Source organism: Corylus avellana, chromosome 2, assembly GCF_965113065.1.
Source record: "Corylus avellana chromosome 2, dhCorAvel1.hap1.2, whole genome shotgun sequence".
Lineage (NCBI taxonomy): Eukaryota > Viridiplantae > Streptophyta > Magnoliopsida > Fagales > Betulaceae > Corylus > Corylus avellana.
The window spans coordinates 40839250-40969511 of record NC_142491.1 but is presented as its reverse complement, the minus strand read 5'-3'; the positions used below and the strand labels follow the sequence as shown (position 1 = coordinate 40969511).

Below are 130262 nucleotides of genomic sequence, written 5' to 3'. Positions count from 1 at the left end.
TTCTTAGATGGATTATTAATTCTCATAGGTATTTTAGACACATGTCAGTTTAATAATAGACTGAGTTTGAAGAAATTTTTCCAATCCAACTTTGTTCATTTCTTAATATAACGTTACCAAATAATGGAATTTATCATAAACAATATGCTGATGAACAAATTAATATATTAACAAAAAAAAAAAAGGATAATAAAATTCATGCAATATGACTCTTTTTAAGCGTGAACAATAATAATCAAAGAAACAATTTATTCTGACAGACAAAAGTAAAACATCTCGCGTGAAGGACAATAATTCAAGTATCCGAACTGTGGTCTGAAGGTCTATAAAAGGGTCTACCCGAATCTCAAAGGACAAAAGAAATCAAAATTCCATGTTCTTATTTTCAAAGTTTGCATTTGCTAATTTCAAGCACATTCCAAGCTTTTTTTTATTTATTAGAGAATTTCAATTACTGGGTTTCAATTTAATTTAATGTATATCATAGCCTTCCCTAATAAAAGTGTAAGTTCATTATTCATCAGCATAATTCTTTAGTACTCACTACTCACTAAAACTTGGCTGATAAAAGAAGCCAATCGCCAAAGTGATTGGGCTGGTCACTGAGATCACTAGTTGAAAAATGCCAAATTCACACATCTAAAGAGTACAAAGACGATGCCAAAAAGAATTATAAATCCTCAAATAGAGCCCTAAAAGGAGTAGGATAAAGGAGTCATACGATGTTCGCGATAAACATTAACCCTAACCCACTTATTGTAGGACAAGAAGTACCAGTCTCCCCCCTCCCCCCCCAACGCTGAGTCGCAACTCTTCCTGTAGAAACTTCTTTCAACTGATTTAAGTGATTCAGTTAGTAGGAAAGAAAGTAAGAAAGTCAGATGCTTCAAGTGATTCAGTCAGTAGGAAAGAAAGTAAAAAAGTCAGATGCCTCTCCTGCTGGCCGAAACATTTCCTTTGAATAGATGCGGTTCTCCCCATAATAATAAGAGTGAGCACTCACTCTTATTATGATGCCCACCCAATTTTGTTGCAAAATCTCACTTAACACACGCACAAAGCGATCATAATACCTTTAGAAAATCTCAAATAAAGGGAGAAGATCAGACGACGAACTACCGCGGACGGCACCATAGAAGCTAGAGATGGGGGTCACCGAACTCAAGAGGACCAGTAACCAGACCATATGAAGGACGGTGCAATTAGTCAAGTCAGCGGAGATCGTGCCCAATCAACTTCGAAGCTGCTAAAACTCAACATCAGGTATCATGTCAACAGACCAAAGAGAGACAATTTTATAAAACACGAAGATCAAACAGCAACAGATTGGTTTAGAAATAGGTTAGGGATCTTGAATTACTAATCAAGTTCAAAAACGGGAATTTCAGCACAAATAACACGCAGTTTGCTGCTGTCTGCATTAAAATACCGATAAATCTGCCAAATGAAACACAAAGCAAAGCAAGGAAAATGGCAAATGATAATAATGTGGTTAATTGATCAACCCCGTTAGCAGAAATCTCCCTATTTGTCGCCATCATGAGCAGCATTATCGTTCTCAATCTTGCCCGAATCCTCTTTATACTTTCCATTAGGTTCTGCTTGGGGCGAATGATTTTATACATCATCTGAGTTATGGCACCGATGTTTGTGGTGGTGGTGGCCACAAATCTTGTGCCTTTGCTTGTCTACCCGCTTGTTCATGGTTGTCATCTGACAACTTTCCGATAGATTCACTCCTTCTGTGGCCACTTGAATCAGATTTCTTCGAGTCCACACTATGTGATCGTCTATGACGTTTATGGTGCTTTGCATGGTTTCTTCTCCCGAAGTCACCATTTTCCTCGTCACTTGAAGAATCTGAAGCACCACACTCAGGCAGGCGATGACGTTTGTGGTGCTTTGCATGATGACTTCTCCTTCTACTAATGCCATCATCCTTCTCACCAGAAGAATCTGAAACGTTAGATTCCAATCTCCTATGGTGCTTGTGTCGCTTTGCATGGCCTCTCCTCTTGATTGCCTCCCGATCATCATCACTTAAACCATCAGCACTAGAATCTGATCTCAAATCAGGATGCCTGTGCCTTCTGTGGTTTCGCTTCTTTCTCTTCCTATCTTCATCAGAGCCACTCTCATATTCATTGTCGCTATCGTCATTTGAAGTATTAGTTTCCGAATGCCTGTGGTGTTTATGGCGCTTTGTATGGCTTCTCCTTTTGATTGCCTCACCATCATCGTCACTTGAAGAACCATCATCATCAGAATCAGATCTTGATTCATGATGCCTGTGCCTACGGTGGTTTCGTTTCTTTCTCTTCCAATCTTCATCAGAGCCACACCCATATTCGTCAAGGCTATCATCATTTGAGCTAGAGGATTGTCTCTTCGGCTTTCGCTTGGATTTCTTCTCCTTCTTCTTTTCATTGTCACCACCTGAGTCAGAGTGGGCATGCTTCCTGTGCCTCTTGTGGGTTTTTTTATTTGACTTTCTTCCCCCATCACTGCTGTCACTATCAGAATCGGACATAGATCTTCTTTTATGCTTTGCAGCCTTCAGCTTCCTCTCTTTAGCTTCGGCATCAGCCTTTGCCTTGGCAGCGGCTTCCAGCTTCTGCTCCCATTTCAAAGGGGCTTCTTTCTTCTCCAAAGCTCTCTTCTTTTTCTCTTCGACCAATTGGATGAACCTCTTGGCGTCCATTCAGAAATAAAAACCAGCTCAAAACCTGCATGTTGGTATGATGATGACCAGAAGTACATCTCAAAGAAGAGAAAAAACAATGTTAGTTCCTCCATCATCAAATCATAGGCTTTATAAAATAACACATGCATGTAACAAATAAAAACACTTTAATATTCTTCTTAATCAATTATACAAATAATATATTCAACTAATATGTAATGTAATACATCAATGGTCAAGTTAAAAGTTATTATGTTCATATCCCTCTATGTTTGGATAGCTGCTCACAATAGTCCTCTTTTTTCTAATTTCCCTAGAGTTTCTGGATTTGTGTTCTTCTTAGTTGGGTGTCTCAATTGTATACCTCCTGTGTACTTAAGTTACGCCCTCTATGCTTTCTAATAAGATTGAATTACTTATAAAAAATGAGTAATGCTATACATTGCCTCATTATCCAATTAATCTCCCAATGTAACTCAGTCTCATAAACTTTCAAAAAGGTAATGAATGCATTCCTAAAGATTTTAGAAACCAAGAATCCAAAAACAAGATTTTTGTGAATGAATGCTAGAATTCATTCAACATCATTTTCAATTTTTCCAAAATATAACATGCCCAGAAAAATTATTTCATGCCCACATTACAAAATCAACAAAAGCTAAATACCTCTAGCCTTCTTACATCCACCATCATTAGTATTTCCATCTCTTGCACTCACATACTGAGTATTTCATTTCTAAATTCTTGAAAAATACCAAGTCCTATACAAAGATTCAATCACATAGAACAGTCCAACAATTCTCGAGTGTAACTTCAAATTATTATATCCTTTTAAAATATAGATTAAAATGAATTGAAAAAAATATGCCACTCCGTGCCCCCCATGATTTACCATAAACTCAAAAGCATAATATACACCGGTTTCTGTCCAAAATGTACTGTGCATATATCCAACGAAAATATCAAACAAAAAAGAACAATCCTAATTAACAAAAAAGGACCAAAAGCAAACAAATATGGTTCGGCGTTCTTTACCTTATGTGCAGAAGAGCACTACCCAAAACGAAGATCAACTTGGAAGTCCAAAACTAGAAGCCTTATTCCAAACTAAACAACACAAATCTGTAAAAGGAAAAAAATAAAGACAGTATAGGTCAGGCAACACGACTACAATCATAATCTGAAGTACAACAAAAACTCTAATCATCAAAACCCCAACAAATACAGAAAAATCGATACCCTGTTTGGATGCCGAGAAAACAAATAGGAAAAAATAAAAAAGAACCCAACAAAGCTCAATCTGAGAAATATAGTAGTTTTTCCAGTCCAGATATTCTGTTTCTTTCAGCCCCCAATATAGAAAAGAATATATATATATTCGTTCTTTTCCTTTTTCCCTTTAAGGAACCAAGCATCAAGTGAAACGAGACCTAATACATCTTTATTTATATCTTTCTTTTTGACGTTGTGTTCCTCCAACAACACATCAGGAGCCCCCCACAACCAAACCGCCAATTTAACAAAGCAAAACCTAGACCTTCAGATCAACAAATTCCGGAGACACTATTAATTAAAAAAACACACAAATTACAGAGAAAGGCGTGCCTAGAACCGAAATCTCGTACCTGAATCGGAGAATAAGCGAAGACAGAGGAGATCGGAGAGAGGTAGCCGGCTTGCTTTCGGGCTTCAGCTAGGGCTCGATTTTCCCAAATCCTACTCTTCCCTCAAGAAATTTCTTCTATCTCGTGATTTGGTGTATATATAGCCGAACTTCGTACGCCAACTCTTGTCTTTTTTTTTTCGGTAAAAGGTCGGTGCACGCTGATTGGGCCTGGGAGCCGACTTGGCTGATAATGTTATATGACGTAATCCGCTTTTCATTGTAAAATAAATAATAACAAATAAAAAAATAAAAAAAACGAAAAAGAAAAAAAGAATAGGAGCATTTTAATTCTTTTGTGTGGGCTAAAAATAAATCAAACAAGCATTTCTTTTCTGGAAAAATAAATAAATGAGGAGTGATTAAAATAAGGTGGGGGAGAACTCACGAAGATGTCGCATATCTTTTTTTTAATGATAAAATTCACTTAACTTTCTAAAATTATCACCATATTTTGGGGTGAAATGACGGTTACAATTAGCGGTTAGTGGCTAAAACCGCTATCTGCAACCGCCTAAGTGGTTAACCGCTTGGTTAGCAGTTAACCACATCCGAATAACCGTTTTTTTACTAACCGGTTTTTTTTTTTTTTTGCCGGTTTTGGGGCTCACTTTAAACAATTTTTCTTTTCCTTTTCATGGCCATTTTAGCATTAAAAATTGCTATATACCAAAATCATTATTGATCACTTTCTACGAATCTATACAACATATAATACAAATAAAATTACAGCAATTTTTGTAGATCATTACTTCACTTGTAGTCTTATACACAACATACAAATAAATATATATAATAAAACTATATATATTATATGAAATATACAAATAAATATTTTATATATATATATATATATAAAGCGGTTAGCGGTTTTCAAAAACTCAATAACCGCTAACCGCTTAGGGGTTTTTAATAACTGCTTTCAAAAGCGGTTAGCAATTCTAAATTTTTACCCCTAACCACATTGATAATCATCCTCAAACTATCAATTGCGACAATTACCCCTCAAAGTATTCTCTATTCCTCTCCATTTCAAATGGAAATGGATATGAGTCATTTAGTGAAAAATGTGTAAAAATTGAGACAAAATTACTCTCATCTTTTAAGAGAAAGACAATTATATCCCGTCATTTTGCGTAAACTGTTCCTCTCCATTTCATTTGAGGATCCGTCCCCCTCCCCTTTCAAATTACCAAAAATTGACAATATGCACCCAATGCTAGCAAAATAACAAAATTACTCTTATAAAAATTTCAATAAGACAAAAATATTCTATAAATTTAAAAAATAATAATAATTTTTTTTAAGAAAAATTTTAATTTTAAAAAAATTGAAAAACTATATATATATATATATATATATATATATATATATATATATATATATATAATTTAAACAATTGAAAGAAAAAAAAAAAAAAAAAAAAAAAAAACAATGGGTGGCAAGGGGCAATAGAGCCACCCCCAAGTGCCAGGGGTGGCCAAGCCACCCCTGGAGGGTGGATCGGCCACCACTGACTCTAATAGGGGTGGTTGAGCCACCCCCCGTAAACAGCTTGTAGGTAGCTTGGCCACCCCAAAAACTGTTAGGGGGTGACTCGGCCACCCCAAAAAACATCTTGCCACCCCGAAAATGGCTAGGGGGTGGCCAAGCCACCCTTAGAAACATCTTGGGGGTGACTCAGCCGCCCCGGGAAACTGGCTCGGGGGTGGCCGATCCACCCCCTAGTGGGTGGTCGGACCATCCCCAGTTACCTAGGGGTGGTCCAGCACCCCTTATGTTTTTTTTTTAAAAAATAATAATTTGCTTTTTCTTTATTTATTTTTCATAAATTTAGTATTTTTTATCTTTATTTTAATAAGGGTAATTTTGTCATTTTGCTAACATTATGAGACATATTGTCAATTTTTGATAGTTTAGGAGAGACATTATTGTAATTGATAGTTTAAGGGGGAGATTGTCAATGTGGTGGTAGGTTGAGGAGATTAAGCAGACTTTACCATTTTTTAATCAAATTGGGAATGAGTTATAATGGATCAAAATACCCCCAAAAAAAAAAAAAAAATGTGAGCTTCTCAACCACATACCCTAAAACAAAAATAAACATGCACGAAGAACAAACCAAACTCGGTCTCCTTTTAAATCCATGATGCTTCGCCGACTTTTACATGAAATCATGCGTCCAAGATTGTTAAGAACTTAAAAATGTATGTTTTAGCTATGGATTTGATTAATGATATAGTTCACTTGGCATATTATAAAAATTATTTAAATATATGATTGGTTACGGATTCAATTAGTTTTGTAGTTTGCAAAGACAGTTATTTGTGACGATATTTTTTTTTATAAGATATTATTTTTTAGTAAGAGTAATATTATATTCTCCATCCTTATTCCGTTATTATCTTATCTTACTATGCTGATGTGATATTGTCAATCCATCATTAGATTTTTTTTTTTTATTATTTCTTTTAATGATAGCTTACCTAAGGGTGGACCATGTTAACATAGTAAGATAATAACGGATATTAATGTAGTATATATCATTTCAACAATATTTGTTTAAAGATGGTTTCTTCTTATAATGGTTAAACTTATTTCTTTTGTTGGTAACAAGAACCCTACTAATACAACAGGAAAAATTACGGCAGCGAAACAAATGATTACAATACAGCTTATAATCTATTAATTTTGATCAATTATTTCTTTTCAAGCTGCAAAGGAATTATAACATAGGTCGATAAGAACAAGCTGAAAATGGAAACACAAATTGTAATACACAATGTGCACATCACAACATAGACAGGAGATGTGCATGAAGAAACTTTTTCTATTGAGCTGGAGAAGCAAACTATCAAAACAAAAATCAATTACCCAGATAGTTTATAATCTAACCAAATAATAGATTCCATTCTTTTGTCCTTCCATACAAATTTCAGCAAGCAGATCAGGGGTATCCTACAACAATATAATTTCTGAACACATCCTCTATATTCCACAATATTAATTTTGGATGGAAAGAAAAAAAATGGAAAAACATGACTGTCTACTGAATAGTCCAAGTTACTTGAGAACTACTGCTGCGTTTCTCAGAGCCAGATACCTTTGCACATACTCATTAGGAAGTGACCTTACGAGCTTAAAAACCTCAGCATTTGCATAACGGAGATTGGTCCTGGGATCAAAGTAAGGTGCCTGCATAATACACGAGTAATTACTTACTGCACAGAACAAAGAAGGTGATATACCAAAGTGAAAAATGAAATTCAGGAACTGATGGATTTCAACATTGGCAATTGCTATTGAGTAATGTTAGGGACCATCTTTTTATTTTCCCAAAGTCGATGTGACTTTTAATCACCATTGAATTTAAGATGGATCACTATTGCATTTTGATCTAATGATGATTCTAAAAGCCACATCAATTTTTGGAGGATAAAAAGATGGTCCCTAGTATTACTCATTGCTATTAATATGTTCCTACTGTCAATGCATCCGAATAAAGTCTATAGGCAACACAGGTGCTATAATTGTTATTGCCTGTAGATTAACAAACAACATATAAAGGGCCGGAGGGGTAAGAGCTTAATTTCTAACTGATCCAAGTTAACTCAGCAACCTAAAATGTAGAGTACCAGCTTAGGGAAAATCAGAATGTGGAAGAACAATAATCCCTAGTCCTACGATTTCTAGCTTTAAAGAAAGACCTAAAACAAAATGGGTGAGGAGGGGCAAGAGGTTCTACTCTAATCATTGATTAAAATTAGCGAGAGCTAATAGAATGGAACTGAGTTCGGTAGAAAAAGAAAAAAAATTAACAGCCGGATCCAATCAACCATATAGATGAGTAAACCCTTAAACAGTGGGATCTAAATAAATAAGACACCTATAAATCAACACATCTTATCAAGAGAGCCACATACCTCATTTCCTGTTATATCGCAGATTTTCTTGCATGGATGCATAGAAGGTGGTGTCTCAATATTAACATCTGAAGAATAGGTGACAACAAGGGGTCAAAGCTCATAAGTGACAACTAGGAGGAAATCTTCATGCAATGTGTGAATCTACAAAGCTAAATTTTTTTTGTCCTACCTTCATTTTTGTTCAATCTGCTAAACAAATTAACGAATCCCATACTCTTTCCATCTCTTCTCTGGTAAGAAACTCATGCATCATTTAACCCATCACAGGCTTCCCATTTACTTTCAGTCAATCAGTTTAGCAGTTACAATCCACACTCGATACATTTTTTACTTCCACTTCACAATATTCTCAAAATTCTTTATGGTAGTTAATAATATGAGTTTGTATCTGTACATAGAAGAAAGTTGATAAAAGGGGTTCTAAGTACTTACAATTGGGTTCATCAGGAGGGTAATTCTGGTAATTCTCGGCCTGAAGGATCTGCTTGAGATGTTTCCAGTGCCTGCCTCTGGATTGGCCTTTCGGGTACTTCTCGTACATTTGAATTCGCTTGAAACTGAGGTGAGTTGGCAACACAAGCTCTGCGTTCACCACTTCCGGCTCCATCTTCCTCTTCTTCTGCATATAAACCAAACCGAACCACACAAATAAATTTCCATATGAAAATAGAATAAGCAAAGTTTATTATTTGAAAGAATAGCAAAATTATTCTGTAACATTTGTTTGTGCAAAGTAGACACACCTAAGAAACCCTAACCATTAGGGGAAAAAGGGAAGTGAGGAAGTGAGACAGGAAGACGGGAGATCCCCACTTGATACGAAGCATTTCACAGGAATTTTATGCAACAAAAATTATCGAGAAATGGGTGGCGAGGATCGAAATCTCGTACCTGAATTGGAGAAGGCGGGGATCGGAGAGAGGTGGTTGGCTTGCTTTTGGGCTTTGGCTAGGGCATGGCTTTCCCAAATCCTACGATAATTGGGCCTGGGCCTGGGAGCTAATTTGGTTTATAATGTTATGGGTAAAACAAAAGAGCACGCCGCATGCCACGCACGCAGCGTGCCCTGTGTCAGTGCTTTATATATATTAATTTTTTTATTTGTATTTGGAGTAATGGATTTGGAATATTTATGAATATGTATGTGAAATATATAATGTGATATGTGATGTTTTGGGTTAAGCTTTATTTAAAAATATTGGCTAGCCCAAAAAAAGCATGTGTGTATGTATTTTTTATATTTTTTTATTTTGGAACTTTTTGGCCTTAAACCCTTAAAATAAACCCAAAAAATAGGCAAATTTAAGGCCTAAAACACTTAAAAAAACTCATATAAAAAAAACAGTTATAAAACTGCCAATTATTGGATTAAATAACCGTTAACCGCCGGTTATAAAAAAACCGTTAACCAGTTAAGCGGTTGCAGTTATAAACAACACTTTTATCCTACAACTATTTCATTCTATTAATATAGACTATAGTAGTGCCAAATAACCTTTGGATCAGCTTTTGTTAAAATAAATTAATTGATATTATCATAGTGAAATAATTTATAGAATTACTTTATTTTTAATATATAATTTTTTTAAAAAAAATTAGACTTAATATTTTTTTTTACAACCTTTTACCACGTGTGAATTTGTGATTTGAAAGTAAAAAAAAAAGGGGGGGGGGGGGGGGGGTTAAAGGACACCACCCATCAAATCATTAAAAAAGAAAAAAAAAGTTTATATGAAAAAATATTTAATATTATTTATAGATGATTCTTTATAAACCCCTTATATTAATCATTAATCATTGGGGTGAATAATATCATAGCTCATTCTTCTCTTTTAAATTTTTTTTGTCAGAGCTTGTTTGATTAGTTTTTAGCCCACCCAAAAGAATTCAAATACTCCTACTTGCGACTCTGACTTCTTTATTTTACTTTTTAATCTTATATTCTTTATTTTAGAATGAAAATCGAATTACTATTCTTTATTTTACTACTTCGTAATAAATTTTTTTTTTTTTAAAATTTTTTTTTTTTTTTTTTTTTGCACGGTCGTGCCACGCACGCCGCGTGCCCTGTATCAGTGCCCATATATATATATATATGAAGGCGGTTAACAGTTATAACCACCTTATCCTACCCCCTAAAACTATTAACCGCAACCACTCTTGGCAGTTAGCAGTTAACGATTAGTGATTAGTGGTTATAAGCGATTAGCAAGGTGGTTATAACCGCATCGTTTGAGCAGCCCTAGTTTATAGCATTACTAAACCAAAAAGGTGAGGTTGAATAATATAATGCGGAAAATGCTATAATTTTTACATTTTTATCTCACTTTACTTATATGGTATTATCAACCACCTATTTTTAACAAAAATAAATAAATAAATAAAAAGAATAAAAATATGATGTATAGCTAGGTCAACAAATGAATAAAGCCACTTAGGAACATACTAGGATCTAGTTAGGATAAGCTCAGCTTAGGAATGGTTTGTTTATTAAATAAATCGAGTTTGAACAAAAATTCATGCTCATTAATTAAACGAATCAAGCTCTTATAATCTTGAATAGCTTTATTTTTATTATTTTATAATATTTATTTTATCTTTGTAACAAGAACACGTTAATAATTTTAAAAAATAAAAATTGAATTATCTTCATAATGTAATAGGTACAATTTGAATTATTATAATTGTATGTTTTGACATAAATATATGTATGTTTGCGTGTATTTGAAAGTTATGTACATGTGTGTTTATGTTTGTAATGAATGTATATACATATTATAAGATACATATAATTTATAAACACGATTAGATCGTTTAAGATTATATTTAATTTATCTGATTACTCAAATAATAATTCGTAACAATTATTAAATAACCAATAATAAGTATGAATTTACAAAAAAAAAAAAATCACGACATTTACTTTATATATAAAATGAATAAGTTAATTGTAGTTTGTGAACAAATCTGAACTCATTCGAAAATAAATAAATAGAACTTAAACAGATTATCTAACTCAATAATAAGCTAAAACTCAACTATTGTTTGAAAGAAATTAAATTAATAGAAATTGAACATTCAATACTCGGCTCAACTGGACTTGGCTAATACTATGATACTATTCTGTATATTGGGCCGGGCCATCCACACCCATTGACTTGTTTCGGCCCGGCCTGATTAATCAGTTTACTTCTCCAATAAGAAAAACGCGAGGAACTGAGAGCACACATGCCAGTCTCATATATTGACTAACCGATCACATTTCCATTCTTCAACCCAAAATTCCAATTCCAACCCATTTCGACCGCCATGGCCGGCTCGGCACCGTCGTCGTCGACCACCAACATAATGCTCGCGATCCTGGAGAAGAAGACCACCTCCGTCGACCTATTTCGCCCGCTCCGCAACTTTATCGCCTTCAACTACTCGGAGCGCGAGGCCCAGAACCTCGACGACGACCTCCAAACCCTCAAGCAGCTCCGCTCCGACATCGAGCGCCAATCCGACCCCACCCCCACCGCCCGACGCGACCTCCTCCAGAGCTACTTCAAGGCGCTCTGCCTCGTGGAGACCCGCTTCCCAATCTCCCCGGACAAGGACCACATCAACACCGTCACTTTCACCTGGCATGACGCCTTCAAGCACAAGCAGAAGGCCTCCCAGCAGAACATTCACCTCGAGAAGGCCGCCGTGCTCTTCAATCTGGGCGCCGTGTACAGCCAGATCGGGCTCTCGTACGACCGGGCCACGGTCGAAGGGCGGAGGCTGGCTTCGCACGCGTTTATTGGGGCGGCGGGGGCGTTTGCGTTCTTGAGAGATAACGCGGCGACCAAGGCGTCGATTGGGAGCTCGACGACCGTGGACATCTCCGTGGAGTGCGCCGGGATGCTCGAGCGGCTCATGCTGGCGCAGGCGCAGGAGTGCGTCTTCGAGAACACCATCGCCAAAGGGAGCACCCCGGGGGTCTGCGCCAAGATCTCCAGGCAGGTCTGTTTGTGTACAAGTTTCTCTGGTAACCAATGAATGACTTTTGTGCTTTGCTTTCATCACTGACAAGAGTGATCAAGTTTAATCAAATAGATGAAATTGTAGCTTAGAAAAAAAAAAAAAAAAAAAAAAAGGAGAAGATGAAATTGTGAATTTGCTGTTTTAAGAAGTGGGGAACTGGTAAATATTGCACAAGTGAATATGTGCTGCTAACTTTGTGAAAATAGTCAATTTTAGTTGGTTTTAACGAGATATTATTTGGGATTCTGGTATATTTTTGTAACCCACAATTGGTATGTGGGGTTTGCTCTGTGATTGATAGAGTGTTTGTTCTAAGTTGCTTTGAGATATGGATGTAATTACAGGTTGGGGTGTACTACGAAGAAGCTTTGGCGGCCCTGAATGTTGCACCTCTGAACCAGCATTTCGACAAGGCCTGGATATCCCATGTGCAACTAAAGGCGGCTCTGTTTTATGCTGAAGCTTCCTATAGGTACGGTTTAGAGCTGCATGAGAAAGAAGAGATTGCAGAGGAAATTGCACGGTTGAGGAGTGGGGTTAGTGCTTTAACCGAGGTAAAGAAATCCTCAAAGGGTGCTGCAGCGCAACTTCTAGATGCAATTAACAAGTTAGAGGCCAATCTTAACCGGAACCTAGAGAGGGCCATGAAGGAGAATGATAGAGTTTACCTCATGAGGGTTCCTTCCCCGAGTTCCTTACCACCTCTTCCAGCATTCTCAATGGTTAAGCCGATGGCAATGAATGAGGTATTGGATGCGAGCAAGGAGAAGATGTTTGCAAGCCTTGTTCCAGACAGCAGTGCCAAGGCTCTTTCCAGGTACACGGAGATGGTGGATGACATTATCAGAACGCAAGCTGAAAAATTGCAACAAGCCAGTGAGTTGACCCGAGTAAGGCTCAAGGAGATGGACCTACCGGAATCTATTCTTGCCTTAGAAGGGAATTTTACTCTCCCAACAGGTCTTAAAGAAGATGTGGAGGCGGTACAGATAAGTGGGGCCCCAGCTGGATTGGAAGCAGAGTTACAGCAACTTATGGATTTGAGGAGGGTGAACCAGGAGATGCTGATCCAGATAGAGGAGCTCTTGCAGAAAGAGGCAAGAGAAGACGCTCAATTTAGAAGCCAATTTGGAACACGGTGGACTAGACCTCAGTCCAGCACTCTAACAAAGAACTTACAGGATAGGTTGAATAGATTTGCAGCTAACTTGAAGCAAGCTGCAGACAGTGATGGCCGGATTGAGCGTTCAGTGAGGGAGCATTCAGCATTCATGTCAATCCTTGATCGCCGTCCGGTATGTTTGTTCAACTGTTTGCATTGTTTATGTTTATTAGTTATCTTCTGTCTTATATCATAAGTCTCAAGTGATGCATCCATCATGCAATATAGGAAATAGACTATACGGAAAATGCTGGTAACCAGAGGTTTAAAGGAATTTCTTGTTTCGACGTTTTTTCCTTTTCCATAGTTTTTTGGTACGAAATGTGTGGTGCTTAGCAGCTTTTTTCCCTTAAAACAATTTTTTCTTAAGTATTTGGTTTTTCAATTTTCAATTTGTGTAGGGCTTGCATAATTTTCTAGGAAGTTAGAAATGGAAAGAGCCAAAAAAATTGCTTTCTAAAATATCTCCAAAATTAATTTGTATCCTTACAAGTTTTCATCTTTTCAGGAAAAATAGGTGCTCTGGAATAAAATTCTGGATGCCATTTTCCTACTATACAGGACTTCATTTTTTTAAGTTTCTGAGAAGCTGGTATCAAAGAAATGGGTAGAAAACAGATTTCCTGGAATTTATTTCTTTTTTCTTTTGTTAATGTTTTGTGAAACTAACATGTGTAAAGTTTCTTTCACCTTTTCTCACACTAGTCATAAAAGCCTTATGTATTGCCCGCTTCTCATGTTTTTTCTGGGTGGTCTTGATAAGATTTCACAAAATACTCCCATTTTTTTAACTATCAAAAAAAAAAAAAAAAAAAAAAAAAAAAAAAATTCACAAAATACTCGCTAGTTATTTGATTTAGATATTTTACTTCAGTTTTCACCCTGTATTTGATTTGTTGTTTAGATATGGCAGATGGGTTCTGTTTTTTGCACCATGGATTGGCCAGTGTTGTTTTCCTTAGCATATTTTTATTAGTTATGTCCTCTCTATGGTTCAATTTGTTTGTAAATCCCATTCGGGCACTTTCCTTTATCAGATTGAATCCGTCCTCCCATCTTTAGCAAGGCCAATAATGTCTCTGGATGCCAATGAAGATGCTATTGTGGGTGTCCTGAAGCAGAGCTTGGTAAAACCCTTTTCTTCTTTTATTTCCGCGCCAATTTTTTATTTCCTAAATGTTTTCTCAATCTATAATGCTTGTGATTATGATTCTGTGTATCGCCGGTCCCCCCCTCCCTCTTTCTCTTCTCCCTTTTTACATTATTCATCTTTCCCATTCTCTCACTACATGCTTAACTTTGTAATGAACGAACATAAGATTCTAATGCCTACTAGACTGAATATAGAGGACTGCAAGTGATTTTCTGTGCATCTTGTAAGGAATGTATCTTTTCATGCTCTCATTTGCTTAGAGATTGGTTTGAAGCTTTAAAGAAGATTATAACAATCTAGTCATATCATACTGGTTGTTTCACATAACTTACATCATAGTTATCATGATATTTATATTGAATATATCTGATTTAAAAATATTTGAAATACTTATTATGAAGTTATATAATGCTAATATTGAATATATTTGTCATACTAAACAATTGGCTTCTTGTTTGGATGTTATGGATTAGGAAGGCTTATTACATTTATTTTGTGGTTCAACTGTACTTTTGGCACCATTATTCTAGGATTGGAATTTAAATTTCAATGCTTGGAATTGTGGAATGATAGCTTTGCCATGAACTCTTAAGTATTTGTAGAAAGATTAAAAAAAAGAAAGAAAGTGTCTACATGCATGTGGCACGAAAAATGGGTTTTTTTTTTAAAAAAATTTTGTTTTTATAAGTAATCCAATTTCATTAATAGTGCAAAGGGGTACAACCCTAGTACACAAGAATTATGCAAGAGAAACTCCTAATGTAGAGAAAGTGATGAACAAAATCTAAAAAATTAGAAACGAGCAAGCTATTAAACGCTACTATCCGTGTGTAGAGGGTTTGGAACAACATCTTTTTCAACTCTTAACATTGCAGTCTCACTACCTTCAATGCTCCTTGCATTATGCACTCTCCAAATACACCATGTTAAATACAAAGGAGCCAACCTCAACGTCTCTAAAGCATTACGGTTTCCCATTTGTCCTCTTCAACTCAAACATCTCTCTCACCCTTCGAGGCATAACCCAAACAACACCAAACAAATGGAAAAGTGAACTCCATAATTTTCTTGCAATCTCACAATGAAGAAGGAGGTGATCAATATATTCCTCAATTTTTCTTGCACATACAACATCAATCTACCACAATAACATTTCTCTTTCTTAAGTTATCAAAAGTCAAATATTTTCCCTAAAGTCGCCCTCCACTCAAAGAACACCACTCTTGAAGGAAGCCTTAACTTTTCAAATACTCTTTCGAGGAAAATGGAACTTATCGGAATGGACAACACATGATAGCGAGACTTCACTTCAAAAACTTTGTTAAGTTACCAAAAGTAAAAAATTTCCCTTTTGGAAGGGATCTAGCAAATTCTATCCTCACCTCCTTACCTTACTCTTTGAGAATACTACTTAGAGAAAGAAGAGACCACTTCTACCTCCCAATCATGCATTGGTCTTGTAAAGAAAATATTCCATTGAATATTTTCATTCCAGAACTGCATATGATCCGCCACCTACACATCCTTACAACTTACAATACTAAATAATTCAAGATAAGAAATCTTCAAGGTCTGTTCCCCACACCATAAATCATACTAAAACGGCACCTTAGATCCATCTCCCACCTCATACCTAACAAATTAGAAAAAACTTCCCACCCCCTCCTTTTTCATTTTCAAACTCCCAGGGTCCACAACCTCCTAAGAACACCAAGCTCCCCTCAAACTATCATTCTTAGTATCCACCTCCGATCTCCGCAAAGCTTCCCTATCCATAGTATGCTGCCACAACCACTTACCTAGGAGGGCTCAGTTAAATTAAATTATATTTTTTACCCCCAATTGTCAGTGTACAAATTTTCTACCACTTTGCTAAATGGAACTTCAACTCATCACCAATTCCACTCCATAGAAAATCCCTCAAAAAAATTTCAAGTCTATTAGCCACTCCTACTGGAGTAGGGAAGAGAGACAAATAATATGTCGGTAAATTAGAAAGAGTGTTTTTTTTTTACCAAAGTCAACCTACCTCCCTTAGATTGATTGATAAAGCCACTTTTAGATTGATTGATAAAGCCTCTTTTAGCTTGCCAAACGATGTTCCATCGTCTCAATAATGCCATTCCAAATAGTAGAAGCCTTATAAGAGGTTCCCAAAGGAAGACCCAAATACTTCATCGGCAAAGAAGCCACTCTACACCCAAGAATACTAGTCAAACCCTATACATCACCCACGTTGCCTACATGAACTATCTCTGATTTGGATAAATTTATCTTCAGCACCAACACCACTTCAAAACATAAACAGGTGAAAAATTTGTTCACAATTAGCGTCACAAAAGATCAAAGTATCATCTGCAAATAATAAATGCGACACTATCATCTCCTCATTATTCCCCGATCCCACCAGAAATCCTGATAGGAATCCGTTGTCCACAGTAACAGACTCTGTCCCAACTTAATGCATCTTTAACAACCACAAACACTAAAGGAGACGGTGGGTTTCCTGTCTTAATCCACTCTAGCTACTAAAGAAGCCAAATGGAGAACCATTAATGAGAATCGAAAACCGCACCGTAGATATGCAATGCTCTATCTAATCTCGCCATCTCTCCCCAAAGCTGCATCTTTTCAACAAATATAACAAAAATTCCCAATTAACATGATCATAGGCCTTCTCCAAATCCAATTTACACAACACTCCTGGTTAGTTTACAGAACTTGACTTATCTGCTTCCTCTATCAACTAATCCTTAAAACCTAGACCCCGGGGGTTTACGCTAAAAACTTACAAGGTATATTGAGAGGTGGTAACAAGCAAATTAATCAAACTGATATAAAACATTGAGAATTTGAAAATTTTGTATAACCTGTAGTACAAAGCATCTTTCTTGCATTTAAAGACTAAGGCAAAGTGTCCAAGAAAAAAGATCTGTCCATTCTTAAGGTATCTTGCTTTTGTATAAACCTTATCTCAAGGTGTTTTAAGGTTTGTATAGTTATGTACTACTTTTGTGTTTGGCTACTCGTTATAACTTTGCATGTTCAATAAACAGAGGCAATTGGAAACTCTTGGTGCACAGCGGGCTGGTCTTGAAGACATGCTTAAAGAGATGAAAAGGAAGGTGTGCATTATTATAAATCATATTCTTGTGCACCCCAGTGCATAGGAAGTGTGCAAAAGTTATGCCTTGTTTGGTTTGTTCATTGTGTGCACATGATCGTTTAGTGGGCATGTCGAATGCTTATTTATTTATTTTTTGAGGCCACATTGAATTCCCCCTCTTGAAATATTGTTTCTCCTGTATGCTTTCTGCTTCATGGAATACTGTGTATAGTTTTGATGGCAACCCAAACTAAAGTGCCAGTGAGCTCTAGCAAATGGTACTCCCTGTTCCTATTAAGCAGAGAGGAAGATGAGGTCATGGGTTCAAGATTTAATGAGTGCATGTTAAACTTACCAATTAAAAAAAAATGGCAATTAAACCTAGAACGATATGTGGATTCTTGGACTGATATGTTACCTTGTTTAACTTTTTTTTTTTATTCAACATATCATAAATGAGGATTCTTGGTTCTACATTTTTTTTTTGTAAATACTTGCTTATTTATTTATTTATTTATCTGTTTCTCATTTGACTGATGAGCTAAACATGAGCTTCGTCGTTTAATTTTCTCATTTCTTAACCATAAGACTTACTGCTGACATCGCTTTCAATTATCTCTAGTCATTATTATAGTGATTATTTTCAACAAGATGATAAAAGTGAGTTTTGAGCATTAGTTGTGGCATTGGTCTATTTACATTATTAATATTCATAAAAATAACCACGGAACTAAGGTTCGAAACTTCTACTCAGCTCATGAACTAAATTTACCAACTAATATGGTTATCCTGACTCCCACTTCTAGTTTGCCAGATATGATTATCCTGATTGTGCACTTATCTTCCCTTTTGGAATTTTCTGTTTGAGCTAGTAGTCTGGTGCATACGTACCAGAAAAAGCGTATCTGGTGCAAGCGTTATTATAGTTTTGGGGCTCTGCATGTAAAAATCAATCAGTTGGTTGTTTGCTTTCTACATATCGGGCTTGCCATTGTGGTGGTTAGAAAATTGTATCATGATCAATGTTTGTTCATTCTGTGCTTCCAGTAATTGTTAGTCTTGCTGTGATATATTATGATATACTTGGCTGTGCTTATGTTCTATGTATGGCTTCAGGATGATATACTACCAAAGCTGATGACATCAACTGGCTCCTATGAGGATCTTTTCAGGAAGGAGATATCAAAGTATGATCACATTAGTGAAGAAATTGCCCAAAATATGGAGGCACAAGAACAATTGTTGTTGCAAATCCAGGTCTAATTTTTTATTTAACTGCAGTCGTTCTTTTTATTTTCTCTGAAAATCAGGTTTTTTTTTTTTTTTTTTTTTCCAAATGTGATGTTTTACTGTGAGCAAGGCCTGTGATTTAACAGAATTTGCGTGGTCTGGAGAATGTGTCATGTATAAATCTGATTATTTATCCTTTTTACAGGCTCAAAATGATGAGTTTTCGGCCATCTTTAATCTTGAGGACTATAAAGGTTGGTTGGGGGTTATAATAATTTGTACTTTATTTACTTATCAAAAAAAAAAAAATTATACTTTATTTGTTTGTCATTTAAATTTCTTTAATGCATTCGATTTGCTATCATTGATGCATATTATCAAATGTGGGAAAAATATCCATACATGTTATTCTTTTAGAGACTTAACAGTTTTGAATGGCACATAGTTTTTCATCTACACAATGATGTGCCGGCATGTCAGCTTCTGTTTGCTACTGCAATTGACTTAAGAGTGTCATATCAAAGCATACATTTGAGAGTTGGGTATTGAAAATCTAATCTGATGATGGATTCGAAGTGATAACCTCATCAACACATGGGATCCTAGTTGATGTGACCGTGATTTAGTTCATATCCCCTGAAACTGTGAAACCTGTACCAGATCTATAAAATGGTGTATAGTTGTACCTGTTTCTCAACTCTGTTGGATGAACCCATGGGTGCGTGCCTAGGGTTATGAATAATTTTAGGAGTGAGGATCCATGTTTCTTCTGTCCACCTGTTTCTGATAATATACATAATCAGATTCTATTCTATTCATGTTTCTCTAAAAGTCACATTCTGGTAGTCAAATGACATCGCATAATCAGATTCTTTTCTCATACTTTTCCCCTATTATCCGTCTCTTTTTAAATGGTAATATTTTTGCTTTAATAAGTTCTTTACTTTCCTTTGAAACAAAGTAGTATAATTCCTTGCTTTGTTGATGCTAACATACTTTGGTGATATGCTTACAGGCTCTGCGTTTTTCAATTCAAATGGAGTATATTCTTTTCTTTTCAATATGTTTTGTTTTGATTTTCTCCCTCTATATATTTTCCAGCATCTCGCGAGAAATGTTATAAGCAGATTCAAGCTGCCATAGCTAAGTTTCGGGAGATCAAGGATAACATCAATGAGGGATTGAAGTTCTATGTTACTCTTCAGGTAAAAAATTGCGCAGATGTTGCTTTAGACTGTATGGTGTTAGAATTTATTTTAGTAGAAGTTATGTTCAAGTATACACATTCCTGCCCCTCTTTTGTAGCTGTCTATGCACTTTAATACCATTACTGCGCATAGATCTCTCGACATGTGTGTGCATGTGATTTTCACATCATTGTATCTGTGAACTTTGCTAAAAATGGCTAGTTATTTATTAGGTCTGCATCACAAATATTTTTGATACATGAGCCAGTCTTTTTTCACCAGGATGCAATCACAAATGTAAAGCAGCAGTGCAGTGATTTTGTCATGACTAGAAACATCCAGTGTCGGGAAATGATGGAAGATGTGCAAAGACAAATGGCGGGCCTCAATTTCCAGGATGGTAAAAACACAGGTGCATACAACAGCAACTACCCTCCAGGAGGACATCAGACTCAGAGATCCAATTCACAGCAGCAAGCAGATCCTCGTTCACAAACACCTTATTACCAGCCACGTGATCAGCCACCAATGGCAGGCTACGCTCATCCTCCTCCCTCGTATAGCTCCCCACAGTCGTTCCCGTCTCCTTACCATGTTCCAGCTACTTCAGCTGCTCCATATCCACCTCCTCAGGCCCAACAGCAGCAACCTGCGAGCCACGAGTATGGCCAACCTGCTTATCCGGGGTGGCGAGGCCCATACTACAATGCCCATGCACAACAACCTGGATCTCTTCCTCGCCCCCCTTATACCGTTCCAGGTCCATATCCTCCTCACCAAAGTGGTGGTTACTATAAGCAACAATAGTGTACTGTGTATCATCTTATCCTCTTTGGCTGTAAAATTTGATTGCTTGTGATATGTGTTACCCGTTGCTTTGTTCCATCGTGGGTTTACTGGATTGAATTTAGATAAATCTCGTTCATGATCGAATAGCTTATTCATCTTGATAATCCCTCTGTTGGTCTGCAGAATGTGCTTCGTATATACAAGGATTTTTCTATGTATAGCGACTAAAGAATGTTGAGATTTATTAAATGATACTAATAATTTGATATGCATGATACACAAATCTTCTATTTACTAGATAAATGCATAGCCATTTTTGCTGTTAAATATGTTTCTTTGCGGTGTTTGTTGTTTAGCATATTTTTGGATGGATGAGAGGTTCCAATCAGTGATTTTTGTTTCATGAAGAGAGCAATAAATGATAATCATATGTTCTAAGGACACATATTAGGAGGAAAACTTTGTTCAGTTTCTCCGTGGTCTCAATGCTGAATTGTTCATTCCTTTTGATCAAATGCCTTTCAATTCCTAGGGCGAGGTGTAATAAACGGGCAAATTGGAAGAATCCACTTTTTTGCTTCACGGACTAATCCCTGCAATATAAAGTGGCCTAATGTAAAAACCAAAGTCTATATGCCCGACCTCACTCAAACGCTATAATATGGTCCATGAACCAATATTACACTGACCATTGTGATTCTGCGGACCAGTATATGTGCGAGAATCGTGTTAGAAGTATTATAACTTTTACTATAAAGCTTTTACAAATCAGTGAAATGATTAAACAATAAATCTGATTTGTCAATTTAATTAGTTAGTAATTGACTTGTTATTCACTCTTAAATCTTTTAACCAACTATAGACTATCACGTCAGTTTATAATAAAAAGAACTAAAAAAAAAATAATAATAATTTTTCATATGTGCAAAGAAAAGAATCATTCATATTCAAAGTACCAGCCACATAGCCATTAGTTATTGTGCTCTAGCAAAAAGGAAGAAGTCCATGTCCTTGGCAGATTGAGTTGCATGGGTAGTGAATCCTCCCTTTGTCCCATCACCTCACTGCACGACACAGCTAGAGCATGCCCCATCCAAGGGTGACACCTGGTCATGCAATTACTCTAGGAGAACGCTTAGTATAACAAAATAGAAGCCATTGCAAGTATGATTCATTCTCATGAATCCTGATGCTCTGATATTCCTCCTCTTTCTTCTTTGCCATTTCTTCTCTCACTTAAGTTTGAATTTTCTTCGTCCTTTTGCCTTTATTTTTTAGTTCATTGTTTAGCATTTAAAATTTCTGGGTTCCATGGATATCTCAAATATCATTTTCTTCCAATATATGGTAGATTTTTCTGAAGATTGGGGACCGTTTAATTGTTTATAAATTTACATACTAAAATAAACAGTTATCAGTCTCCAATGAATAGCTCAATCGGCTGTAAACCACACCTCATGAAGTGAAGTCGCTAGTTCAAATTTATCTTCTCCCTTCCCCTGTGTGGACATGTCTTAAAAAAAATAAAAAATAAAAAATAATAAAAAATAAATAAAAAAACCAGTTATCATTAGCAAAGATAAATTGGGCTTCCATTCCGTTGCTTCTCCTATATAATTTCTTGGGATAGTTCCATAAATGGTATGGTAAAATTATATATTATTCCTTTTTTATTAATTAATTAGTTAGTTTTTTTAATGAAATAATTAATAACCTTTCATTGGTCAAGTGTGTTGCTGTTAGTGTCGCAAGACTGAGACAGACCTCATCAGTTGATGAGCACCACTCGAGAATTGAAACGACCGACCGACATATACCATGTATGCAATTTATCATTATTTTACACTAAATTGCGAAACAGAGGAACATGAATGTACTGCTTAGAAGAAACGACAGAATCACTTGTCCTCTCTCACGGGTATTGTTAGTTCTAGAACAAATAACAGAAAAATGGTATCTAGCTGCTCTCGACTATGGTGGTTCACATCCTACCCAGTAGTTTCACCTTTTAAGCTAATCCGATGATTGATTCTTGAATTGACAAAAACCTCTCAGCTGTCGATAATCATCTTCAGATAGTTAACTGAAAATTGGAATACTTCGACCGGAAACGTCAGAACCGGCATGAGTTTCAGCTCCTCAGGCGATCAAGAAGCTGCTAGTCATTAGAAGATAGCATAAGTACTTGTATCTAATATAACAAGTCTGCAGCATTAAATAAATATAAAAAGCAAAATAGTCTCTTCTGAATATGAAGAACGTTCAGGACACTTATGTGTATGTTCAATCATGTCAGGCAAAAATTATGGATGCTGGAAACAACTATATCAATTTCAAAGATGGTTTTTCCATAAGGAACTTTTTGTTTTCACAAGAAAGGCATCCGAGAATAAAGGAAATTCTGGGAGCTTATTTTCTTACTCAAGACCTTTGTGAGATTGTTGGGAATGAAAACTCTTTATTAGATAGTAATCGGTAGTCTAAGGATCTCTCAGAGAATTTCATGATTTGTTGTTTAGATCATCAGAAAACTGGGGAAAACTACTATTTAGCTGACATTTTCCAAATAATTTCAGACAAAATAAATCATTGGACCATTTTTATTTTGTAACCACTCTCCTAATATACATCCTTTTCCATGAAGGAATTTCCATAGAAGCAAACAAGATAAATGCAGTGCTAAAAAATAAACCATCCTACAAGTAAAACACCATTCCGTCCTAATATAAATTTTTGCATGCATGTATCCACACACATGAGGACTTTGGATATATGTGCTGTTCATGCTGTAAATAGTGAACAATATACATGCACACGTGTGTGTGTGTGTTTTGGGGGGGGTGCTGATAACCAATGAAAAAAAAAAAAGTAACACAGAGACAGAGTCTTGAAAACTGAAACAGTATAAACTAACCAGACTTACCAGGAAAGGATACTGTATAATCCAACCTAGAACTGGAATCTGATAGACAAACGCCTTGACAGATGGCCAAAAACCGCTGCATGTACATTAATGGAAGATATATTTAAGAGCTGCACAGGTAAAATAACTCAGTTTGGAACTTAGGGTAGAGAGAAGAAACTAACCCAAAGAGAACAACACAACCATATATTTCCAAGATTATACCAACTATTGGCCACCGAACAAACAGGAAAAATAGTCCTAAAAGAAAAGAAGCTGAACCCTGCAGAAGAAAAGAAAAAGGTCAGTAATAAGATCTACAATCAAGTTAGATCATATATTTGTACATAATACGATTCAAAAAACAGGCAGTACTTTCCCTTTTATGCTAAACATCGAGAAGTAAAAATCTCGAAGGTTGGTAAGGATGCTTTCAATAGATTTAGAACAAGATTTCCTTTCGTCATACCTTGTAGTTTGCTTTGTTAGTGAAGAGATTCCATGTAGAGTGCCAACCAAGTAAAAGGGCTACCCCGGTCAAACAAAATATCTGATTAGATAATAACAAAAAGGATTCAAAATCATGCCCTTAGGGAACAAACCAAGCCAAAAAAGTTTGAGTTATAAATAAGCCTTACATTCCCAAGAGCAAGTAAACCCCTGTCAAAAAATAGAATTACACCAAGAAATGAGAAAGCGAAGCCAAAACCAATGAGACCTAGTCCAATCTCTGCAAGTTTGAGCCAAATTTCCCAAGGTTACACGTGAAATATGAATTTACATCACAAAATGACATTAATAGCAACAGAAAACAAACTGGTAAGCGAGGTTGATTCAGCATGCAACTAGTCCTTCAGGTGTGTTTACCACAGAAGTACTAGGAAATTAGTTTCAAAAACCAAAGCCATTCTCACACTTGAAACTCAGCACATGTTGTAAAGCAGTCAAATATAACAGTGACACTAAGAATACACGCTCCTTGAATTCAAAGATATCACTCATGAAATAATCAGTTCATTCATAGCTATGCCTACAGATGATGTGATTGTCCCAATTGATGCACAAATTTTGGAGACAAGCACAAGCAAAGTCAGGAGAAAGAGTGCAATGCTAGGACAAAGGTATAAAGCATGCTCGTGTTACAAGAATAAGAAACTAGCCATGTGAATAAAAATATGGCCAGTTAGTAAACTTCAGAGAACAGAATAAGTATTATTTAATGCTAAATTAAATAATTAAATCCTAAATCTGAAAATACCCCTATAATTAGTACTTTTATTATATAGGATTTATTGGGAAATCTATTAGTGAACCTCATGTCGGCTTTGAAAATATTCACTATTACATTCAACATCAATTCTCCAACAGGCCATCAGCACCACGGTAAATCAATATGCAAGAAAACTTAAGCATTAGTAAGAATGTTGGATAGAAAACACTGACTGGAAACTGAACCAAGAATTTTGCATGCATGCATATGTTTAAAAACATTTATGCATGGGATACTGCTCACTTTTTTGCTCATTTATTTCATAGACCATCTTGACAATTGCAGATATACTCCGTGATGGAAGCAAACAGGACACACCTTCCAATGAACTGCAACAAATGGAAGCATGTAAGAAATTAACACAAGAATGACTATGAGTGTGTTTAAAGTTTGTAATACAAAAAATAGAAGAGAGAAAAATCTACTGTTATTTAAGACAATCTCCAGGTTTGGTGTAACATCAAACTGAAGCCTTGTTAAACTATCAATTTTTCGAGTTAATACCCCTATCATAAAATTTGAAAAAAAAAAAAAAAAAAAAAAAAATTCAATTTTGAGATCAAAATTGTAAAATCTTGAAGGAATTTTTTTTTTTTTTTTATATATATAAAAAAAATTATTCAATTAAGGAAATTAAGGAAAAAAAATTAAACTCTCACCGACCCTGTGCAACTATCCTTACAAAAAAAGAGCCTCCTTTGCTGGAATTGTTTTCCCAGATGGATCATCAAGAATTAACAAGCCCTAGACCACCAACCCACCCACCCTCCCCGCCCCGCCCCCCCCCCCCCCCCCCCCCTCCCAAAATATATATATATATATATATATATATTACACCATTTTTTCCTGGATCTTCAACAGAACTCATTCTGTCACAACAGTTTCCATCCCATTCAAGTGCATTTCAAAAAAGTTGTGAACAGATTCCCAGTCTTGTATAACCCTAAAGAACCATTGACTTGATGCTATTATGCTGCTAAAGTTGTTTGTTTGTCAACTGCAATTCAAAGAGTTCAAGGAATAAAGTCTTTAAAGGTGTTTCTTTTCACCATACATCATGTCAAAATCAAATGTGATTGCCATCCCCAATGCTAAAACCTGATATATTTTGAGAAAGTTTCCCACTCTTTTGTAACATGCTTTCACAAACTTACTTCATCAGCTTCCCTAACCTTAGAAAAACCCCAATGGTTGGTCATGTTGGATATGTTTGTTTTGTTTCCCTCGTAATGCAACCATGAGGTTGTACTCTCCTCTATGAACTTTTTTCTTTAATTACTATTCAGGGAATGGGCATCATAAATGCCACTTTGTAAATTTAAGATATTAATAATTTGTTAAAAAGTATCATAGCAAATGACACATTCCTCAAATTGTTTTCGGTTAAACAGATTTGAAACTTTTGATATCGGGGTTGGGCAGAGTTAACTACAAAACAATAATCCTCTATCTGAAGATTGCAAAAAACTGTATTTGGAGAAAATTGTATCCCTTCTCTTCCTGAAAAGGCATCGATCTGATTGTACTTTATTTATTGTAATGAGTATTTCTACCAATTGCGTATTTCATTATCTAAATTTCATTAAAAGGATCCCATTTAACAATAAGTCATCCTCCACTGATAGGTTGAGCAGAGTTCAAACTACAACACATTTTGATAAAATCTCAAATAATAGTTCAAGCACTGGATCAAACCGTAGATCCTCAATGGAAAAAACTTCTCCCGACATAATCTGCACAACCCTAGAAAATCTATCGATTCTCAAATTCCGAAAGATGATAATAGATAAGTAAACACAGCCCTTCTAGCCCTAGCTAGTGGCGCACTGGGGCCCAGTAGGCTCGACAGAAATTTATGGTGGCTCGAGCTCTACTCGAGCAATAGAATATGACCACACAAAAAAATCAGCCATTGAACAGCACTTAAAGATCAATATAACTATCAAATTCAGATATAATCCTCAAATTATATGATTATGACTGAATCTAAAAAAAGACTATGTTACCTTATTTGTTCAAGTAGCCGAACCTAGTGAGGAAATCCTTGCTTTTCCGGTGAGGTTGTGGCGGTTTCCGGTGGCGGTGAAGAGGAGAGTGAAGAGAGAGTGAATGGTAGAGACGGAGAGAAAACACGTGGAGACGAAGGGAGGGGCTTGTTTGGATATGAGGACAACTATCCCTCGCGTATACGAATATCCAGAACAATGTCCAAACAGAGTTTTGGTAACTCTGAAATTAATTTCGCTTGAAATAAAATGGTTGCCACCAATAAATTTTTCTAAAATCTCATTTAATTAATTTTTCATGAGTGGACTTGTAATTTTCCATGCTTTCCACTTTTTTAGTTTATTTTTTCGCTTTTTTATTTTATAAATAAGTATTTTGGTCTTCAGATTTAGCAGAAAATCCTAACAAATATTGAATTAAAATCTCAGAGAAACTTCACTTTGGCCTCCTGAACTTTCACTCAATTTTACAAACCCCTCATGAACTTACAAATCTCTCATTTTGAACCCTTGAACTTTCAATTACTCTCAATTAGAACCATTCCGTTAATTTTAGCCGTTAAAAAAATAAAAAAATCAAAATATCCTTAATTTTCATTTTTTTTAAAATAAAAAAATGTTTTGGAAGTTTGAATTTTATATAAAAGTCAATGGTATAAACGTCATGTAACGTTTAAAATCTAACGGAGGGGTCCACATTGAGAGTAATTGAAAGTTTTTGGGTTTAAAATGAGAGATTTAGAAGTTCATGGGCGGTTTGTAAAATCGAGTAAAAATTTAGGGGGTCAAAGTGAAGTTTCCCCTAAAATCTCAAATTGCAAATTTTTTAAGTTTAGTGAAGATATTAAAAAAAAGCATGATAATTTGAGGGGATAAGCTATGTTCCTTTTCTTTTTGGACTGAGTTTTCTTTCAAGCTAGATTGGAGGAACATTTTCAACTCAGTTTATAAAAATAAACATGTGTCCCTTTAAACATGTGAGATGCACATGTTTTTTAAAAGCAATGACCAAGTTGGAATAAATAATATTAAAGACTCATATGCATCTCACATGTTATTAAAAAAATGGGACACATGTCATTTTTATAGACTGAGTTGAAGGAAGTTCCTCCAACCCAATTAGGAGGAAGAATAATGCTATAAGTCTTCCTAGAGTTATTCCAAATGTGATGTGGCTTTTAAAATCACCACTAGATCAAAAGTCAATAATGCCCCCTGAACTTTCACCCGATTTTACAAACATCCCATGAACTTACAAATCTCTCATTTGGAACACCTGAACTTTCAATTACTCTCAATTAGAACAATTCCATCAATTTTAGCCGTTAAAAATACAAAAAAAAAAAAAAAACAAACAAACAAACAAACAAACCAAAAAAAAAAAAAACCAAAATATCCTTGATTTTCATTTTTTTAAAAATAAAAAAAAGGTTTTGGAAGTTTGAATTTTATACAAAAGTCAGGGGTATAAACGTCATATAACGTTTAAAATCTAACGAAGGGGTCCACATTAAGAGTAATTGAAAGTTTAGGGGTCCAAAATGAGAGATTTTGAAGTTCAAGTGCGGTTGGTAAAATCGAATGGAAATTTAGGGGGTCAAAGTGAAGTTTCCCCTAAAACCTCAAATTGCAAATTTTTGAAGTTTAGTAAAGATATTAAAAAAAAACATGATAATTTGAGGGGATAAGCTATGTTCCTTTTCTTTTCGGATAGAGTTTTCCTTTAAACTAGGTTGGAGGAACTTCTTCCAACTCAGTCTATAAAAATAGACATGTGTCTCTTTAAACATGTGAGATGCACATGTTTTTTTAAAGCAATGACAAAGTTGAAATAAATAATATTAAAGACTCGCATCTCACATGTTATTAAAAAAAAGGGACACATTTCAGTTTTATAGACTAGGAGGAAATTGGGAGGAAGAATAATCCTATAAATTTTCCTAGAGTCATTACAAATGTGATGTAGCTTTTAAAATCACCAATAGATCAAAAATCAATAAATCACATATCAGATTTTAACGGTAATTTTAAAAGTCACATCACATTTGGAATAACTTTAAGAAGATTCTAATAAGACTTTAGCATTACTCTAGGAGGAAAACTCTATCCTCTCTTTTCTTTGGTTTTCTTCTAAAGGAAAAAGGGATTTTTCCGAAATTTTATTTTTCAATTCAGTCTACTAAAATTGCATTTTGTCATATATATATATATATATATATATATATATATATGTGTGTGTGTGAAAGTTGTGAGAATCATGTGCTCTAAAAACATATATCTGTTTAAGAACCGAGTTAAAAAAAAAAAAAAAAAATTGAAATAAAAAACTTGTTCTTTTAGTCTAGGACCAAAATTATTGTTCATTAGGTTGAACCCATAGTCAATATGGAATAGGATCCTCTCCATTTCAAAATCCCTCCATTTCCTCCATTTAGTGCATTTTGAAGGGTATTGCATTTAATGCATTACCCTTATTAAAACTTTTGAACAACACTACCCTTCAAAATGCACTAAATGGAGGAAATGGAGTGATTTTGAAATGGAGAGAATCCTTTTCCTAGTCAATATGGCCCTTAAATTCTGACCCATTATGTGATTGGCTACATTATTGATATATAGGCATCTAGGTTGCTGAACCCAAGGCCAGCCCCACTTTAATTTAACTCTGATTTCGGCCCATCTACCACATGGTTGGTTTATTGTCATTCTTTTCACAAGACCCAATCATAATTACTATAAAGTAAGCAAAAATAGGGATAATTTTAGTTACTCTCATAAAGGTACACGCTTTTTGCAAACACTTCCTCAATATTCAAAGTATCTCACTTTGGTCTATCAAACTTTGATTTTCTTCCATTTTCTCCATTCCGTTACATATTGCAATTAAATTAAATGTTTGAATGAGTAATTTTAGTAAGAGTATTTTAGCAATTTCACACATTTTCGTTAAAATTTAACAAAAAATCATAACAGAAGGGGGAAAGTGGAAATAAATCAAAGTTCGATACAAGAAAGTGAAAGACTTTAAACATTGGGAATAAGTAAAATTACCCCATAAATAAATAAAATCTGAGTGAAATTAGAAAAAACTTGGAAAGAGTATCATGACTATATATTATTACTACATTTTGTAGGCAATGACAAAGAATTTTTTATTTTTATTTTTAATGTCACATAATTTTAAAAATTGTTGAAGGATAAATTAGCTATGAACATTACATATCCATAACAACTAAATTGTATTAGATTTCTTATTGTCTTGGCCATATTGCCAGACGAAGAATTGAATATTTTCAAAACTAATCAAGCTTAACAAAATCTTTGACCCCAACAATTATCCAACCATAACTTTCATTATCATTTTCATTTTTTTGCTTAATCTTATATATATATATATATATAAAGGAAAGGTATGGGACAGAGAGAGTCAACGTGTAAGTAGTTGATTTTTTGAGAGTTAGTAATTAGGTAAAGGACGAATAAGAGAAAAACAATTGGAAACGTAAGAAACCAAGTTAAAGGACAGAGTTTCAGTTACGCCAAACTCCATATTCAAATCGTTGAATCCTTTTTAGTTTGGATAGTGGCGTGTTGGGTTGGAACTAGTTGTTGAATTTGCCGCGTTATTATTAGTTGTACGGAAGTAGTATAATTAATATTATACTCAATAATATATATTTTTTAATTTAATAAAAATTGAAAAAGAAAAAAATAGCTACTTGGACATGACCACGATAATACTTGCTCATTGGAAATCACACAAAAAAGGTATGAACCTTAAGAACCGCATACAGTTCTTTAAGTTCGACAGCTCCATCAAAATATCAATAAGATCCATCCACGATGATTTGACAAATAAAATAAACAATAGGCAATGTATGGTTTCATTTATGATTCCAAAAGAACCATAAATGAGTCGGGCCTTTTCAATAACTACACAAGGTGGTAATAAATTGCAAAATGACTCAATGAAGAGCCTCAACTGGTAAAGGCAACAACTATTGTGACATGGTTGTTGCGGGAAATGTACTGCCAAAATTCGGAATGGAGTCGTTGATGAAGAACGAGCACCAACTAGAAAAGTCTCTACCACTAAATCAAACCACATAAGAACCGGGAGACAGCAACCCACAAAAAATAGAAAGTGCAACAAAACATTAAAAAATACAAATAAAAACAACTACAAAGTAGAAACGACCACTTCACAAAATAGCTGCTCTGGCACGAGGAAGCCGGTCGGAGGAGGGGTGGTGATTTAACTTTAATAGTAAAGGGTTATCATTGTTAATCAGCATATTCCTCCAAATGAAGGCCAGGAGAGTGATACATCAACATCCATGGACCATATGTAATAAAAGGGCAATAATAGCACGCGCAGATAATAAAGTAGAAAGGGCGAGGGCTACATGCAGATGAAAAGGCAGCCAAGGATAGAGGCATTCAAGTTGAACGTAAAAGATTGAAACATTAAATACAAAAAAAGAAAAAAAGGGCATCAATTAAAATCTGCTTTCACTCACTTTCTAGCTTTGAATTATGATGAGAAGAAAGAAATTGTTAGGCTGTGGAGCCAAGAACAAGAAGAATCTTCCCATGTGCACTTCCCTTCTATAATTAAGTTGTTGACATTTTAGGAGAGGAAAGTGTTTATGTAGTCAATATAGGAAAAGAAACCCACAACGACAACTACGACGGCCATTAATCACCGACCGCTAATTGTCTATTCGCTTTTAAAAGCGATTATAAAAAATTGTTAACCGTCTATACATATGATATATATACATATGAAACGACGTAGTTTTTTTAGTTAATTTTACTAATCACTTAAGTAGTTTTAGCTAATAACTACTAACCATAACTGTTTGTTTACCCTTATAATTGAGTGTCCAATTGATAGCTTTAGAGCCTATAAAAGGTTAAGCTTCATTTGGATAAGACCAAATCTAATTTTTAAATAAAAAATGCACATAAATTCAATTTAATAATTTATTTTTTAATTAAAAAGGAAAACAATGGGGCCACATGACCCCTTAATGTGGTTCCAATTTCATTAGATTGCAATCTTTACTTGCGTCAAGCAATTGGCAACCTAACAGCAACAACTAATTCATATAATTTATTTAGAAACGTCCAGGTTGGAGACTGTACAATAATTCCCCTGTAGATTGATTCCTACTTGTCAATATATAATTTGTAATAAATTAATAATACCCTTTAAATCTTATCAAAATTCTCAAAATACTCATATATATATATATATATATATATATATATATATATTTTTTTTTTTTTTTTCAAATATTCAAGTGTGGGTATATTTGCAAATTTCCTTAAATACGGACCAACGCCTAAATGCTTGCAATTTTTTACTAAAAAAAGGATGGGTATTTTGAAAATTTTGCCCCTCATAGTCTATGATTTAATGAAAAATCATAACGAAAAGTAAAATTGAAAGATGGATACATATACTGAATTGACACTTTTTAAAGTTTAATGGTATAATTAGAAAAAAATGATGAAAAATAGACATGACATTAAAATATCAGCAAAATGGGGGCAAAAATGAAACAAAAACTTATTAAGAGACAAAAACAACATTTTAAAGGGTATTTTTATAAAAAAAGACTAATAATTTTGAAAGGCTGAGCCTCACATCACTCATGTTAAATGCACCAAAATGAAAGGGGCCCTATTTCTGGAGAGATTAATAGATTGATAGTGATAGGGAAGAAACAAAAAAAGATGGTGGCCAAAGCCAACGGATAACATAAAAGAACGTGTTGGATGGACATTAGGTTATCTGTACATTAATGATTGAAACAAGAGGATAATAAAATTTTATGTGAATGAAATTGGAGAGGGTCCAGAGGGACCCGTTGTTAGGTATGGCTCTGGAGTAGAAGGAATATCCAGACCGATTGTTCCTTCCTTGCGCTGATTTAATCAGACGCTCCATTAATACATTATTATATACATAATTAAATAAAATTCATATATTATATTTTATAATATGATAAGTAATGAAGGAGAAGGGACGCCTTTGATAATTCGTAAAAGTACAACTCAATTACAGCATATATATACATCATCAACAGGCCCGCCGGATCTGTTCAAAAAGAATATCACGTGGGCTGCCGGTGCGGAAACTCAACAGAAGCAATGGCTTTCCGGGAACTTTCTATTCGACTTTATTTTGATCCAATGAAAAAAGAAAAAGACTAGTCAAAGTTGGACAAAATGACCACCCATTAATCTATTGGTACAAGTTGTTTGGGACAGGCTGGTCACGTCTTTATCATACTATATAATATGTTCTCGTTTAATATACATATATAGAAAAAGTATGGTCGAATTGTTTTGAGTGTAACGTTAAACAATGTGTTTGCAAATTTGTTTTTCAGCATTATGAATTGGTCGTTTGAATAAAAGGACAAGAGTGTTACTGTTAGAGGTATTACACCACCACCGCCTTGTTTCGATGCCAATTTGTTTTTGTTTTTGTTTTTAGTACAAATTTATATGTTTGGTTATGCGAAGAAATGCAAAGTTTTTACATTTTTTATTTATTTTTAATGAAATTTGCATTACGTTCAGACTGCGTGGATTTTTTGAATTTATAATCTAGATTTGAGTTGAATTCACTTTTAAACAAGGATACGTTCTTTACAAATTAACGTGCGAGTTAATTTGACACTTATCATGAAAATCGCTAAACATTTAGATTAGAAAATGTTTAGACTACTGCAACTTTTACTATATTATTATGTGACCTGTCATATTAGTTTGTAAAGAATTGTAGCAAAAACTGTACTACTCCAAATGTTTTCCAACAGACGAAACCATATGACTAGGGTTGGGTAAATTAATCGTTTACCGCCACTGAACCGTCACCAGCAACCAACTTCCAACGGTTAGAAGTCGGAATAAAAATACTATTTCAACATTGGTTCAGTTTAACATAAAAACTTGTAACCGACCAACAGATTAACTGAAAAATCGAAAATATTATTTATCAGTATGAAGTCTGTTAATTAACTGACTTAATCAACTTTCATGTTTCAGTAGGCAAAAATGTCCTTAGCAATACTGACCGAAACGATACCCGACCCAACGTGTGACAATGAGATGATGTACATTTGAATGTTGATGTAAGTTTGATCGGCTGCCAGAATAGTTGGTTTACTCATTAAATGTTTGTCGCCTTGTTTGTCGTTAGCCTAAGCATCGCCGGACATGGGGCCTAAAGATGCAGGTGACTCATTATGGAACGAGCAAAAAGAAAGGACTAGTAGTAAAGGAGGTGAAAAACACTATTGGTTTTAACATTTATATAATTTGAAACTTCTTAATTTATCATTTTTCATATTCAAAATTTGCACATATATATTCTTATAACAACTAAAATATATTTATTCCATAATATTTGTTGGGCTTATGGGCCAAAAAGCCCACATAACCAAAGCACCAAGTTCACATAACCGAAACATTGGCCCACTAATCCGAGTTCACCGAATAGTTAAAACACAAGATTCTCTCCCACGCCACTCGGCCATTTTCATGCCACCTGAGCCACGTTTATAACCAATTCACGAACCCTAGACCTCAAGCATAGAGCACACTATAATGTGAATAAACATGTGATGAACCGCCCTAAAAATGATTATCGTGTAGGAACCGACGGTGAGCAGTAGATGATCCACAACTTGGTAAAAGCGACTTTTGGTCTCTCTCCAAAACTCGGTTCTATTTTTGTTTCAAACTATTCTTTGAACATTTTAGAGAAAACTTCACAAAACCCACTTGAACTTCCACACGTTTTGAAATTACCCTCATAATGTTCAAAAACTCTTAATTTAAGGTATCGAATTTTCAATTTTTTGCAATGCCTTAGAATATTCTGTTAAATCTTGTCAAAATTTACAAAGCACTTTTTTTTTAAAAAAAAAATTTGCAATTCAAGAGTGTATTTTTGCAAATTTAGTTAAATTCTGGCCAACGATCGAATCTTTGTAATTTTTTATTTTATTATTTTTTTTATAATAAAAAATAGGGGTATTTTAAAATTTTTGACAATATTTAACAGAAAAGTCTAATGGGAGGGAAACATTGCAAAAAATTAAAAGTTTGATGCCCTAAATTAAGAGTTTTTGAACATTGAGGAAATAATGTCAAAACGCCTAAAAGTTCTTGAGAGTTTTTGTAAAATTTTTCCAACATTTTAACATTTGAGTCATCCACCATCAGCTCACACCGACAAACTCGTTTGCTTACTTTTCTTCCTCTTTTGGGATGTTCTAGAACGAGAAAAACCGTACCGACAATATTTAAATAAAGTACATATAAAATCAAGAACAAACTGTCTCTATGACTTACAAGATACTCATACAAGAGAAAATCAAAGGCAAATTGTTATTTTTCTTTTTTTCGGTGCCGGTCCTCCAACAATGACCAAATGTCATTTGTGTAGCTAATCTGAATGAATGGGAACAACCTTGTGGGTTGTGTTGAAAATCGATAGAAGTTTAAGTCTTTTAATAGCAATATTAGTCAATCATCATAAAAGAGAAAATGATAGGAAAGTTAAAAAAACTTGGTTTGATTTTCGCACAATGATCAAGTTATTAATTATCAACTTTTTTTTTGTCAAATTTTAGGTAACCATTTGTTGGAGTGTAACCATCATTGTCTTTTGTTTTCAAATCTGTGTTTTTTTTTTTTTTTTTTTTTTAGGGTGATTTTCAGTGTAAAACTTGATAATGAAGCATGATTTTAATGTTTTCAAATCTTGAATACTACTACTTTCTATTTAAATATAAAATTTTAACTTTCACTTTCATATTAATATAATATCGGCAAGTTGAAAGATGTTTAATTACCCAATTTGTTTTTAAATAATTACTCATATTCAAATATAAAATTTTAAATTTCACATTCATTTCACTGTCGGCAAGTTTTAAATTTTTTTTACTGTCGGCAAGTTGAAAGGGCATTCTCATGGCCTGCAGTAATATCTATATAAATATTAACTATACCACAATTACTAAGACATTTACCCAATTTGTTTTTAAATAATTACTGATATTCAAATATAAGATTTTAAATTTCACATTCATGTCAATGTCAGCAAGGTGAAAGGGCATTCTCATGGCCTGCAATAATATCTACATAATAATATAACTATTGTTTTTTGGGTGGTAAACCATCATCGCTAGCTATTTTAAAGGTGGTCGAACAATTTCAAGCATATTTTGAGTTAATTAGCCACTTCAAAGCAACTAGTGGAAATAGTTGACCACCAACCGTGTTTGGGGTGATTGGTCATCTCCATAGATTATTTTATTTTTTTGGGGTAAGGAAGGGAAGTTGAGCTAACCAATTAGCTATTTTGTGGGTGCTCGGTTAGCCCTCCGTTTGGAAATGGCCGACAATTTTATCGACTACTTTGGGAAGGCCTGACCGCCCCTAATGGGGTGATTGACCATTGTCATCTGACTATTTAGAGGATAGTCGGAGTAATACTATACATCATCCTCAATTCTCTTAAAGCCTATGTGGCATGATCTTTCATAATATTTAGTGAATGAAAATTAATTTTTTGGTTCGGAGCACTATGCTAAATAGACGTTGGAAGGATGTAGGTGACGTATAACATTACCCGGATAGTCAAGTCCTAAAAATTATTTGGGGTTGCCAACTGTCTAAATCTTTTTGAATAAGGCTACATTTACTCTTATTTCTTTACACAATTTTTTTATACCCATAAGTAATTTTTAAAACTATCCTTAAATGCAAGATAAATTTTTATTAAATTTTAATTCAACGGTAATTTAAAAAGTAACGTACCTGCGGGTATTTGTTGAAAACGAGTATAAAGTAGAATTACTCATTCCTTTTACTTTATTCCTTTTCTTTTAGGTATTGATGACGTGTCATATTTATAGCCATTCATTACATGAACAATTGGAATTTTGAGATACGTAAAAAAAGTCAACCTCGCTCCACGAGATAAGACTAATGGATCTTTATGTTTCTCCGAGGGCTCTTGATTCAATCAAAGCATACCTGCTATGCCTTGTTCTTCTTCTTTTTTATCTTATCTTTATTTATTTGTTTCTTTTTTAAATCATATATTTTTTCTTTTTTCTTTTGTTCATCTACCTTGTGTTTTGTGCTTTTGTTTGTGTTCTGCTATGAAGCATGTAAAACAATATGTTGGCGCGCAGTCCCTGAGAGAAGAATTTAAAATTAGGAAAGATAATTAAGTAGATTACCTCGTAAGTACAATCCATCATAAATTAATCAAAACTCTTGTACTTGAACGGTAGTTTTTATTAAAAAATTGATAGGTCAAACTCTAACCAGTAAAAAGCTATTCTTTTTTTTTTTTTTAATCACAAATTAAAAAAACACTGCATGCAAATAAATAATCACAATAAAAAAAACACTAATTCATTTATTAATTGTTTAAATTTAAAAATAAAAGAAGAAGAAGAATTAATCCACATGCATACAAAACAATTAATTAATAGAGTTAGATCGATTAGTATGATATTGTCGGCAGAGCAATTAATATGGAGTCAACAGAAGAAAATAGCCATTGGCTAGTGCGATCTCCAAAAGGCATAATCTTTCTTGTTAAACCAGCTCGTTCGAGCAACTTTTAGTTCTAGTATATGGCTATTTTGTATTAGTTTTTCGGAGTAAAATATACATAATTTATACAATAAATGTGGCAACATTAATGTGTGAATCAAAATAAGATTTTCTCTATTTTCAAAGTTGATATCAAATTTTATAAATTTAATGGTGTATTGTGTATGTGGTTTTCACACGACAAGAATCGTCTCAAAATGGAGATGAGTTATTCTATGGTTAATATTTTATTTTATTGCATCTACCAGTTATATATTAAGATTAACAATTTTTACACGACATTCAAACTTGATACGGAATTAATGGGTTATGATTGAGGAATCTGACCAATTTAATTAAATTAATTTATTAGAGTTGACGTATATGGTCTTATATCTAGCTAGGGTTGATAATTTATAATACAAGTTATACAACCCGCAAACCCGACACAAACCCAACTCAAAATTAAATGATTAGGGTTTATGAGTCTGACCCGTTTAATTAAATGGGTCGGATTAGAGTTGACCTATATAATCTTATGCTCATGCTTCGATACGATCCGTACCCGACATGCAACATAATAATAGATAATTTTTGACATGACACGAAAACCCGATCACGAACCCAATACAAAATTAGAGAGTTTGAGCTGATGGTTTTGATTCGTTTAATTAAATGAGTTAGGTTATGATTGACCTATATAATCTTATAGACATGTCTCGAACCCGACACGCGAACACGAATTGCCACATTTACTTGTACTCATATGCCTCAACATAACCCGTATCCAATACACAAACACAAATTGTCACTCTTACCAAATGCATATGCGAAACGAGGCTGGGTATCCACTGCACATGCATTATTATTAATATATTATGATTTTGTTTGATTTTTTTTTTTTTTAATATACCCCAGGATACTCAAGCTGTACGTGGATCTCATATATAAAAGAGACTGCATGTGCATCAAGTTTAAAACGACCGCGTATAAGCATTTTCTCTAGTTTACTTTCAAGTGGGATCTAGTGGACCAAATAGTTAGTGAGGTCAATATCTGCAATCTGATCACCCTAAAATTGAAAAATAAAAAAGTCCACGTCTTGAACGGTTCATGGCGCCATTTAATTACTACTTATATATATGAGCAAAGCAACACTGTATTCTCATATATAATTAATCACAGTTTATAAATAAAAATTGTGTGCATCTTTGCACGCTTCATATTTTTCCAATTAATTAAACAAGGAATGAAGCATATGAACCCGTTATTAAAAGGAATAATAATAAAAAAAATATATACAGCTAATTAATAAAAATATCTCTTGGTTTGGATCATAAAGAAATGTTTATTAATGCATGCAGAATCTCAACCCAGGCTGCCCATTACTGAACCCTCCCTAAGCAAACTGCGAATAATGTTGTCATCCATGTGAGAACAGATGGACCAGTTAGATAATGAAGTCGGTGAGTCGTTGAGCAAATAATTATTGGAAAATTTGAGAATATATCAATTAATTCATCCAAAATAAATAAAAAGAATATATATATATATATATATATATGTATATATATATATATATATATATATATATGGTTTGGACAAATCAGAATTTTACAATGAAAAATATAGAGAACATCCTAGCTAAAATAAATTATCTAAAGATAGAAAGGAGTTGAACTTTTCAAAACAAATATATATATATATATATATATATATATATATATATAATTGAAAAGATCAACGAAAATAAATTTATTTCGGGAACCTCATATATATATAAATAATGTAGATGATAATGTAAAGATAATGTATTTTTTGTTTCTTGAATTTCTATAATTAAGTAAGATTTAGTCCTGAATAAATATCTTAATTGCATCCTCTGTTCATGCAAAAGCATATGGAGTTTTCTAGATATTAAATGATATAATATGGAAAATATTTGTAAATAGAAAATGATAATTATTTTAAAAGAAGGAAAAAAAGAAAAGAAAAGAAAATTTAGCAATAAACTTTCTGCGACTTCATATAAATTTCGTAATTTATGGACAAAAGTACTCTTAGTAGAACAATTATTGGATATGTCTGTTCTTTGTGTAGTTTCAGGATTTTGACCTAACTAGGTCCCATATAGATATCTATAAAAAAAGATATATAATTGACAAAAAACAAAAGTTTGAAGTACGGAATAAGAGATGTTTCAAAGTAAAGTGATTTACATGGCTCAAGTGTAATCTTAATTAGATATATATATATATATATATATAAACTTTTGGGCGTCATTTTCTTATAAGTCAGTTTTCAATTGTGGGTTCTATTAATGTAATTTGCATCATTTAGTATAGAGTCATTTTTCATGTCGAGTATGGGATCGAATGAGTTGCAACTTTGTAGTTGAGTCATGGAATGGGCGACCTATAACTGAAGTACAATATTTGATGGTATGTTACGATTTTAAGTGTCTCATATAACTTAAGTAAGTAGTGATTTTTGGCACACCGACATACTTGAATCGGTGTTAAAATACTATAAAATATTATTAAAATAATATTTAAACAGTAAAAAAAATAAAATAAAATAATATTTTAACACCGGCATGCTTACTGTTCAAGCACGCCGGTGTGTCAAAAATCACTACTCAACTTAAGTACAATGTTAACTATGTATATATAAACATTTTTTGTAATGAAATTATGGAGTTTGACAAGAAAATTAAAGCCTGTAAGTTATCCTTATAAATACCTATCACATGGTTTATATATAGATTGGGGAAAGAAGGGGGGAAAGCAAAAGGCCAAATAATGGTTGTAGGTTTAGGTAACCTTCACCTAAACTTAGATTTTTTTTGAGAAATAAGATATAGATATATAGGTTGGCCCCCCTTTGATGACTTCACCCTTAGTAGCCACTGAAAATGTCATAGTTTTTAGTCCCCATTTGCCTATCATATGCATGTATGATTCCATATCTTCTTTAGCTTCTTGAGCAGTGATCACAATAGTAAAATAAACTATTCAAACAAATCAAAAGATGAGACTGTGTACATTTCCTCAACCCCAACCACTCACACTTTCTTTAAAGTTCTAACTAGGCCTTCCTTTGAAGGTTTGTCATCACACGGCATTGACTGAGATAGAGACATAGAGAGAGAGAGAGAGAGAGAGGGGCTTAGGTAGAAAATACTATATGCTTGCTGGCAAACATCTTTTACCCTAATGAAATTCTTTTGACCAAAGGCTGCCGGATTTCATCCCTATCATGGATTATTTTAGAAGACGATAGAAACTCGATTATTTTGTCTAATAAATATTCAATTTTTGTTTTCTTTTGTAATTTTTTTTTAAAAAGCAATAATATTTATTTTTGGTCTTTTTTTGGGTATTTAAAAAAAATGAAAAATAATATTTTTTTTCATAATAATGTCATTTTTTTATAAATTACAAAAAAAAAAAAAAGTAAAAGCTGAACATTTATTAGGAAAAATAGTTGAGCCTTTAACATTTTTCTTAATGTATTAGGGTAAATATTGGAAAGTAAAAAGGCAACATCGGATGCCAGAAAATGGTGCTCTTTTCTTCATTATTTTATTGATGCCCACATAAAAAATAAGAAGAGGAAGAAGAAGAAAAGTACAGGAAGTTTTGTACTCTATATACAAACTAGGAAGAGATGTCGGTGGAAAATGAAAATGAAAATGAAAATGAATGATTAAAGAGTGGGTGTTACTCTCCCATGTGCAAGTCTTATTTAAAAAGATTAGTTAATTATATATAATTGCTTTTTCTTGGTGTAACAAATAGTATTATAATATTGATTTTAACTACTTAACTATTTTAAATGTGAATATACAATTTCATCTGGTGAAGTATATATCTGATTACATGATTTTCTGTTACATCCAGGAAATTTTGTACCCGTGTCACTTCAAAGACACGACATCATGCACACACAAATAGACGTTGAAATATAAATAAAAGAGAAAGAAAGACAAAGAAATGGTGGGGAGCTTTAGAATCCTGTGGAAATAGGCTATGATCCACACTGTTTACGACAAAGGGGAGCAATTCTGAGTGATGGGTGGTCCAGGGAAAATTTCAAGTCTAGGATTCCTGTGGACCTGAATTTGCATGTTCAAAAGGAAGCTTGAGTTTATTATTTCTTGCAAGAAATCAAATTCACCCCCAAAATACTTATTCTTTTTTTTTTTCTTGCTCTTGAATGCAGCTCAAAATCCCACAAAGGCTGCAATGCCACTTGATTGGGATCACATGACTAATAATTGAGAGATCACATGCACTTGCAGCAGAATATGTAGAGAGTTTGGTTTATCCTCAGGGCCATAAACATGTTTATTGTGAAAATGGTGGGAAAAGGGCTCCATGATTAGGAGAGTATTCTCTACTGATCTACTCCTTTTTTTTTATGAACAATTTGGTGAACAAATACAGAGCCGCCAGTCCAATCAGGAGTACTGCTTATTCCAGCCCCTAGTTTTCAAATAGTCTACCAAACTAAATGATAAAATGAAGCCAAATCTAGATCCAAGTGTTGCCCAATTTTAATATTAATAATTAAAAAAAAAGAATTAATGTAGATATGTGGATACATTATTGCATGTATAAGGAATCTTAGATGTTTTTACCTTGATTTGTGGGAATAAATAGGATCAGAAACAATTTTATGGTATATATTAGATTTTACAGCATTTAACATTGTTGTCTCTGTTCTTAAGTTATATAACATTTTTAAATGATGTGGTGTTTATGTATATCGTTAAATGCCATAAAGTTTAATATGAACAATGAAATGAGAAACGCTTAACTTTATTCTCTTACCTATCTTTTGTCCATCTCTTATATTCATCATTGAATTTGTAAAACCCTAAAACGTGTCTCACAAATTTCATGTTAGATTTTTAAAAAAGATGACAAAAAACATGACATCAAACACATCTCCTATGAAATGGTCTCTAGTCCCTCTCAATTTCACTTGAAAATATCTTGTACCCAATTTCCTAAAGTCTTTTTTTTTATAATTTTTTTTGAAGTAACCATAAAGTCCAATTAAGATAGAGCTCATGATAATATTTCAAAAAAAGAAAAAAGAAAAAAAGAGAAGGATCCAGAACACACCAACTGGTTAAGATCCTTGGGAAATCATCAGCATTCTTTTACTTTTCAAGCTTTCGGACTGGAAATTATGGCATGTTTCTTCTTGTTGATTAGATCGAAAGGTAGTGGGTGCCAGTAGTGTACAGAAACTCAAAGACTTTCTATGGTTACCGTAGAAAATAGCTTAACAATGCTTAGAAGTAACAATATTTTTTTTGGAATATATATATAACTTGAATATGTAAAAAAGACACGTAGTTGGGGCGACTGGGCCTCGGCCAACCGGGGCTGCCTCGAGCGTTGAAAAATGAAAATGGTGTTTAAAATTGAAGGCCAGCAAGACAAGTAGACAACTCCATTTGTTGAATTAATCAAAATAAAAAGAAATAATTTTTGAATAGGTCCCTTCTGACAGCTCTCCCTCAACAAACTCGCTTTTATTATAAATACAATTTCCTGCATGCCTTTGGTCATCAAAAAACCCACACCCCCTCTCGGGCCCGGGTAGAAGCATCTCTCAGGCGCTCCACTACTTTTCCAGAGAAAAAGTCTGTGAGGCTCTGACACATTGGCGGAGGGCAGTGGGGGTTTCCGACAACCCATGACGATTGCAGGGCTCGACCCCTTTGGGGGTCGTCTTTGGCCTCAAATGTTCATTGCTTTGGGCTTGCTTCTTGTTGCAAGCAGTGTAGGTTCTGTCTCTGGAGATGCTTACCCTTATTCTTCTCCACCACCACCACCGTATGAGTACACGTCACCTCCACCGCCGGTTCACTCTCCCCCACCACCATATGAGTACAAGTCTCCACCACCACCGGAGAAATCTCATCCACCTCCATATGAGTACAAGTCTCCACCACCACCGGAGAAGTCTCCTTCATATGAGTACAAGTCTCCCCCACCACCGGTTCACTCTCCACCACCACCGTACGAGTACAAGTCCCCACCACCACCGGAGAAATCTCCTCCACCTCCATATGAGTACAAGTCTCCACCACCACCGGAGAAGTCTCCTCCACCACCATATGAGTACAAGTCTCCCCCACCTCCGGTGCATTCTCTACCACCATATGAGTACAAATCTCCACCACCACCGGAGAAATCTCCTCCACCACCATATGAGTACAAGTCTCCCCCACCACCAGTGCATTCCCTACCACCATATGAATACAAGTCTCCTCCACCACCTGTTCACTCTCCACCACCACCATATGAGTACAAGTCCCCACCACCACCGGAGAAATCTCCTCCACCACCATATGAGTACAAGTCTCCCCCACCACCGGTGCATTCCCTTCCACCATATGAATACAAGTCCCCCCCACCACCAGTTCACTCTCCACCACCACCATATGAGTACAAGTCTCCCCCACCACCGGTGCATTCCCTACCACCATATGAATACAAGTCTCCCCCACCACCAGTTCACTCTCCACCACCACCATATGAGTACAAGTCTCCCCCACCACCGGTGCATTCCCTACCACCATATGAATACAAGTCTCCCCCACCACCAGTTCACTCTCCACCACCACCATATGAGTACAAGTCCCCACCACCACCGGAGAAATCTCCTCCACCACCATATGAGTACAAGTCTCCCCCACCACCGGTGCATTCCCTACCACCATATGAATACAAGTCCCCACCACCACCTGTTCACTCTCCACCACCTTATGAGTACAAATCCCCTCCACCTCCGGCCAAGTCTCCACCATACTACTACAAATCCCCTCCACCACCTGTACACCCTCTACCACCTTACTACTACAAATCTCCTCCACCACCTGTACACTCTCCACCACCATACTACTACAAATCTCCCCCACCACCTGTACACTCTCCTCCACCATACTACTACAAATCTCCACCACCACCACCCAAAGAACTTCCTCCTTACCATTACATCTCTCCACCTCCACCTGTTCATCACCACCCATTGATAGTCAAGGTCGTTGGAAAAGTCTATTGCTACAGATGCTATGACTGGGACTATCCTATCAAGTCACACGACAAGAAGCATCTCAAAGGTACACTACTTGTCACTTTTTTTTCATCGCCCTCCCTATTCATTATTCATTATTATTTTTTTTATTTTTTATTTTTAAAGAAGAAGAAAAAGCTTGGTGAACATGATCTTTCAAATGCGACAGCACCAATTTTTGAAAATACGAAGATAAAGATCAAGATATGTTCATATTGTTGGTGATGTGTACTACATCCCACGATTGCCCTTACTGCATGTAGACCTCAAACCATTGTGAAAGGAGGGTAATATAGTCTTTTTGAACATTGTGTAAATAAGGCTCCAAACCCACATGTTTTTATTAAACCTTGTTGCAAACACAATAATTAGTTATTGTAGTAGGTGATTGGATATGTCATATGTTTAGTTAACGTTGGAAAGCGACCGATGCTAACATGATTGGCGTTGAATTGTCTTATTACTTGATGGAGCAGGTGCCGTAGTGGAGGTGACTTGCAAAGCAGGCGAGAAGGAGATCAAGGCCTATGGCACCACCAAGATCAACGGCAAGTTTAGCATCACAGTTGAAGGCTTTGCCTACGAGAAGTACGGAGGAGTAAAGGCCTGCAAGGCCAAGCTCCACGCGCCACCCAAAGATTCGCCCTGCAACATCCCCACTGACCTGCATTGGGGCAAGAAGGGTGCAAAGCTCAAGGTCAAGTCTGAGGACAAGTACGAGGTTGTGCTGTCAGCCAAGCCATTTGCCTATGCTCCAAAGAAACCTTACAAGGAGTGCGAGAAGCCCAAGCCCATATACAAACCACCTCCTTATGTTTACAAGTCTCCTCCACCACCGGTTCATGAACCACCATATATTTACAAGTCTCCTCCTCCACCCCCTTACGTCTACAAGTCTCCACCACCACCGGTTCACGAGCCACCTTATATTTACAAGTCTCCTCCCCCACCACCTTATGTTTACAAGTCTCCACCACCACCGGTTCACGAGCCGCCTTACATTTACAAGTCTCCTCCCCCACCACCTTACATCTACAAATCTCCACCACCACCCGTCCACGAACCACCTTACATTTACAAGTCTCCTCCCCCACCACCTTACGTCTACAAGTCTCCGCCGCCACCAGTCCATGAACCACCATACATTTACAAGTCTCCGCCACCACCACCTTATGTCTACAAATCTCCACCACCACCGGTTCACGAACCACCATACATTTACAAGTCTCCTCCCCCACCACCCTACGTCTATAAGTCACCACCACCACCACCTTACGTCTACAAGTCTCCACCACCACCGGTTCACGAACCACCTTACATTTACAAGTCTCCTCCCCCACCACCCTACGTCTACAAGTCACCACCACCACCACCTTACCTCTACAAGTCTCCACCACCACCGGTACATGAACCACCTTACATTTACAAGTCTCCTCCCCCACCACCCTACGTCTACAAGTCACCACCACCACCACCTTACCTCTACAAGTCTCCACCACCACCGGTACATGAACCACCTTACATTTACAAGTCTCCTCCTCCACCACCTTATGTTTACAAGTCACCACCACCACCGGTACATGAACCACCTTACATTTACAAGTCTCCTCCCCCCCCACCCTACGTCTACAAGTCACCACCACCACCACCTTACCTCTACAAGTCTCCACCACCACCGGTACATGAACCACCTTACATTTACAAGTCTCCTCCTCCACCACCTTATGTTTACAAGTCACCACCACCACCGGTACATGAACCACCTTACATTTACAAGTCTCCTCCCCCACCACCCTACGTCTACAAGTCACCACCACCACCGGTACATGAACCACCTTACATTTACAAGTCTCCTCCCCCACCACCCTACGTCTACAAGTCTCCACCACCACCAGTTCACGAACCACCTTACATTTACAAATCTCCTCCCCCACCACCCTACGTCTACAAGTCTCCACCACCACCAGTTCACGAACCACCTTACATTTACAAGTCTCCTCCCCCACCACCCTACGTCTACAAGTCTCCTCCCCCACCACCGGTACATGAACCGCCTTATATTTACAAGTCTCCTCCCCCACCACCCTACGTCTACAAGTCACCACCGCCACCACCTTATGTCTACAAGTCTCCTCCCCCACCACCTTACGTCTACAAGTCTCCACCACCACCAGTTCACGAACCACCATACATTTACAAGTCTCCTCCCCCACCACCCTACGTCTATAAGTCACCGCCACCACCGGTTCACGAACCACCATACATTTACAAGTCTCCTCCCCCACCACCATACGTCTACAAGTCACCACCACCACCGGTACATGAACCACCTTACATCTACAAGTCTCCTCCCCCACCACCATATGTCTACAAGTCACCACCACCACCACCTTACCTCTACAAGTCTCCCCCACCACCGGTTCACGAACCACCATACATTTACAAGTCTCCTCCCCCACCACCATACGTCTACAAGTCACCACCACCACCGGTACATGAACCACCTTACATTTACAAGTCTCCTCCACCACCACCATATGAGTACACGTCTCCCCCACCACCAGTGCACTCCCCTCCACCACCATATGAGTACAAGTCCCCACCACCACCTGAGAAGTCTCCTCCACCATATGAGTACAAGTCTCCACCACCACCGGAGAAATCTCCTTCATATGAGTACAAGTCCCCACCACCGCCGGTGCATTCCCCTCCACCACCATATGAGTACAAGTCTCCCCCACCACCGGAGAAGTCTTCTCCACCACCATATGAGTACAAGTCCCCGCCACCACCTGAGAAGTCTCCACCACCATATGAGTACAAGTCCCCACCTCCACCCGAGAAATCTCCTCCACCACCTGTCTACATTTACGCATCACCTCCACCTCCAACTCACTACTAGGCTCCATAAGCTCACCACGTTCCAACACCAATCATGTAAGTTCAATATTTCCACTAAAATTTATGTTTACAAGTTCAATTTATTGTAAGTAATCTCATATATACTCTTGATTTTCACATGCAGGTTTTAGTTTAAAGAATGCAATAAAGGAAGGCTCAATTAGAGAAAGATACATGAATCAAGCATCCAATCCAAGTTCATTCAATAAGATCGCTTCTACTTCTCTGGTGGCCTTGTTGCACATTACAATCTTATTCTATTCAAATGGGAGTGGCCTCAAAGGATTACACGATGAAAACCGGATTAGGAAGGGGGGTTCGAAAAATTAAATTATATGATGACTCGGATTTGGATATGCCAGCAGCCTGCCACGTTTGATTTTGATTTTATATTTTAAAAGTTTCCACTCGGTAATATCTTAGGGGGGTTTCATCTAGTCATTTATGAATTGTATAGAGTACTGCCGGGGGGATGATTGGGTTTCTATTTATTGTGCTTATTTGTTCGTTGGAATTCCTTGTGCTTTGTGCAATCAGATTATCCTCAATAAATTAAGATATTTCTGTTACAATATTATCTCTTTCTTTTTCCTTCCTACGTTAAAATGACGCATGCAACCCTCCCACTACTGTTGACTCCTAAGTCTTCACAGAAGCTTCCAACCCAGCTTCTTTCACTCTGTTATACGTGCTTAAATTGTTCTTTTCCTTCCCGATTTCCATCCAACATATATATTCCCGATTTCCATCCAACACATATATATATCGGCAGCATTCAGCAATCAATCACTCCACCTCTTAAGGGTTACTGCCTTCTGTGGAAAGGGTAAGTGCCCTAAAGAAAAGACAATTCTGCTGGGGTGACATCTTTGGAATGTTGTAGCTAAGTGGATAATGAGTGGATGTTGAAGCGTATCTCCACGTCTCATGAGAAAAAGCAAGAAAAGTAAAAGTGTACGAAATTCAATATATATAATCCATAAAAGAACATAATCGCAAAAAGTGTGTGAAAAATATGCTGAAGCTTTATTCATAATTGGTCTCTTAGCTTTCATCTTTATCCATAGGCAAAGTAGGTTGCAGCTACTTCTAGGCTAGCTAGTGGGATGGATGGCTTTCCTATTCCCTTATCAATATAACATTTATCTCTCCAAATTATTAACCATTCAAATAATAAATTATTGCAAACTAATTCTAGATTAATTTACCGATAACAAATCAAAACACGTGAATTTCTTATATTATTGTCTATATTACTAACAATTTTTTTTTTTTTTTTGACATGTCTGCACAAGAGAGGAAAGAAAGATTTGAACTAGTAACCTCCACTTCATTAAGTGTGGACCTAACCGATTAAGCTACCTCTTAACGACATATTACTAACAATTTGATCATGTGATAATTGTATTGAATAAGTTTCAGACAATAGTTAATGCTCATAATTGTTGATTGTAAATTTGCACATTGGTTTCGTACACGGTGGCCCTTGTTGCCCACAATCACCATAAACATGTCGGATTTTAATACGAGTGAGACTTTTGGGATGGAAAATGAATGAACCTGCTCTGGGGTTATATATATATCCATAATTCTTCTGTAGCAGGTGAGCCACAGCTGGAAAGTCGCCATCATCATCATTTGCCATGCATTACAAGGTCATGAAAAAGTCTAAAGTTGACGGCCCCGCAATGTTGAAATCTTGGTGCTTCTGCCCATCTGCATCTGCGGGTGCAAATATTCTTCCTGTGTATAGCAGTTGTATGTGGAATTGGTCTGTTACTACTCCACCACTCTCCACGTGTACCTTAAAATTTATGAGATAGTTAGAACATCGTTGTCCTGTTCTATATTTTCTTTCTTGTATGTGATTTTCAAAAATCAATTCGGATTTTGGTCCATATGCCGTCCAAATGGGGCTCCGACCTTTTCAACTCATCAATGGAGGAAATTAATAAATAAATGTATTGGTGAAATTCTATATATATATATTTATCACTTTCATAATATGTTGTTCCTTTTGTACGTACGACAGAAAAAGCATCAAAGAGAGAAGGTGCCAAAGGAATATAAATGTATAATCATTGGACTAGCACCGATGAAAACCATTTTTTCTCAAATAAATTTCATATTATTTAGTGCAACTTGTGTTTGTTGTTTTCCACTGGAGATTAGGAATCGAATAAAGGATGCTAAACTGTGAGATGTGATCATTAGATGAGTGAAAAAAAAAAAAAAAAAAAAATCAAGACCTATGACTAGTCAACAACATTTTTTATTTTATTTTATTTTATTTATTTTTTTAGGTATTATCGTGAGATTGAAGTCACGTCAACATTTAAAAGTCCTACTCATGGTGACCTGGTCAAATTAGGAGAGCTAAAGGTTAAGGCAAGGGTTAAGATATAGTAGCTCGCCAATTAATACATAGGTACCTACGTGTAAGGGAGGGGAAGGGAGAGAAAAGATTAGGGCATCCCTTACCCTATTCCTCAAGGCAGGAATGGCGGGATGGTTAAGCAACCATAGCTGGTTTGAGCTAAAGCAGTTATAGCTGTTATGCTAAAATGAGTAGCTTTTATAACTTCAATTTCACTGAATTGATGTGACAGTACCTATTAACCTTTATTAAAAGAGAAAAAAAAAATTAAAAATTAAAAACCGATGGATACCCTCCATCGTCCCATTAAGATGGGAGAGGGATGTGCAAGCAAATTATAAAAGAAGTATAAATAAATTGTAGATCTAGTATTTTTCAAAAATTAGGTTGTCTTCAATGTTTTCTAAAACAAACAATGGCTTGCGTTGGATGCCAGTCCAGCTGCACTTTTGACACCTTTTGAATGGCTTGGACAACTTTGGGCCTCACATAATTATATTTGACGGGTCATAGGCTCTATTCTATCAATCCTGATGGTCCTTATGTGCTTTCTCAAGGCCCAAACCCATTTCAATTAAAAGGAACTATGAAGCGCCGTCGTATTGCTACTTTGCTCTTACAACACACGCGTCCAACCATCACGTTGGATCCTTCTAGCCCCAGCTCGACCTGTTTAGCATTTCCAGCAAGGAGTTTCCGTTTCTTTCCCTCTCTAAAACCCCTACGAAAATCTCTCCTCCTCCAAAACTCTCATCGCGAACATTTCGGGAACCCTAACCGCAGCTCATAAGAGATATCGATTCTATTCGTTTCAGCTATGGTATGTTCCTCTCATCTCCTCTCTTCTTCTGATTCCATCTTTTACCGTTTTTTTCTGTTTGGTTGCTGAGAAAACCCAGCAACGGAGAATAAACTGGCAGGAAGCGTTGTATTTTTTAAAAAAATTTATTTTTAAAAAAAGGAATGTTTCGTTAAGCTAAGCTAAGGATCTTTGTTTTCCGAGGAATCATAATTAATCGGATCTTTAGGTTTTAGGGCTTTATTTCTCAAGAACCAAACATCGTTGTAGCTTAGTACATTACATGTTACTATCGGAGATTTTAGATTTGCTATTGGCTCTTGGTGTGTTAAAGGCCTTGATTATTGCTGCGATGTCTGTAAATGTTACTATATTCATATCGTTAGCTTAGATGAAAGAATACCTATGGTTAAAAAGATAAACGCTATACTAATAATACGGTAACTCCCTCTCAACGATGAAGCGTATCCCCCATTGTCTCATTGGCCGACGTTGACCCCTGTTGTTTTGGGGTCATATCTAGTTCGAATAGCTGTCCTGAATTCAAGTTGATTATGTTTCGCCTCTTCCTCAGAGAGTTTAGTGATATATCTTTTAATACAATAGTTATATGACAAGTGGGTCTTTTTATCGGATAAATTAGTCCTCAAGCTCGAGGTCCATGTACGTTCTTGACAGTCCATCTTTGTCTCAGTAGAGCCTCTTCAGTGGCATGTTTCGGTCCTCTTTTTTCTTTGACAGATGGTTAGAACTTCATCTGGGTTCGAAACCTACTCTTCATTCATTTAAGAATAAGTTCCATTTACACGGTCTCATAATCAATCATTCATGTATTTCTGGAAAAGCGATTGTATTGATGGGATTTGGTATGATACCTATGGGATCGAAAAAAGTGGCTCTTAACAAAGGTATCATAAGAGTTAGGGAATGGGAAATTTGTAAGCTTAAACATTTTGTGCATAAATGTGTGTGTGTGTGTGTGTGTGAGAGAGAGAGAGAGAGAGAGAGAGAGAGAAAATTAATGTTTAGGATCTACAATCATTTTTCTTGCTTACAAAGCCTTGATCATTGACTTTTCTATTACATTGACTTGTTAATTTATTTATGTATCTATTTTGCACAGGCTGCAAAGATTCTTGCTAACTTAATTGTGATGGGCTCTGGTGTGTTAGCAAGGGCTTTCGTTCAGGCTTACCGCCAAGCACTTGCAAGTAAGTAGGAACTTAATGCTTAGCATTGTATCTATCTCATGGTTTCCTTTTTTATTTTTTGTTTCTTTTTCTAATTGTTATTATTTCTATCTTTATTGTTATATGTGATAAGTTGCTGCTAGAGTCAATTCTTATATTTGAAGTTGTGGCTCATGTGATCATATTTTGTCCATGATTAGGGGGTTTAAACTTTAAAGGTCTAATAATAATACTATTTGGTAATGGAGACAGCCCGATGGTGCAATCTCTTTTATTTATTGATTGTCACTTGTAACATTTTTAGAGAAAGTGAAAGCTCCGTTTATAATTTTATTTGTGCTTGGTCTAGTTTTTTGTTTTAATTATTTTTTTATAAATAATAATTTTATTGAAAGAAAAGGGCAAAGTGTGTGTTTGGTAAACCTTTTTATTGTGAGTTTTTTGTTTGAGTAGTAATAAGAAGTGATATAAAAGTGAAATAAGTTGACCTATGTGAGAGAAAAGTGAAAAAAAGTAGTTTTGAAAAGATGATTTTTTTTATGAGAAGTGAAAATAAGGGGAGGGGAAGGGGGGTGTGGGGTTTGCCAAACGGTGCCAAAGCCCTCGTACCCGAAAAGTATACAGTGACCATCATGTTATAGTTCTACAATCTAAAAAATTAATCAGCTCTACAAGATTTGATCAGGAGAAGTTTTTTTTTGATAAGTAATCAACAGAGACTACAACCCAATCCAAAAGAGATCTCAAAAAAGAGGATTCTAAAGAAAGCAAATTGGACTCACAATCCTTAAATAGATGTTGATTTCTTTCTCACCAAATACTCCACATTAAGCAAGCAGGGGTAACTTTTTAGATGGCCTCTTTGGGATGTCTCCATCCTTCGATGTTCCAACAATGAAGCATTTCTAAGATATTGTTAAGCATAGCCCACGAAACTCTGAATAAGCTGAGCACCAAGTGCCAAAGATATTTAGTGTACTCACAATGAATGAGAAGGTGATTTACAGTCTTCCCATTCTTTTTACATAGGCAACACCAATTTACAATAGTGAAACTCCGCCTTCTAAGATTATCAACCGTGAGGAATCTACTCATAGCTATTGTGACATCCTAGAAAGTTAGTTCATCATTGTGAAGATGAATTGCCTACATTGAGTGGGTAGATTATAAAAATGTTCATGGATGCTAAGTTTTACATTGATTCTTTACTATGTGATATTGAGCTTTATAAGTGATTCTAAGGAGCTCTAATTACAACTTGACTAAGTGATAGGGCATATGTGATTGTCGTTTTCTCTGGGTTGTAATGGTATCAAAGTAATCTATTAAGAGGCATTGCATGGCATGGGCCTTGACAAGGACGTCAGGGATTTAAGCGGGGGAGATTGTGACATAAACCGTGGGGATTCTTCCCATTGTGAAGATGAATTGCTCACATTGAGTGGGTGGATTATAAAGGTGTTCATGAGTGCCAAGTCTAATATTGGTTCGTTACTTGGTGAGATTGAGCTTTATAAACAATTCTAAGGAGCCTCCAATTACAACTTGAAAAGTCCTTTTAGAGTGAGCGCAGATGTGGCTAGTGTTTTCTTTGGGTCATTATAGTTGTCATCCATAAAAAGAATTAGGAAAATAATTTTATGATAAAAGGATATAATTTCCAAAATATAATGTGAGAGAGGACAAACTCTTTTAAAGGTTGACTGTGACATAGTAATTAATAAATTATTGGTGTGAAGCTTGTATTTCTGTTATTATTTTGTATTTTTGCATTTATTGTTGCTGTTTGTTGGTTTGTCTCCCTGTATCATTCGGTTTTATATGTTGGTGGAGACTTTTGCATCCGGAGTTTGTAACTTCTTGATGACAAATTATGCCCTGATTTCAGCAGTGCCTTTCCCTCCTCAATCACCTTCCAATGGTTGTTGTTGTTACCTAACAGAGATTAGAATAGGGTTGAAGGGTTTTTCGAAGGTCATGCCTCTGCCTATGTCCCCCTTTTTAGAGGTTTAGGTAGGGTTAAAGGGTCTTGCGAGGGTTATGCCCCTATTCGTCCTCTGTTTTGGTGCTATACCGCTTTATGTGGCCCTTTTCTTGGCTTTTGCCCAAGATGTAAAGGACTGGGTCGTTTATGGTCCCTTTGAGATCATTTATGGACTCATTTCCTGTTTTAAGTTTACCGTTTTGGCACTGTTTCTTATGTTTGGGCTGCTTGTTGGGAAGCCCACCCCTCTTAGATTTTTTTGGTCCATTGTAACCCATTTTCTTTTTTATATAATGGAATGTACTTGCAAAAAAAAAAGTCATAAATATATATGTTTAAAATATTGTAAACTTTGTACTAGTTTTTAAATATTTTTCAGTTATTACGCCAACCTTGTCAGACTCAATGTAATTGTTAGTTGTTTTAGACCAAATGGCATCTCCCCCCTTGCAACAAGGGGTGGAGGATATGGTCATGGCTCCAATTCCGTATGGTTCTTGAATTATATTTGTCTATTATAGAAGTAATATTGTGTTATATCTCTTTCCTATGTCAAATCTACGACTACATTCCTGTTTACAGTCAAAGATAATATCCCAATTTTTTAGGTGTATTTGATAATTTAAGAGTATCCAAGAAGTATTAGATTATAATTATTATTTAAACGTTTGATATGTTCATGAAGTAGCTGTGTGCATAGTAAAGCTGCCATTGTTTTGAATTCTCGGTTTATTTCCACGAATATTTTAGTATGAAATTTGAGATACTTGGATAATTAGGACAGTATAAATTTTTATACCTAAATTGTCTTCCCATTAGGGATAATTTTCCATTATGCCAATAGGAGTCTTAGAAGAAATCATATCACATGGCCATTTCATTGAATCTTATGGTGTCTTTGATTTGCTTCTCATGAAACAAATTTAAAAAAACTGCTTTCACAATGGGAATGAGAATGAATTTTACTTTTTTCAGTTGTTAGTTTGTCAGTGTTTTTGATAACAAAAACATTTACCTCATAAAAATTCCTAAAAGCGGCCTATTTTGAGAAAAACTTCCAATAATAGCTTTTGAGAATGCCCTGTAAATGGCTAATGAGGGGCGTGTGCAATAGATTACCATATGCAGTTATACACATACTCTTACCGCATGAAAAATGACTACTTTCCATTGCAATTCATTATTTCTTCCCACCATCAGTTTCCTATTTCTTTCCTGTATATTTCTGAAGAACCTTAGTTGGTTCTCTGTCTGTCTTTTCATGGCTTAGCAGGGGCTAGTATTAGATTTTCCAATGTATGTTTCGTCATCTGTTTTATATACACATCCTGTATGCATAAGGTCTTTCCTCTTTCTAATAAAACTTTTATTCCTTATTCTATGCCCAAAAAAAAGGGTTTCATCAACTGTCATATTTAATTTCAATCAATCACATATTATCGTCAATGCTTATTAACTTCGTGCTGAAAGGTGAAATTTGAAGTGTGAAATGTGTTAGCTTATGGGGTAGAATCTGTTGTAGCCATTTCCTTTACCAACACTTCATGTTATATAAGATTAATAATTCAAAGAGAGCTGTTTTTAAACTTTGAGGTTTTCTTATGTCTTTCATACTTCGCATGCTTTCACAGTTTTGCCACTTACTATCTGTTTTTATCTGTCATTATAAGATAGTGGTTCTTTACGGTATAGGCTGCTAGGTATGCACAAGAGGCAGTGGAAGGGAATCTTTACTGATACCATAGTTATATATATTCTGAACAACTTGATCTCAGAATTGCAGAAGTTTAGTTCCGGGGACTAAATCTGGCAGTCATATATGTTTTTAACGAATTATTTTCATAGATAGTATTTGTTTGTCCTCTATTTGTCTGGTTTTTTATTTATTTCATGCGCCTGGAGTGGGCCAAGGCAAGGGAGTAAATCTAGCCATCTTTGAGAATTAAGAAAGGTCAACTGCATACTTCTTCATCTTCCTCTAATGACAAAGCTCAGGAGGTCTACCTTTCCACCAACCACCAGATTGCAGCAATCACTTTTTTTCTTGTCTGTAATTAGTCACAGCGTGGCGTTAGAAAACCTGCTAGTAAAATTATTAAATTGCAGTCTTCTCTGAAAATGCACCTTTGGATGATCTGGTTCAAGTTGAAAGTGCCAGTTGCAGAAGAGGGAGATGAAGAAGGACGTGTTCTTGTTTTTGGGAACAAACAATTGTGTTTTGAGGCTGTGAAAAAAGAGTTAAAATTGAAAATTCCCCAAGGACAAGGGGAAGATGAATAAAGGTTGTGTATTGTTTTAGCAATTAAAAAAAGTGTCAAATTTATTTAAAGAGACGTGATGGCTTATAGTTCTAGTGAAGATGTAATCCTTAATTAGAGTGGAAGGGGTGATATAGGTTTCATATAGCTGATTTTTCCTATATACTCCATTGTTCAGTTGTTATTGTTATTATTATTATTATTATTTTAAAAAAGGTAAATGTCCAAAAGTGAGACTCAGGAAAAGATCCTAGTGACCAAAGATTTTGCAGCAAGATTTGAAAAATCTTCCAAAGAGTGCTCTTATCAAAGTGCTGATCATTCTAATGGTGAAGAATTTGATCAGACTCCATTAGAACAATATATTCAGGAACAATTTAGTCAAGCATCTGAATGTGAGCTGTGCTGGAGTGGTCTTTGAACCCAACGAAGCTTGGTTCTTTACAAGACTCAAACTTCAGCAAAATCCATAAGATTTAGCCATCTATAAGGTTCTCAAAAGATTGAGCAACTTTTGTGATGCCTGCACAACCACCAAATAATTTATTGTAATGATTTAAGATGTTTATACATGCCCTGAATTAGTTGTATGCGGTATTCTACAGATGCCTCAAAATCTGGTGTCGCCCAAGAAACATTACAAAACACTGTCCGTAGAGCAAGCAAAGGAATGACAGAGCAAGAAGCCAGGCAGATTCTTGGCGTCTCCGAGCAAACCGCTTGGGAGGAGATTATGAAGGTCAGGTATTTCTTGTATATTTATCTTTCTTTCTTTCTTTTTTTTTTTTTTTTTTCTGGGCATTTGTGGACATAGATTCTTAAAGATCCTTTTAAATGATCCAGAAATATGACACATTGTTTGAAAGGAATGCCAAGAATGGGAGCTTTTATGTTCAGTCGAAAGTTCACAGGGCCAAGGAATGTTTAGAGGCTGCCCATCGAGACAAAGGACAGGGCCCTAGTTGAAAACTCAGTGGTTGTCTCTTTGCATATAGTGTATCTTTTCTCCTTTATTGTGTAATTAATACTTTTGTCTTATGGAAGGGCCTGAATGAGAGAAATTGTATACATGACGTTGTCTATTTCGTCTTCTTATAGTTCAAAATGCTTGTGCGTCAGGTCAGCCTGGTTGTTCCAACGTGGCCCCAATAATGATGTTTGCCCGAACTATCCAAAGGACCATTCTCAATGTATTTGACAAAATTGGACTTGTTCATCTACTTTTCCCAACCCCAACCAAAAAAATAAAAAAAAAAACTATTTTTCTCTTTGGAGTTTGTAGGTTTCATTTTAGGTGATGGCATGACTGAGCTTTAAATTTTGTAATTTCCTCTAAAGAAAATTGCCTTATTAGCTCAGGAAAAAAAAAAAAAAAAATCATCCAAGAAAATCTTGTAAACAAAAAAAAAAAAAAAAAAAAAAAATCATCAAAGTAGAGCACATCCTCTCTCTTTCCACTGTGCTTGTGCTTTTTCTTTTCTTTTTTGAGTGCTTTTTATGTTTCACTAAAGATTAATACAAGGAGGCTTTTTTCCTAGCTGCTTTAGTATCTTTTTCATCATTATGAAACTCTTTTTCAATTGCCAAAAGTCTCCATGACAGTATAATTTATTGCTTGCTCTCATGCAGGTTGTTATCATGATACACAGTGACAGTAGACTCCTTTACCATGATTTAGTCTATGTTGCCTTTACTCTTTTCTTTTTAAAAAGAATAAATACTAGTGATATTCAAAGTCCTTGACATAGATTAAACTTTTATCCTCCATCAACATATATCAAGACCAAGTCCAGATGAGATGTCTTTGTTTTCTAGTTAACCAAGAGGGACACAATTGGTTGAAGGTAAGGTAATAAGGTATGAATGAGAGGAGTCTAACATGGCAGGTGGGTGGACTTGGTTTCTCTTATGAATCGAATCAGAATTAGCATGAATGAGAGACCAAATTTATTTTTCATTTTTAAATTCCTATATATAGTGGATCTCATGTATTTTCTAAAGAGTAATACTATTTAATAGACTATTATACGACTGTTATATAATTATGATGATGTGACAGTGAAAACTAACATTTTTTTTAAAAAAAATTCTTTTTACAAGTGTTGATTGTATAACAGTAGTATAATAGTTTACATAGTATCATTTTTTTTTTCTCTAATGACTTTGTATGTTGTTCACAAACTTGTGACAATCTTATTAGATAAGTGAATTTAGCATTTATTTTTTCTGTTGTTTAAAAGCTTAAAATAAATAGTTTTCAAACATAGTGTTTTCAGATGCCTTTCCAATTTTCATTTTTAAAAATATTCTTCAAACACAAAACATAAAACACTTGTAGAAAACTTCTTGTATCTTCATATAAAAATGTTCTAAAAATAAATGCTCAATTTTTTCCTCTAAGCTATATGTTGCTTTACTTGACACTCGGTTCCTCCAATTTAAGCTTTATTTTTTTTCTAAGCCCTCCAATTTAAGGTTGATTACTCTCTTTTTAGTTCATTCATAAACTGTCCTACCGTAATTCTTGGCCATTTTTTAAAACAAATGAAAAGCACTTTTGAAACATAAGGTTTAGAAAAACCCTTATTAAGCTCCCATCCAAATGAAACTTAATTATCCTCGTGGGTTAACATATTACAAATTGATGGACAAACTTCCCAAATATTGTATCAAATCAAACCCTATCTTCACGTATATTTCACAAAATCGAAGAAACCCAAAAAATAAAATTAAAAAATAAAATTAAAAATCCGCTATAGTATCTATGATTGGGCAATTTTTTTTTTTTTTTTTGTTGTGAAACATACACTCCCTTTTCTTTTATGACTCACATCTCATGTATTGCCGACATTTATATCAAGCATTTTACAATTGTAAACCCACTAAAAAGACAATTGAGAAAGTAAAATTTTGATAATTTCCTTTTACAAAGCCAAAGACAATTGAGAAAGTCATGCAAATGAAAAATCAAGACCCATAAATTAAAAGAAACATGGCCAAGGAATGAATTGTCCTCTCAGCTCAGCAAAAAACATTTTTCTGTTTTCATAAACAAAAAGAGTAACACTATACGTTGTCATACAACTAAGAGGGTGAAGCTAAACACAACGTGCCGGCAATTTTTTTTAATATTAAAAAATAAAAGAAAAAAGAAAAATTAGCCTGGCGTGCTGTGAATCACGGCCCCAACTAAGAAGATGTGGCAATGAACATCAGTATTTGAATCTAGAAAAGTTTATGAAAAAAAATCAATAGATGGTCGTATAACAATATATTAAATAATATTTATTTTCTTAAAATCAATAAAAAATACAATTCAAAACACAAGAAACTTTTTAAATCACTTTAATATTTTTTTTATTATTTTTTTAACCATTAACAAACGTACCCAAAATGCTTTGTAAGCTTACAAATTACAGTGAATGTTGTGTGTGCAAAAATAATAATAATAAAAAGGATGGTGTGTTTTAGTGGGTAGCTTTTGGTGATGGGGTTGATACTTTACCAAATCCAACCATTCCCAGCTCCCCCCCTACCGTCCGACAAGTAGAAAAAGCATTATACAGAAAGAAAAAGTCATTAAATTAATTAAAATAATAAGATTATAATAGTAATAATAAAAAATAAAAAAAAAAAAAAAAATAAAAAAAAAGCCAGCCCCTCAATTCTCTGCGTGTAAGCTGCGCTGTCTTTCTCCTCACCCCCCCTCTGTCTCCCTCTCTCTCTCTGTCTCTCTAAACGCGGTCTTATTATTTCAACAAACACCCAAAATACAATTCAAAGATTTCAGGAGCCTATCGCAATTTCCGCTCCTCTTTCCTTTCCTCTCCTCCTCTTTCTCTCTGGCTGTCAGATCCATTTCTTTGCCCCGCAATTGCCTTCCATTGGAGGATCAGGTTCGTTCGATCTCGTCTCCCCGTGTTCCGATCTGGGTTCCTTTTATTTTCTTTTTATTTTTGCGATTCGGATCTGTTCCTTCTCTTTTCATTTATGCAAATTTCAATGTGGATTCAGCTCATGCTTGTCCTTCTTCCTGTACTTTCTTGTTCTTTCTATACATATACCGATTGTTTTGGAATCTGGGTATTGATTTTGTTTGTAATTTTGGATCAGTAAAAGAATCTAGGAGATTTTATGATGTTTTGTAGGTGGCGTATGTTTCATTTTCATGTACTGGTTTGCGATGGATCCTTGTTCACTCACCAATTCTGCGTTTATTTCATTGTGCACACGAAAGCACGCTCATTTTAACTTTGTTTTATCATAAAATCTTGGTGATACTCAAATCCTAACCACCTTTCAATTGGGTCTTTTCGTTGTTGATTTCTACTTTGGTTTGTGTTTTTGTTTTTATTGCTGTTCAATGATGATGGCTTAATTTCCACGGATTCTTAGTTGGATTACTGATTCTTGATTGGAAGTCAAAGTCGGCCATTCTTGCCCTGAGTTTCATATTTAGTTACAAGTCAATTTCATGTGGGTGGGCTTGAATACGTTTGTTTTATTTTTGGTTGCATAAATTCATCTTTCTTTGGAGACCTTAGATATTCCGGTTGTTTTTTTGTTTAGCTAGTAACTGTGATTGCTTAGAGCTGTGTGAGTTTGTTCTTTGAAGAGACAGATTTCAAAGATACGCAAGTGTCTTGTTTGTATTTTCAAGTGTTGAGCCTCTTTATTGTCGTGCAAATTTAGTCACTTAATCTTTCCTTGAAACAGTGCTGGAGAATATTTGACAAGGGCTTCATTTGAAGTGGACCGCGCAACTTGCGCCACCGCCATAGAGCACGGTTTATTTTGAACACCAGCTACGATGAAGAAGGTCTTTGATCAAACTGTTAGGGACATGTAAGTCTTGGTGCTTACTATAGTAGCCTCATTTGCATTTGAGTGTTCTGTTTTCTTGATAACTATTGGTGACATTCGTGAGAACAATTATTCTTTAGATGCTTTCTGTTGAACTGCAGAATCAGTTTTGTCATTTTTATTCATGCGTTACCATATTGTTTCTCTATCATTATGTCACCACATTTTCCTTAAAGGTTCTATTCTTTATTGCTTTTCTTACAGTAAGAGAGAGGTGAACAAGAAAGTTCTAAAAGTTCCTGGAATAGAACAGAAGGTAAATACTTAGTTCTTTATTATTAATAGTATTAGTATTAGTATTTTGCTTATTTGAGCATTCAAAAAAATTGATTGATTCTTCCACCATCGACATCTAGGGTCAATGGTGCTGAGATAGAACCATAATTCCCTATGTTCTGTCCTAATTCAGTTGGTTGTGTATTATTGAAAGTTCTTAGTTCTGTCCTGGTGATCATCATAATTTTGTACTTGGCTAATGCCCATAATCTGGTCGGTGAAATGCAATACCATGTTACTTAACGTTCAAGCTCAGTGAAATAAAACTTCTGTTCTGCATTTTAGGTTCTTGATTCTACTAGCAATGAGCCCTGGGGTCCTCATGGATCACTTCTTGCAGATATTGCACAGGCAACCAGAAACTAGTAAGCTTTAACCATTCTTTTATGGATGCTTCACATTGCTTATTTTGTTCCAAAGTAGGTCTCTCTCTCTTTCTCTTTCTCCCTCCTTATAAAGTGAAGTAATTTGCTTTAATATCCATGCAGTCATGAGTACCAGATGATCATGTCAGTAATTTGGAAGCGGATTAATGATACTGGCAAGAACTGGCGCCACGTCTATAAGGTTTGCAGTTTTTATGGATTTGCTTTAGTAACTTGCAGATGCTAAATATTTGGTTTTTTCCAACTTACATGGCATACTGTCCCTTGTCTATATCTTTCCCATGTATTTGTGAATTTCATGATGCCCCTTGGATTCTTATATATATTGTGCTGTATGTTCAGCATCTACTGTTTTTCAGTTCAACACTGTTGTGATGGTATAACTGAAATGATTATTGTGTTGAGCTTCAGGCTTTAACTGTTCTGGAATACCTAGTAGCCCATGGGTCAGAGCGTGTCATAGATGATATCAGGGAACATTCTTATCAAATACAAGTAATTTCTGGCTCCCCATTGTTTTTTTGACTGATCCATAGTTTTGATTTTTTGTTAGTCAACTTTTTTTTTTTCATCTTCAAATGAGTAGCACTATATTGTTGTGTTAATGATAAGTTTATCTTTCCCATGGTGCAGACATTGTCCGATTTCCTATATATTGATTCCGGTGGAAGGGACCAGGGAAGCAATGTCAGGAAGAAATCTCAGAGTCTTGTTGTCCTAGTGAATGATAAAGAAAGGATAATTGAAGTAAGACAGAAGGCTGCTGCTAACAGGGACAAGTAAGTCTATTCTCAAAAAGAGTTGGCTAAAATACTTTATTCTTATATTGGCTGTTTTACTGTTCACCTTGTCAGTTCATAAAAGTAGTCACCTGCTATCATGATGTCACGGACAGGAGTTACATATGTTTTTTAGTATTATTGTTATTATCTTTCAACTTCTTACCGTTTTAGACTCTTGACCCACATCTTTAGTTTCCATTTTTATGTTGAAATTACTCCATTCTGAAAAGAAAGGTAAAGTTCCTTAATTTTTCATTATCAGGCGAGTAAATATCTCAAATGTCTTTATATGAAGTGCCTTTTTTCAAGCTTTCTTTCTTTTTTTTTTGTCTTATAAAGAGTCCATATTTTACTTATCAAAAAAAATAAAAATAAAGAGTCCATATTTTATGTGGTGTTTCTTTGTCATGTAACACATCAGAGGATCTGTCTATTTTTATTTATCATTATGCACTTGAATTTTGAGTGGATTCTCATTTTTCTCTTGAACAGTTAACTGGCTATGTTTCAAGTTCCACTGCAAAAAGTTGTGATAACTTTTGTGACATTTCTTATGTATTCATCTCATGAATAAACATAAGTCCCCCCCCGCCCCCCCTCACCACTCCTGGACATAGCTATTTCCTATATTCTACCTTGACTTTCTTTCTAGATTTAAGCTCGTGGAAAAGCATATATATAATCCAGTATGTTATAGAACTTTTTCCTTAATGGGAGATCATCATTGATATGATTCTCCAACTGTTAAATTATGGCTCAACAGGTTCCGTAGTGCCTCATCAACTGGTGGAATGTATAAGCCTGGTTCATATGGTGACAAATATGATGATGATCGTTATGGAAGCAGGGATGAGGATAGGAATGGTTATGGTTATGGGAGAGAGAGAGAAACAGGCTACAGGGATGATGACCGGTATGGCAGATATGGGGACTCAAATAGTCGTGATGGAGATCGTTATGAAGAACGTTATAGCAGAGATGGTTATAAGGATGATGATTACCGTGGAAGAAGTCGAAGCGTTGATGATTTCCAGGATGGCTCAAGAAGTAGGAGCTTTGATAGAGACAGAGACCGTGCTTTTGATGATGATGGTCAATATTCATCACGGTATGTGTCTATTGGTAGGGCTATTTATGTTGCTAGTGTAATAAAGAACCATGTTGCTTTTCATGGTTCCATTTTGTTGTTGCCTTCTCATTTTGCAGTATTTACTTGTTTCTTTGGTTGGTTTAGCTTTCATTTGAGTATTTAAGAAGCAATTTTGGCTTAAAAAAATGCTACTTGATTTTGTTTTAAGTAGGGGTCTCCCTGTGTCAGATGAAGTACAATAGAAGTTAAGTGTGATCTGATAAAAGCCTACTTGGAATAAAAGGACTATCCAATGAAGCCAATGTGAAACTTCCCCACTTCAATGCATTTGAATGGAACTATCCTGGATCTAGTATATTTATTGGCTTGTATTGGATGGAACTACTCTAGTGCATTGCCTGCTTACAAATTTTTGAGTATGTTTTCCTTTTACAATGTAAGCATGCAGATAATGCTTTCATGGGATTCTTGACCTTAAAAATTTACTTAACTTTTGCCATTTTTAACCCTACAGAGGCAGTGGTGCCAAAGCTGATGACCAGTCTCTGGAGGGAAGGTAAGTTATTTTTGGATGCATGGTCAGATTGTTTGTGTTAGTGGGTTTTAAGGTCAACATTGTCAAGAGTCCAACCAAGCACAATTTATTGCATGACAAATGTAAAACCCTTTGGCAGGCGGCTTGATCGGAAATTTTCTGAACAGAATATTGGTGCTCCTCCAAGTTATGAAGAAGCTGTGAGTGATTCCCGAAGCCCTGTTCACAGTGAAAGGTATAGATTTTGCACCATTATCGTGCACAATTTATTTTTCCTTACTATAATTCATTAGTTGAGGTATTCTGATGTCTTCTTGAAAGGGATGGAGAAATGTCAGCAGCATCTGCTCCTAGAGATTCATCACCTGTAAGCAATATTCCAAGCCAAGCAACCGTTGCTCATGGTACTTTGGCATCTCCCCAAAACCAGAAAGTTGAGGCTTTTGATGAATTTGATCCTCGTGGCCCACTTTCAGGTACAGCGAGCCATATGAATGTCTTTATTTTCATTTTAACCAGCTCCCTGTACTCTCGCACTGATATGTTATTGAATGCACCCCATAAACCCGTTACTATGAAGAGTTTGTCTAACGTGTTGGACAGACTTGAAGAAATGTTAATATATATTTGAAATCTGCGTTGCACATACTCTTTTTAAATTATGGTTCAAATTTGTCCAATTATATTGTTGGACTGTTGTGATTGGGGTTGAGGATTTATAAATGTCACCTCATGATTTCCTTTTGCATGTGTTTTAAATCAAGTTTAATTGTTCCTACATTTAGCATTTGGAGTGTTTTTGGTTTTGACAGTGCTGGGTCATAGGGCTTAGGGAAGTTTACTTGAAATTTGCAAAGAATTGCTGCAGGACATAGGCCCAACGGCTCTCCAATGGACCAAAATAGAAAGAAAAAAAAAAAGAAGGAAAACAATTCCTGCAGCTGCAATGGGACTGAGTGTTTAGGTAAATAAATGCCTGTGGTTTTTGGCTGGCCATGCAACAACGCTGACATGGGTGCTTGGTTCCAATGTGGATTCATTTTGGTTGATGTGATGGTTTGTAAAGTAATTAAATACTGACATGCACATGGTTTCATCAGTGTCTCTGTTAGTGCTAGAATGCCATAAGTATTATGGCAAAGAAAAGAATGTGCTATATTGCCAATGGCCTTTGGGCCAAGTGGCACCTCCTTTTCGCAATAACTAGAGTCTTTTGCTTCACAGCTAGGTGACTACATTGCTTGAGACAAAATACTTGGGGGTGCTCCTCCTTGACATGTGTTGTATTGGTTGAGTTGGTGCAATCTTAACTTAGCTCTTCAAGTTGCAACGTGGCTTTGAGCATTGTTTAAATCTATTGAGTTTTCTTTTTTTGACGGGATAGGGATTGTTTTATGTTGACTATGCATGAGAATAGAACTGATTTCATGGTATGTTGCTTTTCTCTTTGCTGAATCGTACAATCATCATATGTTTTTATTCATAATGTTTTTACCAAGAACAACTCTTTCTCTACTTTCATGAGAGCTAAACTGTTCATGGTGAAGTCTGCGCTGCAATCATTTAAGTGAAACAAAGGGTTAAACATCCCCCCACCCCCAAGAAAAAGGAAAAGGAAAGAAGAATGACATATCTCTATATGATCTGTACTGTGGGAGGTGGCGGTTTGGATTTTGATACAATTCTCAATAATCATCGTCTCTGAGGAGCTAAAGCCATAAATTTATTTTGGTGGCTTTTGCAGTACCAGCAACATAGTTGGACACTTATTATACTTGGTTCCTTTTTTCAGCTGCTCAAGCTACCTCGAACAATGCTGAGATGGATTTACTTGGTTCACTATCAGATTCATTAGCCATCGTACCGACTACATCTGTGACCACAACCTCCGAGGCTGATGGCCACACAATCTCTGCTCCAGCACCCACTTTTGGGGCAGCACCGTCAGCAGCTAATGTTGTGAATCAGGTAAAAGCATCATGTGTTGAATTTTACAAATGGAATGCTAATTTTCTTTTGTTGATTAATTGACAATCTGAAGTTAAAAATGGTTTAGGAGCCTACATGATGAATTTTACAAATGGAATGCTTTTTTTTTTTTTTTGTTGATTAATTGACAAGCTGAAGTTAAAAATGGTTTAGGAGCCTTTCTCCTTCACCCTTAATGTATTTAAGAGTCCCATTTATGATGCTATGGAAATATGATGTGCTAATCTGGTTTAGCCCTTTCAGTGGCAGATGAAGTGTCCCTATTTTCTTTTGCTAGCTATTCCGACCGCATCCTGAGGTAGACCTATTGTGTGGAATGTATATTACTAAAGAGTAATAGCATACTGATTACATGTTGTCCCATTGGTTCTCTGAACGGAATAGTTTACCTCTCCCCCCTTCTTCTTTTCCATGATTTTTTGTTATATGTGAAAATTATGGATTGAAAGCATTTATCCTTGATGCAGGGTTTTGAAGATCCATTTGGTGATTCTCCTTTTAAAGCTGTTCCTTCTGCTGACAGTGTCCTGACCCAACAGCAGAATTCTGCTTCCACAAATTCTTTCCAGCCAAACGTGAACCAGACTGCCGAACTGCCCCAACTGGGTGCCCCAAAGGCTGATACAGTCTCAAACTTCGACTTTGGGGACACATTTTCTGGCCTTACTTACTCTGGACCGAGTGTCTCCGGTATTCAACCTCCAACAAACTCACAGTATTTTCCTCAAGAGCTGTCAACTCCACAGCAGAATACTGATATTCTGGCTGACATTCTCCCACCTTCTGGACCTTCACCTGCTTTTACATCACAGCCAGGTTTTGTAGCCCCAACTGGCCAACCCACACAGCCAACTGCTAATATTTATGGCACTTTCCACCCACAGGCAGGAACTATAGCACCTCAGATTCAAGCTGGAGCTCCTGCTCAGCTCAACAGTGGGAGCTTACTCCCACAGGCAGGATTTACGTCTCTCCCCACTTCACAGATGACTCCACACACTCCACCTGGACCAACTTCACAGCTTAATGGTGGAAACGTTTTTCCACAACAGGGAGGATCTGCGCCAACTGGACCAGCCATGCAGTTTAGCAGTGGGAACTTTCTTCCAGCACAAGGTGCTGCAGCTCCAGTAGCTACACATATTGCTCATCAAACTCCCACTGGACCTGCTGTTTTACATAACAATGATCACCTTGGTAATTTACTTCCTCAAGCAGGATTAAATGCCCCCGTGACTTCGCAGCAAAATCTTCCATTTTCAACAGGATCGCTTTCAATAGTTCCTCAACCAGCCAAGGACAAGTTTGAGACCAAGTCAACTGTTTGGGCTGATACACTAAGCCGAGGGCTAGTCAATTTAAATATATCTGGACGTGAGTGTTTTATGCTCCTAATATTATCATCGTCACCATCACCAATACCATCATTATTATTATTGCATTGGATAGAGCTTTGCTTACGAGTTGATAATTGAATTTTTTACTATATATGAGAGTTTTGACATTAATTTTTTTTTTTCTTCATATTCAGCTAAAATAAATCCATTGGCGGATATTGGAATTGATTTTGATGCCATTAATCGGAAGGAAAGGAGGATGGAAAAACCTGCCACAACTCCTGTTACATCTACTGTCAACATGGGTAAAGCTATGGGATCTGGTTCTGGGATAGGCCGAGCTGGTGCAGGCGCCCTCAGGCCTCCACTAAACCCTATGATGGGTTCTGGTATGGGTATGGTTGGTGGGCCTGGTGCAGGCATGGGAATGGCAGGTTATGGAGTTATGAATCAACCCATGGGTATGGGAATGGGGATGAATATGGGCATGGGGCAAGGAGTCCAGATGCAATCTCCAACTGGATTAGCTCCTGGATCGAACATATCTGGTGGTTATAACCCCATGCTGGGCACTGGTGGGTATGTGCCTCAGCAGCCTTATGGCGGCGGCTACCGATGAGATTGAGCGAACTCCCTCATTTCAAGTGAGAAAAGTAGTTCATACGTGTTTTGTTATAAGGTGAAAAAGATTTACATAGCAAATCCGGTGTTGCTATTAAATCCTCCTGCAATGCACTCTGGTCCAATATTGGTATACAGTTCTGTATTTTTAGTTGTAATTTTCTGAAAATGGCGAATGTTATGTATGTTTATTCATTCTCTCTTTCTTATCCTATCATTCCTTTTGGGTCAGGAGAGTTGTGTAGGGTTGCTGCCTTCAGCTGTTGTGATATTGTTTACCAGCGAGTATAACCTCTCTCAGGTTATAGCTTCTTTTTCTTTCTTTTGCCCCTTAGATTTTCTTATTTTCTTTTGTTTTTTCTTCCTTTTTAAAATTTTTTATTATTATTATTATTATCATTTGTCAGGCATGTTTGGCTATGTACCGAACAATAAATATAATGATTCAATTTTCTACATATTCAATTCTTCAGACTCTTCTTGGAATCAATTGATTTTGCAATTCGGGTGATCAACGTATTATGGTTGCCTATTACCTTCTGCATGTAGTAGACTGTAGATGCATAAATTCTGCACCTACTTCATCCATTCTACTGCAGGGCAATGTGAAAACTTTTAAATTAAGGCTTATACATTCTATCTGTGTGCGCACATGTCTTTGTTAAGGAGATGTAATTATCTTCAGTTTGCTTTATTTTCTGACATAATTTCCTTATAATAAAAATAATAATTAAAGAAACTTTCAAACAAATCAAGTAATTGTAAACAACTTGAAATTGGACTTGACAAAAGCTTAGTTTGGTTTGATTAATAAATAAGCCAAGGGAAAATATTTAGTAACTTCGTTTGCCAATATGCTAGCCAAGAAGCTTGGTTGGCCTTGATATGAAGGAGTTTCAAATTCTTTTTTTCTAATTATTCTTACGTCCTCCATATCAATCATCTTTTCTTTTTATTTTTTCTTTTAAATTAGAAGTTATTCATTCTTTTTTTGTAATTATTATTATTTTTTAAACAATGCTTTGGACCTTCAAATTATTTCCAAGTTAAGCTAAGCACAAGTTAGTCTCAAGCTTTTATTTATTTATAAGTGAGATAAAAAAGGAAAGAACAACAAAAAGTTGGAAGTCGACTTGAAGTGAGCCAATGGTGGGCCTGCGGCTGCGGGGTAGGTGTGCTCGATAGGCCAATCTGGAAGATAGAAAAATGTAGTGCAAGTGACAAACCAAAGGCCCATCACCTTGTCGGAGATGCATATCATGCATGCTTTAGCCTTTATTGCATCAAGCTTATCACCATTGCTTTCTACCTTTTGCCCACTTGAAGCTTCACTACATGCCATTTGGACACAAACCAACTGATAAAACACAAACAAAGCCTATCCGTCACCAAAACATATAAAACACACATAACATGATAGTACACTATTTCAGCATTTTCAAACTAGTGAGGCACTTCTATCTGAATCACAATCATCATTATTAGGGATACCGGAGGGGGTGGGGGTGCGTGGGGGGCGTGGAAAGTAAAGATGATGGTCCATAAAGTACTTGAACTATTCTGGAAGTTAAGACTACTTTTGAGATGAGAATGGGATTATACTTGATGGATCACATCTACTAGCTTCCTTCAAATTACTTGGCAAAAATTACAAAGGAAAGAAAGACAAAAGAGTCATAGCAGGTGAAAAGAATGAAAAAAAAAAAAAAAAAAGGGACAAGTGACGGGTTCCACCAATGTAATAATGTGAAATACTTACCCATTCTTTAATTTTTCGATGTATGTAAGTAGATGAGTGTTCAGATACTACTGTAAAATAAGCCAAAATCCAGAAAGGATTACAAGTGACTGCTAAATGCGATTGATGTGGCAAAAGATCAGGAATTCACATGGACGGGGCTTGAGCTTTAACGAACATAGAGGGCCTTGGCCATGCTTTTACATATCCAACAGCTCGTAGGCTACACTTAAAACCTCCTGATTATGATTCTCCAATTTTCTGCCATAGGATGACAAGAAAACATTAAAAAAAAATTATGGCATAGGATCACCGCCACATAAAAAGGAAAAAAAAAAGAAAGAAAAAAAGGGAAAAATCCCAAATAGCCATCATAAATCATGATGCAGCTTATCATATCATAGCCTTTACAAAAAACCCTAGCTACCACTAGATGGCTGCCTATAATAGTTTTTATATTTTAGGTGTTCATGATTTTCTTGATCTTTTATTTAATTTTTCTTGATTGGTGTCTCTCTTGTATATTTTCAATGTACTTAGGTTGCACCCCTTTATGTTAACCCTAGCGCTCTTTTTCTCTCCTTTGTTGTTCGTCATTGTTATGGAGGCTTAAGGTCAAATGATCTTTGTTGCAGTGAATGAGTCTTTTTATTAGGTTTTTTTGTGGGACCTATGATTGTTGGTAGATCTAACATCTCTCATCTTCTATTTGCTTATGAAACCTTGATTTTCTGCTAGCCGAATAAGGGTGGGTTGGGGTCGGGGGCGCAGACCCAGATTAGCTTCGTTATCTGTGATGCTTGTTTTTATGTTTCGAAGTTGTCCCGAGTTTGAAGATTAATTTGGCTAAATCAAAATTGGTCCCAATAGGCAATGTCGATAATGTAGAAGGTTTGGCAAGATGAGAAGAAGCCTACATAGAATGGGTGGTTTATAAAGATAGTCATGGGTGCTAAGTCTCACATTGCCTAGTTACTAGGTGAAACTGGGCTTTATAATGAATTATAGGGAAGCTCCAAATTGACTAATTTTTTTGAAGTAATAGCGCAAATGTGGCTAGCGCTTTTCCCTGAATCGTTACAAATGGTATCAAAGCCACCTAGTAACATCAGGTCATGTGGTACTGGAGCACTGCATGACGTGACCCTAACGATGACATTAGGAATTTAAGAAGGGGAGTTTGTAACACCCCGATCCCATATTGGGAAGATGAGAAGAAGCCCACATAGAGTGAGTTATTTATAAAGATAGTCATGGGTTCTAAGTCCCACATTGAGTGGGTGGTTTATAAAAATAGTCACTGCAAGCTAAAGCCCAAACTCACCTAATAAGGAACCAATATGGGACTTACAACCCATTAGTGCCTTAATAATCTACCCACTCTATGTGGATTATTCATCTTTCCAATGTGGAGCTGGAGTGTTACATACATGGCTTCTTATTTGCCAATAAAGTAACTAGGTCTACCGCTGGGAGCTTCTTCTTTTTTTTTGATAGATAATATCAATTTATAAAAAGCGCAAGGGGCGCAACCCATGTATACATAAAGTATGCAATAGAGCCCACATATACAAACTTTTAAGCTGAAAATAAAACACAAAAATCTAAAAATTCTGTAAGCATTGAAACTTGCGGTGAATGCCACAATACTCTCCAAGAGAAAAGTGTTTGGAGCACCCTTTTCTTCAACTCTATGAGTCCAAGTTCACGGTCCTCAAAACTCCATGCATTCCTTTCTTTCCATAAGTACCACATTACACACAAAGGAGCCATTCTCCAAATTTGCAGAACTATACGATTAACCCTTTGTCCTCTCCAACTTCCCAAACATTCCTTCATCCTACCCGGCATCACCCACGTAAAACTAAATTTGCTGGGAGCTTCTTTTAAGGCCAAATCTATTGGGATAACATTATTGAAAAGATAGAGCGTCATTTGGTTGGTTGTAAGCAATTGTACTTGTCTAAAGGTGGTAGGATTACCTTGATTAAGAGCACCTTGACTAATTTGCCTACTTATCTCATGTCTCTTTTTTCCCTTTGTTCTAGATATGTCGTCTATATGCAATGAGGATTACATAGTTATTTTTCATTATACTGTGCATCCTATTTTATAATCACTGCTAAAGAATTATTATTAAACTCGGTAGTAATTTTCTTGTGAAAATAGATTAGATCATAGATGCATTGCAACCACAGTTCTCTTAATGCAGACCTCAATCTTTCACAATATGGTCCCTTTTTTTTTCTTTTTTTTTTTGGTGTTAATACATTTTTTTTAATGAATGATAATTTATTAGAAGAAGAGACAAAGCCCTCGTACATTAAAAATTTACAAGAGAAGCAACCACCCTATTGGTGTCGAAAATCTTAAAGTGAAGAAGATCCACAAGAGTAGAGGAAGAAAAGTTAGGAACATAAGCTACAACCCCATCTAAAAAAGATATCAAAAAGGAGGATTTTAGTCCTAGCATGTTGGACTCGCAATTCTCAAAAAAGTGCTGATTTGTTTTTCTCTTAATGCTCCACATTAGTAATGCGAGGATAACTTTCCATGTGGCCTTGGAATGTCCCTACACTTGAGTCTTCCCACTTTTGGTTCTAATTGTTAATGTTTCTAATTCCACATGCATCAACAATCTAAACACTAAGCCTAGCCTTCTCATACACAAAATAGATCAACTTTCAGAATGGATACTGGGCTCTAGACAGCAATCCACAAGATATACTATATAAACCTCTTTCAGGAATTGCAAAGGAGCTTTATTTATGATTAAGAAAACTTTACCATGGGAGCTCTGAAAGAACAGTGGAAAAGCTACTCAAGAAAGACTTGAATCCTGTCACCCATTGTGTCGTTAAAATCCAATAACAGCTTCCCTCCTACTTCGTATGCTGCATCATCCAACAATTCTTTGATATTTACACCTCCCAAAGCTGTAAACAAAAATGTGCAGATCTTCTCATTTATCCATTCAAGGACTTGTCTGAGCAGACAACCGTTTAAAACAAGTTTGCAAAACACATACAATACCTGGAACTATATTTGTGATTCCATCCAAGAATCCCGCCTGTGTAACATTTTGAGAGAGAGAAACAAAGAAACATAAAAAGTGTGTCAATTCTAGAAAAATCGAAAGATGTGGCATATCATTAGTGATGCAAAAGATTAATGTACCCTATACTTAACCAGCACCCCCATCAATTTTGTTTAGAGAATTCAACTCAAAAGTTTAAACATGTAGGAGAAGAAATCCAATAAATTCATATACCGATAACCAAACCCACACCCCACTATATGTGGCACTCTTTCTTCAACACCTATCGTGTGCCAGCCTAATACAACCACAGAAGCAAACCAAACAGACCAAGAACGTGGAGCTGATTTCTCTTTGATCAAGAACTTGCAGATACTATTCTCTTTTACCTCTCTCAAGAAGGGTTAGTAGATTCCCTATTGTGGATTCCAGATAAAAAAGGAATCTTCTCGGTCAAATTGGCCTCCATCTCATTCATCAGAATATATTAACCAGAATGACCCCCTCAAATTGAAAGCTTGGAAAGTTCAATGGAAGGCAAAAATTCATGATAGGTTAAAGCTTGTCATTTGAAGGGATACATGGAGAATTTTGGTTGTCAATACAAATTTGGGAAAGTATATCCAGATTCAGGAAGAGGACCTTACTTACCCTCTCTTCCAGCAGATATTGAATCCCACGAGCATCTATTCCTCATATGCCATTTCTACAGGTTTATATGGAGGGAATCCCCAGGCTGCTAGCTGCTCTTCGATTTGCAGAATTTGGCATCCCGACTTGGATAATGACCATTCTAAACCTTAAACTTATTTACAGATATAAATCTTGATGAGTCTCACTCCTTTCTGCTGTTTGCAATGATTTTTGGATTCACAAAAACAAGGCACAAGGCTATACATGGTCAACTCCCCTTAAATTCAATCCAAATGGCTGCTCAGATCAAAAAGATTCATAGAGAACTTTTTATGTAACACCCCGGGAATTTCTTAGGATGGCTAAGAATACTTTGGTGTAAATATTGGTCTTAAGTTGGATCAAATATATTTGATGTCTAATTTTATGTTCTCAGTTTGAACTGAGAATTAGACCGTTCGAACTAGGCTACGAGTGAAATGAAATTCAAGTGAAAGAATTGGTACTTCCAAGTGGGTTCCATTTAAGTTCTAACTTAGTTGAACTATCATATTAAAAAAGGAAAAAATTCCATTGTAAAAGCTACTTACATGTAGTAGTGTCGTGAGAATTTAGATAATCCACTTATGACTTACTTCGAAAGCCGGGGTGCTACATTAGGAGTTTTAAAGTCTTTATTTTTATGAATCATTGTCCATTAGGAATGAGTCTTTATTTGTAATAATTATGATTCCTTGTCCATTAAGGACTAGGAGTCCTTTTTTAATTCCATTCGGATTTCTAGTAATAATAGGATTAGGACTTGTAGCCTATCTAAAGGCAACTTGTGGCTTTATTTTTGAAGAATAAAATTTCTGGAGAGAGATTTCTCTTCTTCCAACTTTTGGGTATTCTTTTGAATCAACTAATTGCTGATGCCTTTATTTGGTATTCTGAGTGAATGAACAGGTTTAAAGAATGGTTGTGTTTCCGGTATTTGTGCACAAATCAACGGATTCAAGATCTTTTATCTTTCTTCTACAAATTTTTAAGTTTTTCTACACACTCCTTGCATCACCTAGTGATCAAAACCATCAAATTTAAAGAACACCATACAACCATAAGTAATCAGATCCACTGATGGATGGAAATGAAATTTTACCATCAGAGCTCTATGAAGGCAGATTCTAAAATACTTATCAAAAAACAAAAAAAAACAAAAAAAAAAAAAAAGAAGAAGAAAGAAGGAGAATCGAAAATAACATTAGAAAGACAGTATTATGTTATCGGTGTCCAAAGAGGACAAATGACTTACAGGGATCCTAACATCAAGCCTCTCAAATCCATCTCTTCCAGTAATTTTGATTCTCAATGTCCGAGACCAGATCTGTGAAAAAGGATCCCTTGAGCTATCTGCACCATAGTTATTGTACACATCAGGAGTTATCACTTCGACAATGGGATCCTGAGTACGTCGACCTCTCTGCTCTGTTTCATCTTGAGCCCTCTGTTCTATAGAGTATCTGCTACTGCTCACTGTTAAATATCTTTTTTAGTCATAAGAATTAGGAAGACGGAAATGGACAATCTATATTTAAATCACTTTCAGTTAAAACTCTACTTATGCTCATTGGTAAAAACAAAATTTGCTAGTCTATGCCATGACCATTATTCATATCATTATAAACTAGATCTGGTATCAATGAAGAACGCAGCATAATTTGTGCGTGAGTTATTAGCCAGGGCGGTGGGGGTTGTAGCATAATCTTTAAAGTTCTGAAATCATGTCTTTTTCTAAAATAGCTTTATGACTCTTTTTTTTGATAAGTAATGATGATATATAAAAAGAGCGCAGAGGGGCACAACCCACATACACGGGAAGTATAAAGAGAGAGCGCCTAGGAGGGAGAGTCCCTTAGGCTTTATAAAACTGGTTCTACATCCCGCATTAACTCGACCACATTCACAAATTACTAATAAACTCTATATGAAAAAGAGAAGAGTTGAGAGTGGGGGGGGGGGCTGTCAAATTTCCAGTTAATAGTACAATGAAGATTAGAGGATTATAATCTATATTCAGAGATTGGTGAAATCAGAATATCTAGATTGCATCCCTAGTAGGCTCAGAGATCTCTCTCTCACCTCTCTGCGATGACAGCTGATTGACACTGGTAGCATAGCGCTTCTCTTCTTCATAGTAAGTGTTGAAACCTAAGATTTCCTTAATTTCTTCAAATGACGGCATGCTTCCGGGAGGAGGGATACGCCCTCCTCTAATGGCAATCAGTGAATCCTGCAATTGAGTCATAAAAGTTTGATACAGCCAAATGCGGAAAGGCAGATAAAGAATTAAGATATTTGCCAGTAAAATCCACCCATATTTAAGCAGCAATAGCAACAAGGAAAGTGCAAACAGTAACTGTGGTCTCTCAAAATATCTTCTTTTTTTTATTGGTAAATTACACATGCACCCGGAGGGACTTGAACTCACGACCTTACCCTCCACCTTGCAATAAAGGGAGGAAGTACCATTTGGATATGGAAAGTTTTAAGAAACTACCTAGAAATATACTATGGAACTTTCTTATATTAAATCTGTGACTGCTTGGTGATTTTACCCTTGTGCTCATGATATCTGAACTGTCTAAGATCGATGATTATAGATATGTGTCACTGGTTATTATATGTTTTTTGTGAAGATAGCATTTGTTTGACATTGTTGATTACAGCCAGCATCTATGTGGTGCATTAGCCTATGTGGCATCTTGTCGTTTGGCTTTGGAATGGATTTCTTGTTTTAAATTTAGATTGGATATTTGTTATAGATAATGGCGTGTATTACATAGCTCCTGATATGTTATTTTGAGAAGTTCTGTGCTGCATCATTTCGAGTACTCATGTCATGTTATCACATTGTGTCATGTTATCACATTGAAAATGAGATTTAACATTTCTGCTTGGCAACTCACAGCATTTTTTCTAAAATAATTCCTACCATGAAACTTACAATTTGTGCTTGGCACCTCCTCAAGTTGAGTTTTATGGCTAGCAGCTAACTTTGCTTTGATGAGCTGTAAATGATTTGTATTGGGCTGTTCGATTTGTATATTTAGTTATGTTACATGGAGCTGGTAGTTGTTTCTGTTGGAGGATGGGCTTTTTAGAGTTTGTAGGCCCTAGGTGTGTTAGACCCAGATTTGTTGTTGGGATTACACATCTTGGGGAGCATTTAATATTTTAATATCAACATTTATGGTGAAATAGATATCATCAAAGATATACTAATGTCACAAGAATCACATAATGTGCCTTCTTTCCTTTGAGCAGTTAACCATGATTTATCATCTCTAATATCAGCTCAAACACGAAGAAACATAAATTACAAATAATTTTAACCATTTCATATTGATACGACTTTAGGCAATCCAAGATCATTAACCAGGAAAAGAAAAAAAAAATAGTTATAGATAAACCTGCATTGCTCGAATGGATGCCCCAATCAAGGAAAGTGGATAGGCCACAAGCTTATATCCAAGATCCTCAAGCTCAAGAGGATTAAGTATCGGTGTTTTGCCCCCTCCTTCAAGCATATTGGCCTAAGCAAGAATCAATGAACATTAGTAGTCACTACAAATTGTTTTCTAATAAGATGATGTAAAGCTTTGCAATTCTAGGAAATTCAAAGTCGTAGTTAATGACTAAGCTTTGTTTGGTCATTCATAATAACTGGAAGCACGAGGACATCACTTAATAATGTAGGCATACTATAATCTTTGTACGTCGGTGTAACAAATATGCACTCTCTTCTTCTTCTTTTTTTCAAATGTCTGTTGGTGTGTACACAGCATATGGCAAAATCTTAAATAACAAGTTTACAGTGGCTCAACAAAAATGTTTCTGTTTAGCATTTAATTTTTAAATTTAACCAGGAGGGGAAGGGGAGGGGGGGTTACTATGAACAACTCCTCCAGTCATATTTTCATCTGCCACCCCCTTCATAAGATTTAGAAACTAGAAGTTACCAAATGGGATACCTATAACTGGCATTACCACTCAACCACAAGACTAACCAAATTAAAAGTCTGTCACCAAACCATGGTTATTGAGGTCATTATAATGTATAAGTCCATGAAGTGAACCTAATTCATTAGCAACAAAAGGCAAAAGGTTCCTACTCCAAATTAACGATGTCCCTACAAATCTCCCCCCCTCCCCCCCCCCCTCCCTTTCATGCATTGTATCTTTGGACTGTAGCGTTTGTGTCCCCATTGTCAATTAGTTATGATGATTTTCTTGTTTGTTTTTCACTCTCTAGTTAGGTGATTCCTTTTGTATACTCCCGGTGTACTTCGGGGTGGGTGCCTTACGTTTTTAGTAAGACTGGTTATTACTTATCTAAAAAAAAAGCATGAAAACAAGCATTTCCTTTTGCTTAAACCAGTTACAAATTAAGTTATCATACTCAATTCCTAGCAACTCTGATAATTATATACACAATGAGCAAAAGCCCTGTTCCAGATTAGACTACAAGCAGAAGCTAGATATATCCCCAGACATATTTTGATTCAACACTGCTAAATGTTTCCGTATAATAACTTAAAAAAATTTGAGAAAGCCACATCCTTCAGCAAACAATGAATACACATTACTTAGTACAATGCTAAGGAAAGCATAATGTACCATTTTTGGAACTAGGGGAGAAATTTCACAGAAAGCCCTCATCTCTTCTTTTGAAGCTAGCGCATCAATAAAAAGAACATCTGCTCCAACATCAGCAAAAGTTCTACACCTCCAGAGTGATTCATCTAAAGATACTGCTTGACGAGAATCAGTTCGTGCTACAATAACAATGTCAGAGCCACTCTCCTTCCGAGCATCAACAGCTGCCTTTATCCGCATCACTGCCTCCTCTCTGGACACCACTTTCCTCCCTTGTGTATGACCACAAGCTTTCGGAGACACCTTGCAATGAAAGTTTATAAGCAACAATATCTTAAAGGGGTAAAAGAGCAGATTGCACGGTGACTACAGAAGTTGCAAGTTAAAGAAAATGCTACATAAAGAATCAAGCTGTAAGTTATAACATACAGGACAACAAGCAACTGTCCCAGATGCGACTCTAAATTTACAATGCCAAACCACAGGAGCGTAAAAGGCAGGGCCAAAACTAACACCCCAAAGGATTTCACCTTTACATATGAATATTGTACAGTGAAAACAATAGAAATAAACATCAATTGGTGTTTTTCAGACCTTCAAATTCACAGCCACACCAAGCCTCAAAAAGAAAACTTCACAGTTCTCATAAGGGTTCCGTATAAGACCCTCTCAACAATCCTCAAGAACTCCCATGACTCACAAGATATAGTTTTCATGCAAAAACAATAAGATTGTTTTCCTCTATGTGGAGAAAGAATTATTATTCTCATTACATCAATAATCCTTGCTAAAATTTTTATACTTCATTTGATGAGAGCTTTCACACGCACCAGAAATAAAGTTTGTTCACTTCAATTCTGCTTTAATTTCTTGATAAGTAGAAATAGTCCACATTCCCATACTTGGCAGCAGACACTTTTAAGCCCAAAATTTTAGATCCTAGGACATGAAGGATCATTGATTTCTATAATCCCAATTTCAAAACCCATGCCAGCACCTTCCACGAACACATGAACCCCAAATAAACTAGGCACACTCAAAAGGAGTTTAGAAAAATATCATAACAATGCTGCATTAATCTCCCAGATGCAAATGATCTATCCATATTGTAATCAGGAAATTAAATATAAAAGTTAACGTAAAGAAAGAGACCGGAAGAAAGAGTACAACACAACAAATAATGAATGTTAAATACTATGATGATATGAACCTGATCTTCGAGAATGATCCCAGCGAAACCTGCTCTAATATATCCCTTAACAGTTCTCTTGACATTCATTGCATTCCCATATCCATTATCACCATCCCCTATGACCGGAATCGAGACAGCTTGGGTAATTTGTTGCCCTTGATCTACCATTTCTCCATAGGATATAAACCCCGTATCTGGCAATCCCAATCTAGCAGCCGATATTGAAAAGCCTAATGGAAGCACAGAATACTCATTTCTCTTCATATATTTTGTGAATGTTATCAAGAATGCTCAAATCTCCTAACTAAAAATGAAATTTAATAAAAATTAGTTATGTAATTGTCAACATGAAAGAAAATAGAAGAAGATACATCCAAATGCTGTAAATTGACACTCTTCCCCAATGTTGGGATGGTATCTGAAGTGGCAGATTCAGGGATATTGAAATGGATTTTGGTACACAGATCAAAATCCATTGCCCAGACATAATTCTACCAATGCAGATATTGATTTAATCATAACAAAGAATATTGATATGGATTTTGCTACACACATATCAAAATCCATTGCTCAGAAAAAATTCTACCAATGCAGATATTGATTTAATCATAACAAACAACAAGATATCACTTCAGTTGAAATGATGCATTTAAATTACAGCTGGAAGTTCTTACTTAATATCCAAACTACCAAGGATTTGCAAACTGAAACTCAAGGTATCTAAAAAACAACCTCTCATTCTACTATGCAAAGTGATTGAGAACGAAGGTACCCCTAACCTCAGTAAAAGAAACCACGGACAAAATGCTTAAAAATTAGAAACAATAATATTCAATTCAATAAAACAATTTTAGGTCCAAGGCAATTACTTATTTCTCTCGGCATATTCTTAGCAGCAGATCCTAATAATCGTACCAAACATTGAATTGAGGGAAACACTCCCCCACAACCACAACCTATGACCTCAGTACTTCTGATCGAAGTAAATTACTTATTATCTTGGAGTTGTACGGGTACCTGATCAACATCACACATTCTTTTAAAACAAAAGCAATAAAACAATTCAGATAACCATTAAAGCCAGATGTTAAAAAATGACAAACAATATTTCACAAACCAATATCCAAGTCTTTTGGGTCAAAACAGAATACCTATCTGTCATTGTACATTATACGCATGAAATGAATAAAACATAGACAAAAAATACATCAATAAAACATACAAAATCCATATATTATTGAATGCAAAAGGATTGTCCTTTTTTTATTTTTATTTTATAAGTAATGTTTATATATCAAAAGTGCAGAGGGGCGCAACCCTAGAACACATGGAGTATACAAGAGTACCGCCTAACTAGAAGAAGAGAAAAGAACAAGGAAATCAAGATAACTAATCACTAAAGGAGTGAGCCAAGCTGTTGTCCAAGTGAAAAGTGTGTAAAAAAAGAAGGCCGTGAGCTCCTCCAAGGATCTCTCAGAATCCTTGAAGCATCTCGCATTCCTTTCTAACCATAAACACCACAAGAGGCATAGATGAACCATTTTTCACACAACATCACTCCGAGAATGACCTCCCGACCACCAACAAGCAAACAAACCCGCCACATTGCTAGGCATGACCCACGACAATCCAAACCGACTGAATATAGCATAACATAAAGAACAAGCAATCTCACAGTGAAGAAGAAGATGATCGTCCTTTTTTTATGATTCCCTAAATGTAAGAATATGAATCAAATTATAATGGCATGTAACCTAGAACACTCACAATATCACAACAAGCACCAATCACCAAAATTCATAATCAATCCAAATAGGCTATGATGAAAACCCATCTTCCACAGGGCAAAGCAAAAGAAAAAAAAGAACACTCAAACTCCAACTATATGTTGTTAGAATCCAGAGGATCTCTTGCCATATCTGCTTGTATCAATGTGAAAATCCTTCAGATTATATCACCTTGTTTTCTATATTCTCGGAAGTAATTTAACAGAAAGAGAAAAGCACATACCACTGCTGAAGCAGTATTGAAATCCAGCCCTCTCCACAAGCCTTGCACTGAGAGCATCAAAACAAGCAGGGCCCTGGTGAACACCAGGCAATTCGAGAATACGGCGAAGCGCCTTCGCCGGAGGCTCGGCGAAGCTATGGTCTCTATCTGCTGCGCGAGCTATGGCGAAACGCGTGCGAGACTTTTGTATGGGATTGCTGAGGAGTGGAAGTGAGATTTGGAGGCGTGAGCCAAACGTGAAACTTGAAACAGGAGGTGGTGGTGGTGGTCGGATATTGAGGGAAGGGGTGTGTTGGGGACCAGCGACTGCGCAACCTCTCCCGCTAACTATCACTGCAGGCTTCATGCTTTCTCTCTGTGCGTGTCTCAGTTTCAGCTGCAGTGCTAAAAGCGATAGACGAGTTTACAGCCTAAAACTCCCACTTCAGGCTTTTGACTCATTGATTGTCGTGGGAGCCCTGCCACGTGGGAAACAAAAATTCCTTTTCTTTTTTTCTGTCAACTAATGATGGTCACAAATGTCACGTCAGCATCTTGCTATAGTTCTAAAATAAATAAATAAATGTGTTTAAATTTCACTTAAAATTGGTTAAAAATGCCACATTAGCTTTTTTTTTTCTTAGAATTTCTAGCATTGTTTGGATTTATTAAAAGGAAAAGGGATTTAGATTTTTTGTTTTTGTTTTTTTTTTTTTTCTGAACGACAATGCTCGAAGAAAAAAAAAAAATGTTATTTTTGACAGTCTTAACTAACTTTTAAATCAGTCATTGTTAAAACAAAAAATAAGTTAAAACAAATATATTAACGTTATTGAATAGTTGTGAGATAAAAATGTGTTTGTTCGATATAAAAGGTTTTTATTATTTTTTCAATGATTGGTCCAAATAGAAAAATATTGGTCAATCAGGGAGGAACCTAGCTGCCCTCCCTATCCAACACCATCTCCGCCACCCCCCACCCCAAGAGGAATCCGACCGTCCATCCCCTAGGCTATGAAACAATGGTTCTTTCAAGTTATAGACGATTTCCTCATCAAACAATCAATCCAAGGGAAGAAGCAGATGATATGCATATAGCTCGCATATTTTGTATTAACAGTCTGAAACAATAACTAGACAAATATTTGCTCACCCAAGGTGGAACTTTACATGATCTCAATATAATTATTGGCACTGTCAAAACTCAACAACGGTCGTGTATAGAGTCATCTGAATCATATTCAGAAAATGGATTACAGTCTGATTCCTCTTCAGAACTACGCTGATTATCAGTCACTTCATCACCATAAACATCATTTGATTGATCTTGTTCTAGACCAGGGCCTGCACTTTTCCTGTATAGCCCCCTGCTCCTATCCAACAGCCCTTTTCTCAACATGCTTGCCAATCTTTCCCTGATTTCTACAAGGGGGTGTCTCTGCAGGAGTTGCTGATGGTCATAGGCTTCCCTAAGAACGACTGTCTGAGTGTCATTCTTCTTGGAGATGTAAAAAATGGTGGGATGGCGCTCAAACACTTTAGTGAACTTCTGGGGCAGGGCCAGTGGCTTGCGGAGGTTGCTCACATTCTTGCGCTCAGTTCTCTTTTGTATGGTTAGGTGAAGAAGCTCGTGAAAGACTCCAACAATCCTCTTCTCGGAGACATCCGTGCGGGGGTCCAAATGTAAGGCATCAGAATACGGGGAAGTGTAAGGGAGCTTTTGCCACTCTCTCAACCATTCCATGCATTTTCTTTTCAACCCAAAACCCCTCGTAAATCCGATCGGAAAGGCTAAGCAACCATTTTTCACGTCTTCTTCGGTCTGTTGTAAAGCAGCATTCTTTTGCAATTGGGAAACGGCAAGGTCATCATCCCAGGACAAGAGCTTCAACCCATCACGTTTATCAGGGAGGTGGACGGAAGAGAAAAACTCCGGCTGCTGCGGAATCAAGGAAAGATGGTAATCATACGGCAAACCCAGGTCCCATTTCAGCTGGTCAAGAGTTTGTAAAGGAAGGGTCCTGGCTCTGGTGAGCATGAGCAGTTTTCGCAGCCTATTGACAAGATCCATCTGATTCTGCTCAACCACATTGAGTTCTTCTTGGTGGAGTTCCAATGCTTCAGTACTCAAGCTGAAACAGGGAACACGCGTGCCTCCGCTGTCAAAAACATGAGACTCGTGAAAAACAGTAGGGTATCTCCTAACAAAGGTGGAGAGCTTAAGATCATGGGGGAGACCAAGTTGTCCACGATGGCGAGAGAGGTGGTATATGGGAACACATTGCTGAGAAGCAGAAGAGATAATGGAAACAAGAATCCAAGCTGCTCTGAGATCCCTCTCACCAGTTACAGCAGCATCCAGAGCCCTGTCTTTCACCCATTTCAACTTTACATTCACCAAACCACACTTTTGCTGGTAATTAAACCCTCGCTGACATCCATAGAAAAAACCCGACCCTCCGACCCTACCGAAAAACAACCACTGGACCATTCTCTTCTAGTGATAACATGTGAATAACGAGATGATTGTTAAAGAATGCACTGGGGATTTTGAATATTACAAAAAACCAATAAACAAGAAGTTTGATTTGGGTAAATCATTATTGCAAACACATGAAGCGCTCAAAATGGGACCTGGGATTTATCTGTGTCCGGTCGAAATCAATCAAAGCTCATTCAGAGAATTGCCAGATGGCTGTGACTTTGGAGCTTGGATTTCTCAGCAATGACAACACCAAAATCAGATTTTGGAGGAACAGAAGGAAGCCACGGTACAACAAAGGCAACGAAATGTCGGCAATGTTTGAGGAGTTGAGAGAGTTACCGAAGTCGCCTCCACAATAGGTCTTCACTTGTGCAGCAACCCGGGCTGTTGGGAATATTCAATTCTGTCTTTAGTCTGTGGAGGGGGTGGTGCTTCGTAGATGATGGCTGATGGGTGGCGTAATGGATTATGGTGTTTCTTGGAGCAGATTACATGGGTGGTGGAAATTTGAGTTTAGTTTTGATGGGTTTGGTAGTGGCTCGTATCATGGGTCTATGGTTAGGGACGAGGGTCGAGGAAAATAGATGAGGCTAGTGAATGATGGGTTCATGGAGATTGGAGCTGGGGTTTTGTGAAGGTGGTGGCTGCGGCAGCGGTGGTGAATGATGTGGGGGTCCTGGTTGAGTTTCGGTGTTTTTAGCTTGATGGCGTTTAACAACCGAGGTGGTGGCCATTAGCATTCAGGATGTACGGCGGAGGCTTTTAGCATCATCGGTCAAAAAATTTTATTTTTATGCTTTTGTCATGAATGTATTTTTAATAATTTTTAAATTTTTTTAACCTTAAAAACTCTTTTAATTTTTTTACCAAATAAATATATTTTTTTCAAACAAAACTTTTTAAGCTCATCAAACACGCACAAAAAATGCCCGTAGTGATTCATTATGATTTTTCTGCATTTTTATCTAAAACGAGATTTCAGATTTTTGAAAAAAGATGCTACTGTGCAATATGATGCTCATATTTGGCCCATAATTAATAATGAAGATTTCAATCCTCCCTTTCATGCAATTGTTCATATCATATCATGTTCCTAAAAATAAACCAAATGTAGACATTGAATTGCATTCAACCATTTCTCTTTTGAAAATATGAGTTGGAATTTGATTTTTGTCTTTATGCGAAATTCAGATTATAAAACCCGAAAAAAATTGAAAAGCAGTTCCCAAGTCGACAAAAGTCAATTTTGGAACAGGTTACTTGGATTATATATATATATATATAAATAAAACAAAAAAAAAAACTGGAAGATGCTATGTGGATAACTGGATATCCGATATAATGGTGCAGCCCATACTCGGGCAAGATTGGCTACAAGGAATGTTATAGATACAACCTGGATGTACTCTACGTCTCTACTCCTCCAGGTTGTATCTGTGATATTGCACCTGTCTCTTTGTAACTGATTTTTATCGTGAAAAAAAATAAAAATAAAAAACTGGATGTCAGATATTGTCCATCTCACGCGTAGTACTTCACTCACATGTCCATTTTTATTTTTCCAAGATCATGGTATACAAAGAAAAATTACCTTAAAAATAATACGAGATATTTAACAATTAAAATAGCCAAAAAAAAAGTAGATTAACAGTATTTTAAATTGATAAGAAATTTAAATTTAAACTAATCTAAATATTTTAGACAAAGAAAAGGAGAAAAAAAAAAACAGAAAAAAGAAAAGGAAAGAAACAAAATTGATGTCGCACAGCAAGACACCAAAGAAGAAGCCCACCTTCTTCTCTTATCTGACACGCATAGAGACAGAGAGAGAGACCCTGATGAGCGAAGCTGACTGCATGCTATTGCTGCGCACCAACAACGACAGCACTCATCCTATAGTCTCCCTTTGATCTTTGTTTGTCCCTGTGTGTGTCTCTCTCATGGCGATCGCAGCGGCTTCTTCATTCCCCCTCGGTAATCACGGTCACATGTGGCATGCCCTTTACTATGTTCTTTTGTGTGTCTTATTATACTGCTGCTATGCTTGGACATGATATTGATAATAGCTGAACTGCGAATTTATGGAATACCCAGTTCGATTTGCATGATTTAGAAGAAACCCGTTTTGCTTTTCTGCAATATTTCAATGCCTAATGCCGAGAAAGAGCGTATTTTGAATGGTTAATTAGCTTTCTGATAGCTGTTGACAAAATCCCAACGTGCAAATGTTTGACTGCAAGGGCTATTTGTTGTTGTTTTTCTTTGGTTGCTGAGAAAAGATGGGAAAGGAATATGCATTGAAATTGTGGATTGTTTTTGGTCTATCATTTTGGACGCTTGGAACCCCAAATCCTCACCTCACCTGAGCCTACTTAAACTATGTTGCTTAGTTGATTGGTGAGTTCGTGTCATGGAAGCCAAAACAAGACAAACTTATAAGATTTAACTTCACATTTTCTTTTTTATTTCCCTCAAATTTCTCTGTAGACAGTTATTTTAACGCAAATCGATATTTTCTTGTTCCCTTTTTTACCTTATGTCACCTGCCTTCATGTTTAGCATTCTTTATTTTTCAGGTTTTTTTATTTTATTTATTTTTTATAATTTTTTTTCTTGTTTACATAATACTCTTTTTCTTCTTCTTTTTGTTTGACTATGGTGTTTCTCATTGTCATTTATGTCATACAGAAGGGGTTTGTTGCTCAACATCATATGGGATAACAAACAGCTGCGTGATACCTTCTTTTGATGGTCGAAGAGTTCCTGATCCTGCTGGCATAAGGTGTATTTTAGTTGATAATTGAATAATTAATAGAACTAACCTAGTCGTTACGATCTTCTTATATATGATACCAGTTGGAGCATTCCTTGCAGATTAGATTATGGTTCTAATAGTAATAGCATTATCACTTTGTTTGGTTGCTTAGAAAATGTTTCATATAAGGTGCATACTTTCAAAAAAGTATTGTTTGGTATTTAGAATCTAGGACTAAGGAGGATTATTTATTACCTCTTATCAGGGAGGAAAGCCTTTTCATCTTGTTTCATGCACATTAAATTCTAAGAAGAAGACAATAAATTAAGATTCCAAAGTTTCTTCGCTTTTCCTCTTTTTCTAGCAACCAAATATTTGTAAAATATCCAATGTCACAAGAGATACGCCACTTACTGCTATCTTAATTTGAAAGTAGACAATATAAATTTGAAGTTTCGAAATTGAACTGAAAGAAATTATGATTAACATGAACGCATGGATGCATGATCTAAACTTGGCATAAAATTCTTCACTTTCTCCATGAGTTTTGTGCTTCCCCTTTCTTCATCTAATTTTTTCTTGGTCTATGTACGATTTTATGTTATAAGTGTTTTTTTATTGTTAATTTATTTTTCTTAAGAGTGATGCAAATCTTCCTTGGATAAAAGGACTAATTGAATGCTTGCCATTTGATATAAAAAGCCAAGGATAGTTTTAGATTTTCATCTTGTTTGATGCATATTCATTCCAAGAGAAAAGAAAAGAATTTAAAAGGTTTCATTTCTTCTCTTCTGTTTTCCAGCAACCAAACATGGCATAAAGCATACACTAGTAATACCTATCGTAACGTCACCTTGACATCAGTGTATCTGAATTTTTGAACATGAAATGATGAAATTATGATGTACACAATGTCTGACTATAACTCAGCATAAATTTTCATTGCTCATGCCTTTCTTTTGCAGTCATGAATTTCTTTTATGTTTCGGTGACATCTTTTCTCTTTCCATTCTTTTCATCTAATATTTGTGTATGTAAATAATTTACAAAAATGTGGAATCTGTTGGGTGGATACATCTCAATTGCTGTTTACGAACTTTTTGTACTGCCTTTAGTTCTGAATTTTTCAAATTTAATCTATCCTCGCTCTTTTTACCAAAAACTTCTTTTTGTACATCATGTTTTAGATGCAAGAATCCATTTTTTGGATCAACACCTTCCCATTGGCTGTCGGCGGGACATGGTCTTTGCCTTTCAAAAGTTTCAGTTGCTGCAGACTACCCAGATTCTGTGTCTGATTCTTCTAGTTACATGAGTAACCAAGCTTATCATCCTCTTGAAGAAGTGAAAGTTTCCAGAAGAATCCGGGACACCAAACTTACTTTTGCTGAAATAGCAAGGACCACAGTCGAGGTGTGTGCCTATAAGCACTAAAGGACATGATCTTTGCCTTTCTCATTTTTTTTTTTTTTTCGTTGTTATTGGTGACCACATTTTTGGCTGTCTGAGGGACATGATCTTTGCCTTTCATTTTTTTAAAAAAGTTTTATGACTAGAAAAGTAAGTTGGCCAGCCATGTAAATGATGAATCCTAATATTTCTACCTGTGGACAAATTTAGGTAGTATCAGTGCAATTGGTGTTCTGATGCATGGTTAAAATTTTCCTTTTGTCTTAGGCTAACAGCTGTGCTTTGCTGGTATTTCCTGGGACGGTACATTGTGAACCACATGAACAAATTTCATGGGCCGAATTTCAATATGTTATCGATGACTATGGAGGTCTGTTTTAGTTTTTTATTTTTTAGACTGATTTGAGTATTCATATTATTATATTAATTTGATTATTGATTCAAACTGATTGATTTCCTTTATTTATTTAGATATATTTTTTGAACTTTGTGATGATGCCAACATCTTAGAAGACCGTGGAGCAAGTAACCCTGTGGTGAGAATTTTCTTGCCTTTTTCTTTTTGGATACATATTTTCTCTTTTTGAAATGAAAATTTTTTTAGCTTGAAAGCCCTCTTAGTTGGAGAACAACACTTTTTTTTTTAATAAGTAATCGAAGTACATAGGGATGTATACAAGAGAAACACCTAACTAAAAAAAGATAAAGGATAAAAAAGTCATGGAAACTAGAAATATGGAAATAATCATATGCAGCCATCCAATGGAAAAGGGAGTTAAAGAAGAAGGCCTTAACTTCGCCTTGTCATTTCTCTGTCTTCGAAGTTTTGATCATTTGTTTCTCTGTGTACTTGAGTTGCGCCTTTTTCACTTTTAATGATATTTCATTTATTTATAAATAAAAAATGCATGCATGCAAGTATGTACATATCTTAATAGATATTTATGTCACAATCTGCAATTATGATACATTGGGTGGTGGGTATTGACATGTCCATGGTTTAACTCTGCAATAGCAAGGCCAGGGTTCCATGTACAAAAGGGAAATGGATGGTAAACTCATAAGCTGACATCCATAGTAGATTTAACATCACATGGTAGATCTGACATCATTATGGTGGTCCTGGCTATCAATCTTTTTTCTGTAATCTCTTATGTAGGACAAGTTGCATGGTTGATTTTAATATGATTACAATTATGATTTATCAGAATGTGCTGATCGGAATGGACATCCCAATATATGAGAACAGAAGGAAAGCTGGTGAATACAACATTTCTAGCGATGAAACCCTTTTTGGAGATGATTATTTTGAGGTTAGCAATCACTTATGCTTGGTTTCTGTAATATATTTGATAAACTTCTTTATGTGTTTGTGATTCTTTGGAGTTACTATATCGTTTGCCACTTTTGGTTTCAATAGGTTTTGGATTCTGAACTGTCTGATATTTCAGTGGGCTGGGAAATGCCAGATTCTTCTACCTTGCTTCACCCTATTTATTTTGCTAAATGCTTGACAAAGGTAAACACTGCTTGGGTTGATAACTATTAAGTCGAAATTATCTTTATGTCCGTCTCTTACTGAATGACTACACCTTGCTCGTACATATATTTTGGGCTTTTGTTCTTCCTTTTCACCCTAATAGGGTGTTTCTCTTGTATACTTTCTGTATACTAGGGTTGCGCCCCTTTGCACTTTCTAATATATATATATAAAGTAATCTTGATCTCTTGGCCAAGAAAAAGAAAAGAAAAGAAAAGTAATGCTCAGTCTCAATAGTGAGCAGTTGCATCCACTAGCATAACTCATTTTGTTTAGGACTTGTTATTTACTAAATAAATAGTTCTTAAGTTACAGAAGTTTAAATGTAGTTGCATAGATCTATCAGAATTCATTTAATTTTGCTTGCAAGTAGTGACCTTCATACATAATGATGCTCCGAATAGGAAGCAACAGAATTAACAATGAGATCTCATGACATTTTTCTGATACTATTCTGTACTATGATGTGGTTAAATGATTTTTTTTTTAATATCCAATAACAATATATGTAGATGTAGTTTTTTCTTTCATTCAGAAGTATTTCTGACCAACATAATCAAATGAAAAGACAAATGGTGATGATGTTATTGTAAATTAAATTTATTAATGAGCTTATAAGGTACAAATTACAGCTTATAGAACTCCTAAGTCCTCCATTAGTGCAATAGGTTTGTTGACATGCGTTGGCAGATGAGAAAGATTATGTGGCGTATATATATGGTGGAAGTTAGGGTAGCACATAGGGAATGCAACTATTCAATTTTTATTTTATTTTTTTAATTTTTTTAATTTTTTTTTTCCCCATTCAATCGAAAGGCATGGGAGTTACCCTTTAATAAGAACTTGTCATAGGGCATGCAAATTGATTTTGTAGAATTAAGACCTTAGTTAATGTGAATAAAAATGGGATGATTTCATTCTACCTTTAACTTATCCCATTCTTTTTATGCAGTATATTCTCAATGCCTAAATGAGCTAAATTTTAAATGTTACTAAAACATGGTAATGTCATCTGACATTATGTGAAAATGGAGTGGAATGGCTTGTTTGATAATATTTAGATGCCCATTTAGGTTTTGGCCGCTATCGCATATAAATTAGGGAAGTCATGTATGATAACAAGTTTGAACTCTGAATCATTGCCAAATTTTTCTCAAAGTTACTTGAATACTGTCATCCCCTTTCATTTGGCAACTCTTGTGAGCAATGACAAGTATATGATTGATCTTTTTATTTTATTTTTGATAAGTATGATTGATCTTCTTTTGGGTGATGTTTTATATAAGTTCAAAAGATATAAGGATCATATGACATATTTACTTATGTAACCCTTTGGGGGGGGGGGGGGGGGGGGGGGGTTCCTTATCCTTTACTTTCTTCAAAATTAAAAATTGATGAAACTTTAAGTGAGTTATTCTGATAGGTGGATCATTTGTTTTCCCTTTCTTTTCTGTCCTTTTTTATTCCTTCGTACGATAATGATTTTTGTGTATATTTTCTCGTAGGCTGCTAATATGGAACACAGTAAAATGATGGATTATCCATCAAACGGTGTTTCTATTATGGGCTGCCTCAGACCTGCTTTTGCCGATGAAGAATCATATATAAGAACGCTGTTTCACTGTGTTGATAGTGATGGATATAACTCAGAGTGGAAAGGTATCTTGTGTTTCTTCCCTTTGCCAATAAATTAGAGTTACCATGGAGAATAGCAGGATATAAGAGATTACAGTAGATGCCGGGATGTTTAACTTGTTAAACTGACAAAATAGACCTACTATCTGGATTTTTCATCTATCAAGTTACTGAGACTGATGGGATCATTACATTGGGTGAATCCTTGAGATGGATAAACATTAAGATTTGGTGATTATAAATTTACCGATCAAAAAGATTTGGTGATTATAAATATTAAGCCACACAATAAGTTTGGGATTTCTTTGCTCATTCAGAATCTATAAGTAAAACGACATCTTGTGTGTGCGTGTGTGATCATTTGGGTGGATCCCTAAGAAGGATAAACATTAAAATTTGTTAATTACAAATCTAAAACCAGCAAAAGTTCTCCATTTCTATGTTTATTGGAATCAATAAGTGCACTATATCTTGCTTTGTAATTTGTGTGTATGCATGCATGCATGTGTGTTTGTTCTCCAATATGGAGTTATGGTTTCTTTTTTTTTTTTTAGAAATAGAGACAAATTTTATCTTTTAGATATGATCATATGAAGTTCATGTCCCTGGTCCCTCTTAGGTGTATTTGAAGTGTTTCACTTTTTTCTCTCTTTTTCCTTTTTTTTTTTTTTTTTTTTTTGTTTGTTTGTTTGTTGAACTTCTACATCTTTTAAAAATTTAGATGTTCGCTCTTCATTTTAGAGACTTCTCCTGTATACTGCCAATGTACTGTGGTTGTTCCTATTTCAATAAAAGTTCGTCATTCATTAAAGGAAGCAAAAAAAAGGTGTTCTTGCACTGCCCTGTCAATACCCTCCAATAGAAGTTCTAAAAGCTTTTTTTCGGCTATATTGGGGTTGACAAGTCTAGGTCTTTTGATCCATCTGAATTTTGACATTCTGAATTGGATAAGCTGTTTCCCAATTCATTTCTTATTAACATCCTCCTCCTATTTTTGTAATTGATTTTGGGGAGAAACTTCAATTATAAGTGAAGATTTTGCTTTGACTTGTTTGCTCCTCCTAGCTAGGTATATCTCCCGTATACTCCCTTTGTATTTAGGTTGCTCCTTTTGCACTTTCAATGATATTTTGATTACTTATACACACACGCCCGCGCACACACACACACATATATATAAAGAAAAGTGAAGATTTAGTTACATGGTGTGACACACTGTCTTGCAATTCAGCCCCCTATTTATTTTTGCTGTATTAGGAAGAATGAGGCCTTATTCTGTTTGGGGTTGAAGGACAAAGAAAGAGAACAAGGGGTTTTATGATTGGAGAAAGGAAAGTGGCACGGTTACTCAGTTAGGTGGGGGTGGAGGTACCTCTAGAATCAACCAACTAACAAATCCTAGGCCCAGGTGACTCCCAGCCTCCCTTTCACCTTGATGAAATAGGATGAAGTAAATCAATAAGCTTTTTGATTGATTTAGGGTGTCTCAAAGCAAAATTTAGTTAGTCTGCTGTTGGAATCTAATAAAAAAGCAAAGAGAGGGCAAAAACAAAAAACTTTAGTTTAATTACATTTTATGCACCTATGGTTTGGGTCGAGTTTTGTTGCCAATCTATGGTTTAAAAATTGCACTTTACCCATCTGAGGTTATATCTTTATATTTTTTACCCCAAATTGTTAAAATTCGTGTGTAACATGTGCTTTGAAATATGGTAAAAACACGATAGTTACCTCATTATAGTTTGAATACATTAAACTCATGAACCAATAGTAAATACAATTAGACCTCAGATGGGTAAAGTGCAACTTTTAAAACTACATATTGGCGCTTTGAACTCAACACACATCACATGTCAGTAAAGTGTAATTTCTCTAAAAACTTTAATAGGTGAATACTGCGATGGTTCTATTTTTCTCTTGGTTGCAATTGAGAGTTACTGGTGTACATGCCTATTGCATTTTTTAGTTGACTTGTCTTTGTTTTATGTTTAGATGGAGAAATCTTGAGCTTGAATTCCGAAAGTGATCAAGGCAACATTGGGTCAACTCTGTACAGGTTGGAGGTTATGAGAATAGAGCTATTCTCTGTGTATGGTGTCCAGGCATGTGTATTACACTTTACGTTGTCATATTTGTAAGTTTGACTATTATTGTCCCGACATACCTGAAAAAAAGGGTTTCCATAACAATGAATATGAAGACAATTGTAAACACTGGTTTAAATAAAGATGGCAAAAAAAAAAAAAAAAATGCAGCATTTTTTATTATCCATGCAGGTAGTTTAGAAAGAGGGGCATCCATCAGACCTTTTTTTATTAAAATATTTCTTTTTTCCTTCGGATATTTGCAGTCTGAAATTAACTTGCAAGATTTTCAAGATGCTGAGCCTGATGTTCTTGCACATTCTACCCCAGCAATTGTAGAGCGGTTTGGTGAGAAGGGTATTAGTTGCAATGTTGCTCTCAAGGCTCTCTGCAAAAAGAAGGGCCTTGATGTTGAGGTAATAATGATTCACAACTCTATTGCTTCATGATATTATATTCTTAGTTCCGGCTTTCAAATCTACTAAACATGAAGTTCTATGTGGCTAATTTATTTGGTATATTTGTAGCACACCTTTTCCTATTGAAAATTTGTCTTGGACACTTTTTTACACCGATATTTCACTTAAGTTTGGACACTTACAGAACAGCCAAATGCTGATCTAAAAGTGTGCAGAACCAAAAGTGTGTTGTTATTTGCTTCATTAGAGCAGCGTGCCATCAAGTCATTAGTTCTAGCATCACTTGTTGGTCTTGTTGCTATGATTTTTCAGTAGGGGTATGTTACAAAATAAATTAGGTTCTAAGGAAACCTAGACCTTTTAAACATAAGGTTTGTGATTAATTCTTTTCATATTTTTATTCATAGCATAACCCCTTTAAATAGATGATTCATTACATATTACATAAGAGAGTTAGGGTTGAGTCAGCAGCTCTTATTGAAATATAAACTAGAGCTGAGTCATTATGAGACTCTTATTGAAATAATATCATAACCCTAATGCAGTTAGGGTAGTCGCCTTATGCTAAAATAATATAAACGTAATACATTAACCAAATACGGCTAGCCTAATATGAAAAGGCCCGTAATAGGGTAGCACTTATGTGGAGGCTCTTTGGTTTCAATCTGAAAGCTATGGACTTGGCAAAATCATTGGTTCACCATATATGAACACAATTTTAGTTTGAATAGTATGTTTACGTGCATGTACTTATAGTTTCTAAATATTATATATGTTACCACAATTGACATTTCTTAATCAATTTGAGGTAAATTGTGCATTACTGATTAGTTACTCTGCTTGTATAGGGAGCTCATTTGATTGGGGTCGACAGTTTGGGCATGGATGTTAGAGTTTTCTCTGGGGCGGAAGTACAAACACATCGTTTTCCTTTCAAAGTCCGGGTAAGCTATTTAAATTGCACCTTGGGAGTGCGCTCTCTTTCAAGCTATGTTAGTTATGAATCTACTGCTGTGGAATTCCATCAGAATAATAAGATTGTGACCTTTGAATAGTTTATACAAATGTTAGAAAAGGAAAATTAATTTTTGGGGTTTACCTTATAGAAAATATGAATTTTAAGGGCATTTCTAAACTTTTGGTGGCTTTCTTCACTTGGACGGCATCTTTAGGGAAAGTTTTCACTTTGGATAATCTTCGCAAGAATCACATTATAGTGATGGATTGGTGTTGTACGTGTAAAAAGAGTGGGAAAACACCTAATCACCTCATTCAATGTGATATTACGAGAGAGTTGTGGAATTTGGTTTTTCATATGTTTGGAGTTGAGTGGGTTATGCCCAGACGAGTGGTGGAGCTCTTGGCCTTTTGGAAAGGAAGATTTTTCGCTTCTTTTTTTTTTAAAATAATTCAATCTCATAAAAAGGTGTAAAATGGCGCAACCCAAGTACATGGGATGCATACAACAAAAACACAAATCAAGAAGCGAAAGAAAAACAAAAATCAAGAAATTCTAAGAAATTAGAAAAACGAGAACAATTATAGACAGCCATCTAGACATAAAGAATTTTGAACACAATAGTTTTTAACTCTATCACTGGCCTCTCACAATCTTTGAAGTTTTGAGCATTGCGTTCTCTCCAAACGCACCACATTAAGCATAGAGGAATCAACTTCCACGCTTCTAAATTGACATCTCCAACAAGTCAACAACACCAACAACACTACTACTACTACCCGTTAGGGCATGACCCACTCAATCCTAAGAAGGCGGAAAACAAAAACCCTGGCTACTTCACAGCAGAGCAAAAGATGGTCAACTATTTCCCCTCTTATATATACAACACTAACCCACCATAATGACATGCCTCTTTCTCAAGTTATCCACAGTTAAGATCTTCCATAAAGCTATTGTCCGTACAAAAAACATAACTCTCGAAGGAGCCTTACTTCTCCAAATGCACTTCCAAGGAAAGGGACAGCCAATGGGGTAAATAAGCGTATTGTGAAAGAACCGGACCTCAAACATCTCCTTTTGGAGGGGTCCAACTAATTTTATCCTCACCGACCAGTCTCAACCGGGAAGAATACAAAAGATTAAAAATGAGGTAATCAGCTCTACCTCCCAATCATGCACTGATCTAATGAAGGTGACGTTCCACCGTAAGGTGTCGTTAGACAGCTGCAAGTGATCTGCCACCAAAGCCTCCTTAAATCAAGAATACTATACAACCTCAGGAAGGCTGCCTTCAAGCTCTGATCTTTGCACCATACACCACACCAAAAGCTTATCTTCGACCCATCACCCACATCAAATTTGGCAAATCTACAGAATTTCCCCATTCCCTCCTGATATTTTTCCACACCCTGACCTCAAAAGACTCATTAGAACATCACCCTCCCAACTTACTGCCACATTGAATATTCACAAGTGATCTCCATTAAGTCTCCATCTCCGTAGAATATAATTTATTGTTTAATGTAGTGGATTTTGAGAGAAAGGGATGCCCGAAGTTTCAAGGATTGCGAAAAGACGAATTTGGAGCTACTACTTTATTTTCTTAAATCACAATGAGTGGTTCTCTGTTAACGCTCTCCTCAATATTTTTAGTTTAGTAGATTTTTGTGCTCTCTTTCATCATCCTTGATCTTGCTGGGTGTTTTTCTCTTCGCACTGAAGTATCTACAGAGCATGTCTGATGATATCAGTTCCTTGATATTACTCTCCCAAACTCATTGAAAGATGGATGATGTCTAGATTCTCGCACACTTGTACATTTTATTGAAAATTTTGGTGTTCATGTTTTATTTGCAGGCAACGTCTGAAGTTGCAGCTGAAAAGCAGATTCAGCAACTCATGTTCCCACGGTCTCGCCGCAAAAAGTTAAGATCTCATGGGGTTGCGGTTCGGGATGTGGATTCATTTTAACTCTTTGGTTGGTACTATCATGAGGATCAGTTTGAGGATAATTTCAGGCTCAACTTATTTAGAAGGGGCATATCTCTCTCCTTTCTACCCGTTGCATGTGCCCTGAAGACTTATAAGTTCTTTTTGTTTCTTGTACTAATGCTTTTGTATATTAATTAGCTGACGTACAGAAGAACAGTTAAGTTCCCTCTGCCCCCGGGCCCCAACAGAAAAAAGAATTCCTTCCATCAATTCAACGAGTCACTGTACAAGATTTTTTTTTAATTTTTTAATTTTTTAATTTTTTTTTTTTTTTGACAGTCCCAGTATAAGCTGAAAGCTGATGGCACTGTCCCAATAAAGTTTTTGAATTTTTCATATTAACTCTAGGAGGTTGTGATAAAGTCCTAGGGATTCAGTGGCTTGGGTATTTTGGCCCTATCTTATGGGACTTTTTAAAGTTGACTATGAAGTTTGTTTACATGGGAAAACAGTAATTTTGAAGGGTTTAAACCTTACTGGCAGTATATTAATTAATGAAAGGGAAGTGCATAAATTCAATAGAATGGGAAAAAAAAGGGGGAGTATTTTTTGACAATTCCTTGGTCAGGGGGACTATTCCTCTTTTAAAGAGGATAAACAGACAGTGAGCTGCTGAAGGGGTTTGAAGGGGTGTTTGCAGAAGCTAAAGGACTTCCCTCTGGAAGAAGACATGATCATCAGATTAATTTGAAAGTGGGATCACAACCAGTAAGAGTGAGACCTTACAGGTATCCATATTATCAAAAACAAAGAAAAGAAAAGATTGTCTGGGAGTTGTTAGAATATGTGGTAACTAGGCCAAGTCAATTCCCATTTTCTTCTCCCGTGTTTGCTTGTTAGGAAAGCAGATGGCACGCGGAGGATTTGCATTGATTATAGGGTTCTAAATTAGGTGACAATAATGGAGGAATACATCCTTAAAACGGCCTTTCGTATGCACAAAGGACCGTTATGAATATCTTGTTATGCCTTTTGGCTTAACCAATGCACCATCTACTAGTGATGTTTTTTTTTTGTTTGCCTTGATAAGGTTTGTGATTGTATTCTTTGATGATATATAGTCATAACCTAAAGAGCATCTAAAGTTTGAAAACAATTTTGGAGTCATTAGAACACCATCAAATGTATGCAAAGAAATCAAAGTGTAAATTTGGTTGTCCTGAAATTGAATATTTAGGACACATAATCTTTTTGAGGATGTTAAAAGCTGATCCATCTAAATTGATTCAATGCTCAAATGGCTTTTTCCTAAGAACCATAAGTCACTAAGGGGGTTTTTTAGGATTAATTGGCTACTATAGAAAATTTATCAGGGTATGGGGAGATTGCAGCCCCATTGGTTTTAGCAGTGAAACAGTGGAGGCCCAATTTACGAGGGAACCCTTTTCTAGTTAGGTCACCATAACAACTTAAAATTTCTTGTGGAGCATAAATTGGGCACTCCTGCTCAACAAAAATGAGTGTTGAAGTTATTGGGTTATGATTTCTTAATTGAGTACAAGAAGGTGTAACATGGAAACTAGAGAACAAGAATTTGAGTTTCAGAAATAGGGTACTTTTCGAAAGGAGCAGAATATTTGTGGGAGCACATGCTGGGCTGAAAGGAAAAATTCTACAGTATGTGCATTGTAGCCCATTAGCTGGCCAATTAGGGTGTCATAAAACCCTGAAGAGGGCTAGGGCAGATTTTATTTGGCCTAAGATGAAAAAGGAAATAAGACAATAGATAAGGGATTGTGAAATTTGTTCAAATGAACAAAGCAGAGAACCTTAATCCCGCTGAGCTATTACAACCCTTGCCAATTCCTACTAGGGTTTGGTCTGATATTTCCATGATTTTTCAGTGTGATTATAGTCATTGTGGACAATTTTATTGCAGTAAAGAATCCTTACACAGGTTCAAAAATTGCAGCTTTATTCATGACCAATGTTTATAAATTGCATAGGATGCCCAAGACCATTGTCTCTGATAGGGATCCTACCCCTAAAGTGATGGACAAACACAAGTAGTGAAAAAAAAAAAAAAAAGAAAAAAAAAAAGAAGAAGAAAGTAATGTTACGTATCATCTTTTTATAATGTAACTTGTAAAATTACTATTGGATTTGAAATGGATTTTAATCTTTTGATCCAATGGTGATTTTAAAAGTCACATATACTTTGGAAGAATAAAAAGATAGTATATATCATTAGTCTAGAGAACGGGAGAAAAACCTAAACAATGGGTTGATTGGTTACCTTTGGCCGATGATCCACTACACTCACACCCCATGAAGCACAACCTTGTAGCTGCACATGAAAGAATGAAACACCAGTATGACAAACACCATTCCAGGTCCAAAGTTTACATTGTTCTTTGGCCTAGATTATTACAATTGGTTAACAGCCCAACAACCCGGTCTAGTTTCCGGACAGAAATCATAGCTAATTCATACAGACCAATCGAATAAAGTGACGTCGTGCTTTTCACTTGTTAAGGAATACATGTAACTTTATTAGATGGGTTTGTATGAATTAGCTAATTACCTATATTCTACACTTGAAGAAGCAATAACATTTTATACTAAAGGGAAACCAAGAAGGGCTGCTGCATCTTCGGTAATCTGCATGCTCAAGTTTTTTTGCATTTGTTGTCACAGTGTGGCTGCTCGTATGCGCATCTTTTATGCCATGTTTTGCTCAAACGCCTGCATCTTTTTGCATAAATTTGTATTGTTGCTATCTCAACAAAAGAATGATCTTTTTATTGCACTATAACATTTCTCAAGAATTAATGAAAAGTTTTAGATAATGCAACATACGTTGCTTCTTACAAAAAATAAAGAAAATATATTTGAAATTATAAAATTACTCACCCGCACTTGTAATGATGATGAAGATGATGAAAATAGGAAGAACAGATTTTGGAGTCTTTGCCATGTGCTCTTACTTATGCCAACCAAGAACAAAAGTACTACCTATATTTATAGGATTTTGGAGGGATAATTAGGATATATTTTCTTTCAGAATTTTGAGGGCTAGAGGGATTTTGGCCCATTTAATGGGCGGGCATATATGAAGGTTTTCCGATTGTATATCGCATCGCTTCTACAAGTTTTGATAAGACTTGTCTGTTTGTTTTGATCGGGAAAGGAACAATTGATTTATACAATTGATATGGTAGGATACTTATCTTTTATTGAATTGATTGTAATCAGGTTTGATGGTACACCATACTTATCTATCCCAGTACTCCTACAAATAAGAATATTTTGTATTGTAAAAGTATCAAGTGAATAAGAACAAAATGTAGCTATGAAGGCTTTAACTAGTAGACGTTGGTCACAAACCGAATCATCTTGTCTCTCTCTCTCTCTCTCTCTCTCTCTCTATTATGCTTTGTCTTTATTTATTTATTTTCCCATTTGATTATGAATTTCTTAACAGTAATTGAATACGCGAAACCATAATTAGTTGGTTTTCTCAATGCTAATATGTCTTCTTTGAACACTTAAAAATGCTTCAACATGTTAAGGGTCAAATTCTGTTGTAATTTAAAAGTTATTGAACATTACAAAAAGTTTTTGTTTTGTTGGTGAGAGCAAGGCTTTGAAAAATATTGGCTAGTTTTCTGGGGGGCTAGTATCTTCCTTGCAATTTGAAAACTATTGATTTGCTTTTTGTGCAAGTTGCTTTGTTAAACAAGTTAAATAACCTTTCAACATTTATAGGGTTGGAAAACTTGTTTTCATATTATACACCCCCTTTTTTTTTTTTATTTACATGTCCATACAAGAGGGGAAAGGGGGATTCGAACTAGTAACTTTCGCTTCATAAGGCGTGATCCCCAGCCAATTGAGCTACCCCTTAGGAACATATTATATACACCGTTGATGCAACTCAAAAGGCTTTGGGCATATATAGCAACAAGGTTTCTCAACTTTTTTTCCTTTCTCTAAAAAAAAAAGAGTCAAACAATAGCAAGGCTTTGAATTTAATAAAAAAGTTTTTTTAAAAAAAGCTAAAAAATTTCAAACTCAAACTTTTCCCGAATCTATTTCATTTGAGTTGCAAATGAAAATTCATCCTTAAATATTTGATTTAGAAGAATAATACGAGGAAGAAGATAAAGAAGAAACAGGATTGAGAAGCATACGAAGAAGACAACCTGGTCATTATGTCATAATAATGTGATTCTTTCTTCTCTTTCCTTTTTTTTTTTAATTTTTTAATTTTTTATTTTTTTGGGAAGGGCACATAACGATCCAGGACCGTAGTATGAAGAAGCTCCAACCCTTCCACACAAGGGAAGGGAGATGAAAAATTCAAACTAGTAACCTACGTTTCATTAGGCGTGGTCCACAACCAATTGAGCTACCCCTTAGAGACCTCCAACTTCTTTTAAGAAACGTTGTCGTACACATTAGTTTTATAAGAATAATGTTATTTAGTAAATTATTATAAGTGATATACAATTAGATGATATTACTGTAAAAATCAAGATTTGATCGGCACTTATAAAAGAATAGAAATGCTAGATACTAGAGTGACGTGACACTGCCAACTAATCTTTGGATTAATCATTGTTAAATAAAATAAAATAAATTTTTTTTTAAAAAAAGAAAGGATTCAATAATTAATTTGGAGTGCCACGTCAACATTGTAGTATCTAGCATTACTCTAAAAAATAATAATTAATGACTGATTTTCACTACCACATTATTTCAATTGTATGACAGTCATATAATTGTTTAATAAATAACATTACTGATAATAAAGAAAGAAAGAAAAAGACATTCTCCTCCTCTTTCAACCACTCCCCTTCAAAATTTCACCTGTTTTCTCATTTAGTGATCGGATAAATGAGAAAGATGGCATGCATGGAGCACTCATCCCCATCTTTATCATAAATCGTTGTAGAACATACCCCATCACAGGTCCAAAGCAAATAATGATGATGATCTAAATACTATACGCATTTATAATGTAAACTGGAGGGGGGATGGGAAAGGGAAAGAACAAAGAAAACAAAATTGAGAACCAGCACCACCTGATTTACATTTTTTTTTTCCAATGCCCTAATTGGTTATTATTCAAATTATTCAAATGACAATCCCACCAAAGGCCAATATAGAATCTATAAACTCTACCTTGATTGAAGCAGCACTGCTTAATCCGCTCCTGCTCCCGCCACAAATAAGAAAGAGATGAGAACTATCCCTGATTCTTAATCATGATTTCTTCCCTTGTACATCTTTTCCCATGTTTGTGTTCTCAACATCTTCCCTGTATGCACCACTAGTGGCAGCAATATCATGCTTGCTGCTGCTTTCCCCTGTTTTTGAGCTTCCGGCTACAATTCCTCGGTTGCGACTTCCTGAACTGGCTTCCTCGTCAAAACGTTTGCCTCGTTCAGCATCTTCATCGGCAACATCAGCATGTCGTTGATCCTGCTCTTTGTGACCCCTGCATTAAAGATCAGAACATTGGGCATATAGGCCTACATTAGTCTGCCAGCAGAAAGAAAAAGAAAACTATCACACAAGAATCAGATTGAGACCACATAACACAAACAGGCAATAACTGCTTATTCCTTCTTTTGGGGTAACCATGAGCAAGAAATTGGCCATTTTCAAGATTTGCAAAGAGAAATTAATCAAAGATCTTCTGAAAAATAGGTGGTCATTTATGTTCTATCATACCGTTCACAAAATTTATGAAACACCCCTGAAATTTCAACTGATCCCTATAATCAAAACATAGTTTTGGTAATTGGGTGTGCAAGAAAGATCTAAAGCCAGCAAAAGGCTGATCAAGACCTCTAAGCATCTGTGCTACATGTTCAAGGAAACCAAGTTTACATTATTCGTCCCAAAATAAAATGAGGGACCATTAGTCATTTTAATTCCAGCTTCTATCCATTATGGTGATGGCTCCATTCAAGATTATAATGTGCATTATAGGCTATATTGCACATGCTTAATAAGGATGTAGGCAATGTAGACAAGGATTATTTCTTTTTAATTAGTATCCTCAGAAAATGTGAATGGGGGATTCTGTTATTGCATCAGCAAATCCAACACAACAAAATAGGTTGAAGTTAGAGTGGACTTGTAACTAAAAGACCAACAAAAGTAAAGCTGAGATGAGAACAGCACAGGTGAGCTATCAGGTTGTCAAAGCATAACAGGATAGATGTTATTATATCTTAAGCCTCTCAGAAAGCTCAACTAGCACCGTGCCAGTTAACATCATATACAGTTACCTGATCTCAAGCATGCTTACAAGCCTAGCAGGCCTATATTCAATCCAAATTTTGTATGGATTAAGACCCACCAATATTAGTCAACAAAAGTTCACTCAAATTCAAGTATTCGTGTTCAGGATTTTCCTTTTAAGCCCTACCTACCTACAATAATGGGAAAATATTCCAAAAAGAACGCAAAATTACATACCCTGAATAAATAACAATCCCAACAGTAACAGCAGCAAAGGCCACAAAGTACATCCAGTCAACCTGAAAAGGATTATTGGCTTTAGATGGCAGTTAAATGTGATTGGAACTTTTACTATAAGATTGGCGATATCATTAAGCTTACAAACCTTCTCATTGTAAGCAAAGATGCGAATCAAGACAGACCACATGTCTGAGGTCAACAAAGACAAGTTAAGCATTGTGGATCCATTAATCTGCCAGGGAGAAAAAAACAAAAACCCTTCAGTAGACAAAGTTCTGAGGTATATAATAGATCCCAAGATATTTAACATAGCATTTTGCTATGCAATATTTCAACCAAAGATTCCTCTTTTTTTTTTTTTTAACTTTTTGGTAACCAATTTGAATCTAAGATATTCCCAATCCCCAAACCCATCCACACCCCATTCCCCCCTAAAGACAAGGCCAGGAGCCGTTCATATATTAATATCACCACACATATTTATATAAGGAAATAATAGAAACTTTTAAAGTTTCTTTGTCCAAAAAGAGAAAATTTTAGTGTCCTCTATGCGTTCAAGATTCATCAAGAAAAAAATTAGAAAAAGCAAAACTATGACCAAAGCCTTCACTGATAAACAGCTCAAACTGAGAACAAAGGCCAACATAAGGGCAGTAATAGAAATTATATTGCTCTCATCAATCTTCGTCCCTCAGGCTTCACTTTTAGACTCTTCATCACATTGTTAGGCTATATGCTTACCCATTTAGGGGAAACAAGTAAAGAATCAAACATACAAGTCTTGGATATTTCCAACCCATACCTTAAGCAAAATTGGGACTAATGAGTAAAAGAGAAACATAGCCACTGAATATCCAACAAAAGGAAGTGCCTGACACCACAAAATGAACAGAATCATGTCAAATAAAATTATAGTAAAAAATAATGATTGAGCATCTATATTTGAAAACAAAGTATAGGAAAAATTATTGCCTTATCAAATAACCATAAGGTGCTGGGAAAACCCAACTATTTTTATCTATTTTTAATCTAAGTATCCTCCTCTTGAATGAATACAAAATTAAACTGCAAGTCTTAGATCTTTTTATGTGGTGCCAATGCTACAGGAAACAATCTTAACTGAACCAATCACAGCTATCAGAGGCTGAGTCGAAGTCTATTTTTTTATTTTCAAAAACCAAGTGCAGCATTAATTGTGAGATGCAGTATTAATTTTTTTTTCTTCTTTCCCAAAGTTTCCTCGGCAACCAAAAGGAGGGAAGCAATATTTATATGCCACATAGAACTTTATATCGGCTTAAAGATATAATATTGAAAAAAATTTCCTATCATATTCCAACTTGTGACTTTTTGTCTCCAAAAGCTACCTTGCCACTGAAGTAATGTGCTTAATAAACTTTTATCAAAGTAGTAAATATGAGACAATTAGATGCCTCTCTAAGAGGATGGATTTACTTCACTAACTAAAATGTAATGCAAGAGAGAGAGAGACTTACTGCTCCAGCTGACCAGTGAATGGATTTAAGCTCATTGCGCTCAAGAATGCTTCTATATAAATCATTAAGGGCCACACCTTGTAGAACAGAATCGTATATATATAAATACACCTTCAGATTGTATAGCTTGTTTGCATTACATCTAAAACTCAAGTGCATTGGAATTAATATGCAATAACATTCAGTTGACCTGATGAAATAAGCTTTTCTAAAGCATATGGTTATGTTTGATAATGTATTTGGTTTTGTGTTCTTGGTTTGAAAAGGTGTTTTGATGCGACATGAAGGTGAGAAGTGCTTTTAGAAGTATATTTTGGCGGAGTTCACATTAGAGAAAATGTTTTCTATCCTGCTTATTTTAAGAAAACCCAAACAAATGTAGAGCTGTAATATCCCGATCCCATATTGAAAAGAGTAATTGTACATAAAATGAGTAGTTCACAGAAAGACACTCATGGGTGCGAAGTCTCATATTGCTTACTTCCTACATAAAACTGAACTTTATAAGTGATTCAAGAGAAACTCCAATTGACTAGTTCTTTTGGGATGATAGCACAGATGTGGCTAACGCTTTTTCCTGGGGTGTTACAAATGGTATTAGAGCCAAGTTGTAATGCCACGTCATATTGTTAGCATTGCATAACGTAGCCCTGAAGAGGACGCCAAGGGTTTAAGGAGGAGAGTTTATAACACCCTAATCCCATATTGGAAAAACAAGAATAGCCCATAAATAGTTGGTAGTTTATAGAAAGATACTCATGGACGCTAAATCTCACATTGCTTACTTACTAGGTAAAACTAGGCTTTATAAGTGATTCTAGGAAAGCTCCAAATTGACTAATCATTTTGGAGTAATAGCACAGATGTGGCTAGCGTTTTTCAATGGATTGTTACAAATGGTATCAGATCCAAGTTGTAATACCATGTGATAATGTGAGCACTACATGACATGGTTCTGGCATAAATGTCAGGGGTTTAAGGGGCAAGGGGTGTTTGTAACACCCTGGTCCCATATTGGGAAGATGAGTAGTTCACTTAAAAAGTTGGTGATTTATAAAGATAGTTATGAGTGTTAAGTCCTACATGTTTAGTTATAAAGTAAAACTAATCTTTATAAGAGATTTTAAGGAAGCTCTAAATTGACTAGACTTTTTGAGGTGATAGCGCAGATATGACTAACGTTTTTTCCTAGGTCATTACAAATGGTACCAGAGCCACCTAGTAATGTTGCATGACGTGGGTCTGATGGGGACGCCAGAGGCTTAAGGGGGGGGGGGGGTGGGGTTGTAACACCCTGGTCCCATATTAGGAAGAGTTGTACATAAAATGAGTAGTTTATAGAAAGATACTCATGAATGCTTTTTTGATAAGTTAGTACTCATGAATGCTAAGTCTCACATTGCTTACTTATTAGGTGAAACTAAGCTTTATAAATGATTCAAGGACTCCAAATTGACTAATCATTTTGGGGTATTACAAGAGCTAACTCCTTACTTTAAAAAAATAAATTAAAAAAATTAAAAATTAAAAATAAATTAAATTAAATAAAAATTAAAAAATATATATATATATAAATAAATAAAATATTATTAAAAATTAAAAAAAAAATAAGGAGAAAGAAAAAGAGAGTGGCCGTGTGGCCACCCTCAGTGAAGGAGATGGGTAGCTGTGCAGCCACACCGATACAGCAATACAGCAAGAACTCATAACCCTCATATAATAGTCAAATATTCGCTCTAAAATCAAGGATACATTTGGATAGCACTGATGATGGCACCAAAAAGACCCAGCATTGCCATGAGTTCAACTCTATCAGCATTCTTCACAAGAAACTCCTGCATTGAAAATAAAATCAAGGAATGACTGAAAAATCGTAATTAACCACTACAAAAATAAATCCACCTATAATATAGTACTCCTTGAGTCTCAACCAGGTGGCAGAGCCAAACTGGCTAGGAATGACAAAATGATTTTTTTTTTCATATTAAACATAAAATAAAATCTTCAGTAAAAAAAAAAAAAAAAAAAAAAAAACCAAACTCCCACTGGATTCAAAGATAAGTTGTGTGGGGATGGGTGGCCGGTTGGCTGTGTGTGTGTGTGTGTGAGAGATAGAAAGAGAGAGGGAGAGGGAGAGATTTGAATAGTGCACAAAAAGATGATCATTAATGAGACAATGGAATTTACTCCTCTTTTCGTATTTCACACTCATGCTCAAGCAATTCCAAATGGGAAGAAAAAAAAAACAGTTCAGGCCGCTAAGGTCAAACCCATAAATAATAATAATAATAGTCAATTTTTGGAGGCTCTTCAAAGGGACTTTCTTTAAAGATGGTATTGGTGAGCCTACGTTTCAGCTAGTGAACTGGACGATTATTTGCTCCCTAGCTCCAAGAGGAGGTTGGGTGTGTAAAACCTCATGTTGTTTAACAGAGCTTTACTAGGTAAATGGCTTTGGAGATTCACACAAGAGGCCTACGGAGACAGATGATTGTCAAGAAGTATGGGATCCAAAGAGGGAGCTGGTGTTCATAGCAAACTCGAGAGCCATACGAGGTGGGCCTTTGGAGGAATATTAGCAATGGCTGAGGGAATTTCTCCAACTTGGTCTTTTACAGAGTTGGGGAGGTGGTCGTGCATTTGCTTTTGACAAGATGTATGGCGCGGAGAAGCGGCTCTCAAGGCTTATTCCCATAACTCTATTCTATAGTTTGTGACAAAGAGCCCTTAGTGTCATATACTTGGACCTGTCCAGCACATATATCCATTGAAATCTGAGTTTCTTTAGGGCAATCTAGGATTGTGATTGCATGTTGTGGACTCCAGCATGCAATCACAACTTTGAAGTGAAGAGTTACTATAACTTTTTACAGTATGAAGAGTCTTGTTTGTTCCCATGGGAGAGCGTTTGGAAGGTGTAGGCTCCACCTTGCGTTGCTTTCTTTACTTGGGCAACAACTTTGGGAAAAGTCCTTAAGATCGATAATCTTAGGAGGTGGGATCTTGCTCGATAATCCATGGCAAAAGCCGAGGCTGGCCACACCACCCCTGGTGCATTTGGGGGTGCCCAAGGCTAGCCTCAGAGCCTCCTGGGGGTGGTCGCGGCCACCCCTTGACTTTGCTGTAGGTGGTCGGCCACCGACAGTATTCACATTCAATTTTCAGTTTTGTTTTATTTACTTCAGTTTTAAATTTTGAGTTTTGAAAAAAAAATTGTGGGTTTTTTAGTAATTATGGTTCAATTCTAATTAGAACATATGTGTTGCCACCAAACTAAGGAATATGAGTAATTATTCCATTCCACCTTCCTTTACTCCCAATAATAACTATTCATTTTCCTAAATAAATCCCATTATACGAACAAAACGAGGCCTAAATTGAGAGTTTTTGAACTTTAGGAGGGTAATTGCAAAAGCGATGAAAGTTCAAGGGAGTTAAATGAATTTTTCCCCAAAAAAAAAAAAAAAAAGCAGTCAGTAGAGCACTAGGACCAAAGAAATGATAACAATCATAATCATAATAAAACTAATAATGATGATGTAATAATAGTAATACTAATAATAATAATATAAATAGTTTTGATACAGTACTAATATTAATGATGATGAGGGTATAAATATGGTGATGGGAGAGGAGGAAATGACGGACAAAGAAGAGTGAAACCACAGGAATTCAATAAAAGAAGGTGATAAGTCTACATCTGTCTACCACTTTGGACAAATGAAAGACTTTCTCACGTTTATCAATTTCCACCAGATTTCACATATAATTATGGAAATGAAATAACAAGCTACGCCATTATCTTCATAACAAAACGCATCTGTTTAAGAATACCTGAATCCATAAAAAGGTCCTCATTAGCTTACCTCGCTGACATTACTGATAGCATATAGCGTAGCACCAGCAACAACGAGTGCATCTCCTTTACGGGGGTTGCTCCCTCCTACAAGCCACAACAGTGCATATGACATTAGACCAACTACTTGATCAGAGTATCAGACAGATGTAAAATATATTAACATTAACTTAAACTGGTAGTCTACATGTATAATTATGACTTAAACATAACCAGATAAAAAAAAAAAAAAATAGAGGCCAAAGCTAAGATAAAATAGATGATACAGAAGTTGGTTACCTGCTCGGTCACCAGCATGAACATCTGAAAAAACAACAATGATAAGGCCAGCGACACAAACAACTACACCAACTATCCTTCTGAATCTATATTTCGTTTTCAAGAAAATCCAAGTAAGAAACATGACAGACGGGATTGACCAACAATCTAGAAGCATGATACTTGTCAAAGATGTGTATTGATAGGCCTTCACCACTGCACATCAAATGGAGAGTAGATCAGTTGCACTTAAAAATGAAATCATTTCAAGAAACATAATTTCATCTTCAAAGTGACCCTACAAAAAGCTTAAATGGACTTAAAAAATGATAAAGGGATTGATAACTATTAAAAAGTACCAAATTAAAAAGAACCTGTGGAAAAAGAAATTATATCCCGTCTAAAGACCCAAGTATTTTGCAAGTTCTGTTACATTAGATAATGTGGTCTATATTTAGAAAAAAGAAAAAGAAAATTAACATATACATGATATACTCATACATTGAGCATAAACAGTTTTTTAATAGTAAAACCGAGTACACCATATCTCATCTTAGAGTTTTCATTCTCAAAAATCTTTTCTAAACTTGATTTTACGTTAAATATACCATAGTATATGTCAAAATTCTCCCAAACCATAAAAACACTAATAGATAATTTTTCATTCAAAATTCAAGTGTATATACTCTCAAAAAAGAGCTAGGTTTTGAATTTTCATTTTCTCCCTTGCAATTTTTTAGTAATTTAATTCTCCTATCATAAGACTTTCATTACTGTAATTGTTCTCTCTTTGTCTCTATTCACCAATTCTTTCTTCTTCTTTTTAAGTAATCGATAATTATCATTGAAAGCGTAAATACGCTTTTAAAACACAGGAAGTGTACAAGAGGAAGCACCTAGCTAGAATCAGCAAAAAGGACAAGGAAATCACTATAACTAGTTGACAAAGGAAGCTCCAAAGATACAAATTTTTGAAAAAAAAGAAAAGGGACTTCATCTCCTCCAAAGTCCTTTCACTGCTACTAGTAACCACCAAAACCAACATCAGAGATTGAACAAAAAAAAAAGTAGGATTTTCTTCTTTGCATCACTTTTTACATTACATGAAAATCCATTCTTTATTCTACCATATTAATGGCAGCCAATCTTAAGTCAATCTCCACTTTGTGTATCAAAATTGAACCCGAAATATAACATAGTCTCATACACATTTTTGCTTATTCATTTGTATTTGTATTCTTATATGTACATGTGTGTTAAAAACTATGTATATGATAAATTGCATGTATTAAAACCACTAAAAATTAAGTTAATTTACTTATCAAAATTGATTCAAAATCAAATTGAACTAGTTTTGTGGTTTGTCGATGCCTTGATATATCTTATTTTAATTTTCTTTTTTACATTCTGTTTCACCACCCCCCCCCCCCCCCCCCCCTCTTCCTCCCAAATTTAAATCCTAGCTCCACCACTGTTCCTGACAGTGCGCCTTTAGTGCACACCAAAAACTTTTTGAGCATCACTCCATTCCAGTTGGATTGTCATCTTCATATAAAAGTCTGCCTATAGTTTGAATTCTCATCGGCTGTCAGCATTCTTGTTCACCTCAATCAAACATTATCGTAAGTACTTCCAAATGTAAATTTTAAATTAAGGTTCTGCTTTCGGAGTCATTGGATCTTGGACTGCACCCCACAGGTACAAGCTAAAAAGTATGAACATGTTCACTAGACATAACACAAATAAGTCCATTTGTGAGAAAATTGTCTCTTGGTAGAGATCTTACTCTGGATTGACTTATAAAGTGTAAAAGGAATGCAAATACAGATGAATCATCAAGATTGCAACAGAATCATTAGAATGATTTCTAGGCTAACTACTTTTGCCATGAGTATGTTTCAATTCAGCCTGTATTATTTATATAATTTTTTATAGAGTGCCCCAGTACTCTGGTACAGTTGGTTTTTGTTTATATAATTACTCACCTTAGCCTTAAAAAACAAAGAAACACACTTATGATAGATGTATACAAGCATGGTAATAAAGGCAGGAAGCCAAGAAAAAGAAAAACATAAAGAACTTGGTAACCAAGCCTCCCAGGCAAAGACTGATGTCCATGCAAGTGTGCGTGCATGCAAGTGTTTGTCCACAAGATGCTTGGATTGCATTGTAGTGTTTGCACCAGGGTGGAGATTCTTAATACAGAAATCAGTGTGCAGCTATCTCTTTGAGTGCATGCTTAAAAAAAAAACAAAGAAACACACTTATGATAGATGTATACAAGCATGGTAATAAAGGCAGGAAGCCACGAAAAAGAAAAACATGAAGAACTTGGTAACCAAGCCTCCCAGGCAAAGACTGATGTCCATGCAAGTGTGCGTGCATGCAAGTGTTTGTCCACAAGATGCTTGGATTGCATTGTAGTGTTTGCACCAGGGTGGAGATTCTTAATACAGAAATCAGTGTGCAGCTATCTCTTTGAGTGCGTGCTTCTAGTCAAACTATTATGCACTTTCTGACACAAGTTTCTAAATCATATTCCACTCTATAACTTAGAGAAATGTGCAGTAAGTTTGAATTTAAAGAAAGAATGAGTCCTCTTGCTATTCAAAATATCAACCAAAAAGAACATAACGAGCTTTAGAGAATTGATGCCATTATATTTATTGATGTTAGTCAGATAAAAACAGTTGCTCAGTGTTACAGATACAATCCTCCAGATGGAAAAATATCATAATTTTAAGTCTACACATAAAAAATAAACAGTAATAAACAAATGAAACATGCATACAGAGCGTCAAACTAAACACACATGACATAGAGAACAAGATAGATATTCTCACCAAGAAAATTGCCTTCCACATCTACCAATCCAAGAGGTATGTAGTAATACCATTTTGCCTGCACGAAGTTTAAAAGAAGATAAAGTAGCTAGCCTTTAAATATTTGACATAAGAAAAAAAAGTAATGACAACCATGAAAGCAGTAACTATTGAAGTATTGGGCCCTTTCTCCTCATCTTCACCTTACACATCTCATGGGTACTGATACTGCTCTTCTTAATCCATTTCATCCCCTCATCACCTCCAAGGACAGTTAAGCAGGATTCCTTCTACTCATCCACCATAAAAATTATTAAAACTAATCATGACTCTGTATTTCCTTAGTGCTTGAAAACGCTTGATATGCGTAGTTTTCACATTCATCTAGGAAATCATCACCAAGAGGGGTTTTATCTGCTTATCAACAAAAATATGCTCTCTAAGGCCAAGGCCACAGCTTGGCTCGCTACACATGCAAAAAACTTTAATCTCTGATGAGTAAATGTTCTTTTGAGCCGTCGGAGCCACTGATCTCTGGTTCACGTCCAAACCATCAAAAAATTCGAGGTTACATACTATCCCTTAGGAGCAGCTTCAAGACTTAAAGATGTAACCATTTCCAATGGTTAACATCTTGCTCTGTTTACTAAGCGATCTTGGCATCTCTTCATGGCTGCACTCATCCTATGAGAATAGTGCTTCCTTATTACCCATCAGTCTACTGAGTAAACTTCATATATAATAATTAAAAAAACCATTTGAATATAGGTGTTTCAGAAAATCCTCAATAAAAATGAAAGCAAATAAAAAATAAAAACATAGAGGATAACCTTGAGTGCTTTCTTCCGGTAAAGCACAATGCTTCCATAGACAATCGCCAGGAGCACATAGTTTAGAAAAGACTGTGAAGTTGAAGCATTAATTCCTACAGAACATGACAAATTATTATTAAGAAGAAATGAAGTGTCAAAAAAAAAAAAAAAGAAGAAATGAAGTGTCAAACAGCCAAAACTATGAATGACTACGAATAAATTCCATAAACAAAATCAAAGTAAACAATATTTTATCCGACCTTATACATCAGAAACATGACCCATAAAAAAAAAAAAAAATTAAATTAAATTTAAAAAAAAAAAAAAAAAAAAAATCTTCCTTTCTTTTTTTCTGTTCTTTTCTTTTATTGGTGGGGTGAAAAGAAAAGGCATGTACATAAGAAACTTAAACAGAACACCTTGAACTCAACCTTACCACACTCAAACCAACCAAGCAAGAGCTGATTGATGATAAACAAATTCTTAAAACTCCATAAATTTGGCTGAGAAAAATATCGTTACATGTGAATATAACACAATACATAAACACAGAGACAGGAATATTGGCTTCCCTTGATTAAAATCTGGAAAAAGTCGACAAGTTCAACAAAAATCTTCATTCCCCATCGGATATATCAAAGAAGCAGTAACATTTACCATAATTGAAACATCTAAGAACAAATGCATATGCAAAATGTTTGGAAACGATTACAAAATTAATCGAGAAATAGACTTAAATTCAAATAAATTATTGATGAGATTACCCTTTGCAGGGCCAATCATTATGGCACAATCATCCAGTGCAATAAAAAATATGTATATATAATTTCCAGTTAAGATGCAACATACATGAAGGCAACCATACCTCTTTTGGCGAGTTCGGAAGATGTGAAGCCAGTAGAAGTGATCAAAAGTGAGAGGAACTGTCCCAAGCCAAGACCTATCAACGTCTTCTTGGTCCAAAACTCCTTGAAGCTCAACATTTTCTTCTACTCCTCCACACAAAGCATAATTCCAAAGCAGCCCAAGAAGAAATATTTGTCAAACACCCAATTTAGAATAACAAAAAAATTCAGGAACCCATTAGCAGACGCTCCATTTCAGAGTGTCTACGGGGCTTCAGAAGGCCTTAAATGCTTAAATATCAGACACCCACTTTTGAGTTTTGAGCTCTGCTAGCGTTTGAGTCTGAAACAAGCATTGTGGTGTAATGTGAATGAAAGTTACCGGGAAAGAGAGGTTTTATACGAGATACTACAGTAAATACACACGGCTCAACGAGTTTCCCAAATTCTACATGTGAGTGTTTGCGTTTGTTGAAATTTGGAGAGTGACGGCAAAAATTACGCAAAACATTTTCTTTTTGGCTTCTTTCACTTTCTGGGATGACATAAACAATGACAACTATTCATCCCAATAAAATAAAATAAATGAAAACGAAAACAATCAGAATATATAATTAATATTTTTGTGCCGGAAAATTGAGCCAATAAATAGTTCTTTTGAAGGGGCCCAATAAAATTGAACCACGTCATCTTATATGATTATATAGGAACGACAAATGATATAATTATTTTTTAATGAATAGCAGAATCAATTATTGAATTTGTGTGAGGTTGTGGGTTTGTAAATTTAATGATTGATCTTTTATTTGTAAAAAAAAAAAAAAAAATGCCCCATATGGGAGGGACGATCATGATCTACTGAAATTCTCTAAGAATATTTGTTTTTAAAATTTTTGATTCAAGCTGTCCATTTTTTATCCAATATATTTATTATTTTATTAGTAGTGGGAGACGTGGCAGAATAATAACCCTTAGATAAAAAATTGACGGCTTAGATCTAAAATTTCTCTAAGAATTTCAGTGGATCTAGATCTTATATGGGAACCTATATTCCGGTGAATTTTTTTTTTTTTTTTTGGTCTTTTATCATTTATTATTTTCTTTCTTTTTTAAAAAAAATAAAATATATTTGAGTATTACAACTTTTATTACATTTTTTATAAATTAACGTGTTAATGGTGTTCGTCAACATAATAAGTGTCACATCAACTTATAAATTAACATGGTAGACTATTTGGTCAATCACTCAACAAATTTATTGTTAAATGGTTAACGTGATACTATTACTTCAATTTATAAAAAAGAGAAATTATATTAAAAGTTATAATGCCTAAATAACACTCTTTCCTGGCATGATATTTGACATTCTTTGAATATGCCATTTATTCGGGGGCGGAACTACTCACACCCTCCGGGTTTATAGCCCTTCCAAATTTTAAAAATTGCTTCTAAATTTTATACTTTTTTATTATATGAACCTTTTAATATTGGTTTTGTACCCTCTTAAAGGGTGTTTTTAGTTTTGCCCTCCACACCATGATTTCTGGTTCCAACTCTGCATTTATTATCGCTAAAATTATTCATGAAAAGTTTACATATATATATATATATATATATATATGCTATGTTCATAGACAGGAAGACAAGCAGACTTGACTGGAGCAAAAGCTTGTTAAATTAATTATTTTATACCCTTGATTCGCTTTGTCTTTGCCGTGGTATTTTAGTGGGCATAGAAGATAAGGCAAAAGCTACGTACTACAAATTCCAAGAAAAGGGAAAAAAGGACAGAAAGCTTCTTTTGTGTGCTGAGTTGGTTGTTGAGGATTGACCACAATGACCAGCCACCACTTTACCACTTACCCAGCAATAGAATAAAAAAATTTAAAAAAAAAAAAGGAAAAAAATATATTTAGTCATTAAGTTTTTATCTAATTTGAATTTAGTCATTGGGTTTTAAATTTTAAATATGATATTTAAGTTTTGCCAAAATTTAAAATAAAATATAAACTTTCAATTGTAGTCAATTTGAACTCTTCTATTAGATTTTAAACATTAAAAGTGAGACAATAATGTTTATACCCCTGACTTTTTTATGAAATTTAAAATTTTTCCTTTTTTCCTTTTCTTTTTTGATTTAAAAACAAAAACAAAAATCAGGGATATTTTCATTTAGGTATTGCAGTTAGAAATTAATGGTTAAATCTGATGTAGGGAATCTGTAATAGGTACTGTTATAATATAGTTTAGTTAGTTGAGAAGATTATAATACAGTTTAGTTAGTTTAGAAGGTTATAATACAGTTTAGTTAGTTGAGAGTTAGTTAAAGTGTTAATTAGGGGAGGATGTATAAATACATGGCCGGCTCAATGTATTTGGGAGCTTTAGGCGAAATTTTGAAGTTGGACCTTATTTTTTTTAATATTTAAATATTTATTAAATAATATTTATTTTAATAATATTATTATTATTTTCATTCTCATTGTGGTTTCATGACTTTTAAGTTTAACTTTTAACTAGTTGCCAAAAAAAATTGATGTGACATATTTATTTTTTTGGGTTAATTGGTCTTATTTTAAAATGGGCTTTATTATATTGGGGTCATATTTTAGAGGCCTTAAATTTTTATGGGAAAAAAATTTTGGCCCTTATTTAAAAAAAAAAAAATAAAAAAAATTGGGCCTTAAGTTAAAATAAAATTAAAAAATTTTTTACGCCTTATTAAAATTTTTTTTTTGGCCTTATTAAAAAAAATTTTGGACCTTATTAACTGGGAGCCCTAGGCGACCGCCTCAATGGCTTAGCCATTGAGCCGGCCCTGTATAAATAGCTTGAATGAGAATGTAATCAGTATCTTAATAGACAATTATTCATTGTGAACTTAAAGTTTAGCATACTCGAACATGCTTAGAAGGTTGAGTAACTCTCGAAGTTACTCATTTGTTCAATAAAGATTCTCACTTCTTCTCATCTTTCCATTTCTTCTCTTTCAATATTCTTTCATTCTTCTCTTACTTAGCCTATATTACAGTATTTTCCATAACAGCACTGTAACAGGTTTCAATTGAATATAATTGAAAGTTAATGGGTTTTCAAATTGAAAAATTTTAAAATTTGAAAGGCTTATCAAATCGCATGATAATTTAAAGATTTAAAGTGAAGTTAAACTTAAAAAGTTATATTGCCTTATCTTATTACTTATGATATGGTGGGCGAAAGTCCACAAGCGGGGAACTTGCAAAGTCTAAGCAGCTATCATGAAACGTAGAACTGGTATATATTTTTTCCAAAGATGCCAATTTAGAATGAAAAGATGTATTGGAGTCAGAAGCATATTTCTCTTTCTTGTACCATTTATATTTGAAATTATTATACCTTCTACGACATCCACAAACGTCGTTTATCAGCCTTTTTCTTTATAAAATAATAAAAAAATATATATAAAAAAAAAAACTCATTTTATTTCTTTTTATAGTAACTATGTTTGGTATACCATTGACTCGACCATGGCGAAAGTTTATGCGGCATAAAAGGCTGCGCTATTTGGCAGAGATATAGGAAAGTCATTCAGATGGTTGATTTACAGTGGCAAAAATATGGTAATTTGACTGAGAATGCAAAGATTGTCTTGCATAGTTTCCCGACTTTGAGGGTGGAGCACACAATAAGAGAAGCAAATATGGCGGCACATGGTTTGACAAAGGCAACGCTATACACATCTAATGAGAAAATTTGGATAGAGGAGTATACTTATTTTTTGCGTGTCGTTGTGTTCTGATAATCTGTAATCTCTAATTTTTAAGAATTAATGAATGAATGAGATTTCCTTATATATATATATTCTTTTAAAAAAAATTATTTTATTCGTTTGGTTGAGATTGTGAAAATAACTTTTGTTTGTATTTGATTACACCAAAAACCCTATCCTAAATTTAAAATCACATAATGTCACAAAAACTCGATAGGGTGCATTGCATATGATATCAAGATCAGTTGAAACTTGAAATGGAATTTTATAGATATTTAATGTTATATATGTTACAATGTCGTTTAAAATTATAAATGATGTAACACTATGTTACATGGAAAATAGACCATTCTTGTTCACTCAGATTTGTTTTCAAATTTAACTAATAAAGAATTGTTGGGAACATTATGATTCGATAAAAGCAAACAAAGAAGCCACTTCAGGCACCTTAATCTTTTCCGAGTGGCCAACTTTTAGAGGCAGTGAAACTGTGAAATATCAAATCATAACTTTTGGACATAGTAGTATATAATAAGTTCATCGTTTTTGGTCATCGAAGACTTATGTCACATCTCAACCTACCCTATTCTCGTTTTATATATATATATATATATATATATATATATATATTGCGGTTGTCAAAAATTGCATTTTCAAGTGATTTTTATCTTTTTGAATTTTTTTGGGGACTCTAAGGTGCTTATAATCTATTTTGGTTGAGTTAATGTATTCTCTTATTTTTATTCAAAGTGTGATACAATTACAACTTAAACTCAATTTTTATTTATTTTTTATTTTTGACATGTCCACACAAGAGGGAGAGGGGAGATTTGAACTAGTGACCTCCATTTCATAAGGCGTGGTCTCCAGTTGATTGAGCTATTTCTTGGGGACAACTTAAACTCAATTTTGGCTCAACTTTTAGATCAAATTTCTCTCTCTAGTTTAAGGCTCTCTCTCTTCTACGGACAATTTTTTTTAAAAAAAAACTTAAGAGAAAAATTGGGTAAAAGTTAGGTTTAAGTTATGCCTTTATCATTTTCCTTTTTATTCCATCTTTCTTTTTCCCCATATTCTGCATCTGTAACCTGTTATGTTATTGCAAAATGTAATGAAGTTGTACTTAAAAATAAAATAAAAAGAGGTAGCTTCACTTTAAACTTCAGAATTACCACATAATTTGACAAGCCTCTCAATTTGAACTCATGAACTTTAAATTGTAGTAAATTTGAACCCCTTATTCAAATTTTTAACATTAAAAGTGAGACAATGACGTTTATACCCTTAATTTTTTTTTTTTATAAAATTTCAAATTTACCTTTAATTTCAAATAATTTTTTTAAAAAAAAAAAAAATCACAAGGTGACCCATGGTTGGGCCACCTTGTGACCCTTTTTTTCAAATTTTTTTTATTATTATTTTTAATAAAAAGAAAATTGAAGGGTAATTTTGTCTTTTTAAGGGTTTTAACGACAAAAATTGATTGAATTAGGTAAATTAACTGCAATTGAAAGTTAAAGAGTTCAAATTGAGAGGTTTTAAAATTTGCGAGCTTATCAAATGATGTGATAATTTAAGTATTTAAAGTGAAGTTACCCTAAATAAAAAAAATATTAATAAAAAAAAGCTACCTTATTCTAGATGTGTGGTGCAACTGCGGCTCCATTTTGTGTGGACCAAATTGTGCATCACTGTTGCCCTTTTTCACCTTATATATATATATATAAACTCTAATAAAATATAGTTTTTTTTTTTTTTTTGTAACAATAAAATATAGTTTTAATAAGGGTGTTTGGTTCTCGAGATAGTTAATTGGGATTCTTTGTGTTGGAAGGGAAAGGCTTCTGCTGGCCGCGTAATGTGGTATATATGCTTATGCTTTTCAACCTTTTGTGATGACCGTTTGTCGCTTTTAAGTTTTAATGGAAAAAGCAAATGGGTTTTCATTGATTAAACGTTTGACATATATATTCCACTGCCGAGTTTTGTTGACCCTTCAAAAAAGCAAAAATAGGAAAAATGGACTTCACCTTCAATGATGGTGGCGGTGGTGGGGCATTTTGTTCTCAACCTTGCCATCTTCTTACTCTAAAAGTCCTATTTTGGATGTTGGTGTTGCGATTTTAAAAGTGTAGTTAATATTTAAAATGTTCGTTCGAGGAAAAAAATATTTGTTTGATATAAAAAATTTAAAGCGCTTTGAAGGGTTTAAAAATTGCTAAAATGTATTTTTGGTAAAAATTTAAAAATGAAGTTTTTGCCAAAAAGTTTTTTTTTTTTTTTTTAATTATTTAAAAGCTCTATTTCTCCAACACGTACAATCTCAAACATGCACTAAATATAGGCTAAGTTTGTTAAAACTTTATTTCACGGCTATCCCACAGTGCTGATATAATAGAGTTTTAATCAACCATTTAAGGTTGGCAAAACAGGTACTTGGCAAGTACCCGTTTATCCTATGCATATATATATATATATATATATATATATTTTAATAAGGTTTTAGATAATTCATGTATCTAATCTAAAATCTTATTATAAAAAAACATGCATAGAATAGACAGTACTTATCAAGTACCTATTTTGTTAGCCCTAAATTTGAATCCGTCCTTAATAAAGAAAATCAAAAGAAATATCACGTAAATGTTGTAAAGTATATGTACGTAGGCTAAAAATATGGCATACTCCAAAACTTTTGGCTTTTGTTTTATTTTTCTCAAAATGAAAATATTAACAAATAACATAAACACAACTCTTTTAGAAACACAAAAATAATTTTTATATTTACGTCAAATCATAATGCTTTTTTCAAATCAAACACGAAAAACATTCTTAAATCCAATTGCTTCTTCGCAATACATTTGGTTGCATTTCATAAATTCGGTTTGACTTTGTATATATAGAACAACATGAAAATAACTCATATAAACGGACATAAATTTGCTAATTAATTCATACAAACTCATTTAATAAAGTGACAATAACACGTGTTTTTTTAATAACACATGCTTTTTACATGTTTTTTTTCATAATTATGGGACACATGTTACTTTATTAGATGAGTTTATATAAATTAACTATAAACTAGTTTGTAACAAATTTTTATCCCATATCGGCCCCATTAAAAAAATGTGCGAGATTGGGCCAAAGTTTCTATTTATGCACGTTCTTTTTTTTTGGTGGATAAATTTCTATGCGCATATCAAGTCAATCAAGGCCCCAAGGGTACAACTCATCAGGCAGATTTGGGTTGTTTTCAATAAGAAATAATTGCCCCAATTTCTCATCCAATGTGTTGCCCCAACTTCTGCTCTCTTGAGATAAAGGGCGAACACTTTTATTCAATTAAGACCTAACCCATTGAGTACCAATATGGAGTTGAGGCCATTAGGTTTGATGCCTCCAATGGGGTAAGAGGTTTATGCGACAGTGAAAAAGTGAAAAATAAATATTTTGAGAGGAAAAGTTCTTTCTGGTTGTCTTGAGATATAAGGAACAACATGAATTCTGTAATTTTAGAATCAGTAATTTTAAAGGATAGCGAGATCCACCATTGGGTTTGAGAGCTCTAAAGAAGAAACATGAAATTGTGGAGATGAAGGGATTGATCTAAAGAGCTAGACGAGTAAAGATAAAACTCCATCGATCTATATCAATTCAAAACAAAAATGATCACATTGTTCTTCATAATAATATTATTTTATTTCTCTCCTTCATGCCACTTTACCCGACAGATTGTAGTAAATTCATACAAACTTGCCTAATAAGGTGACATGTGTTCTATAGATATTAAAAAAAATATGTACTTCTCACGTGTTAAGAAATATATATCATTCTATTAGATGAATTTGTATGAATTTACTACAAATAAATTCTTGTCCACTTTTGCCCCGGGTAGAATCATTCACGTTAACATCATTATGGCTCATGAAATTTTATCAAAGAAGAAAAAGAGCAATGAGAATCATTACGCATGGAAAATGCGAGTGTTCATTTCCCCATAGCAATGATGGTCTTATGGCTATAAATTAAAGATGAATATGACAAAAAGACTTCTAGTATGGATTGGAATTTGAAACATTATTATGAGTGTAACACCTTAGTCTTATATTGAAAATATGAACAAAAATATTTATTCAACTCTCTACTTTCTTTAAATATTGTTTTTTATTTCTTACTTCGATGGAGAGAAACATAATTAAAAAAAGCTTACTGAACGTGATACAGTAAGCTCTCAAATATGAAAGTTCATTATAACAATTTTAGTAAAATTTTTATTTTGAAGTGTCTGCTGGAAGAGACAAATAGCTTATAATAGCTATATTTAACTATAAAGAGTTATTTAATGCATCTGTTGGAGATGCACTAGTTATTTTCCTAAATCATTACCATGAGCCCGAGTCCTTAATAAACTAGGCTTATGCTAAAAGTGGGTCAATTAGATTGAACAACACATCACTGTCACCCCATTCTCTCCCTTTATAAATGGTTATCCTTTCGTTTACTTTAAACCTATCGGAAGATTAAGGTAAGGTGATCATTTTTTCTCATTTCTTTTCATCACTGCGAAAAGAATTTTTTATAGTAATTTGGATAGATAATGTGAAAGAGTTTATATATAATTCATTAATTCACCTACCGATTAGGTGGTTGCACATCTCAAAACTTAATTCGGCACTTATTTTATAAAGACTCTCCTATTACTTGCCTAAATTGTTTTAGATTCTTTTTGCTATGTCCTTTTTGTCATTTTTAAAGCTTTCTCTAAAAAATTTAGAGCTTGTTTAGAATTGCGTTTGAAAAATATAGTTTTTAAGTCAAAAAGAGCTTTTGGACAAAAGTTTCATTTTTAAGCTTTTGTCAAAAGTGATTTTTGACAATTTTTAAGCTTTTTAGATTCTTAAAAGTACTTTTAATTCATTTACCAAACGAGTATTTAAAGGAATTTTTTTTAGTATTAAAAGTATTTTTAAGCCCCTTAAATGCAATTCCAAACAAGCCCTCGAAAGTGCAAGTTATTTCCTCTTGCCTGGATAGTGGATACATATGCTAGCTAGTTTGGTCAAGCTGTTAACAAGCTTAGATCTAACTTGTATTTTTAGCATCAGCTGCTCAAAGAAGCGTGCGTCTCAAGGATATTAAAGATGAAAGACAAAAAGTTTCTTCTAAATTAGGCCGGACAAGCTTCTTTCTACCGGTTCTTTCAACTTAGCCTATAAAATGCTATATCTATTTTCATGTGAGATTACATGTATTTTTAAATAACATATAAGAAGTACATATTTTTTTAATAAATTTTATTTCAACTTTATCCGTATTATTAAAAATACATGTGCATCTTGCATGATATTTTTATAAATTGAGTTGAATTTTTTTTTTTCAATGCATTTTGGAGGAAAACACTCGACCTTTCATAAAAGAGGAGCGCGCTTGCCGCTGCGTTTCCCTCGGATTGTATAATTGGTATGTCACATTTTTACTCCCTAATTCATTTGGTGGCTTCATTAATTTCGTGTTCAAGCTTCAAATGCTTGGAGAACAAAAGTAGTGAGTCTAGTGACTATAACCCAAAAGCCTAAAGGCATGGGAATTATTTGCACCCCAAAAGACGCTAGGATGGAGACACACGTGATAATTCATGTGTGGGTGGTAGATGAGGACTTGAAAGGTAATTATCCCTTAAATTTGAGGCAGTAATTAATTTTAGCTAGTGCAGTTCATCACACACACTTCAATGATCGGTCCACTCCGGACCTGAGCACTGCAAAACAGCAGCGAACCGCCATCGGAAAACACCAAAATGGCAGCGCCGCCACTCCAAGCTTCTGCTCCAAACCCGCTGAGAAGACCCCTAGTCAGAATGTTCCTCGTCGCCGTCCTCTGCACACTCTCATACTTTCTTGGGTCCTACTCCACCCACAGAGGCACCTACTCAGGAGCTTCTTCCTCCTCCTCCTCCTCCTCCTCTCTCCTTCAAGACCACCCACCCAACTGCTTCCAACCCAACTTCACGACCCACAACCGCTTCTCACCTCCCCTACATTTTGAGCCGCACCACACTCTCACTCTCCCCCGTGAACCCCAACAAAACCTCCAGCTCTTCAGCTTTTGCGCCAAGAAATTCACTGACTACTGCCCGTGTCAGGACCCTTTAAGAGAGAGGCAATTCAGCGGTGAAAGACGGTTGCGCAAGGAGCGCCATTGCCCGGGAAGTTCCGAAAGGCTGCGGTGCTTGGTTCCGAGGCCGGCCGGGTACCGGAGGCCATTTCCGTGGCCAAAGAGTAGAGACTATGCTTGGTTTAAGAATGTGCCTTTTCCCAGGTTGACTGAGTCCAAAAAATCACAGAATTGGATTCGATTGCAGGGTGACCAGTTTGTTTTTCCGGGTGGTGGAACTTCGTTTCCCAAGGGAGTGAAGGGTTATGTTGATGAGATAAAGCAGATCGTGCCACTGAAATCTGGAAATATAAGGACAGTTCTTGATACTGGATGTGGGGTAAGTGTGACTGCCATGTGATTTGTTGATTTGATTCCCTTTTGAAACTTTATTGATGTTTTCTGTTTTAATAGATGACTTGGGTTTTGCTTCTCCTGTTCCTTTCTTCCTCTTTATTATTATTATTATTGTTATTATTTTATTTTTCTTTTTTTTCCCCCGTTTTTGGTTTTGATATTGAGGAAAATCTCAAAAACATTGATCACCTCTATATCCGTGCTGCACTGAAACCAATATATTTCTAATAATTCTTTTTATCAAATAAGGTTTCGCAAAAGCCACTCCGAATTGTAATTCAGCCAATTCTTGCGTCTGTTAGAGCTAATTTTAGATTTTTAGTTCACCTTTTCCAGTGGTGGAGAGGAAAATGCCTTGGAGTAAATAATAACAAAAATAGAAAAGGAAGCTGCATAGCCTGTTTTGTATAGTGCTTGAATTATTGAACCATACAAAGCAAACTTGGTGTGCTCATTGTGACCAGTCTTGTGTATTGCATTACACTTTCCTTAGGTTGCAAGCTTTGGAGCCTCTCTGATGGACTATAACATCTTGACGATGTCAATCGCCCCACGGGATTCACATGAAGCTCAAGTACAGTTTGCCTTGGAAAGAGGACTTCCAGCCATGCTTGGTGTGCTGAGTAACTACAGATTACCATTCCCATCAAGAGCTTTTGATATGGCTCACTGTTCCAGATGCCTTGTACCATGGACTGGTGATGGTACTTATACTTGAATCTTGAGGCTTGAAGCTGTTTGCCACCAAATTATCATAAATCCTAGAACTCTCCTTCTAATGTTCCATACATGTGAAGGCCCAAGCGCTTTTGAAATTGACTTGTTCCATGAGATAAAGAAATCTCATTGCAGTAAAGTTTATACTGGTAAAATGTCAGTTTTCCTTGAAATCCTAAATTGAGAATTAAAATCAAATCATTCTAAGGAAACAGCTTTTTTTGCTTACACGGCCACCCTAGGGAAGATCCTCACCATGAATAACCTAAGGAAATAGCTTGTCATTGTGGTTGATTGATATTGTACATGTAAGAAGAGTAGGGAGACTGTGGATCATCTTTTTCTCCATTGTTAGATTGCCAATACTTTGTTTAGTGCTATTTTCAGTTGTCTTGGGTTAACTTGGGTTATGCTTAGAAGAGTGGTAGACCCTTCCGCTTGTTGGAGAGGGTTGTGAGGTAGTCCTCAAAGTACAATTGCGTGAAAAATGGTTCCACCCCGCCTTTTGTGGTGTCTTTGGAAGGAAAGACATACAGAAATTTTGAAGATCGTGAGAGGATGGAGGTGGAACTTAAGTCTTTTTTTTATTTTTTTCTTTCAAAACTCTTTATCACTAGACACTATCGTAGACCTTAATTTGCTAAGTGTTCATGATTTTCTTGATTTGTTTTCTCTTTCTTGCTAGGTGTTTTTCTTGTATACTCCATGTTTATTTGGGTTACGCCTTTGCATTTTTCAATGATATTTCGATTACTCATACAAAAAATTAAATTGAATCATTCTGTACTGTGGTATACAAACACTTGCTTGGGTGTAAATTTCTTTCGTTCATTCAAAGTAGCTATATAATCTAATTCTTTTCATTCACTCCAGATGGACTATATCTGATGGAGATTGACCGAATCTTACGTCCTGGTGGCTATTGGGTATTGTCTGGGCCACCCATAAATTGGAGGGTCAATTACAAAGGTTGGGAGAGACCGGGTAAGGACTTGGAAAATGAGCAAACCAGTTTGGAAGATCTTGCTAGGCGACTGTGCTGGAAAAAGATTGCAGAGAGACGATCAATTGCAGTGTGGAGAAAACCCACTAACCATGTGCACTGCATACAAAAGTTAAAGGCATGGAAATCACCTCAATTTTGCTCTACACTTGATTCTGATGCTGGTTGGTGAGTTTCTTATTCCACTTTTGCATTTACCTGGTGTAATGAGGACAATGATATGAGATGTCCAACATTGAAAAATTAGGCTCAGGCTCCCCTCCCACTAAAGAATTCCTGTTTGCTCTCATTTATGTCAGATGTAAGACGTGTACAAAATAATTTTGAAGGCCACCCATAATCTTGCTAAGTCAACCACCATTCTATAATCCCAATGCTAACATTAATGATAAAAATAGATCTCTTTATCTCTCTCATCAACATCTAACCATTTTCTATGGCTTCTCCTCGAAGCTTCCAAAAGGCCAAACCCTTCAATCCCTCCCAATATGCATGCCTCAGGAAGGACTTCGTTGAAGGCCTCTGAATTGCTGATTTCACCCTTTTTCATTGCAGTGGAACTATAGATGTGTGAGAATCTGGAGATTGACCCGAGTGTCAAAGGGTTTAAAAATGTGTAATCTCTCTCTCTTTTGTTTCTTTCTTGGTTCTGGCGAATGTGGGCTTACTACCAATTTAACATGAGAGAGAGGGAGAGAGATATCTATTTTTCGACACATTTATTTTTTATTTTTTAATGAATGATAATTTATTGAAAGAAAAAGGCAAAGCCCTCATACATAGAAAGTATACAAGAGAGATAAACACCCTACAAGCGTCTAAAATCTAAAAAGGAAACAAGATCTAAAAGACTCGAAGAAGATAAATTTGGAACATAGACTATTGCCCAATCCAAGAGAGATCTAAAAAACGAGAATTTTAAACAAAGCACATTGGACTTGCAATCCTCAAAGAGATGCCAATTCCTTTCTCTCCAAATGCTTCATATAAGTAATGTAGGAATAACGTTCTAGATAGCCTCTTTGGAATGTCCTTGCCCTTGAGTTTTCCAACAATGAAGAGGCTTTAGGATGTTGCTCAGCATAGCCCATGAAACTCTGAACAAGTTGAGAACCAAGTACCAGAGACCACTGGTGTATTCACAATGAATGAGAAGAAGATCAACTATCTCCTCATTCTTTTTGCATAGGCTACATCAGTTAAGAAGAGTGAAACCCTGCCCTCTTAGATTATCAACCATGAAAATTCTACTAAAAGCTGTCATCCATGTAAAGAAAGCCATGTGGCGCAGGGATTTAACTTTCCAAGTACTTTTCCAAGGGAACAAACAAGCCTTTTCAGACCGTAAAGGTTTTTAATAGTTCTTCACTTCAAAGCCATGATTGCTAGCTAGGGTCCACAACTTTCTATATCCCTCCCCCTGATGGGTTTTTGAGGAGTATAACAGATTAAGAAAAGAGTAAAGAGATTCCAGCTTCCAATCCTGAATGTCCTAGTGAAATCCGGATTCCAATGGGTAGAAGTGTTGGAGGAATTCGAGTAATCTGACACCAAGGCCTCTTTGTCGCAAGCTAGCGAATAGGGTTATAGGAATGATGACTTGAGAGCAGTTATTGTGCACCATACATCATGCCAGAAACTGATACAGGATCTCTCCCCAACCTTGAAGGAAACAAGATTGGAGAAATTCCTCTACCCATTCCTAATATTCTTGCAAAGGCACATCCCATAGGACCCCCGAGCTTCCTTTAAACGCCAACCCCCTCACTGGTCCCTATACTTCTCAACAATCACCTGTCTCCAAAGCGAATTATCCTCTTGCATGATCTATTTCTAAACACATCTTACATCTGGCTTAAAATGAAAAAGAGGTTTCTAATGGGAGGAGAGCCAGACCTGAAAACTTAAAGCTAATTGAACTTGTGCTTGTTGTGTTCCAACACGGGTTAGTATGTTTAGCATTAAAACATGGAAAGAAACTGAGCATTTTGTTATTAAGAGGTCTGTATTACTTTGGAGCTAGTATTTGTAAATCTTATATTATAATTTCTTGTCCTGTGCTTTCTTGGCAAATACATGCAGCATAACTCTTCATTTTGTGACAAGGTCATCAAAATGATTGTAATCACTATACATTTAATTCATCTGGAAAAACATAGAACAAGAACAAAAATCTATTACAAAAAACATTTATCCAGTGGGATCTACATCAAACATGTAGCGAATTGGATGTCTGTTTCTCACAGCCAATGTGAAGTGAAAGTTCTTCTTGATGACTATGCTCTCCCATGTGTGTTGTTCTTTATGCATTTTTCTACAGGTACACAAAAATGGATCCATGCATTTCCCCTCTTCCACAAGTGAAAGATGTCCATGATATATCTGGTGGTGCTTTAGAAAAATGGCCTAAACGGTTAAATGCCGCTCCACCTAGAATTTCAAGTCAAACTATGGATGGAATTACAGTTAGGACCTTCAATGAAGATAATCAGTTATGGAGGAGGAGAATTTCATACTATGGGATTATACTTAAATCTCTCACCAATGGTAAATATAGAAATGTAATGGATATGAATGCTGGCTTTGGGGGGTTCGCAGCTGCACTGGCAAAGTATCCAGTTTGGGTTATAAATGTGATTCCGTTCGATGCAAAAAACAATACCCTTGGCATTGTTTATGAGCGTGGCCTAATCGGAACTTACATGAACTGGTAAGAGCAAGAGAGAGAATCTTCTCTTCTTTTTTCTTCTTTTCTTTTCTGCTGTTTGGTCTTTTGTCCTGTTTTTAAGAATTGTCTTGGGGTGGGTTGGGGAATGTATGATCTAGATGCTAGCAGGTATTCTGTGCAGATATTTGGTAATCTCATTGGTTTGCAATTCCGGCATATTTTCTTGATTTGAAACTAATTAGCCATCTGGGGAACTAAGTACACATGTAGTTCCATCTGTTGTTGACTTCAGCTACAAATCGGTGATGCATATTTTAGGGTTCGAGTTTTAGAGAGTGTGACTGTTATTACACATGGTTGTAATGTAAGTGGTATCTGAACTTTTCTGTATGTGACTGTTGCTAGCGTATGTGCTTGGAATAATCTGCCTTGTGGACTAATTAATGTTTAAACCAGAATCATAGCTACTTAATATATTGTTCTCTTATTTCTGTTCGTCATTCAAAACTTTGGGTGATTTCCTTAAATAGTGAAGGGCTGCCGTCATATGAAGCCTTTATGAAAAGAACTTAATAGCTGAACTAATAAAAGAAAAGAAAAAATTGAAAGTGGATTTCTAGGATTTCTTTCTTTCTTGTTTCATATACTGGTAGTTGCCCCTACTTGCATGGATGCGACGGTTTTCAGTGAATAAAATCCTTGACAAAAGCTGCATGTTCCATTGGAAATTCAATTTCTGTAGGATAATTATTTTTTCTTACCATTTAACATGCATCAAATACTATATACTTTTTTCCGCCCCCCTTTTAGCCAAAATTGAGTTTATGGACACTGCTTGTTTGTAGGTGTGAGGCCTTCTCGACATACCCTCGAACATATGATTTGATACATGCCAATGGGGTATTCAGCATGTATATGGAGAAGTAAGCTTTCGTACTTCTGTCAGCTGTATTTTGAAAAATGCAAATACCACTATTTGACTTGTGATTCATCCTTTATTTATTTTTTTATATAAGTAATCGAGATGTTATTAAAAACGTAAGACGCCCCGGTACATAGGAAGTATACAAGTGGAAACACCTAGTTAGGTGCAAAAAGAACAAGGAAATCATGATAATTAATCACCAAAGGAGAAACATCCTTAGCATTTGATTGATTGAATTCTCTTAAATCCTGATGCGGATGGAGGATGGAGGAAGAGAGAATTAGAAAATTCAGAGGCACAACAAGAGAATGAGTAGGAATTGTACAAAATGACTTAGTTGTAGACTCACTCATCTCTTCCATTGTACAGGCATTATGCCAACAACCCTCATTATGACTTACACAAAGAGAAAGAAATTGATGTCTTTTCGAAGACCACAAGTATGATGTTGATGTAGGACGATATTTACCTTTCTTTTCGGTAAAAACAAAAATAAAGAAAATATCAAAAATAATATTAGAGCAGCGCCGCTTGATCAGAATTTTACCCGCTTTCAGACAATAGAAGTACAAAAGGAAAGATTGTCACGATTCCCGCTGATTGTCAATTTTATATTAGGATTTTATTTTATTTTATTAGGACTTTATTTCCTTTCCTTAATAGGGTTAAGTTTACTTTAATTATTTTCCTTTCCTTATAAGATTAGATTTACTATTGTTACTCTGATTTAGATTTACTTTCTCTATTAGGATTAGATTTACTTTCTCTACTAGAAGTAGGTTTACTTTCTCTACAATTTTATATTAGGATTTTGTTTTATTTTATTAGGACTTTATTTCCTTTCCTTAATAGGGTTATGTTTGCTTTAATTATTTTCCTTTCCTTATAAGATTAGGTTTACTATTGTTACTAGGATTTAGATTTACTTTTTCTACTAGGATTAGATTTACTTTCTCTACTAGAAGTAGGTTTACTTTCCCTACTATTTTATATTAGGATTTTATTTTATTTTATCAGGACTTTATTTCCTTTCCTTAATAGAGTTAGGTTTGCTTTAATTATTTTCCTTTCCTTATAAGATTAGGTTTACTATTGTTACTAGGATTTAGATTTACTTTCTCTACTAGGATTAGATTTACTTTCTCTACTAGAAGTAGGTTTACTTTCTCTACAAATATTTCTCTTCTATAAATATGCTAGTTTATTATGTAAAACTCATTGAATTATTATCAAATCAGATAATTCTCTCTCAAATACTTTGCGGAGTTTTATTTTTCTTTTAGTCTGGGGGCTTATTTTATCTTTTGGGTAGAAGACGAAGACATTCTCCTTGCAGAATAAAAGACGCTGCTATTTGATTAGTTACCTTAGTCTTCCGCTACGTCAGATGTGCTGCAACTAAAAGCCTTATTCTTGAGCTCCCTTTTAGATTGGGCTGTTTCTTTTGGTTTTAATTTTT

The 130262-nt window shown here is 35.5% G+C and overlaps 12 protein-coding genes across 19 annotated transcripts in view; 6 read left to right on the top strand and 6 right to left on the bottom strand.

Moving 5' to 3' along the window:
* Window positions 1-1264: 1264 nt before the first annotated feature.
* On the bottom strand, window positions 1265-4423 carry LOC132167642 (FAM133-like protein). Its single transcript, XM_059578651.2, has 3 exons — window positions 4309-4423; window positions 3719-3805; window positions 1265-2760 (listed from the first exon to the last, which is right to left on the bottom strand). Exon 3 carries the CDS (start codon window positions 2699-2701, stop codon window positions 1634-1636), a length of 1068 nt encoding a protein of 355 aa, XP_059434634.2. The 5' UTR covers window positions 2702-2760; window positions 3719-3805; window positions 4309-4423; the 3' UTR covers window positions 1265-1633.
* A 2775-nt stretch (window positions 4424-7198) lies between these two features.
* On the bottom strand, window positions 7199-9177 carry LOC132166537 (chromatin-remodeling complex subunit). Its single transcript, XM_059577370.2, has 4 exons — window positions 9016-9177; window positions 8705-8891; window positions 8270-8337; window positions 7199-7541 (listed from the first exon to the last, which is right to left on the bottom strand). The coding sequence occupies exons 2-4, from the start codon at window positions 8877-8879 to the stop codon at window positions 7410-7412; spliced, it is 375 nt and encodes a 124-aa protein (XP_059433353.1). The 5' UTR covers window positions 8880-8891; window positions 9016-9177; the 3' UTR covers window positions 7199-7409.
* A 2318-nt stretch (window positions 9178-11495) lies between these two features.
* On the top strand, window positions 11496-21177 carry LOC132183582 (Endosomal targeting BRO1-like domain-containing protein). The gene is made up of 8 exons (XM_059596914.2): window positions 11496-12259; window positions 12625-13575; window positions 14480-14569; window positions 17652-17720; window positions 18818-18958; window positions 19137-19185; window positions 20033-20136; window positions 20401-21177. Exons 1-8 carry the CDS (start codon window positions 11582-11584, stop codon window positions 20923-20925), a joined length of 2607 nt encoding a protein of 868 aa, XP_059452897.2. The 5' UTR covers window positions 11496-11581; the 3' UTR covers window positions 20926-21177.
* Window positions 21178-22719: 1542 nt separating this feature from the next.
* Window positions 22720-27253, bottom strand: LOC132191763 (Got1/Sft2-like vescicle transport protein family). The gene is made up of 7 exons (XM_059606857.2): window positions 27086-27253; window positions 25323-25408; window positions 24448-24539; window positions 24279-24359; window positions 23995-24092; window positions 23831-23906; window positions 22720-23062 (listed from the first exon to the last, which is right to left on the bottom strand). The coding sequence occupies exons 2-7, from the start codon at window positions 25348-25350 to the stop codon at window positions 23039-23041; spliced, it is 399 nt and encodes a 132-aa protein (XP_059462840.1). The 5' UTR covers window positions 25351-25408; window positions 27086-27253; the 3' UTR covers window positions 22720-23038.
* A 16034-nt stretch (window positions 27254-43287) lies between these two features.
* LOC132188860 (uncharacterized) lies at window positions 43288-48290 on the top strand. Its single transcript, XM_059603426.2, has 3 exons — window positions 43288-44858; window positions 45289-47749; window positions 47838-48290. Exons 1-2 carry the CDS (start codon window positions 43430-43432, stop codon window positions 47712-47714), a joined length of 3855 nt encoding a protein of 1284 aa, XP_059459409.2. The 5' UTR covers window positions 43288-43429; the 3' UTR covers window positions 47715-47749; window positions 47838-48290.
* A 2451-nt stretch (window positions 48291-50741) lies between these two features.
* Window positions 50742-57537, top strand: TXR1 (Protein Transporter, Pam16). Its single transcript, XM_059578619.2, has 4 exons — window positions 50742-50910; window positions 52013-52100; window positions 56927-57060; window positions 57165-57537. Exons 1-4 carry the CDS (start codon window positions 50908-50910, stop codon window positions 57285-57287), a joined length of 348 nt encoding a protein of 115 aa, XP_059434602.1. The 5' UTR covers window positions 50742-50907; the 3' UTR covers window positions 57288-57537.
* A 2472-nt stretch (window positions 57538-60009) lies between these two features.
* On the top strand, window positions 60010-68676 carry LOC132177374 (clathrin interactor EPSIN 3). The gene is made up of 14 exons (XM_059589662.2): window positions 60010-60217; window positions 61038-61166; window positions 61389-61440; window positions 61746-61825; window positions 61949-62027; window positions 62258-62341; window positions 62480-62625; window positions 63392-63736; window positions 64233-64274; window positions 64393-64488; window positions 64575-64729; window positions 66046-66221; window positions 66710-67616; window positions 67774-68676. The coding sequence occupies exons 2-14, from the start codon at window positions 61132-61134 to the stop codon at window positions 68196-68198; spliced, it is 2622 nt and encodes an 873-aa protein (XP_059445645.2). The 5' UTR covers window positions 60010-60217; window positions 61038-61131; the 3' UTR covers window positions 68199-68676.
* A 580-nt stretch (window positions 68677-69256) lies between these two features.
* Window positions 69257-81844, bottom strand: LOC132167525 (Phosphoenolpyruvate carboxylase family protein). Of its 5 annotated transcripts, none has more exons than XR_015911489.1 (10): window positions 81449-81844; window positions 79457-79668; window positions 78268-78549; window positions 77061-77183; window positions 75730-75880; window positions 74903-75123; window positions 72972-73008; window positions 72726-72874; window positions 69960-70199; window positions 69257-69557 (listed from the first exon to the last, which is right to left on the bottom strand). XR_015911489.1 is itself a non-coding variant. In XM_059578528.2 (9 exons), the coding sequence occupies exons 1-8, from the start codon at window positions 81792-81794 to the stop codon at window positions 72756-72758; spliced, it is 1491 nt and encodes a 496-aa protein (XP_059434511.2). In that variant the 5' UTR covers window positions 81795-81844; the 3' UTR covers window positions 69257-69557; window positions 72726-72755. The 5 variants fall into 5 exon arrangements, 2 of the variants coding, with proteins under 2 accessions (XP_059434511.2, XP_059434508.2); XR_015911490.1 differs by having other exon boundaries at window positions 70090-70199; XR_015911491.1 differs by having other exon boundaries at window positions 74903-75000.
* A 687-nt stretch (window positions 81845-82531) lies between these two features.
* Window positions 82532-84648, bottom strand: LOC132167527 (Ubiquitin carboxyl-terminal hydrolase family protein). The gene has a single exon (XM_059578531.2). The coding sequence runs from the start codon at window positions 83916-83918 to the stop codon at window positions 82632-82634; it is 1287 nt and encodes a 428-aa protein (XP_059434514.2). The 5' UTR covers window positions 83919-84648; the 3' UTR covers window positions 82532-82631.
* A 1032-nt stretch (window positions 84649-85680) lies between these two features.
* LOC132167526 (Pentatricopeptide repeat (PPR) superfamily protein) lies at window positions 85681-97717 on the top strand. Of its 2 annotated transcripts, XM_059578530.2 has the most exons (12): window positions 85681-85886; window positions 86601-86694; window positions 87855-88080; window positions 88345-88447; window positions 88549-88613; window positions 89286-89390; window positions 89498-89596; window positions 91123-91276; window positions 93245-93354; window positions 93603-93752; window positions 94604-94699; window positions 96571-97717. In XM_059578530.2, the coding sequence occupies exons 1-12, from the start codon at window positions 85853-85855 to the stop codon at window positions 96682-96684; spliced, it is 1350 nt and encodes a 449-aa protein (XP_059434513.2). In that variant the 5' UTR covers window positions 85681-85852; the 3' UTR covers window positions 96685-97717. The 2 variants fall into 2 exon arrangements, 1 of the variants encoding a protein (XP_059434513.2); XR_009438688.2 differs by lacking the exon at window positions 96571-97717 and having other exon boundaries at window positions 93245-93386; window positions 94604-94693.
* Window positions 97718-101637: 3920 nt separating this feature from the next.
* LOC132168678 (solute carrier family 35 protein (DUF914)) lies at window positions 101638-113742 on the bottom strand. The gene is made up of 11 exons (XM_059579693.2): window positions 113250-113742; window positions 112403-112497; window positions 111594-111651; window positions 108772-108966; window positions 108503-108579; window positions 106389-106471; window positions 104637-104688; window positions 103943-104011; window positions 103286-103372; window positions 103138-103199; window positions 101638-102148 (listed from the first exon to the last, which is right to left on the bottom strand). The coding sequence occupies exons 1-11, from the start codon at window positions 113365-113367 to the stop codon at window positions 101914-101916; spliced, it is 1131 nt and encodes a 376-aa protein (XP_059435676.1). The 5' UTR covers window positions 113368-113742; the 3' UTR covers window positions 101638-101913.
* Window positions 113743-122564: 8822 nt separating this feature from the next.
* The window catches only part of LOC132168686 (S-adenosyl-L-methionine-dependent methyltransferases superfamily protein), a 9095-nt gene continuing 1397 nt past the window's right edge, over window positions 122565-130262 (top strand). The window contains exons 1-5 of one of the 3 annotated variants that reach the window (XM_059579711.2): window positions 122566-123473; window positions 123984-124188; window positions 125081-125378; window positions 127531-127920; window positions 128724-128801. In XM_059579711.2, the coding sequence (XP_059435694.2) occupies window positions 122778-123473; window positions 123984-124188; window positions 125081-125378; window positions 127531-127920; window positions 128724-128801 (1667 nt within the window). In that variant the 5' untranslated portion in view covers window positions 122566-122777. Of the gene's footprint in view, window positions 123474-123983; window positions 124195-125080; window positions 125379-127530; window positions 127921-128723; window positions 128802-130262 lie in introns of all 3 variants that reach the window. The other 2 variants (XM_059579703.2, XM_059579718.2) reach the window with 2 other exon arrangements.

Bases quoted from the DNA above. Each gene is read 5' to 3' on its own strand.
- LOC132167642 (XM_059578651.2), bottom strand. From the start codon at position 2,701: ATGGACGCCAAGAGGTTCATCCAATTGGTCGAAGAGAAAAAGAAGAGA.
- LOC132166537 (XM_059577370.2), bottom strand. From the start codon at position 8,879: ATGGAGCCGGAAGTGGTGAACGCAGAGCTTGTGTTGCCAACTCACCTC. The intron at 8,338-8,704 runs GTAAGTACTTAG...CCTATTCTTCAG, and splicing joins CCCTCCTGATGAACCCAATT to ATGTTAATATTGAGACACCA. The intron at 7,542-8,269 runs GTATGTGGCTCT...TGTATTATGCAG, and splicing joins GCGATATAACAGGAAATGAG to GCACCTTACTTTGATCCCAG.
- LOC132183582 (XM_059596914.2), top strand. From the start codon at position 11,582: ATGGCCGGCTCGGCACCGTCGTCGTCGACCACCAACATAATGCTCGCG. The intron at 14,570-17,651 runs GTAAAACCCTTT...TTCAATAAACAG, and splicing joins GTGTCCTGAAGCAGAGCTTG to AGGCAATTGGAAACTCTTGG. The intron at 18,959-19,136 runs GTCTAATTTTTT...TCCTTTTTACAG, and splicing joins AATTGTTGTTGCAAATCCAG to GCTCAAAATGATGAGTTTTC.
- LOC132191763 (XM_059606857.2), bottom strand. From the start codon at position 25,350: ATGGTCTATGAAATAAATGAGCAAAAAA. The intron at 24,540-25,322 runs GTGAGCAGTATC...TCAAACTTGCAG, and splicing joins TGAAATAAATGAGCAAAAAA to AGATTGGACTAGGTCTCATT. The intron at 23,063-23,830 runs GTAAGTCTGGTT...AATGACTAGCAG, and splicing joins TTATACAGTATCCTTTCCTG to CTTCTTGATCGCCTGAGGAG.
- LOC132188860 (XM_059603426.2), top strand. From the start codon at position 43,430: ATGACGATTGCAGGGCTCGACCCCTTTGGGGGTCGTCTTTGGCCTCAA. The intron at 44,859-45,288 runs GTACACTACTTG...TTGATGGAGCAG, and splicing joins CGACAAGAAGCATCTCAAAG to GTGCCGTAGTGGAGGTGACT.
- TXR1 (XM_059578619.2), top strand. The intron at 52,101-56,926 runs GTAAGTAGGAAC...GGTATTCTACAG, and splicing joins TTACCGCCAAGCACTTGCAA to ATGCCTCAAAATCTGGTGTC. The intron at 57,061-57,164 runs GTCAGGTATTTC...TAAATGATCCAG, and splicing joins CTTGGGAGGAGATTATGAAG to AAATATGACACATTGTTTGA.
- LOC132177374 (XM_059589662.2), top strand. From the start codon at position 61,132: ATGAAGAAGGTCTTTGATCAAACTGTTAGGGACAT. The intron at 61,167-61,388 runs GTAAGTCTTGGT...CTTTTCTTACAG, and splicing joins GATCAAACTGTTAGGGACAT to TAAGAGAGAGGTGAACAAGA. The intron at 64,275-64,392 runs GTAAGTTATTTT...ACCCTTTGGCAG, and splicing joins GACCAGTCTCTGGAGGGAAG to GCGGCTTGATCGGAAATTTT.
- LOC132167525 (XM_059578528.2), bottom strand. From the start codon at position 81,794: ATGAAGCCTGCAGTGATAGTTAGCGGGAGAGGTTGCGCAGTCGCTGGT. The intron at 75,124-75,729 runs GTGAGAGAGAGA...GATATTTAACAG, and splicing joins TCAGCTGTCATCGCAGAGAG to TGAGCAGTAGCAGATACTCT. The intron at 72,875-72,971 runs GTATTGTATGTG...TTTTGTTTACAG, and splicing joins AATCACAAATATAGTTCCAG to CTTTGGGAGGTGTAAATATC.
- LOC132167527 (XM_059578531.2), bottom strand. From the start codon at position 83,918: ATGGTCCAGTGGTTGTTTTTCGGTAGGGTCGGAGGGTCGGGTTTTTTC.
- LOC132167526 (XM_059578530.2), top strand. From the start codon at position 85,853: ATGGCGATCGCAGCGGCTTCTTCATTCCCCCTCG. The intron at 88,448-88,548 runs GTCTGTTTTAGT...TTATTTATTTAG, and splicing joins TGTTATCGATGACTATGGAG to ATATATTTTTTGAACTTTGT. The intron at 91,277-93,244 runs GTATCTTGTGTT...TTTTATGTTTAG, and splicing joins ATATAACTCAGAGTGGAAAG to ATGGAGAAATCTTGAGCTTG.
- LOC132168678 (XM_059579693.2), bottom strand. From the start codon at position 113,367: ATGTTGAGCTTCAAGGAGTTTTGGACCAAGAAGACGTTGATAGGTCTT. The intron at 108,580-108,771 runs GTAACCAACTTC...TGTGGCTTGTAG, and splicing joins TCATGCTGGTGACCGAGCAG to GAGGGAGCAACCCCCGTAAA. The intron at 104,012-104,636 runs GTAAGTCTCTCT...TTGTGGTGTCAG, and splicing joins TTCACTGGTCAGCTGGAGCA to GCACTTCCTTTTGTTGGATA.